Genomic DNA, 120,276 nt, shown 5'->3' on the forward strand with positions numbered 1-120,276 from the left:
GTCAATGGCAGGGTGTCTCAGATCTTCCATTCCTTGGTTCTTGCATGCATAACATTGGCCTGGCGAAAAAAAGGCAACCAAAATGTATTAGAAAACTGTAAGTACATTCACACATATTTCATATATGATGGTGGTGTACAGTTGCTATTACCATTTTCGTTTGGATCCAATGGATAGCATAAATAATATTTTTTCCTGAAAACCTCCTTCACTTCAGCAAAATACAGCTTCACCTTCCAATCAGCTTCTGGCATCTTCATCCTCACAGTGAAGTTATAATGATGGTACACCTTGTCATAGCTCTCCACATTAAAACACTGGTGCTGAAGTTCATCAAGGTGGTAGTCCTCCAGCCCCTGACAATAAATCAACATAGGGGTATATTGTAAAAGTTTTAAAGGTTGAAAATTTAATTGTAAAAAACTATGCGTACCGCAAGATCTCGATTTATGTCAATGAGCTTCTTGAAACAGAGCATCACCTCCTCCTTCATCCAGGCCATTCCAGTCGGAATAATTTCTTCTGCTGAAACTTCATGCCTGAATCCATAACTAGTTTGAGACCAACATCTTCCTCTATGGCAGAAATCAAAGTATCATAAAACCAAGTCCAAACATGTTCTTTTGCATACATAAAAATTAATAAAGCTACACTAGAGGTATGACTCCAATAAAAGTTTGTAAGCACGACATGCACCAAAACTCTGGATGACAATAAAAAAGTTAGGTAAAAAATGAGACCATACATGACTACTATCAATATTCTCTCAAAATATTACCAGAGTACCAATGCATAGCAATAGCCGAACAACTTATTACTACCACAGCATTTGATTGTATGATTTGTTATAGGAAGCTGATGATGTGCCAGCATCCTACTCCTATGAGGATGGCGACATTACATAGGACAGCTACCACCACTCTCCCACTCCACTACTATGAGGCTGATGGTGCCACATCCTTGCCTTCCAAGTCATTAGAAAGTTTGTTAAAAAAAAGGCGAAAGCCTCTTCAGTTTCCTACCTCTCACCCTCCTCTCTCCCTCTCCCACCACTGCACTAGTTGTGCCAGCACCATCATGGTCACTAGCCTTATCCTTCCCTACCAGTAAACTTACACCATAATAACTAGCACTGCTTTAGCTATGCCAGACCAAATTCAAATCATGGGGCCTACTTGCCAACCTTTATTTTTGTTTCAAGAAAAATGTAGCAAGACACTGAAATTATTTTGAGAACATGGTTTGTGTTACTCTAAAAAATATATTTAAAAAACTATTATGTATAATCACAACAATGCAGCATATGGAAATTATTAGTCTAAAATTTCCATTTTACATATGACACGAAGGCTTATTTCCTGATGAATATATAGAAAAAACAATATATGACTTAATAAAAACAATAAAGCCTAGGGGGATTTCTTTTTGTTGAACAACGGCACAATGCAAGAAAACATTCTGTCAATTTCATTAAGGAGAAAGAAAAATACAGTAAGCTAGCAGGCGTACTCCCAAACAAATCAATACTAAACTAAACATTAGCAAGACAGTGATGGAAATAGTAGGAAAAGCAGACCAAAATATTACAAACTCTACCTTGATTCAGTTGGTACCATACGAGGGTGAGCAGCTGCAACAGAAGTCTGTTCAGTAATAACATTGGGTAGCCGTGATTCTGTACCCAATTCAGCAGCACGGGCATCAGTTGGATCCTCAACAGCCAGAATGTTATAAGAAGTTGCACGGAGGTTCATACAAGGACGTGCATCTAAGTATTCCTTAACCATACGCTGCACATACTTTGGGCTGAAGAAAAGAATGATGATATTGTTAAAAGCAACCAACATATAAAATTTCAAATCGCAGCTGTAGACGAAAGGTCATGGAATGCAAACTGAACTTTTGCTGACTGGTGATCTTGAGCAAATGAATTCATTTATACATAACAAATGAAAGCATGAATACAACAAATTAACACAAGGTTTTGACCGTCAAGGTCACTTATACTGTTTACTCACCCTATGCACCTGATCATGCATGTGCTAGAGGTGTTAGGAAAATAAAATAATTATTTTTGCACATTGCAGGTTTATATCTGAATTAGCATCTTCAAAATACCTTCATGTCCATAGCTTAGAATGTGTGTGCTACAGCTACTCACATGCTATTGTGTTGCTTACTTGCTTATGTTGTTTGGTCCGTCCATGTGTGTACTATAATTTTAGCGCCTCAACAAGGCTTCTTACTATTTCCAGTGTATTACAGGCTTATATATAAAACACAAAAATGCCAGTATCGATAGAAAATAATGATGATGTACATACTCCACATCTGAATATAGCTTGGGGCCTTCCTCCTTGACATTTGGTACAGTTATAAAAAGGGGCGTAGACAGCACCATAGATAGTGATAGACCTTTTGGTCGGTTAAAAAAGAACTCAGTCTGTCCAGTAGTAGGAAACCTGCACAAGCAAGAAGACGCTTAGATAGAGTTACTAATGTATGTGCTCCTTGTTCATTCTTTGTATTGTAATGCATTAAAGCAAGACAATTTCATACCAAAATCGTGTAATTTTTTTGTCGCATAAAGTAGGTTGTCTTTTTACGTTACTAAACTCATATATCTACAGTTAACTTTTGTTTTTCTTTTTTGAGGATTCTTGCAATTATGTAGAGATAGAAAACATTAAATTTCAGCATAGATAAACAAAGAGCAAAATATACTTACGATGCACAGTCATCATCAGTAGACTCTCCATCTGTTTCTGTTTGAGGGGTCAGAAGTGGGGGGTCACTTAATGACAGTGCCTCTTCTATAACTTCCCTATCAACCTCACTGCTGTTCACCACATAGGTTTGCTCCTGTTGCCTGATAAAATAATAATTACAAAGGAACAATAATCATTAGAAAGAATATCCAGAAGAAGGTATTATGAATTTGCTACACAAGTAAACACAAATCAGACAATAAACATGTATCTATATATAAAGGTAAAAAGCAAGGCTGTCTGGGCTGGTCTGAATAGAGAACATGCTGCCCAACACGGATTCCAGTTCCAGCCCCTTGAGCTACAGGATGACTAAAATTTTGAATCATCACGTGTAAGTACATTGACTAGTATAGCAATCTACAATCTTGTTCCATTGCCAAGAAAGGAAACGAACTATTTTTATTGGAATCTTTTATACATGTTAAAAGATAATTAATTTGAAGGGGCAGCAAAAAGCTTCCAGGCCAAACATTCCAAAATCGCAAGGATAACAAATAAAACAGAGAAGCCTTGGTGTTGGGCTGACGCTAAGGCATTACAGCAGCTCCTTTGTAGGTCCTTGCCACCAGCTGCTTATGCTGCGGATGGGAATTTATGGTTGTGTTTTTTTTCTTTGCAGCGAGTGGTCCTGTTAGTTTTGTACTAGGTGGCCTAAGGGAGTTGGGTTTGCTTCTCCTTTGGTTTTTTTTCTTTTTTCTATACTTGATGAAATTTCTCTTGCACAGTTCCCAAAAAAACAGAGAAGCCCTTATGACTTCAGATTACACAATACTTCTATACAGCTAGGGTCGAAAAATGCTCACTGGATATTTTTTTTAGCAAAAAAAAGTAATGAATATATGGATCTGATTGAGTGTGACGTCTATGTCCACTTAACAATTTATACCATATGGCACCGACTTAAAGTGCTACCGCAAGAAATACGGCACTTTTCCTCAGTAGATTTAGATGGTGAATGGTGTGGATCCCATCAAATTGCATATGGCCAAGGGAAACTGAATTTAAAAAGTGCAACATAGGAAAAGAACTCACTCAGCACGAGGTGCATAATCAAAATTAGTCATTTCAGCTGTTTCTGGGGTGGTCATTTCAGCTGTTTCTGGGGTGGAAAGTGAAGGGTCACCCAAAGACAGCGCTTCAAATGTTGGCAAATCCATAACCGGCCTATGAAGCTCGCTGCTTCTCACTGCGCTAGCCTCAGCCCTGATTAAAAACATATTATAGGAAAGATCGTCAATGCAAAGAACAGAGAGAAAAAATAAGTACAAATTCGCTATGAAAACAAACACAAGCCAGGTATTAAACATATAATATAAAGGTAAAAAACAGCAACTTACCTTGCCAGTCTTCTTGGTCGAGAATGCCTTGGGCGGTCTGAATAGAGAACACTTTGTCGAACACGTATTCTGCCTTCAGCTCCAGGATGACTATGAATGTTGGAATCAACAAACTTGATTAGGTTTGTAACAGCAATCTACTACGTTTTTCGATGTTCATGGAATTTAAGAAAGTATTGTTCACTAAAGTCTACCCAAATAAGAAATAAAGCATGAATTTTGAGGGGCAACTACAAAAGGTTTTCCAGCCAAGCACCAAAAAGATGCCAACACTTCTCAGCAATTTTAGTTGCATACAAGTCTCCTGCCTGTTCGAGAGAGAAAAAAATTGTTGTACAAAGCAACTGATGCACAGTATGTGCGCAATGGTAGTTTCTATTCAGATCGAATCGGGCAGCTGTTTCTTGCGGTCAGGGGGGCAAATTAGAGAGCTTTCAGGAAAAATAGACCACATGGGTAAGGCAATACTATCCACAATCCGTCCCCGTTCATCAACAAGAAAAAATCAATCTTTTCACCAGGAAGCCAAAAAAAAGGCATAATATTTTCCAGCAACATCTACCAGGTGAGGAGTAGAATTAAGCACACAAGGTTTAGGGAATGTCTTTTTGGAGTAAAAAAGAATGATTTAGATAAGTGTCTGTATCTAGTGTCTCAGGTCACTTTGCAATTTCAACTATGTGGAGCCAATTCCAGGTCATATTGCAAGCAATTCCCACCACAGTAGATTGAGGGAGAAAGACGGATAATAATAACTTGTCGGACTGCGTATGGGAAAGGAAAAACAGAAGAAGAGGACAGGACTCACTGGGAGGATGGCGCGGCTGAGGACGAAGCCTGAGAGAGGAGACTTTGTCGCCGGTGACTAGGGATGCCGACTATGAGGTGCTGTCCTGATTCGTTGGTTGCCCAACGGGTTTCGAGTTCGGTTCCTGTTGGAGGTAGCCGGCGAGCAGGGGAGCCTGGGTCCCTGGCACCGCCGTCCACCGTCGGCGCCGCGGAGGAGGATGCCTGGGACCCAGCCCCAGATCGGCGGCGGCTCACAACATCGGCAAGGAGTGCTGGGTCTGGACCGACGACGACATCCTCCAGGAGCGGCGCGAAGCGGTCCGTGATCGGTTGGAGGTTGCCGAGGCCGAACCGCGGCCGCGGGAGAGCCACAGTACGACCGTCACCTGCGCGGAGAGGAGTCCCCCTGCGCCGTGGAGCGCCGGTTGCGCGGCGGGGATCGGCGCCGTCGGCCATGGTGGTCGGTGGGTTTGGCCCTTGGACGGTGGTGTACTAGGGTGTGGGTGGCTCGCGTTCCTCAGTCACAGCACACAAGCTAGTACTAGTACTTCTCGCTACTGACTGGTGAGTGGTGGTGACTGCTCCACTCCCCCCTCCTTGTTCCTACCCGCTGTCTGTGTTTGGTTTAACTTTGATGAGATAAAATCTCTTTTCCAAACGGAATGTTTTCAGGTAGCATAATTTTCTTTTACAGATAGTTGGAAACCGACAAATATTTTATAGTTGTTTTTTTTCTCTATCGGACAGTATGTCCGTTTTTATATGACTCCGAAATCCAAAAAATTTTCAATATTCTTTGTCACATCGAATCTTGCGGCACAACATTAAATATAGATAAAAACAAAAACTAATTACACAGTTTGACTGTAAATCGCGAGACAAATCTTTTGACCCTAGTTAGTCTATGATTGAACAATATTTATCATAAACAAACGAAAGTGCTACAGTAGCGAAATCCAAAAAAACTTCACGTCTAAACAAGGCCTAAGACTATCTCCAACAATCGTCACCCAAAATACAAGACTCATTTGTCCTTTGGGTAGCGCTACAGGTAAAAGATTCCATACCTATTTTTAGTCTTCTCCAACAACAAGACCTAAAAGACAACACTCTCTACAAATGGGTCTCGAGGATAGAGGATACCCAAATTTGGGTCATACCTCTCCTGATACCCAAAATGGGTCTTCTGTATGGGTATTCTGTTGGAAGCTATAGGTATTGTGTTGGAAATCTATTTTGGGTTTGGGTTCTCAAATGGATGTGCTATTGGAGACAGCCTAAAAGGAAGTATGGCGGGGTAGGAACGATGGCAATACACCCTCATGCACTGCCCGCAAAACCTAGCTACCGGAATCTGTTTCAAGGCACATAAAAGATAGGGGTAGGTTTCGTTATATCTTTCAAAGTCTGGCTAGGTTTGGAGACTCGCCTAGGCACATCAATTTAGGGCACTAAATAGAAGTCATGGGTGAAGAGGCATGTCTTAGGGGTTAGGGGTGTTTGGGGCTAAGAGCATCTTCAAGAGTTTTTTCTAAAAAAAATATTTTCTAAATCATTATTTAGGGAGTCATTAGATTAAAATTTGTCTTCTATATCTTTGCACCCTCCAGTAGCATTTTTTCCCACTTTTGTGCACTCTAGAGATTCATTATCACTCTCTATCTTTGGTTACTAAAAAATCCAAAATAGAGGATATCTATATTTAAAGAGATCCAATTAAAAAGGTCGTTTAAAGGTATTGTTGCACCAAAATCTCTACTCCTAGTGTCTTCTGAAGTTGCTCTGGTAGCAAGGCTAATTTTTTATCACAACATTCTAGCCACTAGTCCATTAATTGAGTAAATAAACCTAATTTTCGCCACCTTATTAAGTTATTAGTATTAGCCAATATCATACCCTTAGGACTTGTTTGATTAGCTAGTCTCCAATTCAAAGGGGTTGAGAGGAGTTTAATTCCCTCCTACAGATTAAAATCTCCCTCAATCCGCTCAAGACTAAATGAATAAATGCTTAATGTGTTGCCTATTGAATTCGACGCGTCCCCTTTCTTCTTACTATACTAAGATAAGAGATCAGGAGGGTAACGAAAGGATCGGACGCACGGAGATGATCAATGACAAAAGGTTCCCCAATAATAAGAGACACATTGTATAATATCAGCTCTCTCAGAAATTAGATCTGTCATTAGTTAGATTACATATGAGTTTATTTATTTAAATTAATATATATGTCTACATAACCCTTAAAGCCCTAGCACCGGGTAAGCGGAGGGGTTAAATGTAGCACTCCTCATGACGAATTAGGTTATTAAGGAAGAAGCAAACAAAATTAAAGCGCGGGCACGTTGATAATGGAACTTACCGTGAGTTAAATTTTTGTGGTCGATCCAGTGATGATGGACGGCGACGGCTGGCCGCTACGGTCCTTCCTTGAATCGTTGATAGTGTATCGCAGGGCGGCCGGCGGCCGGCGAGCGGCGAGCTTTGACGGCAAGCGACTCCGATCCGTTGGGCGGCGCACGATTTCGATACCGATGTGTGTGTATCACCGGAACGTGTATAGTAAATATATACTTATAAATACATCATCACGCGACAATTGATGCAAAACCGACTTAATTACAAATACGTTACATCTATATATATGCATAAACAATGATGAAGGAGGGTGGTATACTCCAAATTCGAGTCGGATTTGGCCCCACATGTATTCATATCTCAGAGTACAGATCCGATTTGATTTCCAGCGATAATGTTTCACCGGAATGTTTCCTACAGTACACGTATTTGGTTCATGACCCCGGGGTCGTGTAGCAGCATGCTGTCCAACTAGCAAAGCTTTGCCAAACAGAGTCAAACTCGAATATGGCCTTGTTTATAGTCTGTAAAAAAATTTTGAATTTCGCTAGTATTTTTATTTGTATTTAATAATTATTGTTCAAATATAAATTAATTTGTTTAAAAGATTTATTTCATAATAAACTATGCAATTAGTTATTTTTATTTATATTGAATATTTCATGTATATGTGATATGGAATTTTGAAAAATTTTAGGAATTAAATAAGTCCATATGTTAAAAAACATATTTGGTCCGCTCTTGATCATCGCCGTTGCAGCACGAAGGAGAGCCTTGCCCAGTCCTCCGGACGTGGACAGGTCCCAGCAGGATTCTCTAGTATACCGTAGCCTGTACCTGCAATTCTTGAGCTTGTGTTCCTGGCCACCTCTACCTGTTTACTAATCCTTTGCTTCTTAGTGCTTGATACTTGAATGAACTCCACCTCTTCCACCTATTGAACAACATCTTCAGTCACCTCATTTTCAAGAGTGTTACAAGCATGATTGGTGTGGGAGGAGCAATATGTAGGAAAGGAGCAACCGAAGGCAAAGGTGTAGTCGGAGGTGGACAAACAACGCGTGGATGGTGAAGAACCGAAGGTATAGTAGAGAAATAGGAGGTGGGAAGGAAGTCAACAGAAGACAAATTAGGAAGAGTAAGGAACGAGAGGGGTGGGGAGTAGAGACCAGCTTGCGAGGCTGCATAAGGGGGCGCGTGGAGTGCAGGAGACCGTGGTAGGTACCACGCGCGGTGGGGGTGTGGACTGCTTCATGAGCGCAGGAGACTGCTGTGGAAGGGCGCGCGGGGGGCTGTGGGATGCCGCAATGGGCGCACGGGGCTAAAGGGCCCCATGGGGCTGGCCGCGCACGGCAGTTAGCCGGTGACATGGGGGTATCAGCATGAGGATCTAGACCCTAAGTTTTGTTACCATGTTAGGAATGTAGCTTACATTCCAAAGGGTCACATATTATTTTTTTAGCTATAAGCAACGTAAGAAAAAAAAAATGCTAGGCAACTACTTGTATTGCCAAAGGGCAAGCATCGAGGTACCAAGTTTGATCTTTGAAAACACACTACTACTAAGAGTATTTCTAGAGGCGGCTTGGTTCAGATCGATATAGAGGCGGCTATCGATTGAGCTGACTCTATTTAAAAATGGAGGTGTTCAAAAAAGGAGGTTTTGCTAAAAATCAAATTTGTAGTAGTGAAAGATCAAGTGATTTGTCAGAGATAGGTCTGCTTCAGTAACGAGCACGCATATGGAGCTGAAAGGTTAGTTTCATCAACAGTCATTAGTGTTGATAGATGAAAAAATTGAGAGGTGGATTTTACATGTGGGGTTGTGTTGTCTCTGAAATCTGAATCCAGTTGAATCAGAAGATTTTTGTAACGGAAAACTGAATGACTAAGCAAAAAAAAAAGTACTTTAGATAGCTTGACAGCAGCAATATAGCAACTCTAAATATATAAGTTGTTCAGAATCAGGGTAGAGTAGGGAAGAGCTGTGAGCCTGTGACTAGTTCACAAGTGATCTTAGTTGGGCAGAATGGATTGACCGTCTGCACTTGGGCTGTCGGGCAGGCTCTGGTCTGCTCATCAACCAGGAGGTGAGGATGTCGAGTTCCCTGCTGCAAATTGCAGAATCTCACGGCCATTTGTTTCTTTGCTGTACTGCAGCCTCACCTCCATTTTGTTTGGAATCCCAAAGTGATTAGTGAGTAGAGACTAGTGAGCAGTCATACTTTTATGGGAACTGTAATGTTCTTGATTCCTATAAGCAGCAGCGACTGATGTGGGGGCTTGTGGACGTTTAGTGGACGTGATGTGCATCTAGTCTAGAGTATGGAATGCTTTGGGGGCTGTTTAGTTCCCAAAAATTTTGCAAGATTCCCCGTCACATCGAATCTTCTGGAACATGCATGGAGCATTAGATATAGATAAAAAATAATTAATTGCATAATTTGTCTGTAATTTGCGAGACGAATCTTTTGAGCCTAGTTAGTCCATGATTGGACAATAATTATCAAATACAAATGAAAGTGCTACAGTATTCATTTTATAATTTTTTTTTTGCAACTGAGCAGGGCCTTGCTCGATGTTATATTGATGTTACAGTATATTACTAGTAGAAAGGTACTTAACCTTCTTATAGATATGGTATGGTAATGTGTGATCTGGTGCATATTGATTTGTTACTGTATAGTAAATTGTAAAACTGTGCATGCTCATTCCTGTGTCATGTTCATATGGTAAATCCGTTATGTAGCTGATGGTTGTGTTTGTGGCATGCATGCAGTTCCGGCGGTTCAAGATCAAGGATTACGGGATCATGGATAAAAGCGACACAGAGGCTGTGACTGCACGTCTTAAGAAAGGGGGCATAATGGTGGGGACTTTCCCAATATCCCGGAACTACTACAGCCTGAGTCCTAGAGACGTTTATGTCTACGACCCGGACAAGGTGATCAAACATGAGAAGTCCGGCCTGACGGCGACGCACGTGGCCATGATCATTGGCATCGGACACCGGATGACAGAGTCCAAACGCTTCAGCCGCCACATGGTGATGCAGAACAGCGAGGGCAAGCTGTTCGGGATCAACGGCATTGGTAGGATTGGGAAGAAGAAGACCCTCAGGAAACTCTACTGGATTGAAGTCGAGGATGTGAAGCCGAAGCCAGCTCCTAGCACTTCCGGCCGCCGCCGTCGCCGCCGCGGCCAAGCGAGCAAGGGAGGTAAGTGATGCAGTGTGTGAAGCATCGTCTGAGATCAGTGACCCTGAACCGATGAGCGGAGAGGGACTCATGAAGCGACCAGCTCAGCTGTGTCGTCGACTGCCTGCTGCTGCGTTGTTTAATTGCAGCAGCAGCAGCAGCAATTTTTGTAGATCCAGTAGACCATCCATTTGCCTTGTACTATGTGTTTGCAGATTGCTAGTGCATCTGCATCCCGAGGCACATGCTTGCCTTGTCAGCGGGCTGAGACTCAAGCTTGCTGACGCGCGCACATGTTATGGCTGCTAACGAACTCTCGATGCTATGCATGTCATGGCGTAGATGATGATGTGGTGGACACATCCTGGGTTTTTGTTGACTTTGCCTAGACACTCAGACGTGAGCAAATCAAAGCTAGCATTTAAATTTTCTTATTATTAATTATTCTTGGTAGGACACGATTCTGTTATCATTGCTAGGACGAGTTAATTATTGCCTACATCCTGCATTCCAAAGTTTAGTCTACTTTAAGTTAACTTTGTTCTATAAAAAAAAAATACTTCATTGTATAATTCAAAAAAAAAGACCAAAAACTGATTGGTCCCACTTTTTATAGAAAGCAAATAGTATAGGAAACCAGCTTACAGACAAAGGTTCACAACCATACATTTTGCACACTCCTCTTAACAATACACACCAAACAGCTACTGCTTTAACAGTTTGAAAAGAACTCAAAACAGAAGATTACATCAAAGCATTACGATCTTGGCTACACTTTTTTTTACACCATCAGTCGTGGACGTTTAGCGCCAAAAACCTTGATAGCTTTTCCACTGTCTTCAAAATCCATCCCTTTTCTTTCTCCTTGACCAGTATACTCCACTTCTACATGAGAATAATGGATCGGTATACCACAATATTGAAATGACTCTATTGTTGAAAACATAATTATTGCGAATCAGCCAAAGACTCCAACAAATGCATGCTAAAAGAAAGAACATCTTTGATTTAGGCATTCCTCTACCATTCAGCAGTGTTTTTCTCTCACAACAAATCAGTGAACATTATTTTCAATCATATCTTTTCAGCCAAGCGAACAGGCCGGTGTTTGTGACTAGAAAAAACATCCTGATATGTCCACCACCAAAATTTTGCAAAGAAACATTCAAGAAAGATATGTTGCGTTGTTTCTAGCTGACCGCACATTTTGCAATGTTCATCCCCAGGCCAATTTCGCGCTAACCAGCTGATCGCCCGAGGGAATACAATCTAAATAAATAGACCATAAGAAAAATTTGATCTTTAGTGATAGTCTAGCTCTTCAAATATTCATCATCTCTTTATTTTCAACTCCAGAGAAAGTCAACTCTCTGTACAGTCTATAATTCAAACTTCTCTAACTTGCACGTTGTTAGCAGAAAATCCATCAACTTTTGCAATATGACTAGTTTCGCGTGGTGTTATAAAATGAAGGAAAGCAATTGGAGGGATTCTCAATGATTATTGTGATTGATCAGCGTACATATATATAGGCATTATGGACAGACCCACTTGCCATATTACAATCCAAACACTTCCAAGCAGTCTGAACTGGGAGTACTACGAACATTATAGATGGACCTAAACTCCGTGAACACGGACGTTGGCAAACCTTTTCTGAAGATGTCGGCGTATTGAGATATAGTGGGAACGTGCAAGACACAGACTTCACCAAGGACGACTCGCTCTCTGACGAAGTGGAGATCGATCTCAATATACTTGGTTCGCTGATGTTGAATCGGGTTGGTGGAGAGGTAGATGGCGCCGATATTAGGAGCTGGCTAGAATAGCTTGATTAATGATTTGCTTGGGGGCCTGATTGGTTGCTCACATGTCTATGGCATGGCCGCATGGATCTGGTTCACCTAGTTAGCTAGGTTGAGCACATGCATGCTCTTCTATTTGATTCCTTGCATGCGGATAGTCTAGTTTGGAAGAGACGTTGTTTGGTTACTATAAATCATGTAACACGAATGTGTCAAAATAAATACTAAAATATTAATTATTTATGATATTATGTCATAATAAGATTTAATTTACTTTATACAATCTTAAGTTATCTTAAAATCACATATTATTTAATAATTATGTGTTAATAATATCATTAGCTATACTAATCCTCCACGGCGTGAGCCTAGCTCGCTAGATGCGACCGGCCTTATTTAGTTCCAATTTTTTTTGCAAAATGAACACTGTAGCACTTTTGTTTGTATTTGACAAATATTGTCCAACCATGGACTAACTAGGCTCAACAAATTCGTCTCGCAAATTATATGTAAACTGTGTAATTAATTATTTTTTATTTATATTTAATGCTCTATGCATATGCCGTAAAATTTGATGTGACGAAAAATTTAAAAAATTTTATATTTTTTTAGAAACTAAACAAGGCCCAATTCTAACGTTACAAACACAATAGAGCTGCATGCGCCCGGCCTGGCTGGAGGGCATCCAAACACCCCAAACCAAACAGTGACCGTGTTTCAATACTCTAGCTCGGCTAAAGGTTAGAGTTAATTTCTAGCTCAGGACTAGCTCTAAACTAGTTCTAGCTGAAGACGTGTTTGATGCAAAGGTTAGAATTATAATAAATATGGCGGATCGGTGCGGCGGTGGATCGGTGCAGCGGATCAATCGTTAGGGAAAAGAATAAGCTAGATCACATGCAGCCTGAGTTGGAAAAAAAGAATTATTGTAGATCCCACTAGAACTAGCTTAAATAATCACTCTTTTAGAGAGATAGTTTTTTTAGATGGGTTAGTTAAAAAAAAACTAACTCTAGCTCTCCTATTTAGCTATTTTGGAGCTAGTTGGATATAAACTAGCATAAACTAACTCTTACCCCTAGATCAAACAGTGCCAATCGTCTTTGGGCATTCGGGAACTGGGGAGGAGATGCGGAGTGGAGGAGCAGCTTTTGCACAGTCCAGAGTTGTGTACAGTACACTAGTAGGGTTGCAGGGTAGACTGGCTACCTGTTGCATAGGACTGGCTAGACGCATCGAGCAGACTACTTTTTCGAGTACTTCTGCCTTTTCAAGATTTCTTATTATATTAAATTTTACGATATATATATATATATATATATATATCGGGAAGGCCTAGCCCAAAGGTTCGTGCTGCAACGGCGACGATCAACAGCGGACAAAATAAGTTTTTTTGTTAACATATTCGAGTTTGATTCGTGTTACGTACGGCCTCTTTGCATTGGTAAAGCCTTGCTTGTTGGACACAGCAAGCATGCATGCTGCTACACCACCATGCATCCACACGTGTGTGGCCTAGAAGATGCAACCTTAACATGCGGCGCCTGTCTAGCCAAACCGTGCGCCGCTTAAATATTGGTGCTGAACCAAATACTTGTACCGCCGGAGGTTTATTACTACTCACGCTATCCGGTCCGCACACGACACGATTTTTATATCTAGCACTCTTCAATGACTAGCTCAATTCGTGTTCGATTCAAACTCATGATAACATTTTTGTTTCCAATCCAATTCAGAAAAAAATATGCCAAAAGAAAAAGAAATCAAATACGACAAAAAGAACCACCCCACCCACTTAAAAAGAAGTACCTAAAAAATATCAAACTTCCGGTTTTCAATCTAAAAAAAAACCACCCCGCCACACGCAAAAAAAGTACCGTGAAAAAACAAATGGGAGAAAAAAGGAAATCAATTACGACAAAAAAAAGTTATGACAAAAATCTTCCAAAAGGAAATCAAATATGGCAAAATAAAAGTTACGGTAAAAAATAAAATCTTCCACGTCCGGTGTCTTCCTAGCTAACTTCGTAAATATAGAAATCACCTCTATCGTCAAAAGGTTCACGGCACAATGGTAAAGGCCATTGGTTGGAGGACTCCCACCCAGGATTCAAATCCTAGGTGCGGTACTTTATTATTTTGTATTTATTTCAAGATTTTTTGGCACTATGCATTAAGTGGTAGACGACATACTCGAGATGCATGACTCAACATCTGTCGCTGTGGGGACTGGGACGAGCGTTGTGGTATACACCACTATGGGACTCTACATGCAGTCCGCCAAACCGTGTGTTATGAGTTGTGTTATGCGTTGTGGCATGCTACACCACCATGAAACTCTACATGCAGTCCGCCAAACCATTCGCTAGCACGGAGCAGGAGCAGGCGCCTACCCGAATCTCATATTAGAATGTGTAGGTAATCTTTTTTCTTTGATCCTCGTTGATCTGCTAAATATACAATAATTTTTCTTCTGTTGCAACGCACGAGCATATTTTGTTAGAGTTAGCACTAGGAAACAAATCGGATCTATACATACCACATCGACTCGAATATAGATGTATAATACGGAGATGCAAGACGACCTTGCATCAATATCGCTTGATGATGTATTTATAAGTATATTATATATACACGTTCCGGTGAGACATATCGGTTTCGAATCGTGCGCTATACACGTTCCGGTGAGACATATCGGTTTCGAATCGTGCGCCTATTTCTTAATTAAGCTCGCCGGCCGCCCTGCGATTAGACTATCAACGATTCAAGGAGGACCGTAGCGGCCAGCTGCCGCCGTCAATCATCACTGGATCAACGACAAAAATCTAGCCCACGGTAAGTTCCATTATCAACCAGCTAGTGTGTACCTACTTTTAGTTTGTTTGCTTCTTCCTTAACCTAATTCGCTTTGTTTGTTTCTTCCTAGCTGCTTCTTGTTCCTAACTCATATGTAATCTAAGTTATGAAAGATCTAATTAATTTCTGACAGAGCGAGCTGATATTATAGTCTCTTATACTATATATGTCTCTTATTATTGGGGAACCTTTTTTGGTTGATCATCTGCTCCGCGCGTCCGATTCTTTCGTTAGCCTCTGGATCTTTTATCTTGGAGTAGTAAGAAAGGGGACACGTCGAATGCAATAGGCAACACATTAAGCATTTGTTCGGTTAGTCTTGAATCTGAATGAATTAGATCGAGAGGGAGATTTTTTTTTGAGGGAGGGAATTAAACTCCTATCATCGGAGACTAGCTAATCAAACAAGTCCTAAGATATGATATGGGCTAATAATAAGCTGGCTAAAGTTAGCTGAAATTAGGTTTATTTACTCAATTAAAATGGACTAATGGCTAGAACGTGTGTGATAAAAATTAGCTTTGCAATCAGAGCAACTTCAAGGGACTCTAAGAGTAGAGATTTTGGTAAAACAATACCTTTGAACCACCTTTTAAATTGGATCTCTCCATCTTCAATTCTAGATATTATTTCTCACTAGCTAAAGATGCAGAGCGATAATGACTCGGAGTATGCAAAAGGGACAAAAAAAAAACTATTAGAGGATACAAAGATATAAAAAACAAATTTTCTCCCAAATAATGATTTAATGAGTAAGTTTTAGAAAGACTCTTGAAGATGTTCTCAGCCTACACTTATTTAGCTAACACCCTTGTTATAGCCTCTCAAGAATCTTGAAGATGTTCTCAGCCTACACCTATTTATCTAACACCCTAGTTAGCGCATTTGAACATGCCTAAAATACTCGACAACTCCTCGTTTGTGCTCTCTGGCCTGTTTGGTTCAGAGCTGGGCAGAGCTGCCTGGCACAAGCAACACTCCAAGGCTTTGGATCTTGAAATCTTAGGGCCAGATGTGCTGCCTAGCCTAAGAGCAAGGTTAATAATAAAGCCAAGTGTTTGACTATAAGACAAGTGATTAGAGCCAAGTTATACAATAAGTTGTCTCATACTTGTCACTAAAACACATTCTCTTTCCTATTCCTTCTCACAACACTTGCTATTTGAACTCACTACTACCTATGTATCCGTGTCCAGCTTGGTGCTTGCATAAGAGACAAGCTATCATCTCTTCTCTTTTCTCTCCTCCACATCAGCATTAGCTTGACTATAAGTCCATTATTGTACCTGCTCTGAGTTGGCTAGCCAGACTCTCATCCAAACAGTCCCTCATGTCCTGGCTCCTTCCATATGCTCACCTACATGTTTCTTTTTCACAAGGGACTAAGGAATATGCCTAAGGCAGCATGTCTCTCATCAATAATTTATTTGGAGCACCCTAGATTGATGTACCTAAGCGAGACCTAGCCTCTTCTTCGAAGATATATAAGCTATTTTGGTTAAAACAATTATGGAACCTACCCTTGTGCCTTGAAACAGCTATAAAATGTTTGTCACTTTCCACCTATCTGTAAAAGGTGAAAATTTGAAAGGCAAAAATAAAAAATTATGCTATGTGAAAGAATTAACTTGGAAAGAGAGCTATAATGTTTCACCTATCGAGGCCTTGTTTAGTTCCAATAAATTTTGCAAAATATGAATAGTAGCACTTTCGTTTGTATTTGACAAATATTATCCGATCATGGACTAACTAGATTCAAAAAAATTAGTCTATTAAATTATAGATAAACTGTGTAATTAGTTATTTATTTTATCTATATAAAGTGCTTCATGCATGTGCCGCAATATTTGATGTGATGAGGAATCTGAGAAATTTTGTAAAATATTTTGGGGACTAAACAAGGCCTTAGTTGGTGAAAATTTTTGGATTTGAAAACTGTATCACTTTCATTTATATATATTTAACAATTATTGTCCAATCATATATTAACTAGTCTTAAAAGATTCATCTTGTAAATTATAAATAAATTATATAATTAATTATTTTTGAATCTATATTTAACTTTCTATGTATGCATCTAAAGATTTAATGTGATGAAAAATTTTGAGAACGGTGTTCTCTATTTATTTTTATTATATTAGAAACGCTCTTCAAACGCACGTGTGCTACCCGTGGTTGAGAAGAGGGAAGGTGAAGGCTGTGCCTCCGCTCACGGAAGACGAAGGCATCGGTCTCCCGCGGCAGCGGTTCGGCCTCGGCAACCTCCAACCGATCATGATGGACCGGGAGGACGTTGCCGCCGGTCCCGACCCAGCACCCCTTGCCGATTTTGTGAGCCGCCGATCTGGGGCCGGGTCCCACCCAGGCATGCTCCTCCGCGGCGCCGATGGAGGTAGCGGGCTCTCCTGCTCGCCGGCCGGCTACCTCCCAGAGGAATCGAACTCGATCGAAACCCGTTGCCGTTGCGCAAATACTGCGGGATTCTTCCGGTTCGAACGGCCGGACAGAAATCATGGGCCGAATGGCTTCCCGCGCGATATTCCTACGCGTTGCGCAGCGAGGAAGGCCCACGCGTGGTCCACATGCATGCATGCATGCACGAGCGAGCATGGGCTGCCCGCTAGGAACGGGATTTTCAGGAGCGTTACGTAGGTACAAACGTATGTTTTCTTCTTTTCTTTCCTTTCTTTTTTCTTTCCTTTCTTTTTTTCTTTTCTTTTATTTTTTATTTTCATGCTATACTTTTTATGTATGTTTACCTTTTGTTTTATAATTTTTTATTATTCTTTTCATTTTTATGTTTCTTTTATTTACGTTTTCTTTTCTTTGCTTTTATGTTCTTATTCATTTTTTATTTTCTTTCTTCAATTTCTGTTTCTTTTTAGTTTCATGTGATTTTTTTAAAAAACTATTTTTTCTAATTATTTTAGGTTTATTTTTTATTTTCTATATTCTATGAGATGCTATGATTATACAGAACTGATGTGATGTTGACGTGGTATATGATGTCATGCCCTTCGATGTTTTTTTTATGTTCATGTAGTATATATGTGATGTTTTATGATTTTTTTATGATGCTCACGTGTTATATATATATATATATGATATTCTATAATGTTTTTTATATCTTCACATGCTAGAATACTATTCTACACCGAACTATTGTACTGAACAAAATGCATTATGTTTTGACTTGCGATAAATTTTTTTTCTGCTCACAATAATATTTTTTCTGCTCAGTTTTGACTTGCGATGTAAAATAATATTCTACATTATGTTTTGTGATGTTTTTTCTTATATTCGCGTGGTATATATGTAATGTTTTATGATATATGTTGCTATGTTCGCATAATATATATGTGATGTTCTCGTAGTATACATGTGATGTTCTATGACATATCATGTGATGTTCTATGACATATGTTTCTAGTGATGTTCTACGGTGTATTTAGTGATGTTCATGTAGTACCATATGGTGTTCGATGATGTATTTAATGATGTTCACGTAATATACATGTGATATTCTATAAATGTATTAAGTGATGTTCTATTGTGTATTTAGTGATTAGAATGTTTTTTGAAAAGTATACATGTGATGGTTTTTTAAATTTCTCCGTTACGTATTTATTTTTTTCTCTTATGCTTTGCTCTTGTTTTTATTATTATTATTATTATTATTATTATTATTATTATTATTATTATTATTATTATTATTATTATTATTATTATTATTATTATTATTATTATTATTATTATTATTATTATTATTATTATTATTATTATTATTATTATTATTATTATTATTATTATTATTATTATTATTATTATTTATGTTATGTTTTTATTTATTTTTATGTACATTATAAATCAATTTTATGAACCTACACTAGAAATTGTTCTTCTAAAACAAGATTTTTTTTCTTACGAAGACGAAATATTGTTATGAAACCTAGAACATTGTATTTACTCAATAAAATAAAATATTCTATCTTTATAAGATAAATGTTCGTTAATAAAATTTTATCAAAATATATTGATGTGGGGTCTTGTTTTGAAGGATTTGTTACAAGAAATTTGATGGTGCAATTGGATTTTAATTTGGATCTTTGATTCCGCAGTTATTACTTTTTTTAGTTGGTTAAAAGTTATTTACATAGGTCATCTAAAAGCTGATGTGAGCTGAGGTGACCGTGGGCCAGCATGCAACATCAGCCGCGCGGCTTCCGCGAAAAATTTTAGCGCGCTGGACGGGAAACTGCCGGACCAATGTTTCGGTCCGACCATCGGACCCTAGCAGCCCCCCAAATACTGTGCAATTGTGCATCGGTTGTTTTGAACAACTAATTTTTTTCTCCAACACACAGGAGAGCTACGTATCTTTAAGAAGAAAAGAGGGTAAGAGCATTTACAACACAAACCCACACTCTTAAGCTCTTAGACTTGTACAACTAAAATTGCTGAGAAGTGTTGGCACCTTTTTGGTGCCTGGCTGGAAAACCTTTTGTCGTTGCCCCTCAAAATGAATGCTTTATTTTTTTATTGGGTGGAACTTAATGAACAATACTTTCTTGCATTTCGTGAACATCGAACAACATATAGTAGATTGCTGTTACAAACCTAATCAAGTTTGTTGATTCCAACATTCATAGTCATCCTGGAGCTGAAGGCAGAATACGTGTTCGACAAAGTGTTCTCTATTCAGACCGCCCAAGGCATTCTCGACCAAGAAGACTGGCAAGGTAAGTTGCTGTTTTTTACCTTTATATTATATGTTTAATACCTGGCTTGTGTTTGTTTTCATAGCGAATTTGTACTTATTTTTTCTCTCTGTTCTTTGCATTGACGATCTTTCCTATAATATGTTTTTAATCAGGGCTGAGGCTAGCGCAGTGAGAAGCAGCGAGCTTCATAGGCCGGTTATGGATTTGCCAACATTTGAAGCGCTGTCTTTGGGTGACCCTTCACTTTCCACCCCAGAAACAGCTGAAATGACTAGTGTTGATTATGCACCTCGCTCTGAGTGAGTTCTTTTCTTATGTTCCACTTTTTAAATTCAGTTTCCCTTGGACATATGCAATTGATGGGACCCACACCATTCACCATCTAAATCTACTAAGGAAAAGTGCCGAATTTCTTGTGGTGGCACTTTAAGTCGGTGCCATATATGGTATAAATTGTTAAGTGGACAGAGACGTCACACTCAGATCCATATATTCATTACTTTTTTTTTGCTAAAAAAATATCGCTCTAAGCTCTAAGCTGTAAAACTGATAGTGTGCTTAGTTCCCGTTCCCAGGTTATTGTGTTGGAAAATACTCTGCTATTTTTTTTTTGGCATATCATAGCAAAATTTTGGACTGCCATTTGTTTCTTGCTCCCCAAAAGATTCCCTTTTTATGTTAGTGGGATGGGATATGGTGGATACTGCTTATTTGCTTGCCTGTTTAAAAAATGTGTTTTTGTTTAACAGAACCATTTCAGTCTTTCCTAGTTATATATTTTTTTACTGCTTTATTTGTCAACAGCAAACCATTAAACACATTACGGTCAAGAGGTCATTACTTGCTCTGTGAACCAACAAACACCATGTGTATCTATCCAGAGAACAAAGAATGATCAAGAAATGAACAATCTTGTCCTATAGGTATCAGTTACAAGCTAGGCTGACTTTTCATACCCTTCTAGCATTTCACAATTAAATCACAGCTACAGAAAACAAAAAGTTCTTTGTAGGGACGTAAATGTAGCCAAGGCTCTTTGAGGGATCCATGTATTTTTGATGTTTACTAGCTTTAAGGGCTAGGAAATTGCATAGAACTGCTGTCCAGTGAGCATTTTTCGACCCTAGCTGTATAGAAGTATTGTGTAATCTGAAGTCATAAGGGTTTCTCTGTTTTTTTTTCTTGAACTGCGCAAGAGAACTGCGTGTCATTTTATCAAGTATAGAAAAAAGAAAAAAAAATTAAAGCAGAAGCATACCCAACTCCCTTAGGCCACCTAGTACAAGACTAACAGGACCACTCGTTGCAAAGAAAAAAACACGACCAAAAAACTCATCTGCAGCATAAGCAGCCGGTGGCAACGACCTACAAAGGAGCTGCTGTAATGCCTTAGCACCAGCCCAACACCAGGACTTCTCTGTTTTATTTGTTATCCTTGCGATTTTGGAATGTTTGGCCTGGAAACTTTTTGCTGCCCCTTCAAATTCATTATCTTTTAACATGTATAAAAGATTCCAATAAATATAGTTCGTTTCCTTTCTTGCCAATGGAACAAGATTGTAGATTGCTATACTAGTCAATGTACTTACATGTGCTGATTCAAAATTTGTAGTCACCCTATAGCTCAGGGGCTGGAAGCCTGGAACTGGAACCCATGTTGGGCAGAGGGTTCTCTGTTCAGACCAGCCCAGACATGTTGGGCAGTGGGTTCTATGTTTACCTTTTATATATAGATACATGTTTATTGTCTGACTTGTGTTTACTTGTGTAGCAAATTCATAATACCTTCTGGATATTCTTTTAATGATTATTGTTACTTTGTAAATGTTATTTTATCAGGCAAGAGGAGCATACCTGTGTGGTGAACAGCAGTGAGGTTGATAGGGAAGTTATAGAAGAAGCACTGTCATTAAGTGACCCCCCACTTCTGACCCCTCAAACAGAAACAGATGAAGAGTCTACTGATGATGACTGTGCATGGTACGTATATTTTGTTCTTTTTTATCTATGCTGAAATTAATGTTTTCTATCTCATAATGTCAAGAATCCTCAAAAACAAAAGTTAACTGTCGATATATGGGTTTAGTAACATAAAAAGAGAACAAGAAGTACTTTATGTGACACAACAAATTACACTACTTTGATATGAAATTATCTTGCTTTAATGCATTACAAAAAACAAGGAATGAACAAGGAACACGTAAATTGGTAACTCTATCTAAGTGTCTTCTTGCCTGTGCAGGGTGCCTCCTACTAGGCAGACTAAGTTCTTTTTTAACCGACCAAAAGGTATTTCACGATCTGTGGTGCTGTCTACGCCCCTTCTTTCCACTATACCAAATGTCAAGGAGCAACGCCCCAAGCTATATTCAGATGTGGAGTATGTAGATCATCACTATTTTCTATTGATACTGGCATTTTTGTTGTTTTATATTTGTAAGCAATACACTGGAAATAGCAATAAGCCTTGTTGAGGTGCTAAAATTTCAGTACACACACGGATGGACCAAATATAAGCAAGTAAGCAACACAGAAGCATGTGAGTAGCTGTAGCACCACACGAAGTAAATACTACTAATTACTCTGTCATAATTCTAAGCTATAGACATGATGGTATTTTGAAGATGCTAATTCAGATATAAGCCTGTAATGTGCAAAAAATAATTATTTTATTTTCCTAACACTTCTAGCACATGCATGGTCAAGTGCATAGTGCAGTATTGTAAGGGTGAATAAAAGCTTTACAAGTGACCATGCCGGTGAAAACCTTTGTGTTCATTTGTTGTGTTCATGCTTTCATTTTGTTATGTAGTAATGAATTCATTTGCTCAATAGCACCAGTCAGCAATGTTTAGTTTGCATTCCATGACATTTCGTCTACAGCTGCAAGCTAGTTTGGAATTTGATATATATGTTGGTTGCTTTTAACAATATTTATTACCATGCTTTTCTTCAGCCCAAAGGATGTGCAGCGTATGGTTAAGGAATACTTAGATGCACGTCCTTGTATCAACCTCGACATAGCTCCTGATAGCATTTTGGCCATTGAGGAGGCTCGTAATGCCCGTGCTGCTGAATTGGGTACAGAACCACAGCTACCCAGTGTTATTACTGATCAGGCTTCTGTTGCAGCAGCTCACCCTCAGCATAGTATGGTACCAACTGAATCAAGGTAGATGTTCTAATGTTTGGGTATGCCTTTCCTTCTATTTTATTTCTATCACTATCTTGCTGATATTTGGTACTGATTTGTTTGGGAGTACGCCTGCTGGCTTACTGTATTTTTCTTTGTTCTTAACGAAATGACAAAATGCTTTCTTGTGTTGTGCCATTGTTCAATAAAAAGAAATTTCCCTAGGCTTTCTTGTTTCTCACATATTGTTTTTTTTCTACATGTCCATCAGGAAATAAGCCTTCCTGTCATATGTAAAATGGAAATTTTAGGCTTTAGTAATTTCATATGCTGCATTGTTGTGATTACATAATAGTTTTTTAATATATTTTTAGAGTAAAGCAGTGCTAGTAATTATGGTCTTGGTTTGCTGGTAGGGGAGGATAAGGCTAGTGACCATGAAGGGTGCTGGCACAAATAGTGAAAAGTAGGAGGGAGAGAGGAGGCTGAGAGGTAGAAAACTGAAGGGCGCCTTTTTACTTTTGCTTAATAAACTTTCTAATGACTTGGAAGGCAAGGTTGTGACACCATCACCAGCCTCATAGTAGCAAAGTCTGAGAGTGGTAGCTGCCCTATGTAATGTCGCCACCCTCGTAGGATGCTGGGACATCATAGGCTTGGGGCCTATGACTGCCTATCATACAATCAAATGCTGTGGTAGTAATAAGTTATCCGGCTAGTTGGCTACTGCTACCCATTGATACTTTTGTAATATTTTGAGAGAATATTGATAATATTCATGTATGGTGTCATTTACCCTAACTTTTGTATTTTACCCTACTAGTCATCCAGATTTAACAAGAGTGAAATTTCTAAACAGTTGCTGCATGTCATGCTTACAAACCTTCATTCGAGTCATACCTCTAGTGTAGCTTTATTACTTTTTATGTATGCAAAAAAAGAACTATCGATGTTTTGAATTGGTTTATGATACTTTATTCCCACAATAAAGGAAGTCGAATGGAACGGCTTGGATGAACGAGGAGGTGATGCTGTGTTTCAAGAAGTTCATTGACATAAATCGACATCTTGCGGTACGCATAGTTTTTTACAAATTAAACTTTGAAACTTTAGAACTTTTCCAATATATCCTTATGTTGATTTGTTGTCAGAAGCTAGAGGACTACCACCTTGATGAACTTCAGCACCAGTGTTTTAATGTGGAGAGCTATGACAAGGTGTACCATCATTATAACTTCACTGTGAGGATGAAGATGCCAAAAGCTGATTGGAAAGTGAGGCTGTATTTTGCTGAAGTGAAGGAGGTTTTTAGGCGAAAGTATTATTTATGCTATCCGTTGGATCTAAACGAAAATGGTAATAGCAACCGTACAATGTCATATACGAATATGTGTGAATGTACTTAAAGTTTTCTAATACATTTTGCTTGCCTTTTATCGCCAGGCCAATGTTATGCATGCAAGAACCAAGGAGTGGAAGATCTGAGACACCCTGCCATTGACCTATATGAAATGGGCTCGCCTGATGCTTCTTGCAATTTATGGTACACTGATGATGAAAGTGACGAGGAAGCAAAACCAACACGTTTTGAGTCTGACAGTTTGGATCTCGGCATTTTGTTTGGTAGTTAGGTTTGGGCATGATGCTCCAGGTTCTGGTAGTAGGTAATTTGTTGTATCTGAACTTCTGTACCGGCGGGATTTAGGCATGTAGCGAAGCACTTCATTTCTTCTTATGTAGTTTCCTGTGTGAGATCTTTCACTATATATATATATGACTGAGATGGTATTTCATATATATCTGCTTATGTAGTGTCCTGTGTGCCAACCAAGTTACTTAAGGCCTTGTTTGGGTGTTTATGTATGTACCTCAAACCACATGTATTGGAGTGGATTAGAGTAGAACCTAGTCTAATTTTCACTCCAATCTATTTTGAGATAAATAAATGGGCATCCAAACAACCACTTATTAGTTGGCTCACGAACTTGGTAACATTTCACATATTTTGCTACTCCCTCCATCCCGGATAAGACAGAGACCTTTCGTCTCTCTCGATATAGGAGAGTAATGTCCCAAGCTCAGAGTCGTACCTCTTCTTTTGTTATGAAGTTACGGTAGTTAGAGTTAGTTTTCTCTATGTTTACAAAAGTCATATTCATATGCCATCACAGACACAAGTTGTTCTCAAGAAACTGTTATGTAAACAAAAATGGTGAGCCTTGTACAAGGCTAGATAAAAAGGTACACAAAATATAATATTTATATTTATTTAAAGTCTGAAAATAGTAATTATACAAAATAACACATCCGACAGCCTTAAATTGAATGAAAAATTAATATATGCTAGCATGTATAAAAGTATAATAATATACTATTGTATTAAACCATATATCTATGGTCCATGCTCCATACCATATATAATGCGTCCACGAGTATTTATACATCCATTAAAAACAAAATGATGGTAATAGTAATAGTCCAAACTTTATAGGGTCTAGACCAGTCATCAACCAATTGTGGAGTGCAAGATAAGAAGTAATAATACAAAATTAATATGAGTTCTATTGATTTTTTTCCCTAGAAGCATGGCTTGTTTGGCTCATGATTGGCTTGCCAGCTGGCTCAAGTTGGCTTATTATAGCTAACAAGCTAAAGTTTTGGCTCGACTCAGTTGGTTATCACAATGAGCCGAGTCGTGCTGAGCCGAGCCAGCCACGAGGCGAGCGAGCTAATGAGCATGAAGTTTTTCATCTGGTCATAGCCCCTTACAGTGGACCTTGAGCAGCATGCGAAGGCATATGCGCAGTTTTAGTGACGACCTCATACAAATAGGAATGTTGTGTGGTGTTCTCGTACACGGGGAAGGAAATATGTGTGTATTTAGTTTTTATGGACGTGTAGTGGGATATGGCACCATTCTATCTCGTGTTTGGTTGCTACAAATGGGTTTATTCAAGTTCTTTATTTGGTTGCAAAGATGAGCATGAGCCATACACACTGTTTTCTACATCTTTAACCAAGAACAATCACACTGGGCCCACTTGTCATTGTGAGGCCCAATTTTAATCCAAAGCAAACATCCTCAACTTTCTCTTCTCTCTCCTTCCAAGATCTCCCGGCCCACTATGCCGGCATCGGGCACAGTGACGGAGCAACGGTGGGGTTCTCGAGGTTCCAACCCCCGTATGGTCGCAGAACCCATATGAAGCCCTCCCTTAGCCCCTTTTACAAATTTTTATAATTGATATACTTCTACAAATTTTTATCATTGATATAGTATCTCAAGGTAGAAGGAAACCTCCTAAATATTTTTCTGGACTCATCCTAATCAGGCATCAATACCTGATGGCGCGTCGCCCTCCGGTCCCTTGAGCCACCTAGGTCAAGGTGTCATTGGCCAACCTCGCATCGCTCCATCGCCGAGCTACCCATCACAATCGCGCTTCTGGGTCCCCCGACGAGCCCAGTGCAAAAGAGCTGTCGTCACCAGGAGATTGGTGACTTGTGTCGAAGGAGCCACCACCATGAGCTTGGCGTGGGATGAGTTGTTGACGCCTGCATGTAGTTCGGATGATCATTCTCAACGAAATATAATAGATACAAGAGCCTTCTACTAGCGAATAAGAACAAAATGAGTCTATCAAGGTCCCAAACAAATTCAAATAACATAGAGCATGCTTTTAGGAAAATCCAAAACAAGTTCCACAATTTTTTGAGACAGATAATTTTTCTATGAATTTTTAAGATTAAACCAATTTAACATTTTTTAATTACATTATTTTTTCATGTACAAATGGTTGAATACTTTTATTTTTATTAATTTGTAGATATTTTCTTAATAAAAATTATTTCTAGCCCAATCTACCTTCTTTATTATTCAACTTAGTTCGATTTACCTCTTTTGACATGGTGCCACATCAATAAAACTACCATCAGAACCTGCCTAGGTGCAAAAGTGAACTATTTTGAAAAGTTGAGGCACACGGCCGGAATAACTAAAATCAAACTTTTTTTTCGGGTAAGAAAATGGCCATGAGTTGGATGTGAAAAGATGCGCCTATAAGATCTAAGCCCCATCAGCATAGCCCATGGGCCCAGTCTAGGAATGACGCAACCCAATAGTCATCGTAGCTTGTGGCTAGGCCAGTCTAACGTGATGGATGTGTCATACGTGGCTCCTCCCACACAGTATGCCAACTGCCAGTTTGGCTTTGCATAATTAATCGCTGGCCTGTTAAAAGCCCACTACTCCTACACCGTAGCGCCACAAGCATTGACCATTGGTAGGCACGACACACTAGTCAAATACGGCTATGCCTTAATGGGTCAATATTAGGCCAGAGCCCAGTATATATTTGGCCATTATATATATATATATATATATATATATATATATATATATATATATATATATATATATATATATATATATATATATATATATATATATATATATATATATATATATATATATATATATATATATATATATATATATATATATATATATATATATATATATATATATATATATATATATATATATATATATATATATATATATATATATATATATATATATATATATATATATATATATATATATATATATATATATATATATATATATATATATATATATATATATATATGGTAAATTTTTTCTACTCTCTAGGAGTAGTTACTCCCTCCTAACAACGTACTCTAGGCAGATTTTCTTCTCGAGGAGCCATACGACCAAATGCCCAAATGAATATCGATCGGACATACCCGTTAAAAAACAAACGATCCTAATTTTTTGTTCTTTATTTAAATTAGTTCTATCTATTGCTGTTGGATACGGCTCATTTCAGAAAATAGTCTAGTATACTTACATATTTTACTTGGTGAGCTTCATATAGTAGTCACGGTAAATAAAATCAAGTGCTCCGGTCCCTTCCTGTTTCAACGCAGTATCGTTTATATGAAATCTGAGCTCCAAACTAAATTACTCAAATAAAAGAATAAGGCAACATGCTACCTTTTCAATACAGTGTTTTTAAGTTTAAACATATGCACCGTGCACTGAAAAAGATTACAGTAGCACAATGTTTCATTATGACATATAAAATTTTCACTGTGATTATGGATTTGGTGACCCTATGCCTATGAAAGATTTTAGTCAACACGTTTTCTTTTAGTCGCGATTCGGATAAAAAAATGAAGTGATATGAGAGGTACTCATCTGTTTGATCTCCTGCGAAGTGAAAAATGAGGCCAAAAAAAATCCCCCATATCTTTTTACTTTGTCATCCATGCATGATGATGAAAGATGAGACGCATAGTTCTCGTACGTCGTACCTTGCTGGTTCGTTAAAAATAAAAAGAACTGAATCCGTTCAACTGAAGGATTAAAATCACCGTGGGCTTATATATTTTTTTTCTCGATCGAGTGGTTAACATGTTACAAAGTTTTTATTTCATTAAAAGAAGCGTAACAACGTGTTACAAACTTTTTATGTTACAAAATCACCGTGGGCTTATATACAAGGTAGTACCTCACCGTTCACTCTTCAAAGATTCGACACTCGATCTCCTCCATATGGCTAGCTCCATCATCTCAGATGAAAACGACGATCGATGCGAGCAATGGCGCGCGCATGCAGCGGCCGATCGATCGAGCAACCTCATCACCATTCAAAACGCCGCCCTTCCGAGCTGCCGCCGCCCGCATCCCTGCTGGCCAGTGCCGCGGTGGCGACGGAGACGGCCGCGAACGCGCAGACGGCCGCCGCGACGGTCACCCTACCGCAGAACGCGCCGGCGGCGTCGCACACGCTGCTGCCTCTTCCCGCACTGGTGCCGCCACCAACCACGTCACGGGTCGCGAAGGCCGCGCCGGCCGCCGAGAAGAGGAAGCCCTGCGCGGCGGCGTCGAGGACGGGAACCAGCGGCAGCGACACGACGACGACCGTGAAGTCGGCGCGCACCGCGAACAGGTACAGCGCCGCCGCCGAGCAGACGGCCGAGATCGCGCCGGCCGCCACGAAGTACCTGCACGACCGGCACGGATCTCAATGCACGTTGGCAGCATCATCACTTTTAATTTCACTGTTTAAAAGCCTCTTTGGTACGGTACGTACCTTAGAGCGTTGTACTGGCCGAAGGAAACGGAGTAGCTCGAGGATTCATGGCCGCCGCCGCCGCCGATGACCAGCTGGCTCGCGGTGGCCATCACGATGGCAGCCGCCAGCGACAGACCGAGCGCGGCGATGCGAAAGAGGAGGCTCAGGGCTTTCCACACCTCCTCGGCCATCGATGAGAACTTGAGAAGAGAAGGCAATGAGTGACAACAAGAGTACCAGATCAATGCACAAACCAAGCTGTGTATAAACTGGGTCCAGATGCTTGCAGTAGTGGAGAACTTGTCTCTGAATGAAGGCGTGAAGCAACCAACAATTGATCTATATCCTTGGGTCATCTCAGACTAAGATTTTGTGTTAGCACTTGCAGTTAACAATTAGGGTCGAATCCCTCTCCAAGCCAAAGGAAACATTTCAGATGACCCACATTGGCACGCGGTGATATTTAACTATTCTTAAAAGATTTGGAAAATGAAATCTGCGTCATATAAATTCAGATTGTGGCTTTGTTTAGACCGCTATACTATGTGCTATATGCGTGAGTGGTGCAGCACTAGGGCTATCACAGCCGGCCCCCTGTGTTGTTTTGGTTAGAGAGCTATTTGAGGAGATCTTGATTGGTACCACTTTTCTAAACCTCAAGATCTCCTTTTTCCTTACACCACCTCTGTCCATCAATTCAATAAAACATTCCAGGCAATCTCATTTGCTTTCAGGGCTACATTGGTAGTACGAGAAGAGGAATCGAAGGCCCAAATCATATTTGGGATGCAGTCACATGGAAACACACAAGAGGTTTTATATGTTTTGATTGTGACCTTTTTGAAAACAAACGCAGCACATGTACAAAATAATGATAGATCTAACCATAGCATAAACACATGAATACATGCATAACCATTAATTAACTATTACGAAAATACTGAGAAGATTAGTTCTAGACCAGCATTGGCAGTCGCCATAGGAGTCTCCGATGGTGATGCAGACGTTGGTGGTCGTGAAGATAGACGTGATTCACCAGCTGAGGGTTGAGGAACCCTCTGCAGATGTTGATCTCCTTGTGCCGGGTAGCGGCGGCCTTCGGGACGCCATCACAGCGTCTGATTTGATCGTTTTGGTGGGATAAGATAGGAAGGCACCAGAGGTGCATCTGCTTATATAATGCGCTATGGGCCAGGGGGCCAAACCCTAGACGACATACGTTGGATAGATATGACATGACATGTGGACCTCTTACTTAAACCTTAATTAATTATGTGGTTAATTAATCTTTTCATTATCATAGCATTTGCCGAGATCACAATCCAACAAATAAGTATACCTTTCAATGTTGGGTACTGGTTACAAAATAAAAATATGCAGGCTGACTTCCAAAATTGAAACTCTGCACTAGAAAACATTCTGCTCCCCACTTTTCAAAGCAGATCATGGTTAAAAGCTTTGATGTCACCAGGATGATGCCACGAATAAAATTAATGTTAAAAATTTACGACAAAGTCTGAACACAATACCGTGTACCAACTACCAAGTACTAAACTGAATTTCCACTCCAGACAGAATACAGAAATCTATGCAAAGTAGTAATCGATCCTCTGAACATTTCAATTTCAGTATGAACTTAATTACACAGACATTTTCTTGTAGCAAGAAATTCATCTCAATATTCAACTCTCCAAATAAGCAAACATTTCCTATTAATTATTATGATTGACCGCTGGTTAAGGGACCAAGGGAGGCGCAGAGATGTGATAGATCTACAGGATCTACTAGCAATAGATGAAACAGGGATTCGGGATACGGAAGTAACATAGACGATAACGTACATAAATATACACTAGATTCATTACAACTAAGTAGAAACACGTAGATCCAGAGTTTAGGGTTTCGACCGTCGTTGGCAGCGGTAGCAGATCCGGAGGGGTCCATGGTGTGGGTGTTGGTGTTGCGCCGATGTAGATCACGGCGACCTTCGGGTCTCCAGCGGCACTGCCCGACGATGATGGGGAAGGAGTAGAACGGAGGCGACGCGGTGGTGCTTCCCGACGCCACTGCGCGAGCCGATCGGATGGCCTAGGGTTTGTCGAGTGGGGTGTATGCACGACGAACCTCAAGTTGCGTGCCTGCGGCCCCCACTCCTGTTTATATAGCGCAGCGCGTCGGGGGCCCACCAACCATGGATCGGTTGGGCGCCCCCGATCAGGGCGCGATCCAGGGGGTAAGAGGCCCCAGCCGTTGGGCTGGGCCTGAGATCAACCTAACATTCTCCCCCTTGATCTCAACTGTGCTATCTCGCTTTGTCAACTCACCCCATCACAAATCAGTGTATTGAGCATGCTTCATCTTGACAGTTATCACTGCTAGATTAGACAACCACAAACACTTTTCTATTTAGAGATGAATTCTCGCCTTGGGCCCCTTACTATCCAGGAATCACAGGCTTTCCCTTAAACCCATGCCGGCTACATGTTCTCTGAACACGTTGGGCGGTAAGCCTTTGGTAAGCGGATCCGCTAGCATCTTTTCTGTGCTTATATGTTCAAGACTTATGACGTGATCCCGGATTTTATCCTTGACAACATAATATTTTATGTCAATGTGCTTGGCTGCATTGCTTGACTTATTGTTGTGAGCATACAACACTGCTGGCTCGTTGTCACAATACAACTTTAGTGGTTTATCGATGCTGTCGACCACCTTTAAACTGGGTATAAATTTCTTAAGCCAATTCACCTGTCCTGATGCCTCATAACAAGCAATAAACTCAGCATACATTGTGGACGATGCAGTGACTATTGTTTGTTTTGAGCTCTTCCATGATATGGCTCCTTGCGCGAGAGTGAATATATACCCTGAGGTAGACTTTCTATCATCTCCCGCGTAATCAGAATCTGAATACCCTACTATTTGTAGGTCATCAGTTCTTCTATAGGTTAACATGAGCCCTTTCGTGCCTTGCAAGTACCTTAAGACTTTCTTTACTAGATTCCAGTGTTCCATACCTGGATTACTTTGATATCTACCAAGTAACCCGGTCACAAAAGCCAGGTCTGGGCGTGTGCACACTTGAGCATACTGTAAGCTTCCGACAGCTGAAGCGTATGGAACGGCTTGCATGCGATCGCGCTCGAACTTGCTCTTGGGACATTGATGTTCCCCATACTTGTCACCTTTTACAATAGGAGCAGGTGAAGGTCTACACTTATGCATATTGAATTTCTTCAATATTTTCTCTATATATGCCTCTTGGGACAATCCCAATACCCCTCGACTTCTATCTCGGTGAATCTTTATGCCCAAGACAAAAGAAGCTTCACCTAAATCTTTCATATCGAAATTTGAGGACAAAAATCTCTTGGTTTCCTGCATTAGAGTGACATCACTACTGGCTAGTAGAATGTCATCTACATACAGTACTAGGAAAATGTATTTCCCATTCTTAAACTTTGCATATACGCAATTGTCCTCAACGTTCTCCTTAAACCCAAACTTTCTGATTGTCTTATCAAACTTTAAATACCACTGCCTGGATGCTTGCTTTAATCCATAAATGGATTTCTTCGGGCGACAGCCCATTCTTTCTTTGCCTGTCACAACAAAACCTTTCGGTTGTGCCATGTATACTCTTTCTTCTAGATCCCCATTGAGGAAAGCTGTCTTCACATCCATTTGATGCAATTCTAGATCAAAATGTGCCACTAGGGCCATTATGATTCTAAAAGAGTCCTTGCTCGAGACGGGAGAGAATGTTTCATTATAATCTATCCCTTCTCGCTGAGTAAAACCCTTGGCTACCAGTCTTGCTTTGTACCTTTCTATGTTCCCTTTGGAGTCACGTTTCACCTTGTAGACCCATTTGCAGCCTACTGTTTTGGCTCCTTCAGGAATGTTCTCTAGGTCCCAAACTTTATTGGTACTCATAGACTTTAATTCATCTTCCATGGCTTCTTGCCACTTAGATGCTTCGGTGCTCCTCATGGCTTCTTCAAATGAAGTGGGTTCATCCTCCATCTGAACTTCTTCGCATTCATAGACTATATAGTCATCTGGAATAGGAGACTTTCTTGCTCTTTGAGGTCTGCCAGAAGTTTCTGCTACTGGCATTTCTTCTTGAGGTTGCTCTTGTTGGGGCTGTTGTTCTTCGACTATGGGTTCATTCGGCTCCTGAGGGACAGGTTCCAAATTGGCCATAGGCGAAAAAGCAGCAGGTGTTGTCACTACTGGTGTAGATCCAACAACAACAGGCAGCGTAAAGTAGGGTTCTTGCACCATGGGAATGGGCACGAACACCCGCTTCTCTTCAAGGTTAATTTCTCGCGCTGCCTTGCTCCCCCTGATCATCTGATCTTCTAGAAAACTAGCGTGTCTCGTTTCCACAAACTTGGTATGTCTACCAGGGCAGTAGAAACGATAACCTTTCGACTTTTCTGGATAGCCAATGAAATGACAACTTACTGTTTTGGGGTCTAGCTTTCCTATGTTTGGGTTAAACACTTTTGCTTCAGCGGGGCTCCCCCAGACACGCAGATGGTTGACTGAGGGTTTCCTGCCGGTCCACAACTCATACGGGGTTTTAAGTACTGACTTGCTTGGAACTCTGTTGAGAATATGAATGGCGGTTTTTAAGGCCTCCATCCACAAACTCAGTGGCAGAGTGGAATAGCTCATCATGCTGCGCACCATATCCATTAGAGTACGGTTACGCCTTTCTGCTACTCCATTCTGCTGTGGGTCCCCTGGCATTGAATACTGGGCTACTATGCCATTTTCCTGTAAGAACCTTGCAAAAGGTCCAGGAACTTGTCCATAAGGGGTATGTCGACCGTAGTACTCCCCCCCACGGTCAGATCTTACTACTTTGATTTTTCTGTCTAGTTGGTTTTCAACCTCAGCCTTGAATATCTTAAATTTGTCTAAAGCTTCTGAGCGTTCTTTGATTGGATAGATGTATCCAAAACGAGAGTAGTCATCTGTGAATGTGATGAAGGAATCAAAACCATCCACAGATGTCACTGGAAAAGGTCCACAGATGTCTGTGTGGATCAATTCGAGTACTCCCATGCTTCGCTTAGCGCCTTTCTTTATGTTCTTTACTAACTTGCCTTTAATGCAATCAACGCATTGCTCTAACTCTGAGAGTTCTAATGGTGGGAGGATTGATTCTTTGACTAAGCGTTCTATTCTCCCCCTCGAAATATGGCCTAAACGACAGTGCCATAATTTCGATGAGGAATCAATTCTCTTTCTTTTCTTGCTAGCATCTGCGGGTATTGCATTCTCAACATTATTACATTCAGCATTCACATTCTCAGACAAAGATAATAAATAAAGTTTGTCTTGTCGGAAGGCAAGACCCACACATTTATTATTTAACTGTAGCTTACAATCATTCTTGCTGAAATGGCAATCAAAACCATAGTCTGATAAACATGAAACTGAAATTAAATTTCTAGCTAAAGAGGGAACATAAAGAACATCATGCAACTCAAGGGTGAAGCCACTAGCTAAATCTAGAGATAAATTTCCTATAGCTTGAACTTCAGCTTCAACACCAGTGGCCACCTTAATCTGTCTTTCTCCTCTTTGAAGGGTTCTCCCTCCACTGAATCCCTGCAAAGAGTTTGCAACATGAACAGTTGCACCTGAGTCAATCCACCATGTGGATCTAGCATAACTTAGATATAAGGATTCATCAACAAAAGTTATAATGTCCTCACCTTTCACTAGGCAATGTTTCATGAACTTAGGGCAGTCATGCTTCCAATGCCCTGTTTCATTACACCATCTACAGCGATCCGGGTCCTCCTGCCTGTGCTGGTTGTCTTGCTTTGGGTGTGCTTTAGGCTGTGAAGTGCTTCCTCCCTTGTTCTGGGAGGTGGAGGCATCTGGTGCTTTCTTGTTGTAGAATGGCTTCTTGTTCTTTCCTTTCACAAAGTTCACAGAACCACCATTTGCATTCTTGAGCCTTTCTTCCTCTTGCACACACATAGCAATCACCTTCTCTAAATCCCACTCCTCTGGCTGTGTGTTGTAGTTAACAACAAATGTCTCATACTCTTTAGGAAGTGAGTTTAGAGCTAGGTGAATGAGGAAACCATCAGCGAGGGGCATCTTTAGCTTCTCTAACTTGGCTGCCATGGTGCTCATGCTCAGAATGTGCTCTCTCACACTCCCCCCTGTGAACCTCATGTTAGTGAGTTTCTGGATCAGGGTGGAAGCATGAGCTTTGGTGGAACCAGTGAACTGATTCTTCACTTTCTCAAGATATTCTTTTGCTGTGTCACATTCTGGGATTGCACCTCTTAGGCCCTCTGTGATGGTTTTCTTGATGACAATCTTGCACTTGCGGTTTGACTTTTCCCACTTGTACTTCTCAAGATCATACTTTGCTCTGATGGGAGCAAAGTCTCGCTTCCGATTAGCAAAAGCTTCATCGGTCTCATTCTGAGCCCTTTCGGGCTCCTCTGGCTCAGTGGGCTTTGGCTCCTGAAGAGCCAAATCTATCTCAGCAAGTGCTAGAGCAGCATCAAGTTCCTCGCGCCACAGAACATAGTTCTGTCCCGTCAGCTTTGGGATTGCACTGATGAAGTGCATCGCATTGAGTGCTTGGTCTGAAATTAAACATGAAAAAATGGTGAGAACATCAACATTAAATCTAGGAAAAATAATTGCATATCTTAATTTAACGTTGGTCAAAATTAAGATATACAAAAATTAACTCTCTACATAAATTCTAATCACCGTTGGGCAGAATAGAATAAATGCATAAAATTAGAACTTGGAATTTGTAATATTGTTATTATTAACGTTGGTCAAAAAATAACAATATCACAAAGAACTAGGCTTTAAAACTCATTTCTCAAATTAAATATCCCGTTGGTTCAATTTAATAGGAGAATTAAAATATAACTTGCGCAGCGGAAAATTTTAATTTTCTTGCTATTTTCAGAAGCATAACTAGCTGATCTTGCTCTCTAAGTAATAAACACGTTGGTGCAGATTAAATAGAGTCAAAAACTGGGTAAATCAATATTCAAATGCTTCTGAAAAAAAAAAAAATTTAAAGAAAAAATAAAAAATTTCTGTGCTGTATTATGCTGAGCAGGCCATTCGGCCTCTGTGCGTTCAGGCCCAGGCCATGCACGAGCGTGGGCGCTGGCGAAAACGCAGCCTGGGCCGGCTCGCTTGAAGCGGCCCAGCAGCGCGGCATTTTTTTTTTTTTCTTCTCTGACTGGATGCTCGCGGCCCAGTTAGGGGAAAACGGCCCATGGCCATTTCGCGCGCAGGCGCCCCCCGCTCCCAGGCCGCAACCTGGGCCTGGGCCGGGAAAACCCCATCCCGCCTGGGCCGAAAGTGGCCCAGCTTCGTTTCTGTGCAATCTCGGCCGTTGGATGAGATCCGACGGTCGTCCTTCGTTTTCGCGGGAAACAAAACCCCCAGGCCGGCTCGCCCCTTGAAACCCTAGCCCATTTCTCTGCGTTCTCTCTCTGTGCCTGACGGCAGGGAGCCGCCGCCGGCGGGACCGCGCCCAGTAGCAGGGCCCCCGCCGTCGCCCGCAACCCTTCTCTGCCCCTCTCTGCTTCTTCTCGATCGCGCCTGCCTCCCCAGCCCGCGCCACACTGAGTAGCAGCAGAGCTGCCGCAGCAGCCGGCGTTAACTCGGCGGCCGAAAAAAAAAAAAGAACGGCGCCGCCCCGAGCCCCTTCGCCGGTGTGCGCGCTCGCCCTGTGCAGAGCGCGCCGCCGTCGAGCGGCTTCGTGCGCGGTGCCTCGCTTGGCCGGCCACGGAGAGCCGCGCGTTGGCGTGGTGTCCCCGGCCGTTTTTATTTTCTTTCTTCGATCTGGATCTCTCTGCTATGTTTCTTGTGTTTACTGGGGTTAGGTGTCCCTTTCCCCGATCTGTGCTTGTTGGGATCTGGGCGTTAGGGTTAGGGTGGTCTCGGTTTTGACTGAGTTAGGATTAGGGTTTCGAGAATCCCCTCCTTCTTCTTGCTGTAAACCCGAAAACCCCGATCTATTTACTAGATCGGCTGATACCATTGATAGATCTACAGGATCTACTAGCAATAGATGAAACAGGGATTCGGGATACGGAAGTAACATAGACGATAACGTACATAAATATACACTAGATTCATTACAACTAAGTAGAAACACGTAGATCCAGAGTTTAGGGTTTCGACCGTCGTTGGCAGCGGTAGCAGATCCGGAGGGGTCCATGGTGTGGGTGTTGGTGTTGCGCCGATGTAGATCACGGCGACCTTCGGGTCTCCAGCGGCACTGCCCGACGATGATGGGGAAGGAGTAGAACGGAGGCGACGCGGTGGTGCTTCCCGACGCCACTGCGCGAGCCGATCGGATGGCCTAGGGTTTGTCGAGTGGGGTGTATGCACGACGAACCTCAAGTTGCGTGCCTGCGGCCCCCACTCCTGTTTATATAGCGCAGCGCGTCGGGGGCCCACCAACCATGGATCGGTTGGGCGCCCCCGATCAGGGCGCGATCCAGGGGGTAAGAGGCCCCAGCCGTTGGGCTGGGCCTGAGATCAACCTAACAAGATGCGCTAATGGCGGCTATGGCAGCCGTGGCCACAACCCGGCTTTGCCTTGGGATCATCACCCTTTCAGGTACTTGGACGCAGACAGCGCGACGGCGGCCACGGCCATATCGAGATGGCTCCCGACGCACGGACCCGCTGGCAGAACTCGCCGGAGCCCTTGCAGACGCCGGCGACCCTGCGGCGGCCGCAGGTGCCGATCGAAGTCGTCCACGGAGAACGACGACAGCGCCGACGACGAGTAGAGCAGCACCTCCATGCGCGGCGGTGTCGACGAGCTCGGACAGCGACTTATTGGCCGCCTTGCTTTCGTCGTCCACCGAGAGCACTGGGACGGGAGGCGGACGCAAATCGTGGCCGCCGCCCAGGCCACCGAGAGCGCAACGGTGGCGATGCGGAGGACGAGGCTGGTCGCATCCGTCCGACGACCCGTCGGACTTGCCACCACCCACCAGCCATGGTTCAGAGAACTCAGCGAGCAATCGCATGGCGGATCACGTCTCTCGCCTCTCATCGATTAAACGCATTTACTTCCAAAGCATCTCCAACAGTTATGCAAATAGACTATGTATTCTAGAAATTTGCCAAAAAGCTTAAAAATTGCTCTCCAACAGTTTTGCATTTGACTTATGCATTTTGGCAAACTTGACATTTGATGGACCAAACTTGACATTTTTGCATAGCCACAAAGGTTTGGCAATTTTGATATCCCTAGAATCTTGGACTCTTTGTCTACTCCCCACGTCGCGGATGTTTGACGCGATACGTACGAGAGTCCTCGCGCGCGTATCGTCTTTGCGCCGCGCGCGTCTATTCTCGCCCCGCCGCGCGTCTGTCCTCGCCCCGCGCGCCGCCTCCTTCGCTCGGGTCGGCGCCTCGGTGTAGGAGATCGTTTGGCGCCTCCTCGCTTCATTCATGCAACGCTAGGGCAACTAGGAGATCCGCCGCCGCTGCCTCTTTTTTTTCCAACGACGAGAGGAGAGTAGATTAATCGCAGCGACGTGATCTGGAACTCCCGTGCTATTCCATCTTCGACGCAGCTAGGTACTCCCTACGATCCAATTTTTTTATGCGGTTTGGATTACAATCTTTGGTCGACTTGGAGTAGAAGACAGCCGGTTGGGAGGATGTTTTGGCCGGCTGGTTCAAGTACATATTGTAGAGGTGATTTAATTTTGTAGGTATACTCTTGTTTGTCTTATGTAGATTGTACAATGGAAGACACAACATTGTATTCAGGCTGGCTAGAATCAGATGGTGAAGGGTGAAGGGCGACGGGCACGACTCGTAGAAAATTTGCCACGACCATAAAAGATTCCCGTACAAAAAAGTTAGGTCCACTATTTTGGTAAAATGCCAAGTTAAAAATGCCAAACACTTGGAGATAAACTTATTTTTCCTTTGCCAAAACGTTTAGGGACTTGGCAAACTCCAACAATTGGCAAATTTCAATTGCATAACTGTTGGAGATGCTCACAATGCTAATAATAATAATAATAATAATAATAATAATAATAATAATAATAATAATAATAATAATAATAATAATAATAATAATAATAATAATAATAATAATAATAATAATAATAATAATAATAATAATAATAATAATAATAATAATAATAATAATAATAATAATAATAATAATAATAATAATAATAATAATAATAATAATAATAATAATAATAATAATAATAATAATAATTGGAATAGCATTTATTTCAAACTATACCTAATGATTCTGACAGGTTCTGGGATTCATTTTTGAAAAAAAATTCAGCCCCAACCGAAATGGACGAAATTCGGAAAAAATCGGTCCAATTTTGGACTGAATTCGGTGAATTTTCGGAAATTGAATCATAAAATTCATTTCGGACCTAACCGAATTGGACGAAATTCGCTGAAATTCGGAGTATTTCGGTCGAATCCCAGATCCTTGCGAACAACTAGTCAATCTTTTTTAAGTTTAACCAACTTTAAAGAGAAAGAGTTTGATCGATATTTATAATATAAAATAAGTATCTTATAAAATTATATTCTATGATAAATATAACAGTATTAATTTGATATTATAAATTTTAATATTTTTTCTAAAGAAAGAAAAATTCAGTTAAAGTTTAAAAAAATAATAACTTTATAAATTAAAGCTTTCAGAAACAGAGAGTAGTACTACTACTTCCCCACATTTGTCATATAGTATTAAAAAAGTACTCCAAGATGTGTAGAAGTAGCAGATAGTTGTATGCAGTCGAATGAGGTGGCTGCTACATGCACATGGTCATCCAAGATGTGAGATCCATATCATTGCGATGACGTGGTTAACTACTCTCACGCACGAGCAACCTTGAATATTATAGAAACTTAATTTGCACAAATGAGGGGAGTTGATAAGGTACGTAGTCAATCGTTGACTTGGACCCTGTAGATACATGCCAGTAGTATTAGCAGGGGTGGCGCCTTGGTTTTCAGGCACATCAATCATGCATCGACCATCTTGTTAATAACCATTTCCACTGCTACTTGCAAACATTATTCGTTTTGTATTTGCCATTTGAGGATATAAGAACTTTATTTTATTTCTTCACCAAATGAGTTCTAAAAAATTTGGTTGTGTTGAGTCAATTTCAAAAAAAAATCCCTGAAAAATGTTTCTTTGGAACATTCTTTAAGTTAAAATATCACTGGTACAAAAATGAATTTCAGTATTATTGGTATATGGGCTGTATTGGTAAAAAAAAACTTGAACTTGAATATGATTTGCAAAAATTTGGAATCATGACTGCGCGCCAGCCTAGTATGAGTGGGTAAAAGTCCCATAGTAACCTATTCCTAAAAATCCAGCCTATTTTCACCCCTCCTCTTCCTTTCCAAACCACCGCTGTCTCTCCCTGTACTGTGGCACACCAAGCTCTCAACTGTCATATCCTCAAATTTTTATGCTATTTTGTATTCTTTATATATGAAATGGCTTAGACATATCTAGTTTACGTGATTTTCTCTATAAATTAAGGATTTCCTTCGTAAATTTTAGCTGAAATTTTTATTGCATATATCGATCACCGATAGATTTCTGGTATTTGCATCATTCGCATTTATCAGTGACAACCAATAATGGAAAAGACAGTTCTGTCATTTCAGTTAATTATCAGTGACAAAGTTTTTTTTAATTCAATTCAGTCATGTTTGATCTGACATCTGGCACTAGAACTCACTAATTTTTGTTTTGTGATCCAGCATCCAGTAGTAACAATTTTTTTTCTCTCCATGTGTACTTCAAATGTACCTAGGACCATAGATTTTTTAATGTAAAAGAACACATATATTTAGGCATTGGAGCATGATTTTCATTTATTTATTTTTCTATAAAACTGGTAGCTGGTTTCCATGTGAATGTTCAGAACTGGTGCATAGAGTCCTCATTGTATATCCCACCTTGTGCACCGGTGTAGACTATGCGAGTTGTGTGTGTGACTTGACCTCTAACAAAAGTTTGTTGAGACCCTTTTTTATACAAAGCTGTACTTGTTGTTCAGTAGGCACCAACGCCTTCCAACTACAGAGTAAAATAACATGTTGCGCAGCGCAAGTAATGTTATCTTTAACAATTGGATAGAACAATAATTACTTTGTCATACAACTTTTTCCGAACCTGCACAGCATATGGGCCAATGTCGTCCATCAGCGAAGTTTGGAAGCATCTGTTTTTCTACCACGGATGAGGTCCCAATTTTCTTCTTTTGTGCAATCTTTAAGCATGATGGGTCAAAGCAGTATATTCTAGTTCCTTTTTTTAGAATTAGTATATTCTAGTTCATTGTAGCAAAGAATTATTGTACTTGGAAGACAAGGAACAGTTTAAGTCATATAATAGTTTTTATGTTCCACCACTGTTATTTTTCTACAGTGCACAGTTATTTGGTTTAGCCATATTTGGAGACATGAATGGTAATAACTTTGCCCAATTTGATATCGTGAAAACAACAATACATATTGTCTTTGTTCCAAGGAAGGTCAAAGCAAGGTGACTCATTTAAGCAACCGGGGCTAACTTAGTTGGTGGCACTATTAAAAATGATTTTAGGGGACAACTCCATTTATTTATAGAGGTGGTAAGTTAATGTCACTATCCCAAAAATGTCTAGTGATATTTAGAAGTGGGTGTATCTTAAAAAGTTAACCTTGACAAATGATTATTAATAAAAATGGGCCTTTTAAGTATGTTGCGTCTGTAAATAGAATAATATGATAGAACCAACCATCTTAAGATGCTCACATTAGAAATAGTTGTCACACAAAAGTATATAACGTTTACATATATATGAAGTCACATGAGATGAACTTTATATGAAAATTCTATGTACGTTCAATGATAATTTACTTTCTGTTTGTTCAATTTGGATATTTTTTCTTGAATATGTATAAGGAATTGAGGATTACGTATCATTCTATGAATTCCATTCGGATATTTGTAAATGAATAAATTTGTCCTGAGACATAGTATTACTTTTACAATGCTTTAGAATATACAACAAAAGTGTTAGCAATAGATATGTTTCATTGCCCAAGTGTGTTACGTACTTATCTTTGATCCGAGTCTATAACTGATGGTCTAGTGATGATAGAGACAGCAAAACCATTCACATACAGAAAGAGCATATCCAACAGTTCAAAATTAAAATTGTTAAACAATGATTTTTCCATGTCCCTAAAAGAATAGGCAGCATATTTGTTGGCTTTTTCTCAAACCATTTTCAATCTTGCTCCTATAAATTACAAGATAGTTTGAATCCGGAATCCCATACTATTTTAAAATCAACCTAGCCACTTCCTCCACCTCCAGTGCTAGCCGACCCTGGAGGCTCTGGATTGTCTCAAATACAGTCAAACAAATATCCGTACCATTTTCACTCAGTATCTGGACAAGCCATAGACAGGTTGGGCCAAGCCAGAGGTGGGCATAGCCCTCCGGGCAATGGCGGTGGCTGGCCATTGGTGGCCAAAAGCCCGGCCGTGAGTCGAGGCAATTTTGATCCTAAGTCACACATATATATGTACTTTTCTGTGTGTTTCCATCGTTTTTGCTAAGTGCATAGAGAATGGAAGTTGGAATAATAAAAGTGAACAACAAGAACTTTGGCGGAAAAATCAAGAGTGTTAATTAGCACCAATAACGTAATTTGCCATTCCGTCTAAAAAGCCGCAAAGGAGTCCAAGATGACGTCTATCATAATATTATATATTTCCAATATAAAGATTTCAAGATACTGCTGGTACAATTACTACATATACAATACAGAAGGGCAACCAATGCAAATGAATTCAGAAGATGAAACTAAACCACACATATCCACTAATAATACGGATATTATTCTCTTCTTGATATTTGCTTGCAATATGTTTTATTAATAAAAAGAAAATAGTCCAACACGGAAAACCTAATGCTTGTGATGGCAGCCATGGTCACAACCGCCGGACTCGGAGCTGGAGCTGGAGTCCGAGTCCGACCCTCCACCGGACGCCGAGCCTCCCAAGCCTCTGACCACCTCGGCGACGGACACGGCGACGGCCGCGGCGAGAGAGAGGTAGACGGCGATATGCACCTGGCTGCAGAAGTTGGTGCCACCGCTGACACCGCCGCCGGCGGCGGCGCTACCGGCACAGATGCTGACGCGCTTGCCGTTGGCGGAGCAGTAGGACATGTCGGACACGGCCGCGAAAGCCGCGCCGGTCGCCGAGTAGAGCAGCGCCGGCACGGCGACGCCCAGCAGCGGCATGAGCACCTTGGTCGTCTTGTCCTTGCCCTTCTTCCACACGACGAGGAAGATGGCGATGGCCTCCAGGAACGCCGCGATGGAGGCGGCGCCCACGAGGAAGACGAAGGGCGGGAAGTCGCTGTACGTGACCGTGCGCGCGCGCGCGGCGCCGCCGTACGCCGACGCCGCCGGCGCCGCGTAGTACACGGTGCACTGGCTCGCCGTGGACATCAGCACCGCCGCCGCCACCGCTAGGCCCATGCCCGCGATGCGGCCGGCGATGCTCACCGCCGTCACCCACTTGGGTTCCTTCTTCTCCTCGTCATGCATGGCTGACGTCGTCGACGCCGATCGGTGGATGATGAGGATGGAGAGCTAAGCTTGTTAGAAGCTGGATTGTTGACTTGCTCGATTAGATGTATATATATACATATATGAGCATTTGGTGACAACTAACAAGTGGATGATGAAGAGATCGAAGGTCAATGCTGCGTGATTGGAAGCGGCATGTTTTTGCATGCTCAACTAACGTTAGCTAGCACGACGAGCTCACCTCCGATTTGTTTTTAAATGGTAATGACTAATGAGTGGATTAGCATCTAATTAATCTCACTTGATTCTACTAGTTGTTACAAACTTAGTATATTATATCGACGGTTTGCCACTAGTTTACTCGCTAAATCGTGTAGTTTTTGTAGCAAGCCAACAAATTAGACTAGATTATTAAGGTGTTAGCAATGATTAGGTTCCATAGTTAATTCATACTAGAAGTTATATAGGGTGTGTTAGATTCCATGATTAATTCATACTGGTAGTTATATCATCTCTGCTCAAAATTATGCATTCATGAGCCCGGGCCCAGCCCAGCCCAGCCTAGCACTTGCTTTGCAACTCAAACTGACGGCCCAACATTCTTTAGCAACGACTGACAGATCAACAGATCAATTGGCCCGCCTCATTTTGGTCCAGTCCACTTTGAATCATTTTCCTTTCTTGCAGTACACTTAGCAGAGTTGCATGTTTTTTTTCCTTTTTAACCCAAAAAAAATCTACATGACTTGTGACCAAATAAACAATCACAATGGGGTAAACAAACCACTGATTTACAATTATTGATTTACCAAGAAATTTAAAAGCAACAAAGACGCTTGTCTAAAAAATCATAGCTAAAAGTACTGTTCACTGATTTATTGTGAGAAAAAACATTATTAGCTGACAAAAAAAAATACGACTTATAAGACAAGCAAACAAGCAAATAGCACATCCTATTATCCTAATGCTTGCAATGGCACCCATGCCCACAGCCGGACTCCGAATCCGAATCTGAGTCCGAGTCCGAGTCCGAGCACGACCCGCTGCCATGACACCACCGGAATGTGGTCAGGAACTCAGCAAAGGATACAGCCACGGCGGCGCCGAGGGCGAGCCACATGGACACGTGCACGTGCTCACAGAAGCGGCCGCCGGCGACGCTGCTGCGGCAGACGCTGAAGCGCCGCCCGATGGGCTCCAAGTAGTAGTAGATGTCCTCCCAGCCGACGGCGAACGCCGCGCCGGCGGACGTGTAGAGCAGCGCCGGCACGACGGCGCCGAGGAGCAGCATGGTGAGCACCCTCCATGATTTCTTGCTCTTGCCTTTCTTGCTCCAGCTGAGGAACAGTGCTACTGCCTCTAGCAGCGTGGCAATGGCGGTCGCCGCCACCAGGTACCTGCATCGCAGTCGCCAGCAGCACGATGCAGATGTATAGTTTATATATATATATATATATATATATATATATATATATATATATATATATATATGCATATATGCAAATTTGGAAATGCAATCTATGCAGGTACACGATGTAATTGCGGTAATGGATTTTGGTTCTTTGGTGTGTACGTACACGAAGGCAGGGAAGTCGCTGTAGGTGACGGTGCGCGGGCGCCATCCGTAGTCGGCGTAGACGGTGCACTGGCTCGCCGTGAGCATGGCCGCCGCCGACACCGCGGCCAGCCCGATGCCGGCGACGCGGAAGATGAGGCTGACAGGGTGCAGCCACTTGGCAGGCAAGCACATGATCACTCTATATCGAGTTTGAAGTTTCCTAGCTAGCTAGGCAGGGTAAGCTACGGATCAGACTATGATCGATCGAGTTGAGGCTTGCATTTAGGGGGCTTACAAATGGATGTATTTATATATATACATATATGTATGTGATGGCAACGTACAAACAAGTGGCTGCCGAGACTGCCGAGAGTAGACGGTAAACAAAGAGCGCGTCACTGGAAGATGCACCTGCTTAGTACTAGTATATATTTCTTGGGAAACTACCATGCATCTAATCTCACTGGCTTAAGTAGTTACAAATGTTGCTCATTGGTGTTTCCGAACAAAAAAGAACGTACGTCTATTATGATTGCCGGTTGTTTACTCACTCTTTTTGTCTTTGTGGCTGATGAGCCAATAGTTTCCTTCAGTTAAGAGTGCAATCAGTGACTAGGTTCCACGGATAAGTCGTAGGTAGCTCTGCTCTATACGGAATCTTGTTTATGTTTATTTTATTGGGCTTATTCGTACATTGCAATATAGTTCTGGTTTAGTTTTTAAAATTTTTTAAGATTCTCCGTCACATCAAATCTCTGGAGGTATGCATAAAGCATTAAATATAGACAAAAATAAAAACTAATTGCACAGTTTATCTATAATTTGCGAGACGAATGTTTTGAGCCTAACTAGTTAATCTGTGATTGGACAAAATTTGTCAAATACAAACGAAAATGCTAGCCAAAACCAAAAATTTTTATGAACTAAACAAGGCCATAATGTTACACAATAATTAAGGATTGGGTGGCTAACTACTATATAAAAATGTACGAAGACACTCCATCTCATCTACAGAGGTGGTCAGTACAACGTGTTCTTGGTCAGTATACAACGTGTTCTCTTTAGAAGTTATAGAGGAGACGCAATGAGAAACACCTGTCTTTCAATCAAATTTCAATTTTCAGAGGCATGAGAGCTTAAGGGCAGACTTACAATGCCTCTGTACCTATATAGAATATTTTTGTCAGCATAATGTTTTAGAGCAATATAAAGCTGTTTGTCAGTGTAGACATGCTTTTTCCATCAGCATGACTTCATATATGTACACACAAATATATAGAGGTGAGCCTCGTTAAGAAGTCAGCCGTATGAGGCCCACCTCTATTAATCAATTTTTGGAGGTGGATTGTCTCTATAAATGAGTAAAGTGCCTCCTTAGATACCAAACTGTTTTAGGAGACTCGTAGAATTGTTGCGCTTCTCTAAAAATAAAAAGGCTTGTCTCCTAAAATTGTTTTTGTGTTAGTGGCAAAGTTTGGTCAAGGTTTTAGCTAAACAAAGAAGAAACTGAGAAGATTCCTAGCTAGAGCATTCACCGGGGATCACTAGATATGGATTGCCTTATTATATAATAGAGTCCTATAAGTTAGCTAGGAAGACATTGCAAGATCCACAGTGCCTAGACAGGGAGTCCTATAAGTTAGCTAGGAAGACATTGCAAGATCCACAGTGCCTAGACAGGGGAGCCCTATGCCACCACACTTGAGAAGGGCACAATGGGCCCTACCCTCATCGCGCCTAAAGCGAGGCGCCAACCAAGATAAGGGATAGGAGGAAGGGGGAGGGAAGAGAGAGGATGACAGTGCTGAAGTCGTGGGTGATGATGGAAGAGGTGGTTTTCTCAATTACTTATTACTAGGTCTAATTTTCACCATAGGAACAATTGATGTAATAGTAATATAATTTATTTTAACATAAATATATTAAGAAAGACCCAGCGTAGGAAAGACCACGTAAGATTGAGATAAAATTAGAATAAGATTTGACGAAGTCTTCACTTCATCAACAATGGCAACCTTTTTCATTTTCCCACCAGCATGCTTTCATTTTCATATATGTACATACATATGCTTAATGAAAATCTGCAGCACACGCTTCACACATCTGCACCATTTCTTGTACGTGTATAATCAATGAAAATGATCGAGCATATGCATGACACACTTCTAATTCTCTAAGCTTTGCTTCCAGCCACCGTACCTCACATGCGAGTGCTTCCGAAGTCAGCAGGTATACCTTTATATTCAACTGGTACCAGACATACTCGTTGGTGTACGAGAGTGAAGTCGTGAGTTTATAGTTTTTATTCTTCTTTAGTCGATGCAAACTGTGTATACGTACCGGGTTGTATGCTTGTTTTCGGTGTAGGATTGAGGTGAATTATATCTAAACCATAGTGAAACTCTTCAATATATTCTATATTATCATAGATTCATACTAGTTGTTTTCTTGACAGAGGCACTCTACCCGCTTAACAGTTATTATAACTAGTAGCTGTCACACCCGGTTTCAAAGAACAAAACCAGACTAGCCATATGTGTGCCCAGGAAGTCCACACATACAACAACAGAAGCAATAATATCAAAAACAATGTTATATAGCGGAAACATACTTATAATTAACACTTACATCAGAGAATCGTAACACAATAACTAATCTTCAGGCTCAATCTTCACAGAGACGGCTGACTGGGGGTAACATATGCCTAGCACTTCTTGTATTCTGAGAACATCCTTCATGATTCCCTCGCTCTTCTGATCAACTCTTACTAGTAAACTGGAGTGGTGGAAAATAGCAAGAGTGAGCACATATCGTACTCAACAAGTATAACCAGGGGTTCATGAGGCTCAAATAGCTGACACTGGTTTGACTGCATTTAGCTTTTAATAGTGGATAGCATGTTCATAATTAATAACAAATGTCAAGGTAGCATAAATAATCCATTAATCACATGATCAAGTGTAAGCATAATTAATCTCATAGCATAAACGATAATCAAAAGAACATAACAACTTAACAAGCTCATCGTCGTCGCAGCAAGAACCCCCAAGGCCACTCATAACCGTGAGTACGGCTAGTATACCAGTTTTACACTCTGCAGAGGTTGTACATCTTTACCCATGAGTCATGATTTACCCTTTCGCCCGAGGTAGCTAATCTCTTAACTCTCTTCCTAGGGAGGTCGGCAGGGATCACTATGAAGCCTTTCAAAAGTTCGTCTAACATGTTAGGGCCGCAAGGTTTCCTTTGCGAGCAGATATAGATACCCCCTTCCGAATGGCACAATGACGCGCAGCCTATACACATAGGGACAGGGGCTCGCACTATACCCGTGTCGGTTCAGCCCCTCTAGCGCCCTTTCGGGTAACCGCTAACAAGCTAGAAAAGGTCTCCATACTGAGCTAAAGCCAGAGCCATTATAGCCCTCATGGTTGCACTGTTGTCCCGGTGATCACTTACAGACAAGATCTCATATAGTTATTTGTCATCTTATAACGTTCATTGCATAGCTATTAATCATCTTACAAGATCCATATATCAAGCACTAGCACATCTACACCAAATACATAACAAGTAGGTAGCAAGGAATACAGGTACCAATCATCTATGATTTTGCTAAGGTCGACAAGGTGATAGCATGCATATGATATATATGTGTAATTATAAGTGAATAGGTAACAAGGATAATCCCAAGTTATACTTGCCTTGAACACTTGCATAATTCTCACACCATCAGCTTTTGGTCATCATCTTCTAATCTTCAGCATCCACAGACAGTTCTTGTCTATTTGTATCAAGCACCACACATAGGCAAACATACAAGCAACAAACAGAACAACTAAGAACAATACACCACACAAGATGAAGCAACATACTACAAGATAACTAGTTACTACGGTCACGAGAACGCAAGAGACACCGATAAAGGAACTATCTTTATACAAAAACGACTACCAGAACTTTATATTGCAACGGAAAAAAAAAGACTACAAGCCTTGTTTATATTAGTTCAATAAAACTATGAGAACGTTGTTAATTTAGATTGGACAAAATCACATTTTATTTTAAAAGCCGAGTTAAACTAGCCATATTTTATTTATAATATGTGAATGGGTTTCATCCATTTAATCATTTACTACAGAGAACATAAACACATGAGAGCAACTAATCTGTCATAATACGTGTTAAGACTAAATAAGATTATAATTCAGAAATACACTAATACTAAAAATATCTTATTTATGTTTGTATATTACAAAAAGAAACAATTACGAGTTTGATTTATTTAAACTATATAAAAAAAACATGTGGAACCCACTAATTCAGATTAGTTAAATTATGTTTTAAATATAAGCATGCATGTACCATTTAATCAAGTAAAGTTTAACTTTTAAAATAAAGATGAAAGAACATGTGTGATGTATGTTCAAATTATTCATGATACGTGTTGGAGCTGATGATATTATAATTATACCTAATTTAATATCATGATGATAGTTAAATTTTAACATGCAAAACAACGTGAGCACTAAAACAAGTTTATGGTATTTACTGTGATTGTCCAAGCAAAAACAATGATCAAACACGGCACAAGCATCTATGTAAGTTTATCTAAAACTTTTATATTCACCATAAAGTTATTTAGGACTCTAAATTATTTAATCTAAGCTACAGTATGAACACGTTGGTTTGGAACATAGCATTACTCAGAAATTGCACCGATCCTCATTTAGTGCAACGAATTTAATTAATAAGCATTCTACATGAAAGCAAAATAATTAGATAAACCAACTTAGTTTATTCTCCTGACAATACCGACCTATAAGGCCCTCAAACAAACGCCATGACAGATCTAGCAAAAGAATAAAATATTGCGGCAAGATTAACCTAATTACCAGACCTAATCAAGAGGCAAGGTAGAGGACAAAAACGAAATTGATATTTTTATTACCTAAACCAAATCTCGATCTTGATTGCCCAACCTCCTGCTACTGGCTTCTACGGACCTGGCTACGATCTGCCATATGGTTGTTTGCCTCGCGATCAGAAAAATACTTAGAAAAAAGTAGCGATGGAAAGCAAAGCGATAGCATGCATGAGATTAGATGCTTTTACATGGATCGGCAAGGAGATTCCAGAGGTAAGGATGACCAGCTGAGGGACTTGTGCAGCAGTCCTAGGTGCCCTATGCAGCTTGCTGATGGCGGCGACACTTGACTTCGTGACGATGGCCGATGGTGATTGCTAGGGCAGATGCGATGGGGCACTAAATGATGCGAAGCCATTGACGATGCTGGGTAAGGACTAGGCTGATTATTATAGGCTGATGAAGGGCCTCGACATGCCAACTCGGGCCGAGTTTGATTTGGGCTGCGATGCTGGTGCAACAAAGAGGAGTTGCCGCAACTAGGCAAAAGATCTTACCGTGATAACTAAAAAAAATAATAATTTTAGCTAGACCATCTAAAAGAATAGATTTTTCTCCAAGGTAAAAGAGAGAAATCTTTAGAAAATTCAGAAAATATCCGAATAAGACTGTGGATACAGATTCATAGATAATATACTCAAATGAGTGATTTGTAGAAAGAAAAGATTTTCAGAAGCTCTCCGTAAAAACTTGAGTGGAGAAACAAAGAATTTGATTATAAAAAAAATAAAGAAGTGCCAGATAAGGTAGATTGATCTATGACATCAACCAAAATTCCATCAAATTAATTTAGAAAAGTTTGAAGATTCATATTCTTTATACAACTAGTTGACACTATAAAATTAAACTTAGAAAATTTTATCCAAATATCAAATTATTTATTTTCATTAATGTTTTCTACGCACAACCCAAAATAAAAAAATTTGGGGTGTGACAGTAGCAAACATTCCGGTGCATTGCTAGAAAACCCTCATGTACACCCAATGTACGCCAGCCTCTGCTTCGGATCGACACTAGTTGATCAGCACTAGTTGATTAATGAGATTGTGATTTAGGGGGCTTCAAGGGTTTCAGAAGCCTCCATTTGTTAGAAGAATGAAGCTGAAAAACAGCTCCATGAAGCTGCCTAGATCGAATCCCTACCAACCACTTTCTCAGAGATTTTATTCTCTTTTTACTTGTTGGTTCTCTCGTTGGTGATTGCTTGGTCCACTGAGGTGGAACGTCCAACCACTCGGCCGGTAACAATGCAATTTTATTTCTTCAAAACATTCTTTACATGCATGGGAATACTTTTATCACACACATACATATATATATATATATATATATATGTAAAATCCCCATCGTAGTTTTTGGTGGGCCAGGGTTACGTTTAGCTTTTATATAGAGATGCTAGCTGATCAAGCGCTTATGGTTCGGCCACCGTCAACGTAGATGACCTGGCCGGTGACGTAGGAGGCCGCCGGCATACACAGGAACGACACCATGGACGCCACCTCCGCCGGCTCCCCGACGCGACGCAGTGGAATCCGCTGAGATTCGTGCTTGATGGCCTCCGAGTTTGCTACCTGCATGCCAAATTCAGAGACGTACAGATATTACTACGGCAGTAAACAACTTTGGGATTCATGACTCATGGTAAATAAAGTAGTAATAATAATAAAAAAGAAGAACAATGAAATGAATGGTAAAAAAAAATTGTAGAAAGGACGGCGTGAATAGTCCATGCTGTCCATCTCTCGTACGTACGTACGTTTTTAACCATGTCAGTAATGACCATCCCTGGTGCGACGCAGTTCACACGAATCTTGTCCGGGGCCCACTCAGCAGCGAGGCTCCTTGTGAGCTGGTTCATCCCTCCTGTGCGCCAAGCAATAATAAAAATCAACAGCACACAACAAAAACTATAGTACGTACTATATATTATTCATGTCCCCAACTTCTCCGATTTGGCAAACCAAAATGAAAAACAATAAGTCTAGAAGTAAGTAAACTTTTTTGAAGAATCTCAATCACAAATACTTGGTATCTTTTTTTTAGAATAAAACTTGCTATCTTTTACATGCACGTGGTTAGTTTCGTTTAATAAATCTGGTCTATTCCATTTCATCACTGAATAATATTTGGAGAAAGGACATCAAAATCATACTTATGCACACTAACTATTTATCTTGTAAGAAAGTTCTTTTGTATTACTGTAATTTTTCTATTTCATTATATATAGGGTCGTTTGGACTCATTCATTTTTGGAGAAAAAGTGGTATGTACTTAATGGACTAAGCTATTTGGCTTGGAATTTGATATTAGACAACTTTTCAATGTTCATATATAAACTTATCTCAAATTCTAAGGTGTGATCTAAATTGATTTTATAGATTATCATGCTATGTTTCTACTCTGCATCTTATAGCATACTCTCTTCCGCTCGCTCCCATACAGCAAAAATAGAACACATAAGTATATTATCTCCCTCATATGGTTAGTTGTAGAATACGAAAAATATATTCAACGTATAACCAAATTAGCTAAACTAATTATGTCTAAATTCTGATTATTAGAATGGATTTCAATTCGAAAGATACAAATTGAGCCTTGATATTTCAGTAAAATCTTCATTATTATAGGAGATATGATATCCTTTAGTGTTGATATGAATAGAGATCTTGGTAGAAAATGCACTCCAATAGCTTATTTAATTCGATGTCGAAATAACATCATAGTCTATCCTTATTTTTCTTAGCTAGCCAAAAATAAAGAGCACCAATAAAAATGTTTTGGAGTGTGTCAAAAGACATAGAGACCAAATTTTATTTTTAAAAATAACCCTCCAAGTAAGGATTTATAGAGTGTGTGTGTGTGTGTGTGTGTTCTTTGAAATGGGTACCTTTAGCAATGCTGTAAAGCACGACCCCTGGAACACCGAGGCAGCCTGCCGTGGAGGAGATGTGCACGACGCTTCCGCCGCCGGCGACGGAGGCGTTGCGGAGAAGCGGGTGTGCGAGCTGGCTGAGGTGGAAGCACGACTCCAAGTTGGTCGCCATGATCCCTGCGTAGTCCTCGCCGGAGCACTCCACCGCCGGCTTCAAGATCACCTGCGCCGCGTTGTTCACCTGCCGATCGATCGATGCCACATATATCATCTTCCCATGTCGTCACAACAGCTCAATCAAGATATAATAGGCATGTGGGTCATTGGCAATAATTCATTGGCATCTGCACTTACAAGGATGTCGAGCTTGCCGGCGAAGACGTCCTTGACGGTGTCCATGAGCGCCTCCCTGTCGGCGCGCACGGCGACGTCGCAGGCGGACACGGTGACCTGGAGTCCCTTCTCCTCCGCCCACCGCCGGCGGCACTCCTCCAGCTCTGCGGCGTTGCGGGAGCAGGTGTGCACCCGCGCGCCGAACGCCGCCAGCTCCTCCACGATGGCGTGCCCGATCCCTTTGCTCCCGCCGGTGACCAGCGCCGTCGCGCCGGCCAGGCTCCATCTCTCGCGGCGGCCGGCAGATGCTGCCATCCCGGCCGTCGATCGATCGTCTCTATGCAGTGAACAGCACCTTCCCTGCTTGTGTGGTTCAGTCCTTCACGTCCACATACTCGCACGACGACGTAGATCGCTCACGCCACACTTCCCTGCACGCAGCACAGGAGCCACTCGATCGTCTTCCAGAGCCTATGGACTTTTATGGACTTGTAGGGTACGTGGTTTTTTTTCTCTGAAGCCACGAACACAAAATAATTAATCGCATGCAGGTACGTACTTGTTTTTTTAAAAGCACGTACGGGCATAAATAATACTAGTACATACCAAACAAAATGAACGTACTTATAGTGAAAATGAAAGCAAGCATGACAAGCACCACAGTAAACACACAACAAGCCATACCACTAATCTTCGATAGAGAAAGACCATCAAACACGCGGCATAGAACAAGCAAAGATAATGGGGTACGGTGGGAGTGGGATATTTCAAATTTTACCCGTTTTTGAAAATATTTTCAAAACTAGCCCGTTTGGCCTCGCCACCATGCTTGACGGAGCAAATGCACTGTACCCTGCCATGCATGGCGGCGGGGTGCACCTACTGACGACGTGGCATGGTTCACGGGACGCCTGCTAACGTGGCTGACATGTGGCGGGGTAGTACGTGGCAAAGAGTACCCCGCCACGCATCATGGCAGGGTTCTCCCGGCGCCTGACAAAACGGCCAATCCCCCTGCTTTTTCTGCTGTTTCCCCGCCGCGCCGCGCCGTGCCCCCGCCCGCCGCCGTTCGTGGTGGGGGTGGCCGCGGGCTGGTACCGGGGGGCGCTGCCCCTCCCTTGGCGGCCTTGGAGGGCGCCCTGCCCTCTGCCCCCTCCCTCCGGCGGCCTACGGTGAAGGTATATTTTTTTACTTAAACTGATATTATTAGTTAACAATTATTTATCTATTATTGTTAGTTATTTTTGTTAGTTAAACTTTTTTTAGTTAGTTAGTTAATATTATTAGAGTTAATAATTTAGTTAGTAATTTAGTTATGTAGTAATTAGTTAGTAAGTTAGTTGGTTATGTCGGAATTAGTTAATAATTTAGTTGGTTATTACTATACTTAGTTAGTTAGTTATTTAGTATTTATTACTACCATATTGGTTAGTTGATGATCGGATGTCAAATCGTTTTGTAGATGGATTACGGTGTAAGAGTTTTTTACGGAGAAAGTGTTAGGAGAGAGGATTGTCAGTTTGAGGATATGTACGAGGAATTGGAATGGTTTGATGCCCCCCCTAGTTTCAACGCTCTATGTGACCGTTTGAGTTTGAAGTTTGGTGATGCTTTCACACTAAAGGGTGGTAGGTTTGATGTTGGAAAGAATAGGGCACACTATGTGATGATGTACTTGTGCAACCAAGCTGAGTGGTCCCGATATAATAGGGTCATCCAAGGTTTGAATGTCGGCATGGCTGAGTTGGTGTTGGAGAATATTAAGAATGAGGAGCCGTCCTTCGACGGTGGTACTCAAGGAGATTGTGGTGTGCAGGTCCAACAAACTATGGAGAGTATGGACTTGGATAAGGATGAAAACGGTCGGAAACGGTCGAAAACGGAATTACAATGTAGAAAACGAATGCGGTCGGTACGGAATATTTCTATATTTTAGCAATTAAAGAGTATTAAAAATAAACAAAAATGGTTGTGAAACCAACTGAAACTGACAAAGTTTTATGTTTAACAAAATTCAAAAATGGTTTTATAATATAGAAAACGATATCATAATGTAGAAAACGAAAGCGGTCGGTACGGAATATTTCCGTTCCGTTTTTATCCTTAGACTTGGATGGTAATTGGACGTAGGAGCGGGTTCATTCTTCTCTAGTTGGTCATATAAGCAATGATTTTGATGTAGACGAGTTTCAACAGGAGCAGGAGGAGGCTGCAGAGGACGAAATAATTGGTGATGATGTTAGCACTGATTCTGATGAATTAGAAAATGAGGAAGGAGGTCCACCTGCCATGTGTACATCAGTTCGTGGCATGCCCTCAGGAGTGCCGCTTGAGGTACTTCATGCCATGCAGACTCAGGTCACTTTAGCCATAGGGTATCCAGGTGATGGAGAGGAATATGAAGGATGGGGCCGGGTTAGGGAGGCAGAACCTTACATTGCACCACCCTCTTATACATCGGCAGAGCTTACACAGCTGAGGGAGGCTGGCTTGCCCTTTACCGGTGTGCCAAATTATATGGATGTCAGCATATGTCGCATATGGCGGTTTGTGACACGGGTTTACAGATATGTAAGGAATCATTGTACAACCATAAAAATTTAATACTCAGGAAGGGAATGCTTTTCAATACGATGTCTAAGATGAAGTTGTTCCTTCAGGACTATGTTGTGTATCATCATAGGCCCTACATGGTTTGGCATTCCGACAAGGAGGTAAAATTCCACATAGTATGCAAGGCAAGATTCTCGTGCTCGTAGAAGTTGAATGCACGGAAAAGGTGGAGTGATGGGAAGTGGAAGGTAACTTCAGTGGAGCAGCCCCACAGATGCTAGACTAATGAGGGCAAACAGTACCATCCCCAGTTGACGGCTCGATACCTTGCTCGTCGTATATTGGGTCTTGCAGATAAGGACAACGACGTATCGATGTCTTTCTTGTAGGAGACCATAGTCACTTTTGTTGGGTATGAGGTCACTTATGGAAAGGCTTGGCAGGCAAAGCAAATTGCCATAACAATTCGTTGGGGTAGCTGGGAGCAAGCCTATAATAGGGTTCCACACATTTTGTGTGCAATGCAACACTTCAACCCTGACATGAGATCGTTCATATACACATAAGGGTTGTATCTTCAGAACCCGTTGAGGCATATTTTATACCGTGTGTTCTGGTATTTTGATCAGTGCAAGCATGCATTTCAGTATTGCCGGCCAGTTGTTCTTGTTGATGGCACGTTCCTCACTGGCAAGTACAGGGGCACATTGATGATGGCTGCTGCTGTAGAGCCAGAGAACCAGATTGTGCCACTGGCTTTTGCTTTGGCGGAGGGGGAGAACAATGATTCATGGTCATGGTTCATGCGTCTGCTCCGTGTTTATGTGCTTGGGCCTTCTCGCACCATTTGTTTGATTTTGGACCGTCACATTGGAATTCTTAATGCTGTCGGTGAACACATTGATGAGCACCCACCCCTAGTGCACCGTTGGTGCATACGACATTTTGCCGCAAATTTCTAGCGTCGTGCTCGTCCTGAGGTAGCCCAAATCCTCGGCAAGACGAATGAGCTCGCCTATCATCCTGGTGTCGTCGTCTTCCTCTGGCTCAGCATCCTCTTCGACCACAATCGGACGGCTAGCGGTGCCACCAACTCCAGCATCCCGCTCTAGTATCCTCTTTTCCATGTACTTAGCATGACCCACATCTGCTTGCCAGTTGCTGGCGCATCCAATCTTTGTAAGTATAAAATTCAAACAATGCAAGCATTTTCTTCTTATGGTCCTTCACGAAATCAGTGACATAGTTTGCAGGATAACCTCTCATCTTGCGAACTGCTACTCTTGCCTTATACTCATCCTTGAACTTAAATACATCATCAGATGATTCCCATTTGCATTTCTGAGTGCTCTGTTACGGAAAATATATGAATACAAAGTTAGCGTACAAAAACAAATATATGAATACATTAGTACTAAATGTCTACAATCCTATCAAACCTCATCATAATCGATCATGTGGCCACAGAAGTGGCCAATCCCAAGACCTGAAGGGACTAGGCCGTAGCTAGCTTCGACACCACATTTGCACATCACAGGAGGCGCACAGGAGGCGAAGTAGACCTCCTCTTTTTCTTCCACTCTGCCACCACCTCCTCCTTCTCAGGCTCTGGCCAATGGCTCTTTGGACCATAGACCCACTCCGTGAAACAGCACTTTGGAAAATCATGATCCTACAAAAACAACACATTAGAACACACATATACGAACTGACATTTGAAGGTTAACTCAAGGACAAATGAACTCTTGTTCATTCCGTGGATTTATCACGACTTGTTCTTCGCAATGGCACTTTGGAGGATCCTCGAGCCGTCGTGCAGAGGCGACGGCCTTCTCTTCCTCCGTCATAGGAGGAGGGTTAAGGGGGGCGGAACCAAGCTAGTAAACACCTCACGCTTGCAATGATCAATGTCGGGGTAGAAAAACAGAATTCTTGGGTCAAACTTGTCCAGCCCGTCGATCCATTGGAAGAAAAAGCACCAGAAGTAGGGCTACTGTTGGGTATTCTTAACATCATTACCAAAAGTAGACTAAGTTCTCTAAATCTAGTAACGGTGCCAAAAATGCCAAACCTATCCCTCACACCACTTAAGCCAAGTTGTCATCCCCAGCATGATATAAGAGACGCGGTATTGAAATATGCAATTGCTCTTCTAAATAATGAATGGGATCTGCAAGCGCACAGATTAATACCGATGCAGCATTTTAACCGGGAAGTATTCCAGGTATCGTTATTTATATTTTTACCACTGGGAAGGGATTAGCAATCATCAACACTGATTACAGAATAGAATATGAGATTGAGCATCTATCATTGCATGTATAATTGAGAACATTATATCTAACTCTTCATACAGGGATAAGTGTCATATAAAAGATATATGAAATAATAATAGTGACAAGGATAACTAATCTGATCTAGCCACATAATAAATATGATAAGCACCTCAATTAGATACTCTAGAAAGTCATTAGCATGGTATTAGAACGAACTACAAGAATATTCCCTAAGTTATTCTCAACTATATAGTCTAGCATTATCATAGTTAGTGCAAGCATACTTAGCAATCATTGTGAGACAAGACTACGCCCATGCATAGTGATATTAGCAAGGAATATGAGAAACATAGCAATCACTCCCCTGTAATAATGTTGCTCTGCCAGCCCAATACACGAGAGGGGGACTATATAAGAATCAATGAAGCTGTCACTATCACGAACCACCCCACGATATGACATATTCGGTACAATCGCAGATAAATACGGTATAAGCACCACGCCTACACAATATCTATCATTTACCCATGGATCCGATGGATAAACGCTATACGATCCTAAGCATGTATATAGATCCAATCTAACTAAGCCAAGTACATAACTATGATAAACTAAGAACAATATAATCTTGAATATAAGCAAGTAGAGCAAAGTCATAAGCAATATATTGAAGTAGAACAAAGTCATATTCATAATATTGAAAGATAATTAGAAAGCAATTAGAAGCACAATTAGAGAATTACCAAGAATCCTCCTAACAGATCCGGAAACCAATCGAAGATTGACTCCTTCTAGTTCTAATCCTATGTAGCTATGCTAATATAGATTTCTAATTGATGTGGCGGCTCTAATCTTGATCAGAGGCTTCTTCTCCCTTGAAGAACAATGAATTAGGGTTGAGAGGCTCTCTCCTCCAGGGGCCAGGGGGTCTGGTTTTATAGTCCCTTCAAGTGAATATGGGCCATTGGATCAAACCGACATAGATTGTATGGTTTAGATTGATCCTTTAGGTCGGTGGAGATCTCCCACGAAGCAGAGTCCTGATTGGACTCCCAGAGGGGGCGGGCGCCCAGGGCAGGAGGGCGGGCGCCCTGCCTCTGGCCCCGTTTTGCCTCCGCTTCGGTCTCGTGGCTTCTGGAGTCTTCTAGATGTAAGATAATTGCGCGGCACGTTAATATCTCTATGTAATCCCGACGTGTGGGCCTTTCTTCCGTATTTCCTGATAACCCCCTGCAGAAATAGACAAACACCAAAACTCGTGGAATTCTGTCAGATAAAACCCTAAGTCTAGATGTTGATTTCATTTGGATCCTTTTCTTTATTTATTTGATAATTAAATTTGATACTTAAGGACCGTCAACAAACTCCCCCAAGCTTACCTCTTGCTCGTCCCTGAGCAAGGATAGACTCAGCTATGGATCATAAGTTGTTGCAATATTTTTAAAATTTGACGGTACACATGTTTTTTTTAAAATAAAATCTCATCTCTGAGTTAGAGTAAACTGTCAAGACTTAAAACTTACTTACTTTACCTTCCACCATGGGACTTGTAACCGTCACTTCTGTCTTGAGTAGTTAAAAGATAGAACAGTCTAGTCAAGTGCTATGTCTCTTATTCTTGATCAGCTATAGCTCTGGGGTTTTTGCAGATTTTCAAATAAAACTCAGAGATTCCTTGTATGATTCTCTCATATCTCTCTTTTATGGTATTTCTGGATCCTTACCAAGGCAGTAATGGTATATGCCTTCTCTCAAGATATGTAGTATTTGTGGTATAAAGCATAGTGACATTGCCTTCTCTCTCACCCTACTCTAATAAGGCTTTAATATCTGGAGCTCATAGGTGGGAGATAAAGTATACATACTTACAAGACATTTATTGTATAGTCAAACCATGGATCCAAAGAAACAAATCAATAAGTTTAATCAAGATGTGCATGTGTGGCGAATGATGTATGGTGATGATGGTGATAACAATGGTGGAAGTCTAATTCTACTTTTGCTCTTTTGAGGGGATACATACCTTCCTTGCTTTTTGAAATTTTATGAGGAGAATGAGATGCTCTATTTTTTTCTTTTCTCTCAGGTGGGTATCTTGTACCCCTAATTCTACACACTTGTCCATTTTTACCTCTCGTCTCACTTTTTCTTTTCTTTCGAGGCTCCGAGCACTTGCTCCTTTTTATTTCCTCGTTTTTTTTAAAGCACTCATCTCTTGAGATAATATAGCAAGTAGTAGTAACAAGATAACTTGAGCATTTATTTCACAAGGGAAAACAGAAATATTTTTGGCTATTCTCTCCCGGATTAGGAGTAGAATATTTTTAGGTGGTTCTGGAGATGGAAATGGATGGATATATGTGGATGGTACTTCCGAAGTAGAAGTAGCATATATGAGTGAACGTGTAAGTGAAATCTTGATTTAACCACATGACAAGCTCCTAAGGGTCTACACAGCTTGACCACACTCAATGCTCATAAGCAGTAAATAGTAAATATATGGCTCAAAGTCTAGCAAGCATGTATATATGGCTGTGGTAGGAATTTAAACTCTCATAATACAGGAACTCATCATGCAACATTTTAAAGATTTTCAAAGATAAAGTTCTCCAGAATTCTAGCATTTCTAGGAACAGATAAACAGCAGCTCAACCTTCCCATATCGTATCCGTTAACAACTTAGACTTCAGATCAAGTTTTCATCCCACAAGTTTAGGTCTAGAGCAAGCTTTAAATTATAACAGTTATATCTAAACTTGAGAGAGAACTTAAAATATGCAAATTATGCAGAGCAACTATTCATCATATCCATGCTTAAGTTTTATTTAGATACAGATTAGCATAGCCACTTTATTTATTTATTAAACACACTAAGCAAAATACATATATATAAGCATAAAATATTTATTTAATTTTTCCATAGTTATTTATATTTATATTCTAAAATAATATAAGTATAAAGATAGATAGATAGAAATACTTATCGAGATAAATGGGGGTGCTCTCCCCCAAGCTGAATTTTGACGTAATTTCTCTTGATGTAGCTAGCAGGTGGCAGAGGTTTATTTGAAAGTCAGCAGCATTCTGACAGCGATTAGAATGTCCTCCGTCTGCTAGTCTTTTTATTCTTAAATTCTGTGGAGCTCAAATAGACAACAAAGCTTGTGGAACTAATTAAGTGTTAGCATAAATATCTAGCCTTTATTATGTTGAGACTCCTTAATAATTATTACTCCCTGTTTTTATATTTTTATTTTTATAAAGCAGAAAAGAAATTTTTATTTTATTTTTATGCCACCACAGTGAATGTACTTATGGGTTTCATGCCACTCGCATACTCACATGGCGCTTACTGTTTTTCATATTTTTATTTTCTTTTTAGATAGTACGAACATGATTAACTAAGTAAACTATTTGAAATAATTGAAAGAGAAAGGATAACTACCAAGTTTACCTCTTGACAAGGTGTTCGGTGTTTTTAAGTCCTCCGAACAGGACTCTCCATTTTTTCAATCGTCCTGAGGTTCGTTGGGTGGCGTAGTCGGTACTTCCGGCGGCGCCTCCTCTTCATGTATAGTTATCTTCATTTTCCACACCTGACTTGGTGCTTCAGTCTCCTCTGGATAATTCTGTTTAAACTCTACGTCTTCTGACCTTACAACTTCTCCTTCGTAGTCTGCCCATCCGTCCTTGATGATCTACCTCCTCTAGTTACGGTTGCGACTTTTCCTTACCTGCTTAGATTCTTCAATGATATAGTTAGGGTCAGTAAAATAACGGCGTACCTTCTCTGAGGGGAAGTGCATATGGACTTCTCCGGTTCCAATGTAGATAATTGCTTTAACGATGCTGAGGAACGGTCTTCCAAGGATGATGGGTGGATCATACTCTTCTTCTCCCATGTCAATAACTTGAAAGTCTATGTAGACAAAGTGATCGTCTATTTTGACTGGGACATCAGTTACTATTCCTTTAACTTCTCGAAATGTCTGATCTGCCATCTAGAGCTGAATGTATGTTGGTCTTAGGGGCATGGTTCCGAACAAGAGCCGATAGGTGACTGCGGCCATTATGTTGACGCCCGATCCGGTGTCACAAGTTGCCTTGTAGAAGTTGTATCCATTTATGGAGCAGTAGATGCTTGGCATTCCTGGGTCGTCCTTCTTGGTCAAAAGCGGTGACTTCAGTTGGTGATCTTGGCCTCCATGAACTACAGTGACCATCTTAGCTGACTCGGTCCACACTGGCTTGTTCCTGTTCCTCCTGTTGGTCCTCTTCCTTGATTGACGTCTGGATTGATCTGAAATTTGTGTAGTCTTGTTCTTGAAGAAAAATGTCTCCTTCCTCTCTTTGACGTAGAAACTGATTTTGGCAGCACTAGCGTAGATGATAGCTCCCGTGGTATTCAAGAATGGCCTTCCTAAGATGATAGGTGCTCTCTCATCATTTCCGGTCTCTACTACTACGAAGTCTGCTAGAGCATATAAGGTACCAACTCGGACACAAAGGTTCTTCAATATTCCTTTTGGAATAGTTATCATCTGATCTGCAAACTGCAAACACATGGTTGTTTCTAATAAAGGATATGTAAAGAATTTTTCATAGAGTACCCTGGGTATAATGTTGACACTAGAGCCAAAGTCGCAGAGTGCTTCTAGAATATCCACCATGCCGATGAAGATCGGGATGACGGGGCGTCCTAGATCGCCTCTCTTGACCGGCAGAAGGTCAGTAGAGAATTCAGTGACGGGGTTACTCCAATTATTACCTGCATCAAACATGTCTACAAGATTTGCAGATTCTAATCCTTCCGGTTGTGATGGTATACCGGGGTTAGTAGTAGGAACAGCAGCAGCTATTTGATTTAACTGAGATTCAATCATTTTATTAAAGCTAATTTGATTCTTGATGGCAGTAGAGAAATTATCCATTCTATTATTTATATTTTCTAGCATTTTATCATTAGATGCCAATTTCTTAGATAGGTCATCCATTAGCTTTCCTTGATTAGACACTAACTCTCTCAGAGGTAGAAAATTATTATTATTGTTGTAAGAATTGTTACCTTGATAATTACCTGAGTAGTTAGGCCTTTGTTGATTCCAACCTTGATTTTGTTGAGGACGGTTGTAGTAGTTGTTGTTGTTATTGTTGATGTAGTTCACATCCTCAAGTATCTCAGGGCAGTGGTTGCCTGAGTGTCCAGTATCTCCACACTCCTCACAAGTCATGTGAGAGTCGTAGATGTGCATAACTTCCTTCTTGTCTCCAGCTCTATCGTCGAGCTTCTTCATGAGCAGGTCTAGCTTTGCAGACAGCATGTCTACCTCCTTCAGCTGATGCATACCTCCACCTCTCTTGCGTGTCTGGGTCCTCTCTTCATTCCAGCTTTGATTGGACGCCATCTTCTCCACAAGAGCTGTGGCTTGTGGTATAGTAAGTGATAAGAATGCTCCTCCAGCTGCAGCATCCATGGTCTCTCGGGCACTGTTGCCGAGTCCATGATAAAACGTCTGCATCAATAGCCAACTCTCCATTCCATGATGGGGACATTCTAGGATGTAGTCTTGAAAGCGCTCCCATGCTTCTGGAACAGATTCATCATTTTGTTGCTGAAAACTTGTAATCTTCCCACGGAGAGCATTGGTCTTGCCCATGGGAAAGAATTTTGCCAGGAAGTTTGTTGAGCAGAGTGCCCACGTAGTATTCTTCTCCTTTGTAGCATAGAACCACTGCTTCGCTCTTCCTAACAGTGAGAATGGGAAGAGGCGAAGTAGTATAGCATTTTTGGAAACTCCTGATATGGTGAATGTGTTGCAAATCTCCAGGAAGTGTTGTAAATGAGCACTAGCATCTTCGTGTGCCTTCCCACAGAACTGGTTGGATTGCACCATGTTGATAAGTCCAGGCTTGAGCTCAAAGTTGCCATCGATCTCTGCAGCAGGTCCAGTGCGGATGTTGTCCGTAGTGGGAGCTGAGAACTCGCGGATTGATTTGTTCGCCATGGCCTCGAACTCTGAAGACAAGTTCCGGTGATCTTCTTGATTGGATGAAGCTTCTTGCTGAAGTGTTGATGATCTCTTCTTGAGCTTGGCTCTCGTCTTCTTGAATAATGCTTCGGGATTGTCAACAAAATTTCTTAGAAGATGTCTTCTATTCATACATTCCCCTACATAAGATAAAATAGAAAAATATCAGGGTAAAACTGTATGAGAGAATAGATAAGCTCAATCATATTAGTGATGCGAATGATAACTCAAAATCTTTTATTCTATTCCTGATTAGTAATCAACCTTCCCCGGTAACGGCGCCAAAAATGCTTGTTGGGTATTCTTAACATCATTACCAAAAGTAGACTATGTTCTCTAAATCTAGTAACGGTGCCAAAAATGCCAAACCTATCCCTCACACCACTTAAGCCAAGTTGTCATCCCCAGCATGATATAAGAGACGCGGTATTGAAATATGCAATTGCTCTTCTAAATAATGAATGGGATCTGCAAGCGCACAGATTAATATCGATGCAGCATTTTAACCGGGAAGTATTCCAGGTATCGTTATTTATATTTTTACCACTGGGAAGGGATTAGCAATCATCAATACTAATTACAGAATAGAATATGAGATTGAGCATCTATCATTGCATGTATAATTGAGAACATTATATCTAACTTTTCATACAGGGATAAGTGTCATATAAAAGATATATGAAATAATAATAGTGACAAGGATAACTAATCTGATCTAGCCACATAATAAATATGATAAGCACCTCAATTAGATACTCTAGAAAGTCATTAGCATGGTATTAGAACGAACTACAAGAATATTCCCTAAGTTATTCTCAACTATATAGTCTAGCATTATCATAGTTAGTGCAAGCATACTTAGCAATCATTGTGAGACAAGACTACGCCCATGCATAGTGATATTAGCAAGGAATATGAGAAACATAGCAATCACTCCCCTGTAATAATGTTGCTCTGCCAGCCCAATACACGATAGGGGGACTATATAAGAATCAATGAAGCTGTCACTATCACGAACCACCCCACGATCTGACATATTGGGTACAATCGCAGATAAATACGGTATAAGCACCACGCCTACACAATATCTATCATTTACCCATGGATCCGATGGATAAACGCTATACGATCCTAAGCATGTATATAGATCCAATCTAACTAAGCCAAGTACATAACTATGATAAACTAAGAACAATATAATCTTGAATATAAGCAAGTAGAGCAAAGTCATAAGCAATATATTGAAGTAGAACAAAGTCATATTCATAATATTGAAATATAATTAGAAAGCAATTAGAAGCACAATTAGAGAATTACCAAGAATCCTCCTGACAGATCCGGAAACCAATCGAAGATTGACTCCTTCTAGTTCTAATCCTATGTAGCTATGCTAATCTAGATATCTAATTGATGTGGTGGCTCTAATCTTGATCAGAGGCTTCTTCTCCCTTGAAGAACAATGAATTAGGGTTGAGAGGCTCTCTCCTCCAGGGCCAGGGGGTCTGGTTTTATAGTCCCTTCAAGTGAATATGGGCCATTGGATCAAACCGACATAGATTGTATGGTTTAGATTGATCCTTTAGGTCGGTGGAGATCTCTCACGAAGCAGAGTCCTGATTGGACTCCCAGAGGGGGCGGGCGCCCAGGGCAGGAGGGCGGGCGCCCTGCCTCTGGCCCCGTTTCGCCTCCGCTTCGGTCTCGTGGCTTCTGGAGTCTTCTAGATGTAAGATAATTGGGCGGCACGTTAATATCTCTATGTAATCCCGACGTGTGGGCCTTTCTTTCGTATTTCCTGATAACCCCCTGCAGAAATAGACAAACACCAAAACTCGTGGAATTCTGTCAGATAAAACCCTAAGTCTAGATGTTGATTTCATTTGGATCCTTTTCTTTATTTATTTGATAATTAAATTTGATACTTAAGGACCGTCAACAGCTACAAAAGAGTTTCAATTCTCTCATTGCGAATAAAACATCAAAAACAAATAAGAAAAATAGAGGGCATAGTGACTTACGCTACAACTATAACATGTGTAGAAGCAACGTGCCGCATTATCCGGATGTTTCGACTGGCCCATGTGTGCCGGATGACCACAATCACAGTTAAGAATAGGTTCCTCGGGAGGCCAGGGGGCATCGTCCTTTCAAGACACGTCGGGGTACATCTCTCTAGGACGACCCTTTTTCGCCAAATCGACTCACGATACGAGTCCTCCATCTAAAAATACGAAAATAATTCAACACAAATCACATAACTAAACAAACTAACATACTATAACTAAACAAACTAACATAATAAGAAATTTACCAAACATACTATAACTAAACAAACTAACATAGGCCTTGTTTAATTACCCAAAATTTTTGCAAAATTTTTCAGATTCCCTGTCACATCGAATCTTTAGACGTATGCATGAAGTATTAAATATAGATAAAAATAAAAACTAATTACACAGTTTGGTTGGAATTGACGAGATGAATCTTTTGAGCCTAGTTAGTCCATAATTGGATAATATTTGTCAAATACAAACGAAAGTGCTACTATTAATATTTTGCAAAATTTTTTGGAAGTAAACAAGGCCATAATTAAACAATAGAAACATAAAGTAAATAAGAAAATTTACCTTCTTTAAACGAGGGGTGGCCGGGACAAGGAACAACAATGGCCGGCCGCAGCAGGGAGGGGCGCCGAGGAGGGCCACTGGGGGGTGGAAGGACGGCGGGGAGGGTCACAGGAGGAGAGCGGCGCTCGGGGGCGAGAGAGGGAGAGAAAGAGAGGCGCTCGGGGCGAGAGAGGGAGGGAAAGGAGCCGGGGGAGGCTCACGGCTCGTTTTAACGGGCCTGGCCATACCCGCCATGATCTACGGCGGGGTACCCCTAACCCACCATGATCCGCGGCGGGGTACACGTCAGCACCCATGGCAGCCAGCAGCCACATTTGCCCCGCCATGCATGGTGGCGGGGCCACACGGTTTAGTTTTGAAAATATTTTCAAAAGCGGATCAAATTAGAAATATATTTCGAATTTGGGCTAAAAATAAAAAAAATCGAGTGGGACACTCTTCTCGATAGCGATGCCTCGAAAAAAAATGACACTTAAAAATCACTATTGCAGCAAGGCGTCTGTAGAGGTGGCGGGCTTGCCTCTACAAATCAATGACCAACTGTCACTATAAATGAGAGAACCGAGAGATTTTTCAACTCGACCCCTCGGTCACTATGTCAGATTTTTTTTTTTCAAATAAACATGCTAATGTCCATCACAAGCGCATTTTTAATATTTATGATAATCTGCGTTTGTGATGAGTCCTCATCATAGATGTGTATAGACAAAGCACATATTTGATGACCACTATCAAGGACACGTATAAATTGATGACTACTCACCAATCATCACAGACTCATACACAAAACAACTATGTGATGACACGTCTGTGATGGTGAATTACAAAAACAATAGAAAAGAAAAACATCTGCCACTCTCTTATATACATAGTGACTATGCTTGCACAACGCCCATAAAAGTGGCAAATGTCATAGATTAGGTGATTGGATTTCTTGTGACAGAATCTGTCCATCTTCAAGTTAAAGACTTTACACCTATGGTGATATTTGTCAATGCATAGATTTATCAGCTCATTTTAAATCTTTCAGACATGCTTATTTACCAGCTCAGTGTCATTAATTCTTACAGAAATGTTCATACGGATAGAGTGTATTCATACGGTGATCAGAGCCGTTAGTTGCGCTAGCCAGGCACCATATCTGAGGCCGGCCGGCTGCTGCTGCCATCCCGGCCGTCTCTATATAGGCAATAGTCCCTTGCGTGGTTCAGTTTATACCCAGTTGCTCACCGTACACGTCTCTGTAAGCAGGCGGCAGCACACGAGGCACTAGACAATCTTTCGAGCCCCATGGATGGGTACGTGTGTTGACTGATTTACTGGTCTAGGTTCACATTTTTTTGTCTATGCTGAATTGGTGGAGTGTCTGAACACAGGAAACTCAATCACACTCCTATCTATCTCGAAATTAAAGAGCCAATATTTGAGGTAATGACAATTTATAAAATCCGTAATGCTCGGCGACAAAGTCATCATCCCCATCATTACTTATAAAATGCGTAGTCACACAATCCATATGGAATCTATATTTCTATTTGAAAAAAAACTCTAGGACAAATCCTCCTGTCATCATCATAGAATACATGGATACACAATCAATAGAATTTATTTCTAGCCGAAGGAAACTTCAATTAAAATACAGCATTTACAATAATTGGTGGGTAGCTACGCGACTCAAAGAGTCCTTATTGCTGTGGTCTCCAAAGTTCGACAAGCCCTCACCAAGAGTACTGGTTAATTGATTCTCACATTGTTGTAATTCGACCCATAACCAAAGTCAATGGGCCCCCTGAATGACACCTGCAAAAGAGAATTGGGTCGGCAATTGTTAAAAACAACTTTGGCCAAGGTGGGGGCAGCCGACTGACGTGGCCATACGTCAACACGGCTGTGGCGAGCCTGTGGCCGCATCCCCATGGCTCGGCAGCAGGGTATGGTGTTGGGCGCCCCCTGGCCTAGCAGTGTCTCTTAGTCGACGCGGTTTGTCCTGTTGGCCAGGAGCCACTGGTTGACGACGGTGTAGCCAGGCTACCTCCCTAAGAGGTATATAGTCCGGAGTGCTAGGGTGGTATGGCGGTGCTTATGAGATTCATAATGGAGTGGTAGGTTGCACAAGGTTGGGGCAAAAGTTAAGCCCGGCTCAGCCGCGCGAATGACGATGACGCCTTTGGCGCCACTTACCCCCTGGGAGGCGTCGTTTTCTAGACCTTGTGCCCTTCGCTAGCTTCACCAGATTCTGAGTGAAAGCCTCATCTTAGAAACCTCTAAGGCTAGCGGAGATGGCGTCTTGGGCATCAACTCCTTCTTCAAGGTGTCGCTGAAGAATTCCCCATAGCTCGTCGCTCATCCTCGTATGGTTGCTGCAGTCACCGCTCTACTCCTAATTATGCTTCATGTTTCTCCTCACTCGGTTGGTCTAGCTGGTGTTGTTATAGCCGTTGCCATCGCTTGGTGCTTGGGCGGATGCTTTGCCACTAGTGTTGCTTGAGCAGATGCTTTGCTACCGGTGCTAGTGTTTGGCGGATGCTTTGCCCCTTGTCTTGCTTGGACAGATCCTTTGCTACTGGAATGGAGGAGGAGTTGTCGTCGCCACGTGCCTTTGTCTTCATGTTGGTGCTCCTCGCCCGTGGTCCTGGCCCTCAGTGACTCGGAGGGCGACTTGGGAGTGCTCATCGTCCATGGTCCTGAGGGCATTGTGTTCTTAGTGACTTGGAGGAGTACTCCGAGGGCGACTCCGAGATGCTGCGTGCAGGTCGGCCCCCATCCGTGGATGCTTTGCCGCGTCGATGGTCCTCGTGTTTGGGTGGATGCTTTGCCACCGGTGCCATTGGGGATGAGTTGTCGTCGCCGCACGCCTTGGTATGGAGCTATTCCTCACCCGTGGTTCTGAGGGCCCTCAGTGACTCAGAGGAGTCGATTGTCGGGCGTGGTTCAGTCATATTTTCTGGCGGGTGCTTTGCCGCCGAGGGGTTTTCGGTGGATGCTTTGCCACTAATCGAGGTCATTGTCTGTTCCGGCGGATGCTTTGCTTTCAAGGTTGCTTGGACTGATGCTTTGTCGTTTGGAGATTTTTATCTACGGCTACACTTCACTACTAGACACCAACATGTTGAGTTATTTTATATTAGGTTCAGTTACCTGGTGTTGTCATGTGGAGGGTTCCCCACCTCATTTTTCTTGCTTTCATTTCTGTTGTGGACTTCGTTGGTAATCCATGGATTACATGTGAATCCACTGTTTCGGTTACTTTTCTGTTCCATGAGCTCTCCTACTTAATAAAAAAACACGTGAAGTCGTGGTCTCAGAAATAAAGAAGTGGCTGGTTTGCCTCTATAACTGCCTCTCCTGATTTGAAGAGACGGCTGCCTAACAAAGGCAAACCAAGGGTTTATTGTTGGTGGGTAAGGCTGGATAACGAGCTAGCTCGGCTCGGCTTGGCTCGGCTCGTTATCTTAACGAGCTAGAAAGCTAGCTTGGCTCGGCTCGTTAAAAGCTCTAGCTGACTCGTTAAGCTCGCAAGCCAGGTATAAAAGTATATAAAATATAATATTTATATTTATCTAAAGCTTAAAATAGTAATAATACAATAATAATATATCTAATTGTTTTAAGTCCAACAAAATATTCATATGAACTAACATATCAACCATTTATAAAGTGTAAAATATGAAGTAATACAAAACTAGTATAAGTTATGATGATTTTTTTCTCTAATAATGTAGCTCATTTGGCTCGCGAGCTAGCTCGAGTTGTAACGAGCTAAAATCTTGGCTCGGCTCGGCTCGTTATTCTAACGAGCTAAGCCGAGCCAGCCACGAGCCAAGCGAGCTAACGAGCTTCGAGTTTTTCGTCCAGCCTTATTACTGGGTCAACAAACTGATAATACTAACTTTAAGGTTGCAATAATATAGTATACCATACATAGTATCCAAAAATTATAAAATGGCATTATAGCAACTAACAAATTATAGCAAAGGAAGCTTTCATAGTAGTAGTTACATCCTATAGGTTCTTTCTGGGGTTACGGTCCTCCATCTTGTGAAAGCACATGATCACATCATCTATTGAAATTGTGGCTAGAAATTCTTTCCATGAAGCTTTCACAATCATTCATAAATCCATCTCCAATACCATTTCGTAGTTTTGTCTTCACAATTTTCATTGCTGAAAAGCACCTCTCCACCGTAACGATGCAGTGGCAGCTGGAAGAACTAGGACTAACTTGGAAATACGACACACCAAAGGAAAACCCAAATGCTTTGCGCCGCGTTGTTCACCTGCATGCCGATCGACGATGCCACATGCATGTCAGTTCAATAACACAAAAGATGGCCTGCTGTGATTCGTGGGCAACTCACGTGACATATATCTATTCTGCGCTAGCTTACAAGGATGTCGAGCTTGCCGGCGAAGAGGTCCTTGACGGTGTCCATGAGCGCCTCCCTCTCGGCGCGCACGGTGACGTCGCAGACGGGGAAGGAGACGGTGACCTGGAGACCCTCGAATTATCCTCCGCCCACCGCCGGCGACGACACTCCTCCTCCAGCTCTGCGGCGTTGCGGGAACCCGCGCGCCATGCCCGTCCAGCTCGGTAAAGTTTTCTTTGCCCTTGAGGGCATGTGTGCTCACTCTCCTACCCATTGGATTCGCTTTGAGAAGTGTACAAACACACATCTCAATGCGAATCTGCTTTGAGATGGGTGTTTGCACACTTCTCAATGCGAATCCAATAGGTGAGAGAGTGAGGGCATATGTCCTTAAGGGAAAAAAAAAAACGCGTTCCTCCACGATGGCATGCCCGATGCCCTTGCTCCCGCCGGTGAGCAGCGCCGTCGCGCCCGCTAGGCTCCACCGCTCCTTATTGACCGTCGCTGCTGCCATATTGCCGGCGCTCTCTATATGTGCACGCACGGTGTTTGTGGTCTTCGGATCCTGTATTATTATCAGCCATTGCACCACGCTTATATATATGCCAGGTGATGAACAATTAGTCAAATATATAATTAACTTCAGAGCCGTAGCGAATTAAGATGATGTGACAGTCGTCCGTTGTGTGGCTCTGTTTAAGTCCAGTAGTCAATGGAGTTAGGGCACTCACAATGCAAAACTCTATCACAAAATCCAAGATAATTAATTACATATTATTTATGGTATTTTTCTGATGTGGCACCATATTTATTGAAGAAAGAGGTAGAAAAACTAAGACTCCAAGTCTTATTTAGACTCTAAGTTCATATTGTTCGAGGTAATAAATAACTTTAGACTCCATGATAGAGTCTTCAGCAAAGATGCACCATGCACACGGCTGCTGCACCGCACAGCAACGCCTGTCCAGTATAATTTATATATTGTCCAGTATCAGTACCAATGTTGATGAGCCACGCGTTTTAAATGGATTTAATTTTGCTGGCCCAAAGTTATTAAACCATATAATTGCTAAGCCGATAAGAAATTGTACGGTTTAATCCCCATATATTTGAAAATGGCAAGAGATTGATTGAACTCAAATAGTTATCTATCTTTTTTGCAGCTATATCGTGAGTTTAAGAAAGGTTAAAGATTAAAGATGAGGCACACATCTACACACGCGCTCCACGATGTGAACTTAGACAGCCATACTATATGACACGAGTGGTATATATGATGCTAATGGAAGTTTTGCAAGCACATATATGTAAACTCAAAGTGACAAATTAAGGTGAGGATGAATAATAGATAGACCGGGGAGAGTGAGAAACGCAAGGGGAAAAAAGGTGAGTGAGAAATAAACAAATAGGGGAGAGTGAGAAACATAAGGAAAAAAGTAGTGCATTCCAAGCGACAAGGGTGAGAGTGAGGAATACACAGACAAAAGGTAAGAGTGAGAAACGTAAGGAAAAGAATGATCATTTTGAATTGGTAAATATAGAAATTTAGATACATAACATATCCAAATTGTCCAGCATCAATATATACACAAAAGTAACATATCAGTAGCACACGGCCCACATTCCCTTGAGAGAAGAGAGGGGACGGTGCTTGTAATTTGTACTTTCATACCAAAACTCTTTCAATAAATCTCCTGCAGGGCCCCGGCCCTAGCTTCCATAAGTCAAAAAAAAAAACACACGGCCCACATGTTAATTTGATAGGGATATATATAGGGGTATATATATAAGATCACAATTTGCTACTTCATCAGTGATCGCCATGTGCACAATTGCCAATAATGCCATTGTTAATTTCTTCGCCTGTTGGGGGTTATTGGCTGGTAGCCTCTCTTGGTGGAACGTCCATTCATCACCGCCTCACAATGCAGGGTTTTCTCTAAACATTTTTCAATTCATGGAGGTATTTTTATTACATATTGGACACGTACGTAAATTCCCCTACACCAAGGGAATATATATTTGATAATATAAGGATATCATTAATTTACAGTCATTACGACATCAAGTTTGGTACAAATTAATATAAACCCACTCTTATTATGGTGCCGATCGATCGAGTGGGGTTGATGAGCAGGTCAAGCGCCTATGGTTCGGCCACCGTCGACGTAGATGACCTGGCCGGTGACGTAGGAGGCCGCCGGCATACACAGGAACGACACCACCGACGCCACCTCCGCCGGCTCCCCGACGCGACGCAGTGGAATCCGCTGACATCTGTGCTCCATGGCCTCCGAGTTTGCTATCTGCTGCATATGCCGAACTCAGAGACAGATTACTACGGCAATAAACAACCATTGAACCATATGCATGGGATTCTGGAGCTGATCAACCTCGATCGATCTCTGTCATGGCTCATGCACAACCCACACAACCTAGATTTTTCAATTTCTCCTAGTAATATAGGGCTCTTCTAGTGTTTTAGCATTTAATTTTTTTTTTAGGGAACTGGAGGGGCCTTGGCCCCTACAGGAATTTTATTAAAGGCAGGTAAGTTAAGTTACAACAAAAAAAAAAGTGAGAGTTACAACAAAGAGCGAAAGAGATCTAGGATACAAAAAAAGAATCAAAAAAGATAAAACTCAGGCAAGAGTCAATTCTAGTCTTTGTGTCCATTGTTCATACGCTTCAGAGAGGCTGTCTTTAACTCTTAAGGCCACAGATCTGATTTGCCGCTGAAAGAAGCATTTGCACTGCTGCATGCTCATCTGGTTGTTGTTGAAGATCATTTCATTTCGGGCTTTCCAGATAGTCCAAGCCATTAGAATAATCACTATCATGAAGAACTGTGATTGCAGTTGGATTTTTAGCGCCTCAACATTATCGAACGTATTGCCTTGAGGAACTGTCTGTAAATTGAGTGACCCCCAGCACTGCTGCGCGAATGGGCATTCCCAAAAGAGATGCTGCAAGGTTTCCTCAGTAGCATTTGTACATAATTCACAGTTGTAGGTCTGTAAGTTCATATATTTTCTTCTCAACATATTTCTTGTGTTGAGTCTATCTTTGATCAGTAGCCAGCAGAAGACTTTGTGCTTGGGTTGGCAATATGATTTCCAGCACCATTTGTAGACAGGTTCAGTATGCTGATGCCCTATCAACCTTCTGTAAATAACTGCTGAGCTGTAGTTTCCGGAGCCTGCACAAATTCTCCAGGTGTCGCTCGAATCACTTAGTGTTGTATTTGTCATGATCTGTAATAAGGTTAAGAATTGATCATACGCTTCTTGCGAAAGGGGTATGGTAAGAAGAGATGAGGTGGAGCTGAGGTTGAAGGCTTTGTTGACCGAGATCATTTTGTTTTTTGCAAATGATGCCAGTTGAGGGAACTGTTGTTCAAGCGATTGAGCAAGCCAATTGTCCTTCCAAAAAAGGCATGATTGTCCATCCTTCAGGGTTAGTGTTGTGAAGTCCTTGTACTTTTGAAGAAGCTTTAGATTATCCCTCCACTAGAAGGACCCCTTTTTGTATTGCTAGGCAACTTGCCATTTGAGTAATGTTTCTCCCATACTAACTGCACCCAGGGGACATTTTTTTTGTTGAAGAATTTGTCTAGATTTTTCATGAGCAGAGCCTGGTTTTGCAACCGAAGATCTATGATTCCGAGTCCCCCTTCTTCCTTTGTTGTGCAGACCATATCCCATGCAGCTTTTGGTGCCCCAGAGTTGAGAGTGCTTGATCCTCTCCATAGACAGTGTTTTCTGTATTTGTCAATTTGCTTTATTACTGCTTTTGGCAGCTCAAGAGTGCACATGTAGAAGGTTGGCAGGGATGACAACACAGCATTGGTCATCTGAAGTCTTCCGGCTTGATTGAGCAAGGTTGAGATGCCTCCAAGCCTCCTTTCACACTTATTTACTAACGGAAGAAAGTTCTGAACTTTTGGTTTTGTTGTTCCAAGAGGCAGACCTAAGTAAGTGAAGGGCATGGTTCCCTTGGAGCATCTAAAGGTTCTGGCCAGATGATCAAGCCTTTCTTCAGAGATATTAATGGGCACCATCATAGATTTCTTGTAGTTAACATGTAGCCCAGTGGACTCAGAGAAACTGTGCAAAACTGTTTTGAGAAAAAATAGTTGTCTGGGGTCTCCTTCCATGATTAGGAGTGTGTCATCTGCATATTGTAGTATTGGGAAATCATGGTTTGACTGTAGAGGGATTGGTAAGCGTAGAAGACCCATTTCTTTTGCTTTATTAATAAGAGTCTGAAGGAAGTCTGTAGCCAACACAAAGAGAAGTGGTGACAGTGGTCTCCCTGTCTGACCCGCCTTTTACAGTGAAAGGTCTTCCCTGGTACTCCATTGAGGATGACAGCCGAAGTCCCTGTACAGTAAATTGACTTCATCCATTGCAGCCATTTCTGACCAAAGCCATGCGCTTGCATTATAGTTAGCATGGACTGGTGCTCAACTTTATCAAACGCCTTTTCGAAGTCGAGCTTGAGTATAACTATTTCTTTTTTTGACTGATGACATAGATGTAGGTACTCAAACGCCCATGCTAGGCAATCCTGAATGGTTCTTCCCTTGATAAAGCCGTACTGGTTCTTGTGAATCAAGTCAGTTATCACAGGCTGCAATCTATTGGCTAGAAGTTTGGTGATAAGCTTGGCAGACAAGTTTAAGAGAGAGATTGGTCGGTAGTCATTTACAGTCTTAGCATTGGGGGTCTTGGGGATGAGCGTTATAAGAGATGAGTTAATGCTTTGCAGGCAACATCTGTTATCATGGAAGGAGTTGCACAGGTCATAGAAGTCCTGCTTGATGACAGCCCAGCTCCCTTTTAGGAACTCATTGTTGAAACCATCAGGACCAGGGGATTTGAAATTAGGCAGAGCTTTGTCAATTTCACTGTTGGAGAAGTAATCTTCTAGTTGCTCCAGATTGCTGCTTCTCTGTATTAGTTGGTCTACATTTACAGTGAATCCGTTGAAGTCACTTTGACCCAGTCTTTGTTTATATTCATTCCATAACAAAGCCTCTTTATCCTTGTGTGTACTTACTGCATTGTTGTCATCAGTGAAGAGCTGAGAAATTAGGTTGTTCCTATGTCTGACTGTTGCATTAGCATGGAAAAAATGTGTACCAGCATCTCCCAATTTTACCCATTTGATATTTCCTCTTTGTTTCCAGTAGATTTTTTGCTTTTCCAGCAGGTTTAGAAGATGTCTTTCCAAGATTTTTTTGAAATTCCATTCCATGAGTTCTAGGTCTCTGTTGTCAGCCAGTACTTCCAAGAGGAGAATGACCCTTCTGACATTGCATATTAGGGCTTTGAGATTAGCTAGAGAGGCCTTCCATGCTCGCAGCTTTGACCTTAGCTTTTTGAACTTTAAGGTGACAGTTTTTGCTATATCAGTTGTGTTTACTGGATCTTCCCAGCTCTGTACTAGAATATTTTGGAACTCTGGGCGTTGGAGCCAGATATTCTCAAATCTGAAAATTGCACTCTTTGGGATCTGAGTAGAGATGGACACAATGCAGGGGCAATGATCGGAGGGTATCATGTCAAGAGCCTTGACTGAAGTGTTGGGATATGAAATAGCCCAGTTGCTTGAAGTGAAGACCCAATCCAATTTTTGTAATAGGGGTGATGGTTGCATATTTGACCAAGTATACTTTCTTCCTTGTAGCACTATTTCAGTGAGACCAAGTTGACTGATGGCAGCATTAAAACTCATCATATCGTTAAGATCACCCCCGGGCTTGTTTCTGTCTTCAACCTTCCTTATCAAATTAAAGTCACCAAGAAATACCCAGTCATAGCCGGTTGGGATGTTAATATGTCTGAACCAATTGAGGAAGCTGCTTCTGTTGTCTGCTGTATATGGAGCATAGATGCAGGTTAGAGACCATTTGGAATTGTCGACTCTTGAGTAGAAATCCAAGGTTATTTCATAGGAGGCACTTGAGATTTTGGCAGCCGAAAAGAGACACCTTTTCCATACTACAAGAATTCCCCCTGAGGCACCAGCTGAGGGCTGGAATTCAAAGGAATCAAATGAGGGTGGACAGAAATTTCTGATAAAAGTAATGTCAAAATTTTCTTTCTTTGTTTCTTGAAGACAAAGGATGTCGCATTGAGCTTCTATGATTTTGTTCTTTATTGCATTCCATTTCCAGGAGGAGTTAACTCCCCTGATATTCCAGGTTGCCACTTTCCAGCTTCTAGTAGAGTTCGGATTCATGGTTGGAACGTAACGTTAAAAGCTTGCGGGGTCTTATGAGCGACATAAACCCAGAGATGACAGCAGTTGAGTGGATCACAACATATACCCAGTCAGAACAAAGCCGCATCATCTTTTTCATAAAGGTCCAACATTTTGCGCATTGCACCAAAATCAACCAGGCTTTTAAACTGCCAGTATCATCTATTGCTGCCATAGCCCTAACATACGTTACCCAGGTGTCTCTACCCAAAAGAAGTGGCAAGGTACAACTGTCTCTGGTACAAAATGACATACTGAATGTTGCTGACATAGAACTATTATAAAAGCAGAATCAAAGGCCTTTTCTTATCATGAGAGTCGGCCAGTGCTTCAGTCCTCCTGCTGCTCTTCATTCCTTTCGTCCTCCTTGTCCTCTTTACCATCCTCCTTTCTGAGTTTCTTCTTGAGTGCTCTGTCTGCCTTCATATCCTTCCTCATCAGCTGCTCATCTGCCAGCTCCTCGTACTCCATTCCACAGAACTGCGTGCCAAGGTTACGAATAGTTTTAGAGGAAAGTGACGGTGGTGTGGGAGAGCATGCAGTACAATTAATCTTGGGGCATCCGGGGGTTTTAAATCCCTTGTTGCCTTTCTTAACCCTTTCACTTCTACGTACCTGCGTGTCCACCAAGGGCGTTGCCATCTTTGTTGGCACCTTCCTCTTATCTGTGGTACCACGATCCTTGCTTTGCTGTGACTGGTTGACCTCAGTTTGCTTTTCTGCAGAGTTATTGTCAAGTTCAGTTAAACAGACCGACTGACCTGTTGAAGGCTTTTTTGGAAGTGGTAAGGAAATCATACCCTTGTCATCATCAAAGAGGGCAGTCATCCCAGTGCGTAGAAGGTCCTTGGTCCATTCAAAGTGATCTGTAGAAGCCAATAGCGACATGAAAAAAGGGATCCAATTGGGGGGAATGCTTGCATGTGAACTCTCAGAGTTACCTTGCTGCAACATGCGCTCCCAAGCATGAATGTGTTTGTTCAGATTCCTTCTTTCTGCAAGGCTTCGGTGGATGGAGGCCCACTGCCTCTCTGGCATAAGAGCATGCCAACTTGCAGGTTGAGATTGTTAATCTGAGGTTGGTTATCGTGCTCTAGTTGTCCAGGAGCAGCTTGATGAACGTTTGGTTCCTGTGGGCCAGGGAACTGCATTTGGTCAATGTCCATGTCTGCAGCTTCAAGTTGCCCTAACTGTTCCTGAATGTGATCATCAGCCAGCTGCATTAATTCATTCTCATTGGGGTTCAGGGGGAGCTGCATTCCACCACCAAGATGGTTGGGGAATCCTTCCTCCCCTGGTCCAACTAGCTGTTCCAAGTCAACTTGAACTCATCCTGTTCCTCTTCATTGTTCTGCATTGGCAGCTGCTGCTCTTCCAGGACTTGGTCAATCATCTGATCAATTGGCACTTCTTCTCCAATGAGGTCAGGCAGATTGGGCAGGGGGAAACCATTAACAAGCACTCCTTCTTCATTGTTGTTACCCAGATTGAGAGGTTGATTCTGTAACTGTTGGGGCTGCTGGCGAATAATCATCTCTATCTCCTAAGCAAAGTCATTGATTTCAATGAAATCATTTGGTGGAGCAGCTGGGTCAATGATGACTTCAAGAGGGTCCAAGTTAAGATTGAGCTCTAGTGGTTCGTGTTGAGGTGGAACATTGAGATTGAGCCCACCTTGTTGTGCCTGTTGGGCCTGTTGTTGTGCAGCTTCTGGCCAGTGGGCCCATGGTTCCCAGGGGTTATTTTGCTGCAATTGAAACTGCTGGGCCTCTTGAGCCGGGCCTTGATTCTGCTGCTCTGGGAGACCAGGTTCATTCAGCTGCTGATTGTTGCCATTGTCGAGATTGTCATTAGGTTGCTGTTGAACAACAGGTTGTCCAAGACCCGTGAAGTCAAAGGGTATCACCGGCTCCAGCTCAAGCTCATTTGGCAGGGGATCCTCTTCTGGTGGCCCTTCTCTAGCCTGACTAGCATTTAAAATTTAGTATAAACTTTCCCTAGTAAATGCCTCATAGTGAGGATTCCCTAGTGTTTGACTAGTGGTAGTGTTTTATTACTAACTAAAAACACTAGGAGAACTCTACCATTTTGGTAGTGATGGTAAATAAAACAAGGCCTTGTTTAGTTCCCCAAAAATTTTAAGATTATTTATCACATCGAATCTTTTAAGAGCATTAAATATAGATAAAGAATAATAACTAATTACATATAATTTGCGAGACGAATTGTTTTAGGCTAATTAGTTCGTGGTTATTAAACAATAATTGTCAAATACTAAAGAAAGTACTACAGTAGTTGAACATAAAAATTTTTGGAAATTAAACAAGATCTAATAATAAAAAAATAAAGATAAACAATTAAATGAGTAGTCCATGTTGTCAATCTCACGTACGTACGTTTTTAATAACCATGTCAGTCTTGACCATCCCTGGTGCGACGCAGTTCACACGAATCTTGTCCTGGGCCCACTCAACAGCCAGGCTCCTTGTGAGCTGGTTCATTCCTCCTGTGTGCAGCACGCAATAAAATTGAAGACCCATGCATAACAAACACGATTCAAAATGTACAATAAAGTCTAGAAGTTTGTAAACACGTACGATCGCAAATACTTGGTATATTTACATGCACGTGCTGGTTAATTAGTTTTGTTTAAATAAATCTGGTCTATTACATTTCATCGTTGAATAAATATTTGGAGTAAGGACATCAAAATCATACGTACTTATGCACACTAACTATTTGTCTTGTAAGGCAATTCTTTTGTATATATTATGTAACGTTTCTATTTTATTATATATAGGATCGTTTGGATTCTTTCGTTTGGGAGAAATTGAAATGTAATTAATGTACTAGACTATTTGGCTTAGGCCTTGTTTAGATGTGAAATGTTTTTGGATTTCGCTACTATAGAACTTTCGTTTGTTTGTGGTAAATATTGTTCAATCATGGACTAACTAGGATCAAAAGATTCGTCTCATGATTTACAGATAAATTGTGTAATTAGTTTTTGTTTTCGTCTATATTTAATGCTTCATGCATGTGCCGCAAGATTCGATGTAACGAGGAATATCTTGAAAACTTTTTGGTTTTTGGTGGGAACTAAACAAGGCCTTTGAATATGATGTTACACAACTTTCAAAGTTCACATATAGACTTCCATAAGGTGTGTGATGAAAATTGATTCTATAAGGCTATATATATTTCAACTCTGCAACTTGTAGCATACTCTTTGACTCACTCCCCTAAAGCAGAAATATCACCCTAGCTCTTATGCCTAATTGTCACATACAAATATAATCTATGTATAACTATATTAGCTTAATTTATCTATGTCTAAATTATAATTATTAGAATGGATTTCAATTCTAAAGATCCAAATGGAGCCGTATTTCAGTAGAATTTTCTTTAGGAGATATGACATCTTTTGCACATGTATATAAATATAAAATTTTCAAGCAAGCAATCCAAGAGCCTCTTTATATATATCCTTTAGTGTTGATATGAATAGCAACCTTAATTGGTAGAAAATGCACTCCAATATAGCTTCTTTACTTCAATGTCAAAATAATATCATACTCTATTCCTAATTTTTGTTAGTTAGCCAAAAACAAAGTGCACCGTTAAAAAAATATATTTTGGACTGTGAAAAGGCATAGAGACTAAATTTTATTTTTAAAAATAACCTTCCAATGCAAGTAAAGATTTATAGAGTGTGTTTAAGAAAGACCGTTGGGTACCTTTAGCAATGCTGTAAAGCACGACCCCTGGAACACCGAGGCAGCCTGCCATGGAGGAGATGTGCACGACGCTTCCGCCGCCGGCGACGGTGGCGTTGCGGAGAAGCGGGTGTGCGAGCTGGCTGAGGTGGAAGCTCGACTCCAAGTTGGTCGCCATGATCCGTGCGTAGTCCTCGCCGGTGCACTCCACCGCCGGCTTCAAGATCACCTGCGCCGCGTTGTTCACCTGCCGACGATCCATCGATGCCACATACATACATCTTGCCATATGTGTCATCACAGCTCAGTCAAGATAAGCTGGCATCATTAGCAATAATTCGTGTCTGCGCTTACGAGGATGTCGAGCTTGCCGGCGAAGACGTCCTTGACGGTGTCCATGAGCGCCTCCCTGTCGGCGCGCACGGCGACGTCGCAGGCGGAGACGGTGACCTGCAGGCCCTTGTCCTCCGCCCACCGCCGGCGGCACTCCTCCAGCTCCGCGGCGTTGCGGGAGCAGGTGTGCACCCGCGCGCCCAACGCCGCCAGCTCCTCGACGATGGCGTGCCCGATCCCTTTGCTCCCGCCGGTGACCAGCGCCGTCGCGCCGGCCAGGCTCCATCTCTCGCGGCTGGCCGATGCTGCCATCCCTATGCAATTGCAGTGAACAGCCCCTTCAATTCCCTTGTGTGGTTCAGTCCTTCACGTCCACCAGTCGCAGACCTAGAGTAGAAATGAGGGAGGTGTGTCACTTTAGTGTAGGGCCTTGTTTAGTTTCAAAAATTTTTGGAAAATCGACATTGTAGTATTTTCGTTTGTATTTGACAAATATTGTCCGATCATGGACAAATATTGTCTCGTCAATTCCGATCAAACTGTGTAATTAGTTTTTATTTTCGTTTATATTTAATACTCCATGCGTACGTTTAAAGATTCGATGTGACGGTGAATCTGAAAAATTTTGCAAAATTTTTTAGGAACTAAACAAGGCCTAACTTTATGATGGTAATTCAAACAAGTTTTTCTTGGTCGTCATACCACTTTTATGCGTCACTTTAGCGTAACTTTACAATGGTAAATCAAACAAAGTTTTCCTTGGTCCTGTCACTTTTAATCTGGACCTATTTTCACAAGATTAAATCCTATCCCAGGCTGTTTGTTGTCTTTGCAAGTGAATAAAATTTTAATTGCTTACTATCATAAATACAAAAAGCTATTTAAAATTCAAATGGGTTCTCAATCTTATAATAGTAGTTCTCTAAATATTTCTCCTAAAAACTCCTAAAAAGTTATTGGGAACTCCTAAAAAGTTATTGGGGAGAAAAAAAAAAGAAAACAATCTCTAAAACTATACCTAATATTTGACTTCAACACGCCGCCACCAACTCCCAGTAGGCATCAATAATAGGTTGCTGGCCATCAAGTAGCAGCAGCAGGTAGCCATCGATGGGCGTCCTCCTCCACACGAGATGACGGCCAGCGACCAAATAATGGCAGGTACTTGTTTTTTAAAGGCACGGGCATAAATAATACTAGTACATACCAAACAAAAATGAACATACTCATAGTGAAAATGAAGCAAGCATGACAAGCACCACGGTAAACACAACAAGCCATACGTACCACTAAATCTTTGATAGAGAAAGACCATCAAACACGCCACATATATATATAGAAGAAGCAAAGAGAGTGGCGTGGGACACATGCATTTCTCGGACAGCGATACCTTCAAAAATAAAAATGTTACTTAAAAAGCACTAGGCCTTTGTTGCTGGGTCAATAAACCGATAATACTAACTTTAAGGTTGCAATATATAATATAGTATATCATACATAATATTGAAAAATATATAAAATAGCATCATAGTAACCAACAAGTTATAGCAAAGGAAGCTTTCAAAGTAGTAGTTACCTCTTATAGGTTCGTTCTGCGGTTATGCATGGTCCTCCATCTTGTGAAAGCGAATGATCACGTTATGACTTGGAATTGTGGCTAGAAATTCTTGTTCCACAAAGCAGTCACAATCATTCATAAATCTATCTCCAATACGATTTCGTAGTATTGTCTTCACAATTCTCATTACTGAAAGGGTTTTGCTACGATACACCCAAATAATTGTAGACCGTTGATCTGAATGGATATAAGGTAATAAGAGAAATATAATTTTTTATTTTGAGAAATAAGAAAGTAAGTAAATGTTAGATAAAATATATATCAATTAGATCTAACCTGCATGCATGCAAACATGTAATGGCATGGATTTGTATGCATGTTGTCCAACATGATATGTAACGTTTTTTAATTAATTTGTCTATGAGGAGTTCAAACTTGTCACAACGTTAACTATACCACACGTTAGTCGTATTTTTTCTACAACGTGACAAATGTATGTGTGTATTCTAATTCTTATTGGTATTGGTATTTAAATTATTTATTGTACAACGTTAATTGTACTTAAACGTTAGTCGTATTTATTTTTTCTACGACATGACAACGAGAAAATCTGTTTTGAACTATTGGTATTTGAATTATTTATTTATATTTATTTTCATAATGCCAACATGTATGTACCTGTACGTGTCAGGTCCGGCATGGTGCCAGCTCCACCTTGCCTTGTGCATAGCACGCTACATCTGTACGTATGCCTATATGCCTTCGTTGAGTGCATGTGCATGTCATTCATCGGTTTCTATAGCAACAAATGAGCTATTTTTGGGTAGTAGATATTTTATGCATTTGTTTAGTTTGTTGCCTTTTATATTTTCTTTTTTAAAATATTTTAATTAATTAAATAACTATTTTATTATTATATGCATATCAAAAATCAATGGCTAAGATTTGTTTAAGATCTTACACCGTATGAGGTAATAGGTGTACCTCTCCACAATACCGATGTTGTGGCAACTGGAAAAACTAGTACTTGAGAATACGATACACCAAAGGAAAACCCAAATGCTTATTTGTACCCACCATCAACTTAGCAAGTTTGGAAATAGTGTTCAAGTTGGCAAATCTTTCAGCAGCTCCCACATTGTCAATATAAATATTAAGCTCACGACCAAGATCCTTAGTTTTGTTGAATCGAAATCATGAGGATATGACTTAGCCAACTCCATTAGACTCACAAATTTGAAAGGCTCGAAAGAATTCTTAAGATTGAAAGCAGCAATCTGAGTGAGCAATCTTTTTTTTAGAATTTAACATAACAATACAGACGTCACAACAAGCATGCACACTTATCCCTATGTACACACATATGCATGTAAACCCTACCTCTATATCTCTATGAACACCTTTAAAAGACTAAGCCGTAGATTTCAAGATTCATAAAGTCATCACAAGTGCCTAGGCATCACGAATGACCAAATCAAGAATCATTGACTTCCTGCCCTTAGTAAACAAGTGTGAGAGAAGATTAGGTGGAATTTGGGCCATGCTCAACCAAGCTGGAAGATTGTAGATTACAAATGTTGTTCAACTGCACTACCAACCTTTTATATATGCACCCTGGAAATTCTCAAAGCAGTGATCAAACAGATTGACACGTTCAGGAAAAATTGTCTTTGAAGAGCAAGCAATGTCAATGGAAGAACACAGCCAAAAGCAGCCTAGAAGCTGGTCTGCAGACCAAAAGTTGAAGGAGGGCTAAGCATCATCAATTTGGAAACCCAAAATCAGGCCCTCGTCATCAATTTGATATATGTCATAATTCTTCAGCATCATCATTTTGGAAACCAATGTCATAATATTATGACATGAACACTTAAATGTCACAAAGTTGTTATTAAAGACGTGCATCTTTTGACATTTCAGTTTTCGTCAACTTTATGTCATAAATGGTGATCTGTGACTTATTTCGTATGAATTATGACATATATCAAATGTCAAAAGATGACATATTTCTTGTAGTGTCTACAAATAAGAGAACCAAGATTTTTCAACTAGATCCCTTGATCACTATGTCAGATCCTATTATCACATACACATGTTAATGCCCATCACACACATTTTGAACATGTATGATAATCTGCGTTTGTGATGAGTGCCCCCAATAGATGTGTATATACAAAACACGTGTATGATGACAACTATCAAGGACACGTATAAACAAAATGCATCTATGACGAATACTCATCATAGACTCATAGACAAAAAAATGTCTGTGATTGTGGTGATTTACAAAAACAATAGAAAAGAACAACATCTGCCACACTCTTATATACAAATTGTGACTATGCTTGCACAACGCCCATAAAAGTGGCAAATAGAGCTTAGATCAATTGATTGGATTCCCTATGATTGAACTTGTTCACCTAGGTTTAAGTTATCAACTTCACACTTGTGGTGATATTGTCAATGTATAGATTTAACCGCTCATTTTAAATCTTTCAGACATGCTTATTTGGGTATGGAAATCAACGTGCCTATGATGAAATTTACCGTCTCAATGTCAATCTTTTGGAAATGCTCATACAGATAGAGTGTATTCATACAGATAGAGTCTATTCATACGGTGACTAGAGCCATCACGCTAGCTAGTATAGTTTTCCAAATGGACGGCACTGGCACTACACGACACAACACTATCAGGCACGGAGGCCTCACCGTGCCATGCAGTGCCACCATGCCCAGACTCTGGCCCAGGCACGACACCAAAGCCCTTAGGTAGTGATGTGCCACAGTGCACGGCAGCCTAACGGATTACTGTTGTACCTTAGCACTAAAACCACATCACCACTTCAAAAAATTAGAACCAAAAGAACAGTTCTCCAGTCAGGGTTCTCTTGATTGTCCGACATCTCCTGTCGTCGGCCTTCGGTCCCTCAACAGCTACCAAGAAGAAAGAAGTATGGTTAGTAACAAATCTCGGGTTAGGATTCAAGAAGAAGTAGGGTTAGGGTTAGCGTTTGGGTTAGGGCTCACCTCTATGGTGGGAGCTCTAGTGATGCCAGTGACAACGGTGACATCGTTGTCACATAGATCCAACACCCTGGTTCCACAACGCATTCGCCTAGAGCCCCAGAGATGCTGGAGTCCGCACTACAAGAAACTTGGTGATCTATGACGGATTATTCATGACAGTTTCTGAAAACGTCACAAACATTGCATCATCACCAACAATAGCCCATTTAGTTTAGTGGATATCCAATCCGTGGCCCAATAGTTACTCACATATATAAGGAGCCCAGAAAAACCTAACCCTCCCACGCTGGCTGCCTTTCCTCCCCACCAGTCGCCACCCGCATACTCGGAGACAATCCTCGCTCCTTTCCTTCTTAGGCACCGCGTCCGTCTTACACCATCTCTGGTGGATGCGGCCTAGCCATGCATGCCTCCGGGCGGAGGGGGCCTTACGGCGCGCGGCTCTTGGCAGATGTGACCTGGCCGCGCAGGGCTCTGGGCAGAGGCGGCCATGCGGCTCTCTGTTCCGGCCAAGGGCAGATGTGGCTCGGTAGCGCACAGCTCTGGCGATGGTGGCCTTGTGGCATGAGACTTAGTGCAAGCGACAGTTCAGACAGAGGTACGCAGCGAGGTGCAGATGTGCTCTCACTTGTTGCGTCAGCCACCAGACACTTGCCACAGACCTCTTCTCATATCCTTGTTGATTCAATCTGGCAGATCTATTCAGTAAGCGTGCACACCTTATAAAATTTGGGAGTTTTAATTCTGTAGAGGTTTCTTGTTGTTGCATTTGGTAATTAATCTTGAATCCTTGTACTAATTAATGGATGACACTAACCTGAACTTAGGAAGACCTGGGTTCTTGACAGAAGGTGACACCTTTGGTATGCTGGCAAGGACAAGCTAGCAAGGACGATGGGAGGTGTTACTGTTTTTTCTATCCCCTCATGTGATTTCTGTCCTTCAAATTTTATACCTGTGATCTCTTTTTTTGTGTATATTTTGGCAGATTCTGCGAAGCCCTCTAGATTCAGTCTTCAATCATAGCAGGGCCTATGAGTAGCAGTGGATTAAAGGTAATTGGATCCAAATTTGTTGATCAAATGGCATCTCCCTTGCAATTTAATCCATTTATTCGTTCAACTAGTTGAATTTGAAGTATCCAACGAGTAACAAATATTAGGTTCCAAATGAGTAGCAGTGGATTAGTCAACGATGAAAGGCTCATACTGAAATATTAGCATATACTTTATGGTACAGAGCAGTTCCGTGCAAGGCATGCTTTTTCAGTTTTGAAGTGCCATTTCCAGATAGGTAGCAATTACATTTTATCTTCAGATTAGCTAGCCGGCAGTAGAGGTACAACAGCTTAGATTAGCTTGCTGATAGTTTTCCTGTTGACAAGAACGGTTCATGCAGTTTTCAGTTCTCATTAGCATCTATAGTTCCTCTTTAGTGAGTGAATTTTTGTTCTGCAGTTTGTTTCAGATTTCAGAATTTTTGAATATAGTTCAGTCAATCTCAGTCATATTCAGAGTATCAGTTTCTGTATTTTGTTCAGTTGTCGTAGTGCATCATTTGACACAGGTTTCATTTTGTGAGTTGTCTTTTTCGTGCAAGAGTGAGGCATCACTCGAGCAATTACTTGTAGGTTGCAGACATTTTTGAAATAGCTCTGTTCAGAGAGTTCAACTCTCTAATTCTATGGTTTTAGTGTTTTATTTTCTTGTATTCATATTTCGGTTTTCAGGGCTTTAGAGGAGCAACTTGGCAAGTGGAGCGTAGCAGAGCAACTCAGAAAATGCATTTGTCGGAACCTGCTGTTTTTGAGTAGCTAATGTGATATGAAGCTTAAGTTGTATGGAACTTGTGACTTTGTATTTGATGTAATTTTGGACAAAAACACGAGTTATTATTTGTATTAGCATGCTGGAATAAGCTCAGTATAATTTGATGTTCACAAAATTATAATGTTGTCTATACTTGCTTTAAGGCTTCTTATGAGCTAGAATACTAATTGTTAAAATGGGGTGAGAATAGGCTATAAAAATGGCCCATCTTTGATGTTGGGCTATTAATAAATGGGTTAGGAAGGTGATGTCATCACCCAAGTCATTGTCCACGTAAGCATCCAAGTAAGCGTCAATGATGATGTGGTAAGTCATCCGTGACAGTTATTTTTCGTCATAGAAAATGGACTTGGGTTGGGGTAACTAGGCCTGGGCTCTACTGTGACGGTCTAAGATCGTCACAGGTTCTGGTAATCTGTGATGGTTTTGGAAAAACCGTCACAGACATGAATTCATGACGCTCAATCCATGACGATATCTGAAACTGTCACAGATGTGGAATTGGGACGGTTTTTTGGTGATCCCTGACGAAAGTTTTTCATTATGGATTAACAGGATTCTTGTAGCGCCGGTAATGTTGACAAGGGAGATGAGATAGAGATGACAAGGGCAAGATGTGGAGAACGAGGCTACATCGCTGGTAAGGGAGGAGGAAGAGTGGTATAGAAGGTTGTGGCGTGTGTCCATGTCGATCACCAAAAAGCAAGAAGAAGAAAGGAGAGGAGCTAGGGTTTCCACTGGAGAAAGGCGAGCGCAGGAGGAGAGGAGCCGCAGTGAGTGAGGAGAGAAAGGGTGAAGATGCGAATGAGCTAGGGTTCCAGGGAGTGGCGAGCGACGCTGGCTTATATAGCCATCCCACCATCATTGCTTGATCCAACGATCAGGAGGATGGGGGCGCTCCATCCAACGCCTCGAAGTCATGCCACCCCCGTGCTGCATGCTGAAGTGGGTCATGCCCATGTCGTGCCATCGTGCTGGCATTGTGGCCCAGGCACGAGCACGGGAGAGGCTAGGCTAGGCCATTTTTGTACCAGGCTAGGCCATTTTCGTACCAGCCCAAATAGCGGCGTGCCCGTGCCAGTCCAGCGGGCTTAGCCTGTTTTGAAATCTATACTAGCCAGGCACCATATCTGGAGGCCGGCTAGCTGTTGCTGCCATCCCAGCCGTCTCTATATAGGCAACAGTTTTTTGACACAAGGCAGGGAAGGCCCCTACCTATATTTTTGTTTTTTATTGAGATATCGACAAAAGAATACAAAGAATAACAAGGAGAGAAAAAAAGCCTTCAAGGCCAAAAGCAAAATATTAGCCTAAAGCGTACTACCACACCAACCTTTCAAGGGTTCAGCAATCCTCGTCTTAGCCTTGATGCAAACCAGGCCAAGCTCTTCTTTTAGAAGAATTTTCCAATCAACTAAAGAGGTTGCTTTGCTGTCGAAGATGATACCATTTCTAACTTCCAAATTGTCCAGCAGGCCGAGATGAATATTTCCCTGAAGATATGACTTCCGAAGTCTGTTCTAGCTTTCATCAACATGTCAAAGGGGTTGAAGAGTGATGTCCCAATCAATGTTTAGAAGGTTCCAGCAGGCTTGGCTGAATCTGCATCCAAAGAACAAGTGGAGACATGTCTCTTGTGGGCATTGAGTGCACAGTACACAAGCATAGCTATCGAGATGCATTGTCTTTCTCTTGAGAAGATTCCTTATGCATAATCTATCTCTAACGGCCAGGAAACCAAGCAAAGAATTTGTGTTTTCCAAGTTTGCCACCTTTCCAAATCCACATGAAGACTGGAGAGGCCTCAACATGTCCCTGGAGGTGTTTATAGGCCTATTTGGGCAAGTAAATTTGCCCCTAATTATATTCCCAGGAGTCAGGGGCCTCTGGGTTTCCATCTTGTCAGTTAAGAGAACATCTAATTCACAGAGGTGATCAGCAGCTACTCCAGAGAGGGGTAGAAAGAGAGTAATTTCCGGATCCTTTTCCACAAAGTGCTTAAGGGACCAATATTTCTTCTGCAAAAAAAGAGTAGCTGTGGAAACATAGGCAACAGTCCCTTGTGTGGTTCAGTCTATACCTAGTTTCTCACCGTACACGTCTCTGCAAGCAGGCGGCAGCACATGAGCCACTCGACTATCTTCCGAGCCCCATGGATGGGTACATGTGTTGACCAATTTAGTGGTCTAGGTTCACATTATCTGTGTATGCTGAATTGGTAGAAGTCAATGAACACATAAAAGTCAATCACACTCCTATCTATCTCAAAATTAAAGAGCCCATATTTGAGGTAAAGTCAATTTATAAAATCTATAATGCGCGGCGGCAAAGTCATCCCCCATGATACTTATAAAATGCATAGCCACACAATCCACATGGAATCTATATTTTCTATTTGAAAAAAAACTCTGCAACAAATCCTCCCTTCATTGTTGTAATTCGATCCATAACCAAAGTCAATGGGTCCCCCTGAATGACACCTGCAAAAGAGAATTAGGTCGGCAATTGTCAAAAGTAACTTTATTCATCGTTATGTATTGACCATAAAATAGACGCCTGGCCTATCGGTAAGTGTACCGTACTTAAACAAGTGGCCTGGCCTACAATTCTTTTGTAGTCGACCACGGGGCTGGTGGCTTTCCTGGTCCTGCTGCTCCTCCATCCTACCGTTCGGCATCGGTGACTTGGTCGTGCGGGAAAGGTCGCAGTTGCCTTCTACAGTGTGTGCAATTAAGGAGACATGAGGCAATGTCCACACAAAGGGAGGTGCTCGCGCGGGTCGGAGTGGTGGAGTTGCTCCTCCGCGACGCACTATAGGCCTCCACGACGTGGACCGGCGAGCCACCATTGTCCTCTACAACGCCGGTAGATCTCAGGGCTTGGGAAGAGGCCGACACGGTGGGATTGTGGTCGGGGGTGAGGACGATCCGGCAAAGTGCAGTGCGGCGACCGTGTGCATGTGGTAGCGAGAGCGAGAGCGAGAGCCAGAGAGCAAAGGAAATAAAGAATTTATAATCTGACATATGAATCCCACATATATGAAGAGGTTATGGGTGATCTACTCCCTCAATAAGCCAAAAAAGTTATATTAGTAATCACCGAGAGACTACCTAGTTAGAATGGGTTGTGTTGGAGATGCTCTAGAATCCGCACTCAGCACACCCATTCCTGTTGGTGGACTTGGGTCGCACTCACACTACTTGTGGGCTCTTAACCAACTGTACCCTCGAGCCCTAGGCTCCTAGCCGTAGAGGAGGCCCACCCTAAGTCATTGGTCCTGCGCTAGCTGCATCTGTAGACACGCAATCAATGGCCTCGACCAGCAGCGCCGGTGTGGCCCAATTCGAGAGGTGGTGGTGGTGCAACCACTAGCTCTGCTTGGGGACACAGTCCTTAGGCAAATCCTCTATACCTAAATAGGAGATCCCTCCCCACTACCATATTTTTCCTGCATTCTCATGCAGCCACGTCATCCGAAGGTTCCACATCTACAGATCACTAAGTACGCCTCCAAATTAAAGCATAACGCATATGCATGTGCATGTGCATGCAGAATTGCAAGGGTTCACGTACACCTCCCCCACTAACCATTACGCATGCATCCTCATTTGAAACGCCAACACCATTACACATGCATCAATTGCCTACAACGATACCTCCAATCTTTCTTATAAAATGAATCTCTCCTGCTCCTCCATAGGAAGTAGAAGGTGCTGTCATTGGTCAGTGATGATCGCTGCATGTTCACCGGTGGTGACGCGCACGGTGTAGCTGCTACTGCCAGGAAGATTGCCACCATTGAGCTCCTCCCTGCGCTGCTGCATGGCCCCTGGTAAGCACTGAGAGGTGCCATCTCCTTGGCCAAAAGCCGGACACTTATGAATGCTCATTCCACATCGAGTCTTTGTTGGCCCATATGAAGTATCCATGCCGTATGTTTGATTAGTAAGTATCGTGTGTTCTCACCTATTTTTCCTATTTTCCAAATATATGTTTCCGCAGCAACGCGCGGGGTATCATCTAGTACTCCTAGATGGTAAGAGCTTATTAAATTAATTCTTTTGAGCACCCGATAAATGCTTTTAGGAAGCATTTAACATGCAAAAAAAATAAGTTTAAAATTTAGAATAGTTCATCACCACAATGAACTAAAAATAAACAAATAAACAATAATACAAGAGAAACAATTAAACAAATAAGGTATACGTACTTAGTACATCTTAACGGACACTCTAAAAAGAGATGCATGCTTGTCTCATCACAGTTACTGTTGCATTGGACACAATTGCCTAATTGTTATTTAAATCTGTATAAGGCATGCTTGTCAAAAATGATTTATCCTTTTTGGACAGAGGAGGTATATGTTTTATTACCACTGGAGTCAATGGAACAACATGATACAATCATTGGTAAAGCTCTAAACATCTCATAATGTACGGGTTAGAGTATTACACATTTAGAAACAGTTCAATTCTCAGATAATTTGAAATGCATAACATGATTGCTAAATGAAATCTCCAAATCGCAAGTCATCCAAGAAATGTATACAAGCTGAATATCTCATTATATAACCCACATCTATATACTTAGTAGTATATATATTACATAGATTATTAGAAGCTAGCCACTTATGGTCCGGCCACCGTCGATGCAAATGACCTGGCCAGTGATATAGGAAGACGCCGGCATACACAGAAACGACACAACGGACGCCACCTCCTCTACCTCGCCAGCCCTCTGCATCGGAACATGCGACATCTTTTGTGCCAGAAGTTCTGGTTCTACCTGTCAATTAAAAAAAAGTAGATAAAATTCATTGCCTTTTTTTTTGTCTATGCACTAGATAATGTACGTACTCTCATTATATATACAGCCTTAGTTATCTAATGCATTATGATATGCAAGGGAAATCCAATTTTTCTGATAGCATATATTTTTGGTGAGAAAAAATGTCTTATTTGCAATGTTAGTCAAAAGAAAATCATTGCAGCCGATGTCTTTGCTACACAATTTGGTACGGGCAATTTTTCTTCTATTTACGACTATCTAATTAATCATCCTGGTAGAGAAATTAAATTAGTGTAGAATAACCTCATAGAAAAGTGTAAGTAATAGGAATTTTATTTTTTTAATATGTATAATCAAATTTTTATTATTCGTTTGCCTTACTTTTTTTGTCATAGGATTGGAGGAACAAGTCGATAGACGGATCCGGATAGTTCCTTTACAACTCGTGTTAAAAAGTGATAGATTTGGGGATGGTCCTAAAACTTGTCTGTGTGTATCATGTCAATGCTCGTACTCTTGTTTCGGTCCTCAAACTTGTCTGGATATGTCATGCCAGTCATCATACTTACAATTGCATCGTTGCTGTCCTTGAACTTGCATTGTCAAGGTGTGTTACACTGACCCTCACACGATCTCAAATTGCATCTTTTAAGTCCCTCTATCTACGTTTGGGTCTTAGTGGTCATGCAAATGGCCCGCACATTGATCTCTCTCAGCATGCACCATGGTGGCCATGTGCCTAGACCCATTTGGATGTTAACTGAGACCCAAACATAGATTAAGGGCTGAAATGATATAATTTGAGAGTGGACCTGTGTAACACACATCGACAAGTTTAAGAACCGGAACGATGCAATTTGTGAGTACGTACGAGAGAACCAGCTTGGCATACCTAGTTATATTCTAGGAGTAGTCATGTACTCTACTCTAAGGCCTTGTTTAGTTGTCTCACAAAAATTTTTTTGGAACACTATAACACTTTAGTTTGGATTTGGTAATTATTGTCCAATCATGGACTATCTAGGCTCAAAGATTTGTCTTGGAAATTACAAGCAAACTGTGCAATTAGTTATTTATTTATCTATATTTAATACTCTATGCATGTGCAGCAAGATTTGATGTGACGGAGAATCATAAAAAGTTTTTCGCTTCTGGGAGAAACTAAAAAGACCTAAATATAATTTAGGGCCAGGTACCAGAAAAGTTGACAACGAGCAGGTCTAGTAGCTACCGACCTGTTTGACCATATCAGTCATGATAGCGCCTGGGGCAACACAGTTCACACGAATCTTGTCCGGGGACCACTCGGCAGCCAGGCTCCTTGTAAGCTGGTTCATTGCTCCTGCATCATAGTAGAATTCTGTCTGAAACAAAGATAATACTTTTTGCATGAAAAATACAAAGTTTTGTCCAAACAATTTAATTTACATATGTTCGGAGAGTGAGGTATATTGGTCTTTTTGCGGAATCTCATGCTTCAGCCTAAACAAAACAAAAGTTATTTAGGTCATTAGGTTGTCTATCTGAATGATTGGAGGATAAAAATTTACGAGTAGCCAACAAGGAGGCCTCCTACTAGATTGGCAAGAGCGTCATCGACAGGTCGACTACTCCCACCCTCTCCCAGATCCGAGCATCGACCACAAGCATGAGCAACCGCCCACCCAAACGCCCACGGCCGGAGCCGGCACAGCACCGGATCGACGCACTCCAGGTTGTTCATCATTTTTCAATAGTTCTACTTCGCATTGCTTTTGTTACCTTTGCATTACTGACATTTGATTTAAAATGTTGTAGGCTGAGCTCGAAGCATCAAGGGCCGAGCAGCAGAGGATGGCCGAGCGGTTGGAGGCTCAAGAGCGCCAGCGAGAGGCCGACCAGCTTGCCCATCAGCAGCAGATGGCAGAAATGATAGCGTTCCTGCAGTCGGTTGGGGCCCAGACAGGTGTAGCCCTGCCAGCTACGCTACTGGCTCCACGTCAACCCCCGCATGTATTTACTACTCCTATTAATACTCCTGTGAGGAAACTCAAAGACACAAGTAAGCCCTAAACTAGTTATTGCCATCATCTTGTCTAATAAACTATGTTCTCCTTTGTGCAGCCTCCGTCGGCGGGTTCAAACGTGGCACCTGTCATTTCTCCAACACCTGGGATCTCGCCGACACCTCCAGATGTGGCTCTTCTGCGGTACGCGGCCTAGGTGTCCCTCATATCAATTGGGGGCCTTCACAGTGATGCACTTATTTTGTTTAAACATGTGAACTCCTGGAGGCTCTCGGCAAAGAGGTTTTCCAAAAAAAAAAATTATTACTTTGCCGAGAGCCCTCCTGCCAGCTCTCGGCAAGACCTTTTTCTAGAAAAAAAATTAAAATTCTTTGCCGAGAGCGTGGTCAGGTAGCTCTCGGCAAAATCGCCGTCAGACACCAACAGCCATAACGGCTACTTTTCTTTGCCGAGAGCTAGGTTTGGCTCTCGGCAAAGCCTTTGCCGAGAGCCCGATGAATGACTCTCGGCAAAGACCTCTTTGCCGATAAAAGATTTGCCGATAGGCCTTTGCCGAGAGCTACTCTCGGCAAAAGCTTTGCCGAGAGCAAGACTGCCTTTGCCGAGCGTCTGATGCTCTCGGCAAATCCCCTGTATGCAGTAGTGAGGGGTTATGTTTGAGAAATCATTTTAAATCCTAGTTAAAGTAGTCTATCCTGAGGTCGTAGGTGTTGATTGGTTGTATAGCATTGGTAACGCAAATAGAATGGAATAAGTTGTCGACATACCATTTGAACTAGCTAATTCATTTTCATTTGCGAGTTCGTTGTTCAATCATTCCTATAAATAATAATAACACTCTGACGAGGAGTGATACGATGATACCGTTTTATTTCTCAAACGAAACAACACCCATCCCCACAGGGTGAAAACCATACACAACACAATATCTAAATTCAATCATAACAGGACCAATATTTGTCTATTTTAAAAATACATATGTTGTACTACGGAGGATAAACTTCCTTTATCTAAAAAAAGCATAGCATGCACACGTATTGGTACCTTTGGAGATGCAGTAGAGCGCGAGCCCTGGGACACCCAGGTAGCTTGCGCGATGGAGGAGATATGGACGACGCTTCCTCCTCCGGCGATGGATGATCCGACGAGGAGAGGGTGCGCGAGCTGGCACAGATGGAAGCTTGACTCCAAGTTGGTCGCCATCACATGTGAGTAGTCCTCCGCCGTGCACTCCGCCGCCGCCTTGAAGAACGCCTGCCCGGCGTTATTCACCTATGTGTGTGTGGTTTGTTTAGTTTAGTTATGGTCATATATATGTGCCACTTGGCCAGACGGACAAGCTTGCCGTCGACCTTACCAGGATGTCGAGCTTGCCGTCGAAGGTCGACTTGACCGTGTCCATGAGCTTCTCCCTGTCAGCCGGCACGGAGACGTCGCAGACGGAGACGGTGACGACGAGCCCCTTCTCAGCCCACCGGCGCCGGGACTCCTCGAGGTCTGCCGCGTTCCGGGCGCACGTGTGCACCCTCGCGCCGAACCCGGCCAGCTCTTCGACGACTGCGTGCCCGATCCCCTTGCTGCCGCCGGTGACCAGCGCCGTCGCGCCGGCGAGGCTCCACCTCTGTTGCCTGCTCCCGCTAGCGGCCGCCATGTATCTGATATTCTTAAGGTTCATGCGCTAAGTATGTATGCTTTATTAGAGGGGAGCATGGGTGACTGATTCCTCTAGACAGATCTGTTATCAGTAGGCGGATGCTCAGAGGCAGTATGATAGCACTAGCAATTAGAGGCATGCTAAATGCCAAGAACTAGCGACGATGACTCTGAAGCGTAAACGTACGCCAAGAATAATATGAATATGCTATAATTGTTTACATACCTGCTTTTCCAAATACTTCTCCAGTGTACCAATTCTCTCTGCGTATATGTACGTGGAAGCTTTGGTTTTCTTAATTTTTTTCAAATCATTTTTTTAAAAAAAGTCCAAAATGTTTTTGTTTATATTTCAATCTTTTTGGCCGCGCCAAACCATATGATGTGGCAAAAGTGCTCAACCACGACACATGTTTTTGCAGTTGCAGTAGCGTGGAGCACAAGTTGAGGTAGTTCTGGTTTCGTGCAAAATAATCCAATGTATTAGTATTTTCTCACTGAAAATATGACTTGTACAACCTTTTTGCTGTCCAAAACACGATGGGCCTATTTTGTTTCCCTGCATAAGGCTGGCTTGTATGGATGGCCAGAGACAGGTTGGATTGGGATGTGCATGTGCTAACCGGGTGCGACTAGTCATGTGGTGTCACCATACCACATCTCTCTTCTTCCCTTCACCTCACATCACCATTCTTCTTAGACATTTTCACAAACACCTTGCATACAGGCTAGACAAGAAGCCACAAAAGTGAATGTGCCGGTGTTTTGACCATAGCGATGAGGGCTTCAACCAAGGCCTCATCAATCGGAAGCACACAAGACATGAGCAAACACGAGTAGCTACTGCTAAGCTCGGGTGGCAAAAACGTACGATGTGGGGCCCCTTGTGATCACACCATTGTAGGAGGAAGAGCATGGGCTGCTTGTAAGCGCTCCATATGCCACGGTTTTCGCAACGTTCTCCTCCAGCATAGCGGAGCCCATGTGGTGGAGGCACTGGCATGAGGGGGATAGGGCATCCCTCGAATCACTACAACCACTAATGCCAGGGATAAAAAAATTGGGGCGATGCAACTACTTGTGCTAGTGCTATCTTCATTCAAAAATGTTTTCTACACAGCGAGTCCCTAATCTCAAAGTTAAAACTTTTGAGAACACTCTGTTGAGGAAAAATAATTCTATCCATGATCTTCCCTAATCCCAAAGTTAAAACTTTTGAGAACATCTTAAAACTACAGTTAGTGAGACAGATCGGTCTAAAGTTTTTCATAGACCTAGCTTCCTCTACTTTAGGAATGAGGGAGGTTATAGCAAAATTAATCATTTTCAAATCAAGATTCCCTTTATGAAAATCATTAAACATATCAACTAGATCAGCCTTAATTAAATCCCAAAATTTATGGTAGAACATAAAAGAGAGGCCATCAGGCCCAGGAGCTCCATCAACATAGCAACTCCAAATAGCTCATGGTGGAGTTACCACCAAACCACATCTCTCTTCTTCCCTTCACCTCACATCACCTTTCATCTTAGACATTTTCACAAACACCATGCATACAGGCTAGACAAGAAACCATAAAAAAGAATGTGCCGGTGTTTGACCAAAGCGGTGAGGGCTTCGACCAAGGCCTCATCAATCAGAAGCACATGAAGAACATGAGCAAACACGAGAAGCTACTGCTAAGCTCGGGTGGCGAAAGCGTACGATGTGGTGCCCCTTGTGATCACACCACCGTAGGAGGAAGAGCATGGGCTGCTTGTAAGCGCTCCCTGCCACAGCTTCCACGACATTCTCCTCCAGCGCAGCTGAGCCCGGGTGGCGGAGGCGATGGTCAGGACTCGGGAAGAAGGAAAGGTCGTGTGGGGTGAGAGTAAGGGAGGTGACCGCACCAATCGCTTGGGCGTCGAGGCTGTGCAGGCCCAAAAGAAATGAACTCTAATTTTGTTTCCTAATTAAGGTGCAAGCTTTCGAGTACTTGTGCGAGCCTGGTCCCATGAGGCCATCTTGGCTACCAAACATATATATATATATATATATAGCTGCAGCCCACGGGCCAGGCCCTGCATGCAGGAAAATAAGCAGGCCCTAACTAGTTAGACCTTCCACATCGTGGAGCTAAAGAGATTCTTGAAACAGATGAGATGCTTAGTCCTCAACGGTGGAGCACGTACTTATATATGAGTCGATACACTCTGTACCATCGATACACACAAGTCGTTTTAACTCTATATGAGTATATGGTGAGTCCAGGTGAGACACGAGATATGGACACGGCATGGCCCAACACATCCTGGAATCAGACTCTGCATCGACTATTGCTAACCCAAGTTGTTCTAACTTCTATGGTCATGGTAACGAGTTCAGGTCATATATAATGTCACAAATCTTTCTACTTTCTCTTTTCCTTTTTTGAATTCACTGGCGAAGTGCCGGCGTTTATATTACCAAAGACCACAACAGTTTAAGCATTCCATACATTGTGATCAACACCAAAACAGTAAAAAAAACCTCCAAGGCTAAACCACCAGATGCCAGCACCTCCAACCCTTCCTAAGACAACTAGAATAACATACACTACTCCTCACCAAACATAGATAGATTCAACCACTTCTCCTCCATAGCTTGTTCCAGCTTTGTGCCATCGACCAGCAGAGAGACTTAGTTTCTTCAAGGATGTACAAGTTCCTCCAGTCGTTCCCATATTGAAAGAGGTATTGTAGTTTACTTGGTTCAGACAGTACAAGGAATAGGGCCTAAAAGCTTCGCGCCAAATTTATTTAAGAAAGCCAAGAGGAAGCATATCATAGTGCAAAAAGCTTTACAGGACAGCAAGTGGATCTCTCATATTACACCAATTTTTCACTCGACAAGCTTCAGAAATATGTTCAACTATGGGAAGTTGTGCAACAAATTCAGCTAGACACTAATAGGAAGGGTGACATAATTTGGAGATGGACAGCAAATGGGGAATATACGTCCAAGAGCGCATATCGCATCCAATTCGAAGAGTCTTACACTAAGCTACGGATTATGCTGATATGGAAGGCCAAGGCCGAGCCAAAATGTTGTATTTCCGCATGGACACTGCTAACAAGAAGATTCTAACATCAAATAACTTGATAAAAAGAAATTGGCCAAATGACCCGTGTGCAAACTATGTGGAGTCGATCCGGAAAACCCAACGCACTTGTGCAAGGATTGCCCTTTCACAAAACAAGTATGGGCCGTGGTGAAAAATTGGTTTGGATTATCAACTATTGACACGGTGGGAGAAAATGGATCACTCCATGAGTACTGGCGCAGATGCAGGCTACAGATAGACAAACCCCACAGGAGAAATTTTGATGGCCTCATGATCTATTTTTGGTGGAATATTTGGAAAAAGAGAAACAGAAGAACCTTCTAGAACAAAAGTCTGCGACCAAGGGAAGTGGCACGATTATGCAAGGAAGACATAGATCAATTTCAGTTGGCCTTTAGTCCAAACGTGGAAGCTCAGCATTAGCCCCTGCGAGTTTTTCTCTTGTTTTCTTTATCTTTATTTTGTCTTTGTCTGTTTGAGTGGCTGGCTCTAGTGGTTGAGAGTTTCAAGTGGGAGTTGTAATTGTCTGCATTTTTTTCTTTTTTCCTCGTCTAATAAAAATACGGCAAAAGGTGTTTGCCGCCTTTCGAAGAAAAAAGTAATCCTGAGAGGTCTTGATGAGATAGGTTTCATCCTGTCCAACCGATCGAGCCATAAACTCCCTCTTGCATCTCATTTGGGCAAAGAAGAGACCTGCTCTAAATCATAGCTGTTACCTTCTGTAACAGACAATGACCATTTTTCCACCTTATATCCTGAAAGCATAGACAGTTTCTCAGCTTCCAAAGCCCCCACAGGGCAGCAGAACAAGAAATATTAGCTACAAGAAATTTCTTGTTTCTAAGCCACAAGGTTCCTATATAGAAACAAAATCTGAGCTTGCATCTCTGTCTACCACCACATACATATCACTCCACAGCTGTCTAGCAACCACACAATAAAAAAAATACTTTTTCTAGAATTACACAGAAGAACATAGCCTACAACATGCACGTACACTCACTTACACGTATACAAACACTATCCTTATAAGCACATCCAAATGACTGAGCTGGTAGATGTCAAAATACCATAATGAGCCAAATCAACTAATATGTGATCAGCTCACGATGAAAATATATAAAAGAATAAAACTTTAGGTCTTTAATATTTGGTATATAGATATAGATTAAACACCTCGCCCACACACTCTCTCTCTGTTTAAAGATACTACTTCCTTAATAAATTTGTGCTAGTCATAGCTGCCTTTGTGATTAAATAATAACACTACCTGCGTTAGTCATCGCTGCGGCCATCCGGATTTGGACAGATACAGAGCACTGCAAGATGAAAATGACAGATACGCATTTGGACAGGTCCTTCCCAGCGGCTGCCCTGCCGGCCCAAATGACTGGCCACAACTGCATGTTGTTAATTCGGATACCAGAGGACAAAATGCAATTGGATTTGAATATGCGAATATCATTTAAATCTGAGATGTCGTACCATTGTTTAAATTTGCTGACCTAAGCCCAAACTACTAATAATGTGCATAACTGTATATTTACCAAGGATAGATCACAATTGTCATATCCATGTGGGGTATATAAAATGTTACAAAAGGGTCTTTGTTCCTTATATATATGTAGTAGGTATATTATTCACTCATTGGTGATAATATATCATGGTCCCGGTTTGTAATTTTTGTCGCAGGTTTGTAAACAATCCATTTCTCTGTTGGTTCGTGACATGAACCGCCAACAAAATTTGTTTTTTTTTTCTAACGGTGGCCCTACCATGGTATAGTGTAATATCAAGGAATGTAAAAACCCTAATTTTGCACAATCGTATAGGATGCATTCTCTGAAATAAAGACGATGAGCACACAAATTTGAGTGGCCATATTATATTTTATTCACGAGGGCTATGCATAGCCTCCAAATAAAACCATACCACATCGAAATTAGCACTATTCTGTGAAGGTAAACACATGCGACGAGTTGACTTAATTAATTTTTCTCTGCGCTGCAAATGATATCAAGGACCTGAATATAGATAATATATACAAAAAACATCTGAATATACAAAGGCACGCAAGCAACACACACACATGCAATAAAAAATGATCACGCTAGGCAGGAAATATGTGTAGTCAGCATATGAAATAAAACCTTGTGCACAATTTCTTTTGGGGTTAGTAAGGAAGAGGGGTTGCTTCAGATTTTGCAGCTTGCACTCTAAGTAACAAATGTTGGTGGTGAATCTTTGGACGACAGTATGGTTAAATTGTTGCACACTCTTAATAATATCCGGGAATAAAAAGTTCAGCTGAGAATTCCCTAGTGGAAATGTCAGCAGCAGACGTTACCCAACTAACAGTATACCACAGCCTATCTACTGTTACCCCATGGTTGGACGCTAAAGAAAGATATAGCGACCGACTGTTGGCCACCATGTTATACCGTCCGACCATCCAACACTATTTTTGTACTTATAGCGACCCTCCGTTGGACACTATGTTGGGCTGTGGTATAGTGTAAATATGCTTATATATGAATTAATGAAGAAACTGAGGTCAACAATTTTCCAAATTTTACCTCATTTTCAGCCAGTAAATAGTGACACAAATCCATTTTAAACCCTTTGCCTTCAAAGCTTAAAAAATTATTTTATCAAAAGGTTTGTTCATAGTTTCATTAACATTTTAGAAGGATGAGTTTGCTTGAGAAATCACATTGTACACAAATAAAAGCCTGTAGCTCTGAGATATACTTTCATCATATTAATCACTGAGACCAAGTCATACCTTATTCCAGAGTTGCATTTGACCATTGAAAAAATAATGTACTATTGACTTTACTAAGTTAGTGGTGGATATGCTAATGTCAATGCCATGCAATGCAACTAGTACATAATGCATCAGTCTATAGTTGCATATATACAAGTATCATCCATCTAAGGTCGAAATGCATGCATAAGACAGAACACTGTTAAACAGCTGACAGATTCGACTGATAAGCCATGACAGAAAGTGTTGTTGGCTGATTTGTTGTAAGAGAAAACACTGCTGAATGGCTGGCAGAATCGGCTGGTAAGCTCAAGCGAATAGGCTGGAAATCCGAGAGACGATTTCTAGTAGTTTATATTTTCTACCAGTGTACATGCTTAACAAATTGTTTTCCTTAAGAACGACATGGCCAGCGACTACATTGGATAGCAATCTCGTTGTGCCGTCCATATCTTTTCTGTTTCTCAGTTTGAGATACTCAAAAGAATGTTCCGTCTGACCATTTGAGCTAGATGACAAAAATTTACAAAAGTCAAATTTGCCATTGACCTAAGCCGGCCATCGATTGTCCAGTGTCAAGGTATCGCAAATAATGAATCTCATGTATACTTTTTCCTATCTGAGCATCAAACTCATGCATATATAACGATCTTGAAATTAATAAAGCTTTCTTTATCGGAAAAAAAAGTGTGTGTTCAATCGTAAGTCGGCAAGAACACTCTAGTATAATATAAATATAAACAAGATATATAGTATAAATATAAAAAAAGGAACTATATGCAAGAGGAACATGGCAGGGGGATTCGCTCGACCGTCACTATCTTTGGGTGCATTCATCGTTACAGATGGTCAAGAGATGGGGATTCTAGTTAACTCCCATATGTATATTATTATCGTAGCATCAGGAAATTGACCTAGCTACACACACACACACATATATATATATATATATATATATATATATATATATAATTAGTGGCGTGGCTGCTAATAACTAGAGCAGCTGTTGCAGTTAACTCCCCATGAACATGATTAGGGTAGCTCACAAGTCTCAAGTCTGATACTAATCTGATACGAATGGCCTGTACTAGAAAGGATACTGGCGTATATTACTTATTGTAGGAGATACGGCCGTACATATAGGTATGCAGATACGCAATCATTTTTCTGTAACAAAAACAAGCTCAGAGTAGTGCTGATCACGTGCAAGGAGATGCAGCTGAGATTTTTTTCTAAAGAGCCAAATGGAAGTCAAATGATGTCGAAGGTGTGTACGTGTCAGCAAGCAGTGATGCAAGTCAATGCAAGATAATTGTGTTCCTGATTCGCTGTTAAGTCAAATCCAGAATATTCTGTTTTCTTATTGTAAGTGAACCTAGTCAACACAAGATAATTGTCCATTTTGGCTGTCTCAGTTGAAACAGAATAAAAATGGGTCGATTTTACGTTCGCTATATGGATGCATAGCTTAAAATAAAAATATGAGAAAAAACGTGGTATCAACCAAAGAAATATATGATCATACATGTTGTGATATGAGAAAAAACATGAGCCAATACAATTTTTTTGTTGAGTGACACATTTTGGTGGCTATACACACAACATCCGTTTTTCTGAACTTCCAATTTTAAGATACATTTTTTACTCTTGTTGCACACATAACAATACAAATTCAAACGCTAGTGGATCCAGAGAGAGCACAAGTATTTATTATACAACATTAGCATATATATAAGTTTTAATCCTTAAACAAATTAGTTCTAACTAATTTATAGACAAATAATGGGTGATGCTAATCAATAATTGAATGAAAACTACATTCGTTATATTTGAAGAAAGAAAAGTACATTCGTTCTTATTCAACCCTAGTCTATCACCTCCTCTCTCCAAACTCAACAAAGTCACTGATATTGTCCATTTCCTTTTGTTTCCCCAGTACAAAAACTATTTCGATTTGGCAGTCTAAATTGATTTCTACTAGCACTAGTTTTTGACTGTAAAGCATGAAAGGCTATTGAAAATAGGATATTTCCACGGGCGATGACGACCTTATCATTGGTAGAAATATATTTTTAGGTATAGTTCGGTTAACCAACATTAGGTAAAAGCCACTGACGTGGCATGAATATCATATTCTCATTGTTGGGTAGTTGTTCGACCTGATAGACAATTATCCTATCACTGCCAGGTCTAGCATTGACCTGACAGTGATATCTCCTTACACTACCAGGTTTAAATGACATTTAGGGATGTCTATTAGGCCAGTCTCAATGGCCCGTTTCAATACACTGTTTTCAAAACAAATCTACTGACAGAGCATTAATGAAACGAACAATGAAACAACCTCCACAATGCATGAGTTTCACCTTGATGTTTCCAAGGCTGGGCAAAGCATTTAATTACTACAAAATGATTGGATCACATGCAAGATGGTGAAACGATTTAGTCCCCAGTGGGGATTTCAACCTGTTTCACCGCGTGGGAAACAACGCCAGCGGAGTTTCACCATGGTGAAACTACTTCCTTCTCTCTCCTCTTCGTTTCATGCAAAAAGTGCAATTTTGCTAACATGGCGCTCTAATAAATATGCATGACATCCTGGTAAAAACCTCCACTAAGACTGGCCTTAGGCCAGTCTCAATGCATAGTTTCATGACACAGTTACCAAGACTATAAACTAGGTAACCGAGCCAGATGAGTTTCATGGGGATGAAATTCCTCTCTCATCTGATGAAACTCCTTCATTTAATGACCCTGCCAAGTCAGCAATTTTACTTATGTGGCACCCTATTTAATATGTATGACACTCTCATGAAACATGCATTGAGACTGGCCTTAGTGCCCGGCTATCCTCTCCCAGGTCAGATTTCAGCATTAATATCAGGTATGGACTTGGCATTATTTGATCTATAGACCAAGAGTAATAATTGTTACCTTTGACATCTTGCTATGAAAACTAATGTCAATGGTGTCATTACTTTATCTACGTTGTGCAGTTAAGAGCGGAATGACACATAGGGTGTTTGGTTTGGGTAACAATTTTGTTTTGTAGAGTGAAATAAGTTGAGGTATTACAATCTAATAATTAGTAGTAGCTAGTTTTTTTTAGATAATAGATAGTTCATACCCGGCTTCATCTATCCATAGGATAGAATCAGACCAATATTACAAAGTTTCGCCGGAGGGGCTTACAGTCAACTAGCTGGATAACCGGAAACAAGAAATAGATTTAGACTAAGCAAGACCAATGACTCTTGTAGATAACCATCCATTGGAACTAGCTAGTATGAGGAATGAAGTCATTCCACCAAATTTAAGGAATAGATTCATGATGTATCACCTTATCTAGGATGAAGTGGCTCCTCAAAAACCAAACGCATCGTAAATAGCTTGGTACAGTTAGTGGTGTCAACCTAGCTGGTGACACTGCCACACGTTCGGGCATTAGCACCGGTCGGGAAGGGCATGTTGCCCCGGTTCCCGAGCCGGTGCTGCCCTTCCGGGACTAAAGGCCCACCCTTTAGTCCCGGTTCCGTTAACCGGGGCTAAAGCCCCCCCTTTAACACCGGTTGGTAACACCAACCGGTGTTAAAGGGTCCTGCCAGGGCTGCCACGTTGCAGGACCCTTTAACACCGGTCGGTACTTTTTCTTTTTTTTTGGTTCACTTCTTCGGTTCTGTTTATTGTTTATATATAATATATAATAATAGGTTTTTCAATACATGTTTTGCTGATACAATAATATATTTATATTACACGCATATTAAGCATATATAAATGAAAATTATAGGCTAAGCTTAATAGTTAAGCTTTGCCTATAATAAAATGAATAGACCACATCAAAAATTAAATATATATGTAAAAAGCTTTATATATATATAGTTTTATATGTACAAAATTCGTAACACATATATACATAGAGTTTGTTCTCCCAATGTCTACAAACGATACAAATGATCATCGTTGTTTGGTATAAGAGTTTCGTTGCCGTTGAAGTGAAACTCGCCGTTTGGATTGATCACTTGGTCGCGGAGAAATCCTGCTATCGTCTCTTGGATAGCTTTGATTCGGTCTTGTTGTAGGACCTTTTCCCTCAGCCATTCCGTCTTTAATTTGAAATAAATAAAAAAGGTATTAGTTATCTAAGTTATTCAATATAATTCAGGAGATAATGAAAAGAGACATGTAACGTACTCTGAGCGTCTCTGTGGGTGTTTGATTGACTTGTGCCATCATGAATTTGCACACGTAATATGCACATAGATTGTTCCCCCTTCTTGTCTTAAACACCACTGTACGATGTATATATATATAAAAATATTCATGACCATGACAATAAGAAGGCTAAAAGTTAGCGAAAGTTTGTTAGCTAGTAGAACTTACTTGTGGATGTATTATGTTAAGCGGCGCTTTACATCCACTGAGATGTTCACGGTCAATGAATCTTTCCCAAACCTTATACACAGCCATTGTGGATCGTGAACTAATAATTACAGAGTCATATTATGATATTTTTGTAGCTGAGATCGACATTACGTACCTTTGAATAACGTTTACCATTTGTTGATAATTTTCTTGTGGTTTTCTCATTGAGTCAAAGATTATCAATCGGTTCTTGAGAATTTCAATGACCATGAGTATCCAGTGAAAGCTGTTTACACACATATATAGGGTCAGTCCTATAATGTAAAATAAAATATGCATGCACTTAATAACTATATAACTCACTCGAAGTTGAAGGGGAAGAGTATTTTTTGTTTTTCTTTTTGGTTTACAAAGAACCTCATAAGATTGGTGCAGATTTCTGTCTCATAATCTGCTGTCCACACTGCCTGCGGAGCCTTGAAAACAATATAAGGGTCAACGAACCCAATACTATTGTCATTTCTCATTCTGAGCTCTCTCATTTGGTGCCTGCATATATACATACAAATCCTAAGTGTGTAAGGATTATATACATGTAATTAAAGAAGTTAGAAGTATAATAAAAAGGAAAAATACTTACAGACAAAAGCAGCTGACAAGAGATTTGTCAAGAGCGTCGAGGTGGCATAATTGGTGCAATTCTTCGAACTGCACGTATATGAGGTCATCTCCACGGAAGTAGTGATGTTGTCTAATACGAACAGAAATCCAATTCTCTCCCCTTTTAGACGCCTCAATGCACCATTTGTTTATTGCAAACATTTGTGTGCCGAGCTCGTGTAAACGCTTAGGGTCGAATAGACTCCTGCCCGGTTCATATCTTGCCCTCCATTGATCAACTACCTCGGCTTTTTCAAATGTATGGCATCCAAGAATGGCGGTAATTTCTTCTATATTTAAACCGCTCTGTCCAAAGTAACTCTCAAGCGAGTCTAGCTCAGACAACGCTAAGGATTTCTTTGGCATCAAGTCTTCATTTGAGCCGTATTGATTTGGCACAATCAAAGGGGGCACCGGTTTTGATACTTCTCCGAGCTGTGGGACCCCCTTTCCTACTCTCTTCTTAGTAGGCTGTGAAGACTTGACCAGAGACCGCTCATAGTCCGAAAGTGCTGGCTTTTTCTGAGCTTCGCGTTGCTTCTTTTGATGGTCCGCCACCTTCTGCCTCAGTTCCGATGGCTTCACATAAAAGTACGGCTTTTCTGGGTTAAGCCGTTTTTCCTTCCCTCCTTTATTTTATCAAAAAAATGTTGGACCTCAGCTTTAGATGTAGCAATTACCTCCTCTTCACTCTTTTCGTAAGGTAATTTTTCTGGCGTCTTAGCTCTCTTTGCTGAGGCAGCCTTCTTTGGAGGTGGGACCGATGACTTCGGTCCTTCTTGGACGGACCGCTTCTTACTACCTCGCTTTGGAGGCGAGGGGACCGACCGTGCACTCTTTGGAGAGGGCGGTGCAGGCGGTGGAGGGGGTGGGGCCGATCTTTTTGGCGTTGGAGAACGCGGTGGAGGAGTTGGAGAACGCGGTGGAGGAGTTGGAGACCTCGGTGGAGGAGGTGGAGACCGTGGTGGAGGCGGTGGCGGGGTCGGTGTGGCCGCCGCAGGTGTTGGAGGAGATCCAGCATTGTCACCGCCCGCAGCACTATGATGCGCTGGAGAGAGAACTGGACTTAGGTTGGAGGAGTCCCTGCAAAGAAAACAATTACAAGTTTTGTGAGTAAACTTTTTTTAAATTTCAATACATAATAAATAATATAAGAAGTAAAATCACACACAAACCTATGCTGAGGAATAATTATGAAGCGCTTGCGCCAACAAATAAATGTCTTCTCAGCTTTACCTAAGGTCTTCTCTCCGTCTCCCCCTTCTATGTCTAGTGGCACATTGCCACAACCTTTCTCAACCCTATCAACCGAGACGCTAGCATATCCACCAGGTACTGGTCGATTATGGATTCTTGGAGTGCTCGTTCGGTCGATAGGGTTGACAACAGCGATAGCCACCTTTTTGGTGGCATTCCCATCTGGTACATGCAGCTCACAGGTAGTAAAAGCCTCTGTGACATCATCCACGGGGAAGTGTAGCTTCGTGTCATCCTGAATGGTTGGTACTTCCGTGGATGCGCAGCTGCTTTTCAACTGGCCTGGGGGGCTAACATTGACCTCAGGCTGTGATGTACCTTGCCCTTTCGTCATTTGACTAAGTGCTGCTTGCACTTGCCTTTGAATCTCTGCCTGCATCCATTCTTCACGAGCTTTCTCGCGCTCTTGTGACTACAGACGTTTTAATCGTGGTATTATAGGAGCATACCACATAACCTTGGCTGGAATTTTCTTCCTATGACGTTCTTCACCCTCAACATCGCCAGGATCATCTCGTCTAATCTTATACCGTGATGCCTTACATACTGGACATGCATCCAAATTCTCGTATTCCTCCCCACGGAAGAGGATGCAGTCATTAGGACATGCGTGTATCTTCTGGATTTCTAATCCCAAAGGGCAGACAACCTGTTTTGCTTCATACGTAGTGGTGGGCAATTCGTTGCCTTTCGGAAGCATCTTTTTTATGATCTTCAATAACTGCCCAAATGCCTTGTCAGATGTACCATTCTTTGCCTTCCATTGCAGCAATTCTAGTGTGGTATCCAGCTTTTTTTGCCCCTCTTCAGCGGTGGGATATAGCGATTTCCTGTGGTCCTCTAGCATGCGCTCGAACTTGGCTTTCTCTTTATCACTATCACATTCTCTTTGTGCATCACGGATGGCATCACCAAAAGCATCATCGCCCCGATCATCTTCTGCCGCCACCTCTTCTTCATTATCTCTCTCCATTGCAACATCATTGAAGCCACCGTACTGAGCAATAATATTGGCATGGTCCAATTCTTCTTCTTCTTCTTCTTCACCTTCATCCATTATAATCCCGCTTTCTCCATGTTTGGTCCAACAAATATAGTTTGGTACGAAACCAGACTTTAATAAGTGTGAATGAAGAGTTCTTGAGTTAGAATATTCCGTCAAATTCTTGCACACGGCACATGGACAGCACATGAAACCGTCCCTCTTATTTGACTCGGCCACACCTAAGAAATAGTGCACGCCATTAATGAACTCTTCGGAGCGCCGATCGGCATTATACATCCAATTACGTGTTACCATCTGCATTAAAGATAACATATATATTATGAAAACCATGCACACATATAGTTTCTCATCTTATTGCACAACATGTCTAAGATACATAGTTGATTAATTTAGAAAAGCTTGGCTACAACAAATACAATCGCAACTAGCATTAAAAAAACAAAACTAAAATGCACTTAAGCAACATAATTAGTTCGCGTCCGATCCCAACTATAATAGATAGATCATTCGCTTGATCAACATCATTGAACTTCTTTCGTCGGCTCACTGCCTCACCACCTTCAGCCTCAACCACCTGTGCAAAAGATTTCTTAATGTGTTCAATGTATTCTTCCTCCCAGTACCAACCTGTACATCCGCCGGTACCGTCCCACTGAAATTAAAAGAGAGAATCAAAAGTTTAATTAATATCATTTAAAAAAATATGCACATATATAAGCAAATGTCTGGAAATAACTCACATTACGATCTGGACACTTGTAGAATATACGACCCTTGTTTACTCCCTCTTTCGACACTTTGTACTCCATCAAAATCTTCTGCCCACACTTGCCACAAGTAATGAGAGGGAGTTCCGGACGGTTTCGCTTTTGAACCCGTTGAGAGACTGAAGACCCGGTCACGGTTGCCATCTACTATCCATACTCAATTTTAAAACAATTATAAATTCCACATTTACTAGTAAACATGTATGATACAATGGACATTATATGTAGTAATAAAAATAAATCAAGTGATATTAACAAACCAATTAATTTGAACTATCCTACTTTCTATGATCATAAAAATATACTATAATTCATTCTTGCAAAATACATTAAAACTAGGTCAACCATGAAATATGATATATATATATATATATATGGATACTAATTCATGTGAATGATTCAAAATAACAAAGTGGATTTGAGCTAAAAAATGATGGGAACATCACAAGCCAAAAACAACATAAAAAAGACAAGAAAGGCTGAAGTTAGTCACCTCTAAGCGCGAAGAGACGATGACGGAGTCGAAGAAGATCAACGATGGGCGTTGGAGATGAAGAACAAATGAAGAACAAGCAAGAAGAAGCTCCAAGAACAACAATGGTGCTCTCGGTTTCAAATGGGCAGAGGGGAGGAGGGAGCCGGCCTATAAACTGGACTTTTAGCACCGGTTCAGGGAAAAAACCGGTGCTAAAGGGTTACCTTTTAGCACCGGTTTGTAACACAAACCGGTGCTAAAGGGTTTGCCTCGGCCCGTGGCTCTGGCCGGTGCTAAAGGGACCCCTTTAGCACCGGTTTGTAACACGAACCGGTGCTAAAGGGTCTCTGCCCCGACAGCACATGTCAGTAGCCGTTGGGCAGGACCCTTTAGCACCGGTTCGTGACACAAACCGGTGCTAAAGGGGTCTTTAACCCCGGGCCGCAAAAAGGCCGAGGTTTTTGGCCATTTTAGACATCGACCAATGCCTCATTCTGTAGTAGTGTGACTACTAGTTTGTGATTGGCAAAAAAACAATTGAAACCATGCATTGGACTTATATATTTTGACACAGGAAAAACTAGATTATAATACAAGATGCATAGCAAGAAGATTACAAATAAGAACGAGAAAATCATCCTCAGCACAATGCACGCAAAATGTACAAACAGAATGTACGTGTGCCGGCTGCTGGTCTGTCACGTACGCATACATACATAAATGAACGTGACAAGTGGACTAGCTAGCAACAAGCTGCTAAGCTATGGTGCGGCCGCCGTCAATGCAGATGACTTGGCCGGTCATGTAGGACGCCGCCGGCATGCAGAGGAATGCCACCAAGGACGCCACCTCCTCCGGCTCGCCGATCCTCCCCATGGGCAGCCGCGCCATCTCCTTCTTCACCAGCTCCGGGTCTATCGTCTTCTGCTCAAATCCATCACCACACATGAGGTCATATTTAACCATGTAATCACAAGATTCTAGCTTTCAACTGAAAAGATCAATAATATGCAATATGTAGGTTATAGGTAGCAACTAATAACTGAAGTTATTACTAGGAATGAACATACATCACTGCTGATGTCTGTCTTGATGCCCCCCGGTGCGACGCAGTTGACACGGATGCCATCGCCGGCCCACTCGGCGGCGAGGCTGCGTGTGAGCTGGTTCATGGCGCCCTTGGTCATGGAGTAGACGGCGAGCGCCGGTAGCCCGATGAAGCCGGCGATGGAGGAGATGTGGACGACACTGCCGCCGCCGCCGCCGCCGCCGCCGGTGGCACGCAGCAGCGGGTGCGCGAGCTGGCAGAGGTGGAAGCACGACTCGAGGTTGGTCGCCATGATCCGCGCGTAGTCCTCGCCGGTGCACTCCACCGTGTGCTTGAACAGCGACTGCCCGGCGTTGTTCACGAGGATGTCGAGCCTGCCGCCGAAGGTGGCACCCACGGTGGCCATGAGGTCCTCGCGGTCGCCGCGCACGGACACGTCGCAGACGGAGACGGTGACCTGCAGCCCCTTCTCCTCCCACCGCCGCCGGCACTCCTCCAGCTCCGCCGCGTTGCGTGAGCACGTGTGCACCCGGGCGCCGAACCCCGCTAGCTCCTCCACGATCGCGTGCCTGCCATGGATGTATATGATGTTAATTTAAGAGCACTCGGACAAACGATGTACCACTAGATCGCATGAAAGATCGTCAGAGCACGCAATGTAGTATTACCCTATGCCCTTGCTGCCGCCGGTGACGAGCGCCGTCGCGCCGGCGAGGTTCCACCGCTCCGCCCTGCTCATGCCCACAGCCACCATCTTCTTCCTCTGAATCTCTTGACTTGTATATATGTATATAATGTAGTGAAGATCGGAATTAGAGTGATCGTCGCGATGGATTTAGACTGCAAAGGGGAATGATGAGATGCTACTCCACATCCATGCAGAAGGTATTTATAGTGATCAGACCGGACGGCACCTCCATTGAAATGTGCATTGGCGCACTAATAAGCAGAGCTGCGGCTGACTTTGAATAAACTAGTGTAAGACCATGTTTAGTCATCTGACGGCGGGATTTGGACAGATACGGCGCACAAGAACACACGGCCGCCCAACCACGCTGCTGGTTTATTCCAAGCATCCGTCCAGAGAAGAGGATGTTTATAAATTTGTAAATTCCACTGCTGTTGAACCTGTCATGAATATACGTGCCAAACTGTCTGATTTGTTGAGCAACGAGCAGCCAATGACTTCTCTGATTAATTAAAAAATACTCTTGTCCATGCATGTATGGCCGTGACCCGTGAGTATACAAAATATGTATAGATACAAAGAACCAAAGTCATCGCACAGATAACAAGACCCTAACCTAAAATCATCTGATTTTGTAGGTACTTTTATTTAAGTCAAACCCTAAACAAACTAAATCTAAAAAATGTTGTAAAAGAAAAATGAGTTCAGACTCCCTTTTGTCCCTAGTAGATCACTACAAGAAATCTAGGCTTTAGTGACAATAAGAATATGACGATCAAAGCATGTTTCATGTCACTCTGTAGCGATGAACTAACTGTTGTCATGTGACTACCAGAGGACATTGTCATTAAGGTCTTGTTTAGTTCCCAAAATTTTTAGCATAGGCAAGTCTATGATTGGACAATAATTACCAAATACAAACGAAAGTGCTACAGTGTCAAAATTCAAAAAAAATTACCAACTAAATAAGGCCTAATAGAGTGAATAATAGTTCTATCATTGATGCTGTGACAAAATTAAACTCGTCACAACTTATTGAACAGAATTGCGCCACAAGTATGATGACGACATGGCACATGTGACGTGGCAGATGACATGGCAAAGGACATGGCGAGTGACATGACAATTCACAATCAGCCTATATATAGCATAGGCTTTATTATTATTTTCATTTATAATTAGCCCAATTGGCTCAAATGTTTTGTTGGCTCAGCTACAAATTGGCACTCGGCAGAGAGGAATAAGGAAAGTGGGCCTAGACAATAGTGGTGGTGGCTGGTTGCTAACATTATGTTAATCGCTTGGAATCGAGCATGCATGTCTGCAACTGAACGTCAGAAACATTATGGGGACGTTCCGTTGGATACTGCTAGTTGGGTACACAGCTAGTTACTAGTTGGGGCTAAAAATTAGTCCAAATTAGCTATGTGTGTCTAGCTAGTTGCTAACAACAAGTTGAGACTTAGCTAAAAGATTAGTCCATCAATTAGCTCTACTGTTTGAATGCAATACAGACCTAATTTTTAGCTAGCTAGTAATTAGCTCATGTATCCAAATAGACCCTAAAGCAAAACGATTAGGATATGTGTGCTTATGCAACAATTTTTTGGTTTACGCGTCATTCTTTGAATAGACATTAGTGTCTATATTTTTAGGGACAGGGACAGGGACAGGGATCTTAATTATTATAAATTGGTTTGTCATTGCAAAACATCATATCAACTATCCCCGGGAAATTCATAATTAATACTGGAAAGTTGGATTTTGAGCTAAACACTTAAATCATTCACGACTGAAAAGTCTCTGCATGCAGACAGCAGTTACCACTAAAGCACTGCATTTGCATATAAAATGTGAAACCAAAAAAAAAAAATCTGTGAGTGCCGTCTACATACCACTCCTCCCTTGTCAGTTTGATACGCACACATTACATCTGACGAAAAGAACTTAAGAAAGCCAAATGCAGCGTTGACTTAAGCCGGCCGTCAGTTGCTCTGTCAGTGTCAATGCATCTCCAATAATGGTGAGTATGTCGGCAAAAAGACGACGACTCTACACAGACAAAAGAACCCTACATAGACAAAGAACTCTATATAATGGTAAGTATAACATGGCAGGGCGATCGCTAGCTTCGCCGTCACTATCTTCGGGTGCATTCATCTTGGCAACAAACTCCTCACTTTGTCTCCTTGTGAGATGCACGACCAGTGGCCTTCTTCTAGGTATAGTTAACTCCCATCATCAATCATTAATTATTGGCTAAATCAGCAGTAGCAGTGTACTTGTCTTATAGACTACTTTAGTACTAACGTACAATTCAGTTCAAGTACAAGTGGTGTACATGTATATGGGTGTAGATACGACGAATACCTGCCCGACCTCGGCCATTTTGCGGCCCGGGGTTAAAGACCCCTTTAACACCGGTTCGTAACACGAACCGGTGCTAAAGGGTCCTGCCCAACGGCTACTGACAAGTGCTGTCGAGGCAGAGACCCTTTAGAACCGGTTCGTGTTACCAACCGGTGCTAAAGGGTCCCCTTTAGCACCGGCCAGCGCCGAAGAAGTGAACCAAAAAAAAAAGAAAAAGAAACCCTTTAACACCGGTTGGTAATGTGTTAAAGGGTCCTGCAACGTGGCAGCCCTAGCAGGACCCTTTAACACCGGTTGGTATTACCAACCGGTGTTAAAGGGGGGGGCTTTAGCCCTGGTTGCCCGAACCGGGACTAAAGGGTGGGCCTTTAGTCCCGGAAGGGCAGTACCGGCTCGGAAACCGGGGCAACAGGCCCTTCCCGACCGGTGCTAATGCCCGATCGTGTGGCAGTGATAGTTTCTATAGGCAGTTTCTACAGGAAAAGTCTGCAACTTACTCTCTTCTTAAAAGTGTGATCTTGAAAACTGCACCAAGTCAACTCGTGTCTTATATTTTGAAAGATTGCAGTGTTGGATCCTTTGGATCGTCTAGGGTGTAGATCAGTGGGTGATTTACTTTCATTCGGGATAAACAATTTGGAACTTCACACCATAGAGGAAAAGAGGATGAGAGGACAGGAGAGAGGTGGTGAACCATACCTTCAGGTTGGTAGAGAGACTCATCGTCGAGGCGGTGGCGGTGGCGGCGGCAGACTTCCCATCGCTGTCATCCACTGTTTTCTATGTATTTTGTGTGTTCAACTTGAGCACAATAAATATTGGACAAATAAATCACGCATATGATGTCATAAAGTGGTTACTTTTTTGGATAAATATAGTTCTTTTAACCAGCCCAATCAGATCAAGTTCTCAATTCGACAAGTGTGTTCAAATTTATATAGATTTATTCTAAAATTTAAGAGTGTTATTTTTTTCATAGATGTTATACTTTGATATCGAGACATTTATGGTGACTTTGTTAATATTAAAATCTACATCATAATTTTTGAAAGATGTTGTTGTTAGAGGTATGGTGTGTATATGTATTTATAGGAGTGAATATGTGTACTTGGATATAATTTTCTGTGTCCATGGACATCAAGGTAACTGCGGTGACCTCATCACATTTGAGATTTGTCATGTCAGTCTTTTGAAGATTCTCTTATGGCGAAGGAGGGCATATGGTGTGTACGCATGTGTATATGGATCCTATGATATAAAGTTTAGTTGGAAAAAGTTAAAGAGATTAAACTTTAGACCACTTCAGCTTACTTATATGGTCTAAAGTTTTTTGAGGTTAGCTAAACTTTAGACAACACTTTGGATCTCCTCATTGGAGCCACAAGAGCTAAATGTAGGGTAAAGTTTAGTGACTAGACTTTAGACCATGAGATCCAAACATGAATGAAGTGTGTGCATTTATCCTATCTAATTTGCTAGAAAAATGAATGATAAAATGAGGTTGAAGTAGAAGCCCTAAGACAAACTTTGAATTTTCCCACATGTATTCTCCCGAAGTTCTAAATAGACAAGACCCAAAAATTTTGAAAACATAAGAGCATCTTCAATGATCTTTCTTAACCTCATTCTCTAAATCAACAATTGAATAGCCGTTTGAATAAAATTCTCTATATGTCTTTTTGTCACCCTCTAACTATTTTTCTATGTCTTATTCGTAATCTAGATAGAGGACCTCACTCTCTATTTATGAATAGCGAGAAATACCAAATAGACGTTGACTATATTTGAAAACGTAGTTAAACAAACTATTAAAGAGTATTTTATTACCAACATCTCTCTACTCGTATCAATTTGAAAAGAAATTAAGACACTCTTAAAGTTGCTCTAATCACAAAAAAATTTAGGTTTAGCTACTGTAGCACTTTCGTTTGTATTTGACAATTATTGTCTCACCATAGACTAACTAGACTCAAAAGATTCGTTTCATAAATTACAGATAAATTATGTACTTAGTTAATTTTTTATGTATATTTAATACGTTATGCATGCGTCCAAAAAATCGATATGATGAGAAATCTTTAAAAATTTTAGAAACCAAACAAGACCTAAATCACCAACACTAGCCGGCCCTAAGCCCCTGAGGCAGCGGAAGAATGTCAGGAAACTGCTGCGCGCAATAACGGCCCATATGGCTAGCGGAGGCCCAACGCTCGTCTACGGCCCCAAACGACAGCCTGTTCAACTGTTCATCGACCCTGCCTAAAAAAAATGTTCATCTTTTTTTTTTGCGAACAAAAAAAGTTCATCAACCCAAAGATTTTGAGGACGCGTTGTGGTGAAAGTCTTTAATTTGGAGCCGTTGAACGTACGAGTAACTCAACTACTGTATATATGCTCAACAATCTTACAACGCAAATTTGACACGGTCATGTGTTTGACGTTTTGTACCCAATCCCAAGTTCCAAAACAAATTAAAACACCGGCCAGCCGGAGCAAAGAAAAGCAGTTGGCAACACTGCACATTGGATAGAAGAATCTTCTCCGGCCGGCGCCCTGCACACGGCATGCATGGATAGATCAGGCACTAATCATGGTCCGGCCGCCGTCGATGCAGATGTCATGCCCGGTGACGTAGGACGCCGCCGTTACGCCGCATCGTCGAAGGTCGCCCTCGCCGTGTCCACGAGTCGCTCACGGTCGGCGCACACAGCGACGTCGCAGACGGAGATGGTGACGCTCGACCCCTTCTCGGCCCCCCACCGCTGGCACGCCTCTAGGTCCGCCGCGCTGCGCGAGCACGTGTGGACACGCGCTCCGAACGCTGCCAACTCCTCGACGATGGCGTGCCCGATGCCCTTGCTGCCGCTGGTGACCAGCGCCGTCGCGCCGGTGAGGCTCCACCTTTCGTACTGTCCCTCTCGCTCCCTGCTGGCTGCAGCTGGCTGGTGACTATGCTGTTAGGTTGATCTCTCACCGGTCTTGACTCACGCCTTGATCGGGGGCGCTCAGCTCATCTATGGCTATAGGGCCTCTGTTACCCTGCGCTATATAAAGAGGTGGAGGTTGACAGGCCCTCTTCACGAGATTCACTGTGAGCCGCCACTCCCCACCGACACAACCCTAATCCGATCTTGAGAGGGGCGTAACTAGTGACGGGAAGCCCCTGTTGAATATGTTCCAAATTCAGTTGCACATTACCCAAATTAGGGTTCCACCGAAGATATGATCTTGTAAGCCGTCGCACGGTGTTGTAACCCAACTCTTGATAATAGTGAGGAGTGTTTGCTGGCTGGCGTCCGTGGTTTTTTCCCTTCGTATTGGAAGAGTTTTCTACGTTAAATCTTATGTCTCTGCTATGTTTTGATCTTGTGTTTTTTATTGTTTAACCGTCGTCATTCACAACAGCCCCAGCCGCCGCCACTGCACTGCACCGCCGTTCTTCACGTCACCACTGCATCAACTCTCTTCCCAAACCATCGCTGTCCTAGAGCAGAGGATCATCACCGAAGACATGGCCGCTTCCAGATCTAACTCTACTGATCCGACACTCCCCTCCTCTGATGGTTTGCACCTTACTGCCTACTCCCTTCTTCTAGATCTACTATATCTTGTGCTAGTACAATTGTTTATCCAAATAAAAAATTGTTCCCTACCTAGATCTACTCGATCCTAGAGTTCTAACATATGCTAGCGGCGATAATGCCGGCCTGTGGATTTGCTGATCTGGATGGTCCGACGTCCGCCAGACGCCGCAACCGGCCGGCCATATATCGGATGAGTGCAGTGTCCGTACGTGATCAAGATTGGGGCATTATTTTTCCAGCCAATCATTTGGTCTCGATCATTTCTTTTAGATTACATGTACCTGTATCGAAAAGAAGGGAGTGGGTTCTGGGTTGTTTGTGGCTACGGACTTCTCGGTCTTGGGTGGTCACGTTTCTCCATATATTTGCCATGCCACCTCTGGTCAAATATATTTCAAGCTTTGGCCAAACTGTTTAAAGTAGCACAGGAAAATCTAATCTACTTCTATACATCTATTTTTTTTAAAAAAAAAGTTACACTGTGTTGGGGAGGTGCTCGCCGCACTCCCCAGCAGTACGACGAATGATGAACCTTCTCACTCGGTGCCGTGAGAGGTCTAAGCTTCAACAGGCAGTAGGCTCAACAGTAGTTGAATACAATGAATGCTCTCTCTCTATTAATGGCGGTATCACGCCCCTTATATAGGGCTCGGAAACCAACCTAATGACATTTACATAAATGCCCCGTGACGGTGGGGGAATATTCCGGTATATCCTTTCATCGCAGTCTACTGACCCTAATGCACCTGCGTAATTTCACATTGCGAACCCTTCGTTCATCCTCTGACTGGGGCCTCGGCAGGTTGGAGGCTTGGATCCTCCGCCCGGTTGCGGATCCTCCGACGCTTTGTGTCGGAGGTTGTCCGACCCGGCCACCCCGGGAGTTCCTCCTTAGCCTGGTCTAGTCGGAGGTTCCTTGGCCTGGCTGCGTCCTCCCGCCATCCTCGGACCCGGGAGGGTCGGAGGTTCCAATCTTTCCTCGCTCGTGGACCTCCGCCGATGTCTCAGTCCCTGCACACATACTGCACGACCAGACGAGTCGTCAACATTAGCATTTCCCGTCGAAGGATATCCTCCGACGTTTCAGGCGTCGGAGGTTCCTCAGGTGAAGGATAACCTCCGACGCTACCAGGGGGAAGGATGCAGCTTTTCCCCAACAGTTCCCCCCTTTTTGGGCTAATGGCACTCCTGCGGTCCATGTGCTCAAAAACATGCTACGCTGCGGAGAATATGAGCATGGTTGCTGCCTTCCCCCCTGGTGCGCAGGATGTGTTTGTTAGCAGATGTTGGATAACTGTTTCTTTTACTTAGTCATAAATTTTATTGGTTTCTTTATTTTGCCGGGATCCTCCGATCATTGTTGCTATGTTAGTCTGATATCCTACGCGCGTTAGATTGCGGAGGATTGCGGAGGATATTATTGCCGTTGGAGTTAGCCGTTGGCATTGACGAAGCGCAACGGTCTGGCCGATTCCTCCGCTTATAGCCGTTGGGCGCGGGGAATCGCAACGGCCGCGCGGTCGCAGGCCCCCCCCTATAAAAGGGGATGCTGGGGAGCTTTGAGCTCTCACCCCTGCTGCTCATTGCCTGCACACCTTCCTTCGCTACGTCTCTCTCTGAGCTGCTCGCGTGCGTTTCTGTTTAGTTCTAAAGTGTTGTCGGAGGTTTTACGGTGGCTCAGCTTCCTTCACCGCGTCCTTCGAGGTCAGATTTTTCTGGTCCTTTGCGCAGTTTACTTAGCGTGAGGTCTGGAGGTTGGCTGCGGAGGTTTGAGGAGTGGATGC

General features: G+C 41.8%; 9 protein-coding genes, 1 long non-coding RNA gene and 1 pseudogene across 12 annotated transcripts in view; all 11 read right to left on the minus strand.

Annotated features, from left to right (window-relative positions):
* Nucleotides 1-5,472, minus strand: part of LOC8068356 — a 5,873-nt gene extending 401 nt beyond the window's left edge. Inside the window, exons 1-9 of one of the 2 annotated variants that reach the window (XM_002451158.2) lie at nt 4,917-5,472; nt 4,109-4,198; nt 3,804-3,974; nt 2,729-2,869; nt 2,325-2,462; nt 1,597-1,806; nt 434-539; nt 152-356; nt 1-59 (exon numbers count right to left, since the gene is read on the minus strand). The exon at nt 1-59 is cut by the window's left edge and continues 401 nt beyond it. In XM_002451158.2, coding sequence (XP_002451203.1) covers nt 1-59; nt 152-356; nt 434-539; nt 1,597-1,806; nt 2,325-2,462; nt 2,729-2,869; nt 3,804-3,974; nt 4,109-4,198; nt 4,917-5,353 — 1,557 coding nt within the window. In that variant the 5' untranslated portion in view covers nt 5,354-5,472. Of the gene's footprint in view, nt 60-151; nt 357-433; nt 576-1,596; nt 1,807-2,324; nt 2,463-2,728; nt 2,870-3,803; nt 3,975-4,108; nt 4,199-4,916 lie in introns of both variants that reach the window. The other variant, XM_021461354.1, reaches the window with a different exon arrangement.
* Nucleotides 28,390-29,928, minus strand: LOC8068358 (CASP-like protein 1U1). Its single transcript, XM_002451159.2, has 2 exons — nt 29,089-29,928; nt 28,390-28,999 (listed from the first exon to the last, which is right to left on the minus strand). Exons 1-2 carry the CDS (start codon nt 29,424-29,426, stop codon nt 28,636-28,638), a joined length of 702 nt encoding a protein of 233 aa, XP_002451204.2. The 5' UTR covers nt 29,427-29,928; the 3' UTR covers nt 28,390-28,635.
* Nucleotides 34,405-35,695, minus strand: LOC110435725. The gene is made up of 2 exons (XM_021461688.1): nt 34,803-35,695; nt 34,405-34,695 (listed from the first exon to the last, which is right to left on the minus strand). Exons 1-2 carry the CDS (start codon nt 35,677-35,679, stop codon nt 34,649-34,651), a joined length of 924 nt encoding a protein of 307 aa, XP_021317363.1. The 5' UTR covers nt 35,680-35,695; the 3' UTR covers nt 34,405-34,648.
* Nucleotides 42,843-43,800, minus strand: LOC8082049 (CASP-like protein 1U3). The gene has a single exon (XM_002451160.2). The coding sequence runs from the start codon at nt 43,719-43,721 to the stop codon at nt 43,074-43,076; it is 648 nt and encodes a 215-aa protein (XP_002451205.1). The 5' UTR covers nt 43,722-43,800; the 3' UTR covers nt 42,843-43,073.
* Nucleotides 44,263-45,525, minus strand: LOC8082050 (CASP-like protein 1U4). The gene is made up of 2 exons (XM_002451161.2): nt 45,281-45,525; nt 44,263-45,100 (listed from the first exon to the last, which is right to left on the minus strand). The coding sequence occupies exons 1-2, from the start codon at nt 45,451-45,453 to the stop codon at nt 44,665-44,667; spliced, it is 609 nt and encodes a 202-aa protein (XP_002451206.1). The 5' UTR covers nt 45,454-45,525; the 3' UTR covers nt 44,263-44,664.
* Nucleotides 48,974-50,520, minus strand: LOC110435361. The gene is made up of 3 exons (XR_002453013.1): nt 50,377-50,520; nt 50,213-50,278; nt 48,974-49,045 (listed from the first exon to the last, which is right to left on the minus strand). It is a non-coding gene; the product is annotated as an uncharacterized LOC110435361 (long non-coding RNA).
* LOC8082051 (tropinone reductase homolog At2g29360) lies at nt 51,407-53,852 on the minus strand. Its single transcript, XM_002451162.2, has 4 exons — nt 53,415-53,852; nt 53,076-53,301; nt 51,945-52,051; nt 51,407-51,759 (listed from the first exon to the last, which is right to left on the minus strand). Exons 1-4 carry the CDS (start codon nt 53,706-53,708, stop codon nt 51,592-51,594), a joined length of 795 nt encoding a protein of 264 aa, XP_002451207.1. The 5' UTR covers nt 53,709-53,852; the 3' UTR covers nt 51,407-51,591.
* Nucleotides 73,231-81,933, minus strand: LOC8082053 (tropinone reductase homolog At2g29360). Of its 2 annotated transcripts, none has more exons than XM_002451164.2 (4): nt 81,580-81,933; nt 81,247-81,472; nt 79,906-80,015; nt 73,231-73,548 (listed from the first exon to the last, which is right to left on the minus strand). In XM_002451164.2, exons 1-4 carry the CDS (start codon nt 81,868-81,870, stop codon nt 73,381-73,383), a joined length of 795 nt encoding a protein of 264 aa, XP_002451209.2. In that variant the 5' UTR covers nt 81,871-81,933; the 3' UTR covers nt 73,231-73,380. The 2 variants fall into 2 exon arrangements, with proteins under 2 accessions (XP_002451209.2, XP_021316503.1); XM_021460828.1 differs by having other exon boundaries at nt 73,231-73,551.
* On the minus strand, nt 77,613-79,461 carry LOC110435360. The gene is made up of 4 exons (XM_021460829.1): nt 78,451-79,461; nt 78,310-78,375; nt 78,125-78,228; nt 77,613-77,989 (listed from the first exon to the last, which is right to left on the minus strand). The coding sequence occupies exons 1-4, from the start codon at nt 78,545-78,547 to the stop codon at nt 77,840-77,842; spliced, it is 417 nt and encodes a 138-aa protein (XP_021316504.1). The 5' UTR covers nt 78,548-79,461; the 3' UTR covers nt 77,613-77,839.
* LOC8082054 lies at nt 92,553-96,571 on the minus strand (annotated as a pseudogene).
* On the minus strand, nt 111,361-112,684 carry LOC8082055 (tropinone reductase homolog At5g06060). The gene is made up of 3 exons (XM_002451166.2): nt 112,519-112,684; nt 111,873-112,419; nt 111,361-111,726 (listed from the first exon to the last, which is right to left on the minus strand). The coding sequence occupies exons 1-3, from the start codon at nt 112,602-112,604 to the stop codon at nt 111,559-111,561; spliced, it is 801 nt and encodes a 266-aa protein (XP_002451211.1). The 5' UTR covers nt 112,605-112,684; the 3' UTR covers nt 111,361-111,558.

Source organism: Sorghum bicolor, chromosome 5 (assembly GCF_000003195.3).
Source record: "Sorghum bicolor cultivar BTx623 chromosome 5, Sorghum_bicolor_NCBIv3, whole genome shotgun sequence".
Taxonomy (NCBI): domain Eukaryota; kingdom Viridiplantae; phylum Streptophyta; class Magnoliopsida; order Poales; family Poaceae; genus Sorghum; species Sorghum bicolor.

Coding starts and splice junctions, on each gene's coding strand:
- LOC8082051 (XM_002451162.2), bottom strand. CDS start 53,708: ATGGCAGCATCTGCCGGCCGCCGCGAGAGATGGAGCCTGGCCGGCGCG. Junction 53,302..53,414: donor CCGGCAAGCTCGACATCCTT/GTAAGTGCAGAT, acceptor ATCGATCGGCAG/GTGAACAACGCGGCGCAGGT. Junction 52,052..53,075: donor GCTTTACAGCATTGCTAAAG/GTACCCATTTCA, acceptor CTTGGCGCACAG/GAGGGATGAACCAGCTCACA.
- LOC8068358 (XM_002451159.2), bottom strand. CDS start 29,426: ATGACCCAAGGATATAGATCAATTGTTGGTTGCTTCACGCCTTCATTC. Junction 29,000..29,088: donor GGCCAGTACAACGCTCTAAG/GTACGTACCGTA, acceptor CCGGTCGTGCAG/GTACTTCGTGGCGGCCGGCG.
- LOC8082049 (XM_002451160.2), bottom strand. CDS start 43,721: ATGCATGACGAGGAGAAGAAGGAACCCAAGTGGGTGACGGCGGTGAGC.
- LOC8082050 (XM_002451161.2), bottom strand. CDS start 45,453: ATGTGCTTGCCTGCCAAGTGGCTGCACCCTGTCAGCCTCATCTTCCGC. Junction 45,101..45,280: donor AGCGACTTCCCTGCCTTCGT/GTACGTACACAC, acceptor ACTGCGATGCAG/GTACCTGGTGGCGGCGACCG.
- LOC110435725 (XM_021461688.1), bottom strand. CDS start 35,679: ATGCACTTCATCAGTGCAATCCCAAAGCTGACGGGACAGAACTATGTT. Junction 34,696..34,802: donor GAAACATTGCCTAGTGAAAG/GTGAGGACATTA, acceptor AACTCTTTGCAG/GGATTCAGTGGAGGGAGAAC.
- LOC8082053 (XM_021460828.1), bottom strand. CDS start 81,870: ATGGCAGCATCGGCCAGCCGCGAGAGATGGAGCCTGGCCGGCGCGACG. Junction 81,473..81,579: donor CCGGCAAGCTCGACATCCTC/GTAAGCGCAGAC, acceptor GATCGTCGGCAG/GTGAACAACGCGGCGCAGGT. Junction 80,016..81,246: donor GCTTTACAGCATTGCTAAAG/GTACCCAACGGT, acceptor TGCTGCACACAG/GAGGAATGAACCAGCTCACA.
- LOC8082055 (XM_002451166.2), bottom strand. CDS start 112,604: ATGGTGGCTGTGGGCATGAGCAGGGCGGAGCGGTGGAACCTCGCCGGC. Junction 112,420..112,518: donor GGCGGCAGCAAGGGCATAGG/GTAATACTACAT, acceptor CATCCATGGCAG/GCACGCGATCGTGGAGGAGC. Junction 111,727..111,872: donor AGACAGACATCAGCAGTGAT/GTATGTTCATTC, acceptor GGATTTGAGCAG/AAGACGATAGACCCGGAGCT.
- LOC110435360 (XM_021460829.1), bottom strand. CDS start 78,547: ATGCCAGAGAGGCAGTGGGCCTCCATCCACCGAAGCCTTGCAGAAAGA. Junction 78,229..78,309: donor CCTCTTTGATGATGACAAGG/GTATGATTTCCT, acceptor ATAACTCTGCAG/AAAAGCAAACTGAGGTCAAC. Junction 77,990..78,124: donor CGCCCTTGGTGGACACGCAG/GTACGTAGAAGT, acceptor CTTGGCACGCAG/TTCTGTGGAATGGAGTACGA.